The 144179-nt window shown below is 37.1% G+C and overlaps 3 protein-coding genes across 3 annotated transcripts; 2 read left to right on the forward strand and 1 right to left on the reverse strand.

Annotated features, from left to right (window-relative positions):
- The first annotated feature begins 5708 nt into the window (after positions 1 to 5708).
- On the forward strand, positions 5709 to 7798 carry LOC121987350 (probable protein phosphatase 2C 74). The gene is made up of 5 exons (XM_042541190.1): positions 5709 to 6244; positions 6364 to 6555; positions 6828 to 6998; positions 7085 to 7264; positions 7368 to 7798. Exons 1-5 carry the CDS (start codon positions 5870 to 5872, stop codon positions 7521 to 7523), a joined length of 1074 nt encoding a protein of 357 aa, XP_042397124.1. The 5' UTR covers positions 5709 to 5869; the 3' UTR covers positions 7524 to 7798.
- A 7642-nt stretch (positions 7799 to 15440) lies between these two features.
- LOC121984356 (tubulin-folding cofactor E-like) lies at positions 15441 to 96600 on the reverse strand. The gene is made up of 15 exons (XM_042537247.1): positions 96175 to 96600; positions 95229 to 95399; positions 86744 to 86790; positions 65952 to 66098; positions 65805 to 65879; positions 64599 to 64708; positions 64337 to 64473; positions 64117 to 64178; positions 63729 to 63836; positions 63616 to 63650; positions 28029 to 28097; positions 27712 to 27803; positions 27553 to 27629; positions 16712 to 16789; positions 15441 to 15740 (listed from the first exon to the last, which is right to left on the reverse strand). Exons 1-15 carry the CDS (start codon positions 96533 to 96535, stop codon positions 15642 to 15644), a joined length of 1668 nt encoding a protein of 555 aa, XP_042393181.1. The 5' UTR covers positions 96536 to 96600; the 3' UTR covers positions 15441 to 15641.
- A 44788-nt stretch (positions 96601 to 141388) lies between these two features.
- LOC121986604 lies at positions 141389 to 142153 on the forward strand. Its single transcript, XM_042540562.1, has one exon. The coding sequence runs from the start codon at positions 141389 to 141391 to the stop codon at positions 142151 to 142153; it is 765 nt and encodes a 254-aa protein (XP_042396496.1).
- Positions 142154 to 144179: the final 2026 nt, after the last annotated feature.

Below are 144179 nucleotides of genomic sequence, written 5' to 3' on the forward strand. Positions count from 1 at the left end.
ATGTGATCGCCTCATTTTGCCCTAAATTTAAGCCCAAATGTGGTCGGATCTGATCGGGTCCATGACCCTTTTGATGCCTACAAAATAATAATCAAGGATTAGTATCGAATACCATGATAATTGGCTAAATTACAATTAAGTCCAAGATCACATGCAATTATGAAATATAATGTATATGTGAGATTAAACTATAAATAAACCATCAAAAGCATGCATTATGAATCAAGATAATATAGCCAAAATCATGGTTATCAAATCCCCCACACTTAGCCTTGGACGTCTCGTTCAAGTAAAGAAAACTAAAAATCATCTCCATAAAAATTTTCCTAGCAATACCTAAAAGTTAGTAAAAAGCCTAGCAATTGGAATTGTGAGAAGATTTGGAAGCTTTTGGGCAAGACTAAGAGAATTTACAATCAGCACCAGTAACCTTCTCTAATGCCCCAAGCTTCCTATAAATAAGAGGAGAGAGTTGATTAAAATATCAACTCAAACCCCGACACCAGTCGACTGGTTCAAGCACCAGTCGACTGGTGTGCCGTTGGACCCAGCCAACAACTCTTTGCAGAAAGCCAATTTCTCGACACACACAGAATCATTCTGTGCATTCTGTGAAATAGGAACAGTCGACTGGTCCCAGTACATTCTCACACACTCATCCTCGAAGTCGTCTTTGAAGTCCTCTTCCTCAGCTTTCGTCCCTCAGATGCACCCGAGCCCGCGGCTCCTCTCTGTGCCATCCTTCACGTTGCCTTGAAGTCCACTTCCCTCGGCTCCACTCCATTGCTCCTCGTCCGGCGGTCCCTCGGATGTTTTCCACACCATCCTTCACCGACTCAAGGATCCAAGCCCTTGGATAAGCTTTCCATACTTGACCGCACCAAGTTCCTCATGTGTTTCTCCAAGTCCTGCACGACTTAAACACATATCAAACACATATAAAAGCATAACTTAAATTCTTTGACACACACATCAAAACCTAGGTCGATTGCACCAACACCTTGGATGTGCCCTTGGCCACCTCTAAGGTGCTCATCAACACCTTCTCGCAAGGCCTACAGGAAGGAGACTTATTTTAATCCCTAGTGAAGAAGCCTCTATGTAGTTTTGACCATCTCTTAGGTCGAGCGGCAAAGTACATCAATGTTGAAAAGGCTCAGTCTACAAGGAAGAGAGAAAGCAATAAGTCGATGCTCGAATGGCTCAGCTTGAGCGCAAAGTTCCCCCACCACCTTTGCGGCATAAGGAGTCATTCACCAATCACTATGAGTCGTTCACCATTCACTATTATACTCTATTCTAGGTGGGCATGAAAATAGCTCAAACTATGGAAGTAACCCCGACACTCGACCTTGAGTCCTGCAAGTCGAATGGTGAAGCGCTAGAGCGATATTGCAACTTCCATCACTCTTATGGGCACTTCACCCATGAGTGTTAGCAGTATGCTAGAGAACTTCATCAAGTGTACGAGGAGTACCTACCTATCCAAAGCTCTGTAGGGATCTCATGCATAAAACAATACATAATGCATCGAAAAAAGGATCTTTCCAGAGATCCTTGTGAATACCATATACTATATTTTCCTATTTTATCAAATAGAATAGTTACCTTTGTTGCTTGAACTAGTATTCCCAATAGCAACTTTGATTCAGATGCAGATCTCAGTGCGATCAGCACGTTCACACATTTACGGTATCCACACGAACACGTTCTCCGTTAGTCTCACAAACTCACTATTTGGAGAAGAAACAATCTTTGTTGTGCTGGCAACTACACAAGGTTATTTTTGGCTAAGAGAAGAAGAGGAAGAAGAAACAAAAAACTAAAATGATGACCATCACTCTAAAGATTATTTCACCAAAAGGTTACATTACCAAAAAGGTTATTTCACCTAAAGGTTACTTTTACAAATGGATTTTGAACTCATCCAATGAATACAAAAGATTTATACCTTTTGGTCTCCCTTTTTCAAGAATACTTGATTAATCTCTATTAATGGACATTAATCTTCTTTAGTGGGTTGGTTGTTAATATATTAGATTAACCATTGACCCAATAAGCCATTAACATAATAAGCCAATGAGTCTAATCCAAATTCATTTGAGTCTAACTCAATGAATCAAATTCGGATTAGACTTAACCCTATAATCTTAGAATCCATCATATTTTAGTTAAACTAAAATCAATCCATCTCTAAATCAACATGTTCTTTGTGTGTGACCCAATATGTTCTCATAACGTTGGCAATGTGTCTAAAACAACATTTTAGATATATAAGCAATGAATAGCATTTAGCAATGCATCATTACTACCTAAGTGATGAGAATATTGAGATCCAACTTAACCTTTCTGTATCTATTATCTTGTATAACTTGATTATTTCATCTTTAATATCTAGATTGATACATGAGGCATAAACTGCGTCATCCCTTTATCAATCATTAGGTTTCTTAATCCCTAAGTAGATACACTCAATCAAATAAGCTCAATATTTCATATTAACTAATTTGAGCATGATCATGTATTCTTTGTCCTACTTAATCAAGGGCCCCACATATATTACTTCCATCATATAGAAGGAATAGATCACATCTACATCACTTATAACCCTCCGCATATGTCACGTCGAAAGTGATAAAACTTGGGTTCTGAGCCGGCGGATTACTCCGGGCGCCCGAATGGTTCCGGGCGCCTGAATGGTTCCGGGCGCCCGGACTACTCCGGACACCCCGAAGGTGAAAGTCAACCTTTTGTTGACTTTTTCTCCGGGCCTCTACCTTCAGCTTCGCTTGCTTCGGTCCAAGTCTTCCACTCCAGCTCTGCTTACTTGGGTGATTTCGGCCATCCGAAATAGGGCTCACCCGAACCCAACTTTTGGCCTTCTCGAGCAAGGTTCGCTCCGGCTTCTTGTCCCTCAAAAACGTCGTGCGCCTCCTTCTTGTCCGGCAATGTACTCTTCCGCAGCACCTCGTCCCTTGGACACACCAAGCCCGTCGGCTCTCTCCCATATCTTCCTTCTTGCTAGCTACGTCTTTTGCTCGATGCCCTGTGCTCCTAAGTTCTTGTACACTTAGACACAAGGTTAAACACAACATGACGCAACCTAACTTGTTTGATCATATCAAAACTACCTTGGGGTACCAATAGTCTTTAATTAAGAAAGTATTCTAGGTCGTTGATTTCATTATAATGGTGGATATTATGCTATGAATTCGCCCTTCTCTAATTCTCTATTTATATGTTTGTAGGACAGTCTAAGTCACTACTAAATCCCACCCAGTGACGGTGTATCGGAGTACTCTCTCTACCAGTAACCAGGTATGCCATCAAGTGAAGAAGTAACTTAGAGAGTCCGTGTTTTCAGTAGAGTACATCCCGTCACAAGGTCTCCCCCGGGTATATGTCTCTAGATTACATAGGTCACATACGTAACATATGATTAGAGATAGTCCATTAGTCTTCTTACAAGCATTTCATCAAACAGGACAAGTACATACAAGCTTCATCAAACTAGGGAATCGATAATTCAATAGAGTTTATAACATCCACACATTATAATTTCTACCTATGTCCTAGAACAGTAAAGATTTACTTTATAACAGATAGAAATGTAATCCAAAGACTCAAAAACATAAAAATTTCTAAATCCTTAAAGAATAGGACTAGAAACTTAACCTTGATGTCGAGAGAAGCCTTTTGATGCAAATCTTGGAATGTCGATGAGGATGGAGTAGCAGAATGGCCTCGGATTATCCAGATGATGACTCTGAATGTAGGGATTTGAGCTAGATGGTCTCCTCCCATCCACCAAGCTCCTCCCTTAGCCGTGCTTTTTGGCTCGGCTCAGGTAGAGGTTGCCCTGTTTTGCCTTCATGGCCGTGCCATTTGGCACGACCTATTCTTCAAAACTGGAAATATGAAGATGTGGTCGTGCTTTAAGGCACAACCAAACCCATTCTAGCTCTGGAATGTGGCACGGGTAAGTTCTCCGACCATGGTTTTTGGCACGGCCAGAGCCATTCATGCTCTGGATCTCTTTCTTGGCCATGCCATTTGACATGACAACCTTCCTTTTTTGTTCCTTAGCCATGCCCAATGGCACGACCAGGTCAAATTTGGTTCCATAATAGTTGTTGTTTGCTCCTTTGCCTTGGGCACTCCATTCCTCGACTTTTCTCTCCACATGTGGTCAAAGCTAGGTCCCAGTCTTTATCAAATAATCTTCCTTTGTGCCTTTAGAATTCTTTTCCACTCCAAACTGTTCCTGAAAATGAAAACAGACTCCGAGCATATCTATGAACGGAAGATAATAATTATGCTGAAATTAATATTATACTGGGTTTAAAAACATATATCATAGACAATGAATGCAAGATGTGCGTTAAAGTATACAAAATAACATATATAATCTACACACATCATTCACTTAAATTGTTTACCAAGATAGGTCAACCTGACGAGTCCAATCTAAATTGATAACTCTATTTATAATATACTTGATTATGTGTATTATAGTGCAGATGGCTATCATTTATAATAACAAGTAACAAAGGAGGAATGAGGAGCAGGTTTAAGAATATTTGTTTTTTTGAACGAATCTTTATAAGCGCTTTTTGATTATATTGATAATCAGTGAAAATTTTTTATGGGATTGGACCGGTCATTTTCAAAATTAATTAGTTCGAACAATTGGATGTCTAATATCAACTAAAGATAATAATAAAGGAGGAAGACTTATGAAAAATTTTATACAATCGGATTGATTATTTTTAAAATTAATCGATTTTTAGCGTTGAATATATGGATTAAAAAAATACAACCCCAGAAGAGAGAAGCATAATCAAATAGGAATATTTTAGAGGTTAGCTTCTCGGTTAAATTATGTTTTAAATTCATTCCAGGATTAGGTAGGTAAATTTGGATATCTAAATTATATAAAAAAAACGGAGGAAATATTTCAATAAAGATTTTAAAGTTTTACGGGAGTAAAACGGTAATCCTAAAGTTGAGAGATCATTTTGGGAAAAAAAGAAATAAGCAAATGACCAGAGGCATATATCCTATATATTTACTTGAGGACCAAAATAAAAATTGTGAAAAAAAAATTTCACGATGGAAAATTTAAATATATTTTTCTCCTACTTACCTGTGGATGGATTTAAGAATCTCTCTGCATTGTGTTCTTCTTCTTTCTTTATTTTTATTTTCCTGGATTGTTTTTCCCATTTTAAATTTCTTTCCTTTCTGAATCCCTCCTTCGAAGTAATCGGTGGTAAATGCCAGCCTAAACCGATGACGGTTTTTGACTCGTGACAAATTGAGTCATTCTGGAAGCATACCGAGCAAGGCACTGAACGGCAAGCCAAGTCCAACAAGAGGACTAGCGACCGCAGAAAAGAAGCAATTAATCCCCGTCCTAACTAGATGCGACCCAGTCGTGTCCTTTGCCATTCTCTCTCTCTCTCTCTCTCTCTCTCTCTCTCTCTGCGGACCGCTTCCCATCCTTAGAGTTGAAGGCATCTCCAAACTTGTGCGGGTGAATAAACTGTCCTCGCGATCCGCACTCCATTCCTTGTCCTGCTGACGGGTCAGAAATTGTAAGCCAGTCATCAACGGTCTATAAATATATATATATATATATATATATATATATATATATATATATAGCTGTGCTCCTCCTTCCGTTCCTTAAAAACTCAATACTCAGGTATGCCCTCAAGAATAGAAAATCTTTGACGTCAGAGCTTAGAATAGACACCACCGTCTGCTAACCAATTCCAATTCGAAATATGATGGAGCCTTAACTGGACGACAACAAGAGATTCATTCATTAACAGGGAGGACGCAACGTACGGAGCGCAAAGCAATAATGGTTGAATATCCCACAGAGTTCCTTTGTTCCATGGCGTGTTTCCTTGCCCGCCTCCTTCACATGCTGCGTAAGTTCCTATCCATGGTGCTGTGCTCCGTCAACTCCAAGCCCTCCGATCGCAGGCGGCACCCCTTCCAGGATCATGAGGTCGTTCTCAAGAAGGCGGCGAGGAGAAGGCCGGCGAGGATTGCGATACCGAAGCCTTTGGCCACCCCCGCAGCAGCATTTGCGGTCGGGCAGGAAGAAGGGGACGCCGTGGAGGAGGTGCAGGCTGAGAGTGGGGATTATTGCGTGGCGAGTAAGCGAGGGCAGAGGCATAAGATGGAAGATGGCTATGTGGTCATATCCAACATCCATGGAGATTCCAAACAGGCAATTAATTCATCACTACTAACATTAATTAATTATTAGATAGATAATCGGTCGATTAATTTGATTTTCTGTTAATCTGTTAGATCATAATTAAATTAAATTAAATTAAATGATTGCAGGCGTTCTTCGGTGTGTTCGACGGACATGGCGGACGCGCAGCTGTAGACTTTGTGTCAGAGAAGCTCGGGAAGAACATTGTTACAGCTCTGGACGAGGTGGAAGATGAAGAAGGAGAAAGAGAAGCAAATGGAAGGGTGGAAATGGCGATCAGAGCAGGGTATTCGACCACGGATAGGGAATTCCTAAATCAGGTCTAGCTCTTAATTATATATTCCTACTTTAATTTGTTTCCGGATGGTCAAAACTTGTCTTAATTAGATATCATATCTCGTAATTGATGAATTTCTTCTACTTCTTTGACCATTCCGCGTGTTCATATCTATATCACTTTAAACTTACAAAAAAAAAAAAAAAGGATTTTATATTTCTTTTTCTTTAATTTAACAATCAATACCGTCAAAAAATGACTTCTTTAACAATCAATATGTGAGCTAATGCGCATGTTTTGTACTTACATTCACAGGGCTTGACCAGTGGAGCTTGTGCAGCCACAGTGCTAGTGAAAGACGGTGAAATGCACGTGGCTAATGTGGGCGATTGCAGGGTGGTAATGAGCCACAGGGGAGTGGCCAACGCCCTCACCGATGACCACCGTGCTGCCAGAGAAGACGAGCGAAATCGCATCCAAAACAACGTCAGTTCTCTCACTTAGCTTGCTCCATATCTCTCCATCTCCAAATTCATGCGATATTCATCCACTTTGCCCTTCAAAATTACTAGGGAGGGTTCGTGACATGCCATAACGGCACCTGGAGAGTGCAGGACACTCTTGCCGTGTCCAGGTCCTTTGGTGATTTGAGCCTCAAGGAGTGGATTATCTCTGAGCCAGAGATTAAGAACATCCACCTGACTCCAGATTGTGAATTTCTAATATTGGCCTCTGATGGGTTGTGGGATAAGGTATGTATATGTACACGAAGAATAAGGAGTTTTAATTCAATTTGTCATTAATTAATTGTCGACTAGCTGCATCTCGCATTGAGTTTATAATCGGTTTTATCAGGTCACAAACCAAGAGGCCGTTGACGTTGTCTCACGGCACGGGAGCCTGTTGGAGTCGTGCAAAGTACTCATAGAATTGTCCTGCAGACGAGGCAACAAGGACGACATTACCGTCATGGTTATACAACTCAAAAGCTTTGTACAGCTTAAGGGCTGATGCAAACATTTGCTGGCCAAGCTGGAGCAGTGAAAAGAGGATGCCAATAGTCAGAATCTCTATCATGATTAGTGTAGTCGTAGCCAATATAGTTAGAATGTATATATAAATATGTATACACTACTTCTGTAATACAAAAAAGAAGAATATACATGCTTGTAAGCCAACATGCTGCACAAAGAGCAATTGTTGTTCAATCAATAGAATAGAGAGAGAGTAGAAAGAAACAGAATGGAAAAAATAGAGTGAAATAATTATCCTAATTAATTTTATTTGTTAAAAGATTGTAAAGGCATATTTTATTGTTTGATTAATAATATTAATTCTTAATTGAGTAGAAGTTTGTTTGTTTATTTTAATATTTAATTTATTTTAGGGATAATAATTTAAGTTGACGGAGTAATCCTGAATAATAGTTGCCTCGATGGAGTTTCATCCTAGCTACGAATTGGATGACATAGTGAGATAAAAAAATTATTTAATGTAATTTCTTCATTGTCTGTGATACAGTGCATGATGATGGGGTTCGATAAAGACGTGGCAGTCAAAAATCAAGGAGACGTGGCAGTCAGAAGTCAAGAGAATGTGGCAGCCAGAAGTCAGGGATACGTGATAGTCAGAAGTCAAGGAGACGTGGCGGTCAACAGATCGGGAACGATGTTAGTAACTTGAGTCTCGGTCGGGTTCCAACAGGCTGGGGTTCCAGACTTGAAACACCTGGGTAAACAGTCAGATGACACTTGACCAGGATTTGATGTGTTGAACCCAATGCTCCCAGTAAGCTAAAGCCCTCGGTCAGCCAACTCCTGGCCAGCGCCAAGACTATTTCTCGACAGTCTCGGCCTCCCAAGGTCTAGACCAGGAGTTACACCCAACTGGTCATCCCGGGTTGGCCTCCTCCTGCTCAGTCGGGACGAAAAGTGCTACAGGACAACGAGATCAAAGAATCATAACCGCTTGTCAGAGAATAACTGTCAAGTGTCAGGGAATATTCCAATGGTCTGCAAACACCTGCGAGTTGAACCTTCCTTTAGGCTACAGGAGGACGCCACGTGTCCTCCATCACCCGACAAAGTCTGACGCCCGAAATTCTCTGACATCAGTCAGGTTCCAGAAGGTACACGCTGTCATATAAAAAGGGAGGTCCTCTCCCTCACGTAGGTACGTTCTCTTGTACATTCGCACTTGTCTGCTACTTTCTTTCCACTTCATATACTGTTCTTCTGGGGAAAAACACCTGACTTGAGTATCGGAGGGTCTGCTCCGGGGACTTTTTCCCTAGTTTTTTGCCTCTAACGCCCGTGGACTCGTCTGAGTGTGCGCAGAGCTCAAGTACTGTCAGTGCCAGCCTCATCGCCCTTCAGCACCACACGGGAGCCCCTTTTGAAAGAAGATACGAGAAGAGTGTCTCAGTCAGCCCTCCATCAGCATCCTCACCAGCTCACCCCGCCTCCATATGACTCAGATTCCAGACGGGATCAATTTGGCACCGTCTGTGGGAACTCTTTTGCCTGTTCTGGAACGTGCTGATGGAGGAGGTGGGATGAATCAACGTGATCATGACGGCAGGGGAGTACGAGCTGTTCAAGGAAGCTAGGAGAAGAGCGGCTTCCGAAAAACAGACCACTGCCTCGCGACCATATAAAATATCTGTTGTTTTCATGGACCCCACTCATGCTTCAGACAGAGGGTCTAAGAGAAAGCAACCCGAGGAATTCCCCTCGACTTTTTACGGGGAACTAATCCCAGACTACTACCCTAAGGGCCCGGAGTGTTATAATAAAAAAGAACAACCACAAGCTTCTATGGCGGAAAGTTCCCCGCCCAAGAATTCAAAGAAGGGGAAGGGTATAGTTCTCTGGGAGGAGCCTCGAGTATAACCTGATGAGCAAGTGCCCTTCTCTTTAAGGGTGCTAGAAGAGAAACTACCCAAGGAATACAAGCCCTCGACCATCGGAGAGTATGATGGCAGTAAGGATCCGGAAGACCATCTCCACAAATTCTGGAACGCAACGTTGTTACATCAGTACAACGACGTTATTAAGTGCCGAGTGTTTCTGAATACTCTTTCTGGCTTGACACAGAAATGATTTGATGGATTACCGAGCGGGACCATCACTTGTTTCCATGATTTTAAAACGGTCTTCCTACGCCACTTCGCCAGCAGCAGGAAGTACCAGAAAATAGACCATTGTCTCTTCGCTCTTAAGCAGGGGTCGGCCGAGCCCTTGCGAAGTTATATCAAGTGCTTCAACCAGATGGCTCAGGACGTTCCATAGGTCACCTCTGAAATACTAATGAGTGACTTCTCTCATGGGCTAATAGATGGGGAGTTCTTCTGAGATCTCAATAGGGATTCCGTCAAGAACTTCGACGAGATGCTCGGGAAAGCGACTAGCTATATCAACGTGGAAGAGGCTCAAACCAGTCGATGTAAAGTGGACAAGGCGCCTACTCCTGCCAACAAGCCAGAGAGAAGGTTGCCTCAATCGCCAACTCAACCTCTTCTGCGTGCTCAGGATGCCCGACCGCCTTTCGATCCCGGTCAGGATCCTCGATCGGCCCCACGTGTGGCAACTGTCCAAGCCCCAAGATCTGGACCATGGGGACCACGTTACTGCACTTACCATTGCTTCCACACTCATGCCACCAGTGATTGCTTCCAGCTCGCCCGAGACTCTCGGCGCGCCACTAAGCTGGGCATACCTCCGCCTGAGATCGTGCCCAGGACTCAACAGAGGATATTAGCCAGCCAACAGGTCGAGGCTGGTGTAGGTCAACCTAGCCGACCTCAGCCCGACCATGCTGGACAAGGGAATCAGCAGCCTGACCGTAACCAGGAGCTTAGGGAAGTTGAGAAAGAAGAGAATTGGGGAAATGCGGCCATTCGCGAGATAGGCATGATCTCAGGAGGACCCACAGATGGAGATTCTGCCCGGGGTCGGAAGTCTCATGAACGGCGCTTGGAGATACATGCTGTCAGGTGCAACCGAGAGCAAGTCGCAAGGCCCGTCATCAGCTTTAGGCCTCAAGACCTGGAAGGACTGGAGCTCCCACATGACGATGCCCTTATAATCAAGGCAGTCATTGCTAATAGTCGCGTGGCTATTTAAAAGTGCATTCGAAAGCATGCATATCGACGCCAGCGAACTCCAACCCGTTGCTACCTTGCTATATGACTTCACGGGCAACGAGGTACGACCCATGGGCCAGATCAACCTGGCAATATCTTTGGGTGGTGAGCCCCTAGTGAGGACGCAGAAGAGCACCTTCATAGTAGTGGATTCGCCGTCCTCATACAACGTCATCTTGGGGAGACCGACATTGCATGAGTTCCGGGTCGCGGTCTCTACCTTTCATCAGAAAATCAAATTCCCTGTGGGGGACCAGGTCGGGGAAGTTACAAGTGAGCAGCTGGTCTTTCGTAGGTGCTACATTGATATGGTGAAGGTGGAGGCTCGCAAGGCTCAACGAACTTAAGACGACAGGATTCACGTCATTCAGGAGGAGCCTTTACCTATAGCAGAGGAGTCCATCCCCTGGGAGGAGGTACAACTTTATCCTGAGCTCCCGAAAAGTGTCACCCACATATCCAGTAACCTACCTATCGAAGTCAAGACGAACCTAGTCCAATGCTTGTCTCGTAATAGGGATGTTTTTGCTTGGTCCCCCGAGGAGCTGCCTGGGATCAAGCCCGAGGTGACTGAACACAGATTGCACCTTCTACCTGACTCCTGACTGGTCAAGTGGAAGAAGAGGAATTTCTCGGCCGAGCAGAATAAGATCATCCGAGCTGAGGTAGATCAGCTCAGGAAAGCAGGGCACATTAGAGAGGTACAATTCTCATCGTGGCTCTCTAATGTGGTCCTCGTAGCTAATCCCAACAACAAGTGAAGAGTTGCATAGACTTTCGAGACCTCAACCGCGCTAGCCCTAAGGATTGCTGTCTGTTGCCAAGGATCGATCAGATGGTGGATTCAACCTCGAGCTACGAAAGGATTTGTATGTTGAATGCTTATCAAGGATACCACCAGATCCCGTTGACGCTAGAAGATCAAGAGAAGATGAGCTTCATCATGGCAGATGGTACCTTTTGTTATACAGTCATTCCTTTTGGATTAAAGAACGTCAGGGCCACCTATCAAAGGATGATAGACAAGATATTCCGGGAGCAGATTGAGCGTAATGTGGAGGTCTATGTAGACGATATACTCATCAAGTCTACTCTGGCTATAAATTTGATCCCCTACATAGAAGAAACTTGCGGCACCCTAAAACAGTATAGGATGAAGTTGAATCCCCGGAAATGCTTGTTTGGAGCTCGAGGAGGAAAGTTCTTGGGATACCTCATCACTGAGTGAGGGATTGAAGCAAATCCGGAGAAGGTCCGAGCCCTGAGAGATATAAAGGTGCCTCAGAATCTGAAGGAGGCTCAGAAGCTAGTGGGTCAAATAATAGCACTGTCTCGGTTCATATCTCAGTCTACGGAAAAAGCCATGTCTTTCTTCAAAGTACTCAGAAGAGCTGTCAAGTTCCAGTGGGACGAGGAATGCGCTCGGGCCTTCGAAGAATTAAAAAAAGCACCTAGAGACTTTACCCTCCTTGTTCAAGCCTACTGCAGGAGAGTCACTTTGGGTTTATCTGTTAGCCACCCCTGATGTCGTGGGGGCAGTGTAGGTAAAGGAGCAGAACGATATACAACGACCAGTGTACTTCTTCAGTCATTTATTAAAAAGGGACGAGTCCCGATACATGACCTTGGAAAAATTAATCTACGGATTGGAGCTCATGGCTCGACGCTTAAGGTCTTATTTCCTAGCACATCCCATCACAATCTTAACCAACAGCACTATGGGTAAAGCCCTCACCAATGTAGAAGTCGCAGGTCACCTCATCAAATGGGCCACAGAGTTAGGAGAGTATGACATACAATATCAACCTCACACTGCGATTAAAGCATAGGCTCTAGCCAATTTTCTGACAGAGGTCCATCAACCAAATTCAGAAGAAACTTGGAAGATTTATGTGGATGGGTCATCTACCCAACAAGGAAGCAGAGTTGTGGTCCTCCTGATCTCCCCTCAGGAAGATATCTTGCCGCTGGCGGTCAAGTTAAATTTCTGAGCTACCAATAATGAGGTCGAGTATGAAGCATTATTGGCGGGGTTGTAGGCAGCTCGACATGTTGGAGCTGCTCGAGTAGTTGTTTACTCAGACTCTCAGCTGGTAGCTCAACAAGTCGCAGGTAACTTCGAAGTCAATAGCGACAAACTACAGGTATATCGTGAGACATATGAGAAGATGAAGAAGTATTTTAAGGAGGTCACCGTAACTAAGATTCCTAGAGCAGATAATCAAAGGGCAGATGAACTAGCTAAAATGGTTAGCTCTCTAACAACTTAGGTGCTGGATAAGTCATTAACTCAAACCTTCTTGATAGCTCAGATAGACCTACAAAACAATATAGAGGAGCAGATCGATTGGAGGACCCCGATGATCATCTATCTTCAACAAGGCAACCTGCCCAATGACCCAAAAAAGGTCAGGTTAATCAGGAAAATAGCTCATATGTATACCCTGATCGGAGACCAACTGTACAAACGAGCATTCTCCCGATCGCTGCTTAAATGTTTAGCAATGGAAGAAACAGAATATGCTTTGCAAGAAGTACATCAGGGATGCTGCGACAATAATGCTGGTGGGAGGACACTAGCCCGGAAAGTATTACTGACCGGCTATTTCTGGCCCACTCTGCAGAAAGATGCTCAAAGATTGGTGAACACTTGCTTATCCTACCAAAAGCATCAAAACCTGACCCACCAGCCGACTAACACATTGAGAACTTCAATAGTCTCATGCCCATTCGATCAATGGGGCATGGATATTATGGAGGCATTCCTGATGGCGCAGGGGCAGAAGAGATTCCTGTTCGTAGCGATAGATTATTTCTCTAAATGCGTGGAAACAGAAGTCCTGACCAGAATTACTGAAGGATCTGTTATTCAATTCTTATGGAAGAGCATCCTCTACCGATTTGAGATACCACACAAATTGGTATCAGACAATGGAAGACAATTCCAGGGGCGCAAAATCCAGACCTGGTGTCAAGGGTTCGGTATAACCCAGGCTTTCACATCCATAGCTTATCCTCAAAACAATGGACAGACCGAGGTTACTAACAGGGAGATAGTGCGGAGGTTGAAGGTTAAGTTGGATCATGTTGGAGGTAATTGGGTAGAAGAGCTGGCCAACATCCTCTGGGCCTACCGCACAACCCCTCAGGAGAGCACAGGGCTTATACCATTTCATCTAGTCTACGGCAGTTAAGTGGTGGTGCCCATCGATGTCAGGGTGCCTTCGGTCAGAAGACTGCTATATGATGAAGGGAATGTCGAGCGGCGACTCTCAGAACTGGATTTGATTAGCGAAACTCGCGATTGCTCGCCTAACAGCATATCGACAAAGGATGCGTTAGAGCTATGATAGAAGGGTTGTTCCCCGGTTCTTTGGAGAAAGGGACTTGGTGTGGAAGAGAATAAAGCTCATAGGGGAGGTAACAAAATTAGCACCTCAGTGGGACGATCCTTATAAGATTGTTAAACGATTAGCATTGGGCGCCTACTATTTCCAAGATGCTCAAGGTAGGAAGCTAGATCGTCCTTAGAGTGCTAACTACCTCCAGTCTTATCCAACCCAAAATGAATATTTTGTAAGACTTTAGATCAAGAAAATGTGATAGGCCGAACCGCCAGGTCAAGATATTAGGGACCGGACACTCATGAAGCTTTTCTAAGTTAAGACAAGATCAGGATAAGACCCTGTGTTTAAGACAAAGTAGCTCTGACCTCGCTTAGTCAAGAGTCAGGACTAAGGAGAAGCCGTGACGTTTCTACTAAATATAGTACAACAAAGTATTCATACGATTCACACATAAATCATTTAAATTCATCAAACACATCGTCAGGCATCTCTTTAAGGATGTCACGATGATCTAGAAAATCTGCAGGAGGAGCGAAAGATAGGTACCCTTGCTCCTTAAGTTGTTGAAGCGCTCCTACTGCACCGTAAGCCACAAATGTGATGAAGCGGTCTCCTACCTAGGTGTCAAACTCTTGAGAATGCAAATATTCTTTTAGGCTGACTCGCTAACGGTCGCTCTCCTCAGCTTTGTAGGTCTCCAAGACGATCACAGATTTCGATAGGATAGATTGAGCCTCAGGCAGCCGACTCTATGCTCAAAGAAAACTCTAAAGTTCTGCAACAAAAGAAGCATCAAGAGCACGTGAAATCTGTTTGTATCTATTGAATGTATGCTTTACTTTCCTATTTGTGATTATCATGCAAACACAGTTAAAATTTCTCGGTCTCTAGAAAGAAAAATACTTGTGAATAGACACCTCTCATATATAGGCATTGGAGGAGAAATTTTCTAGACCGCAAATGCTAGACTAACCACTGGTCCAGTATTTGAATTGGTGGAAAACAAGAACCCCGACTTATTTAAACAGATGAAGATCATTACCTCCCACATATCTGTCTATCTTAGCCCAGGAACAAAGCAGAACAGGCGGTCTAGAAGATCTTATCCCGCATGAGAGGATCTTGTCCCGTATCAGAAGTACTAACTCTGGAAGTTTGAAATCAATTAAACCTCGATATTTTTTTTGTCTTGTCTTTATTTATTTATTATTCTACTGTATGTTGTAATATGATAGAACGAACATGACAAACAAAAAGGACCATCGATATTCACTCCCATCCCACCATCCTAATATAGAAACACGGTAGTTTTTTTTTTTTTTTAATGATTTAGTGAAATATTTGATTCCTTCGTTTCAAAGAAAAAGAATAAAAAACGTCATTGCTTTTCTTTGTTTATTGCAATCCAAAGGTGATCAAATTGTACCAATCAAAAACTTCCTAAACAAACACTCAATTAAATCGAATAACAAAACGTAGAATACAATGATTACCTGAGTCAGTGAACTGAAATATAAATCACACAACATAAGCTTTAAAGAAGGATATAAGATTCGCTGACAGTGTCACCAGAGCAAGCTTAATTTCAGATGACGCAAACCATCTCACCAACACAGCCAAAAAACCGGATTTCCAGTCTTAACTTTCTTCATCCACTAAGATGGTTGTTTCTTTGCTTACTCCAACATCCCCAAGCGGGGTCATATCATCACCTAGCAATGACGGCAGTGGCGCCTCCTGTTACAAAGCAAGGTTTTAGAAGGAAAAGAGTTGACCTCATTTATTGGACTGATCTGAGACAACTAGCCAAAATTTATATTTAAATGAATAACAAAAAAACATGAGATTAATCATTCTTATTTCCATATATCAGCCGATAACAAATATTTGACAATGCACTTTGAGCATTATCAAACTAAACTGTTTACTATCTCATTGTGCCGTAAGGTGAACTGAACGGAATGAAAATGATTCATTCTTTATGATTTCATTTCAATAACTAGATGGATAATTAATTGGAGATGAAATCGCTGACCTATTCTATCATGTACTTTACATATTCTATCTCGAGGCTTCAAGTTTAACAAATCAATAATGTACTTTAGGAATTCATAATAAAATGAGTGAATTGATTTGATCAATCGACAACATGATTGGGCAAACCAAATTGACCAGATAGGTCAACTGGCCAGTCGGATTCACCAAACTGAGCATATTGGGTGTCAAATGAGCCATGTTGGACAACCAGGGCAGGTCGGTGGCACCATAACTGACCAAACAGAGACGAACCAAGAAAAGTCAGGTTGACTAGAAGAATTAGCAGAATGGGGCAAATATTTAATGAATTATTCCACTTATAGTATGATTCCAAAACCATTACCAAACCAAAGAATGAAAAGGTCATTCTCCTTTTCCTTCCATGTCATTTCAATTTTTATTCCCATTCTATTCCACCATTCCAACATAACCTTTCTATATTATCTATCTCAGATTTGGCTGTGCTTTTAAATGACTGACTGACTACTCTAACATATGAATAAGCAAGCCTTACCAGGGATTTACGGATTTACACTCTAATCAGGACCCTTAAACATTGTCCATGTGCAGAAAAATGCGATGTAATTGGCATGATGAATGCAAAAATCATTCACAATTGACTGGTTGGTGGTTAATGTAGCTAAAACTAAAATAATCACTCAAATAAATACCTGCTCCTGAATAAACAATTTCAACCTGATGCCCTTTAATTTGAAGAAACTTTCACAAAGAGCCTTAAGCTTGCCAACCTGCAGGTATAGAAGTGAAATTGATTCCAAAAATCATAGACTAGTTTGATAGACATCCAAAAAGTGGAGAAGGCAATTGCTTTGGTTTTTAATGCAACATACTATGAATCATACTTTATCTGTTTCTTTATGCCAGTCCATCCATCAAGGAAAGTTCATAATTCATATAATGAGGATTTTATATTTTTTTTATTATCAATTCATAACCTCAGCACTAAAACAAATATTAACGGGAGAAACAGACATATAAATCCAGAGCCAAGACAATTGAAAATATTGGGCTTTGTGATAATTTCAATTATTCCTCATCTGTAACTTTTAAATTTCAAAACTATCATTTCACTTATATAACATGTCCAAGATGTAAGTTAAAATCTAAATCATGCACATCTCGTCTACCACAACCTGTTTATTCTTCTCCCTTATGACAGCTCTGATAGAATATCTGATGCTGGGCAGGATAGTAATTATCGGGTTGATGAGAAGGTGAAATTGAGAAGGCAAGAGAAATCATCAAGAACAATGAGAAAACCGAAAAAGGAAATTTTATTATCAATAGAGGATGATTCATCAAACATCTAAATGGGTATTTATAGACTCTAGACCCTAGGAAATAACTCCTAATATACAAATCTCGATTCCTACAAGGACCCTAGGAAATAACTCCTAATATACAAATCTCGATTCCTACCTTGTAAGGAGAGAAAAGAAACCTTACCAAAGAAGAAAAAATTCATAACAGGAAGAAATTATCAAAACAAGACACTAACATAGTCAACCCATGACTCATAAATACCAAAAATACCATAAAAATGAAAATTATTAAAAATAGTAAAAAGATCTTTGGATCCTCCGAAAAGAGCCTAAACGGTTGATTTTGGACCTGAAATTTAGCAGTTATAGCTTCCCCGGTAACAAACGTAGGTCTCCAAATGATACACGCATGAGCGCAAACAAAGCCTGATTCTGAGTTTTAAGTCAAAAGTTATGCCCTCCGGAAAATTGGGTCCCCTATGTTGGTTTGCATCAATCACATTAGGTTGAAAAGAACTCGTCCTCAAGTTCGTAGAGTCAAGTGCTTCACATTGAAGACATCAGAAGTCTTCAAATGACTAGGAAAGCGCAAATTGTAGGCATTATCGTTGATCTTCTGCAATATCTCACACGATCCAATCTTTCAATCCTTCAGCTTATTATATCACGAGTTAATACAACCCAAACAAAATATCCGACCTCAAAAAGTACCTGACAACGATGACTATCAACCCAAGTTTGTACTTGGTATTGCTATCAAGAATTGCTAGTTTCAATTGCTTATGAATGCTCTTAAGATGCTTTGCAATCTCATCGGCTTTAAGATTAAATAGTCCTACACGTGGAACATAGGATAAGTCCAAAACCCAGATGGGTTCCGCCCATAGACAATCTCAAAAGGACCCAATCCTGTGGTCCTATTTCTCGATCTGTTGTAGTCAAACTCTGTTTGAGGTAACGCCAAGTCCCATTATTTTGGCTTAGTTCCTGTGAGACATCTCAGAAGGTTGCCCAGACTCTAATTCACCATCTCGATCAATCCATGTGTCTGAGGGTGGTAAGCACTGCCAAAGTTCAACTGCATGCTCAATTTTTCCCATAAGCTAGTATCTCGATCTAAAGTCAAAAAATATCATGTAAACACACAATCTCCTGTAGTAAAGATGGTCAATCTGGGTATCAAGCATAGTCTTCCTGCAAGCTACAAAGTGTGTCATTTTTTAAAATCTATCAACCACAACTAGAACCGAATCTAAGATTCATTGGGTGTGGGGCAATCTCAATACAAAATCCATACTAACATTAATCCAAGGAGCTTCAGGAACAAGCAAGGGAATGTACAAGCCTGCATTAGTGAGAACCCTCTTAGACTGCTAGCATATAAAACATCAGTCTACAAAGTAGTCATATCGCTGGTCAACTTAGGCCAATAAAAATCGATAAAGATGAGGGTCAACGTCTTATCACGTCCGAAGTGTCCCTTATTATGAAGCTCACTCATGATCTCTGCCTCAAAGTACTCCGGAACGCATAACTACAACCCACGAAACAAATAGCCATTATGCAAAATAAAATCATGTCGGCGACCATCATGTAGAATATCCTTCCGAATGAAGGGTCAATTGTCTATATATATGCGAAGATCTCAAAGCCTGGAACTTTGGTACTCATGGTAGTAAGTAATGAAGAGTGACGACTCAAAGCATCTACGACACGGTTCAAACTCCCAGATTGGTGTCTTAAAAGTGAACTCCTATAAGTAAGTCACTCACTTAGCATTTCGCCTACTCAGCTTATGTTGACCATTGATGTACTTCAAGGCCTCGTGATTTGTAAGCAGGATGAACTCCTTTTGTACTAAGTAATGATGCCAATGCTTCAAGAACTGAACAATGACATAGAACTCCAAATCATAAGTAGAATAATTCTTCTTAGATTTGGACAACTTCTCACTAAAGCAACTAGACGCTCAAACTGACTTAGACCACCTCCTATACTGATGTCGGATGCATCATAGTTGATCTCGAACACTTGGTCAAAATCAGAAAGTGCCAAAATTGGTGCCTCGGTCATCTTCTCCTTGAACAGTTGAAAACTAGCCTCTGCTTCTTCAAACCACTTGAAATCTTGTCCCTTGAGACACTCAGTGATGGAAGCAATCAGAGTGCTAAAATTTATGATGAACTGACGATAAAATGAGAAATCAAGAAGAGAAGGCAAGAAGGGAAATCACCAATATCCAGCGGGTTGATGAGAAAGCGGAATTGAGGAGAAAGGAAGAAGAGAAATCACCAAGAATAAAGAGAAATATGAAAAATAAACTTTATTATCAATAGAGGATGATTTCTCAAACATCTAAACAGGTGTTTATATAAACTCTAGACCTAAGACTCAAAAAAGGAATAAGTCCTAATATACAGATATCAGTTCCTATCTTGTAAGGAAAGAAAAGAAACTTTACTAGAAAAGGAAAAATTCATAACAGAAGGAAATTATTAGAACAGGACGCTAACATAGACAACTCATGACCCATAAATACCAAAAATATCCTAAATATTATAAAAATAAAAATTACTAAAAATAATAATAAAGATCTTTAGACCTCTGAAAAGGGCCTAAACGGTTGATTTTGGGCCCAAAATTTGGGTGTTATAGGTTCCCGGTAGCAAACGTAGGTCTTGAAATTTTGCACGCATGAGTGCTGACAGAACCTGATTCCGAAATTTGAGTCAAAAGTTATGCCCTCCAGAAGATTAAGTCTTCCTATATTGGTCTTGCATCAATATCCCCATGGGGATACCTGCTACCATCACAGTGTGCCATGAGCACGACCACCAATCACAGTAATGCCTTATGGAGCTACTATACTAAAATTAATCAGGGTTGATGACACACATGTTAATGATGGATGTCGTCGATCCAGAAAATACAATTGAATAACTTTATTTACATTTTTACTTAATTTATTACTCTGTCCAATAATTGGGGAAAATTGAAGAATGAGCACGTAAGATGAACTTCATTGGAAATCAGAAGTGGCAAAATTAAAAATTTATCCAGAGCAGCAAATAAATATAACAAAAACTTCTCAACACAATATATAGCTCATCAACAAGGTATATATAGCTCAAAAATTGAGGCAATCAAAATTGGTTACAAATACCTAATTTAAAATTTATTATACAAAATTGGTTACAGATACTCAACTAAGGTTAGTAACGACACTAAAGCTTATATATACAAATAACTAATTTAGGGTTTAATACAACTTTGGTTACAAATAAATTAAGGTTAGTAATAGCACTGGAGGTTATATATAGTATTTTTATTCTATTTTTTTATTTTAACAGTTAAACAAGCTGAATTAAACCAACTTGGTTCAACTTAATGACTTTTGAGGATCTATTTGAGGTTTACTTAAAAGTTTGGTCGAGTCCATCAAGTGAGCCTTGCGTTTAGGGTCAAATGGATTCAAATCAAACTCGATTTGTACTTATTTTATTCAATTTAAGCCTATTTGGTTAAGTTGGTCAACCGTTTTACACATTCCATGTTCAATATTGATTGTATCTTAATATTTGCATGTTTTTTTATTGCTATAGCTTAGATCTTGAGCTCATCTATAATACTAATAATGACAGAGATTGTAAAATTGTTGTGAATGTGGAAATATTAAAAGTGAATAAATGACTATTATAAATGACCAAATTAAAAATAAAAAATGAATAATCTAAGCCTAGTCATATAAAGGGCTACATGGGTGAATGTGTTGTATATGGTCAATCTTATGCATTACACTATATCACTATTTATAACCGATGTGGCTTTCGGCCCACATGTCAGCTAAACATCATTCATACCCTATAGACTTGAGTTTAGTAATTCACTTCTTTTTATTTGCTTTAAAACAAATATTCGAATGTGCTACTGTGAATATAAATGTGTTATTTGTATAATGACACAAAGATTGAAAGCTAATTACATTCTTTATTGAAAATCTAGTGCTAAAATGTGATTTACCACTTGTTGACCTATAAATTCTTAAATAAGATCATAATTAATGTACATTCTTCTGTGTACTCACTTTGCAATTTTGTGGTCATTCTATATTTTTTCTAAGCCTCTAGTTTTGCAGTAGCAGAAGTATTTTAGGGTCCTAGTTGATTTTAGCTAGGGATAGACTTAGAGATACCCAAATGTCATGAAAACCCATTTTGTTAATTAATGATTGATCCGTTTTGCATTTCATTTTATTGGCACATAGTCTAATGTATTTTTCAAAATGATACTTTCCTTATAATATGCTTGCATATACTTGAAAACTATTATATCTCTTTAACAAACGAATACAATGCATATTTGTTTTTTAGCACTAAAGACGGTTTTAAAAGCATTAAAGAAAAGGGCAACCTATTAAACTTTAGAGACTTAAAGCATAAAAGATGAGATATGTATTTTACAGAATTAATTTGGTATCATATCAGGAGATCAAGCGTTAATTACTTAAATAAGACACTGCCCCCATGGGTTGACGTAACTACATGGGTAGTTGCTTCAATAGATCTTGAGGTCAATTTCTAGCAGATACAAAATGTCTTGTTGGGTGACTGACCTTTCGCATGCAAAGAGTCTGTGCTAGGGTAAAATATCTCCCATGATTTACCTACTTGTATCTAGCAGGGGAGCCGGTAATACTGGACCACCTGGGATGAGCGTTATTACCTTTTGTTGCTCCAATTACTTAAATAAGACACTAATGAAAAATATAGAGAAATGATTTATATATAATTTTTATTTACTTTCACAAAGCTTATTATAGGGTCCTAATGTTTTAAAAAAGAGATGAGTGACATTGATGTGATAAAAGTAATGTCAAATAATATAGTTACGAATTTTAGAGCTAATGGAAGTGTGTCAAAAGTTTCCAATGGTAGATTTACACGATAGATCAACTCTATATCCCCTATATATTAATGGATGAATTAACCAATAATTCTCCTTGATATATGCTATTTTCAAATAAAATCATGTTAATAGACAAGAGTACTAATGTAACGAGAAGAGAGCTTGATTGTTTAAAGGTATGTGGAGTAGGAATCTAAAATGTAGTGCTAAAGAAGTGTAGAAAGGTGGTAGAAACTTAGGCATAACACCTAAGTGTTGGGACCGAAATGTAGCTAGGGAGGGGTGAATAGCTCGTCGCGATCGTCGTGCTCGTCGTTGCTCGCTTCTTGGGATGATGTGCAGCGAAAATACAAGAAACACAAACAACAACGCTAACTCTAAGATTTACTTGGTATCCACCTCAAGAAGAGGTGACTAGTCCAAGGATCCACACACTCACGCACCCTCCACTATAAAAACACTCCTTCTTGGTAACTACCGAAGGCGGAGAAGTCTTACAACCTCACAATACAACAATGAGAAAGAAAGAAGCAAAATACAAATGAATCTTACAAGATTACAATGAAAACCCTAGCTTCTTCTTATTCTTGTTGCAACTCGCCTCTTGACTTGGATGAGCCTCCAAGAACCTTCAAGAACTGGCGGTGAGGAAGAAAAGATCGCTGTAGAGAGATGCTGTGATCGCCCGTGGAGAAGAATCGAAGAACTTCCCGAAGACACGCTCGCCAACAGCTTTATTTGTGCCAACGGTCGATTCCCAATCGATTGGATTGCTCCCAATCGATTAGGGAGGCTTTGGATCGATCGACCGATCGATCCAGAGCGCCTCTGTGCTCTCTGGAATCGCCCTGAATCGATTACCCGATCGATTCAAGGCTTCTCGAGCGATTTCCAGCGCTCCAATCGATCGGCCGATCGATTGGAGGTTTCAATCGATCAACTAATCGATTCAGAAGCTTATTGTTCACTCAGAAACTCTCCCAATCGATTGGAGAAGTTTCAATCGATTACCCAATCGATTCAGTCCATTTCTGCACGAATTCGCGTCAACCAATCGATTGGCCAATCGATTGGAAAGCAGAAAACTGGATAGAGCTTGAAATTAGCTTCGTTTCGCATCCGAGATCACCTCATTCCGATATCCGAGTCAAAAGTTATGGCCTTCGGAAGTTTACTACGTCCGAACTTCATAGTTCCATGCCAACTCCCTATTAGACTTACGACCGCTAAGAATTCGGTCAACTTTTGACCCATCTGGACTTTCTCTTTGCGCCAAGTGTCCGGTCAACCTTGACCCACTTGGACTTACCATCTCATGTCAAGTGTCCGGTCCTCCATGACCCACTTGGACTTTCAAATACTAGGTGTCCGGTCAACCTTGACCCACCTAGATTTCCACATGTCTGGCTTCACTCACCAGGTCTTTCCATCTGCCTAGCTTCACTCACTAGGACTTCTCATCTGCCTGGCTTCACTCACCAGGACTTTCACCTAGCTTCAACCACTAGGATTTTCACCTGGCTTCACTCACTAGGATTTTTCCACTGCCCGGCTTCACTCACCGGGACTTTCCACCTGCCTGGCTTCACTCACCGGGACTTTCACCTCGCTTCACTCACTAGGATTTTCCAACTGCCTAGCTTCACTCGCTAGGTCTTTCACTTGGCTTCACTCACCAGGATTTTTCTTTCTGCCTAGCTTCACTCACTAAGACTTCCCAGTCAAGTATCCGGTCAATCTTGACCTACTTGACTCTTCTTCAAACTCAGACTGGTCAAACCCTAACCAGAGGGGAATTGCTCCAGCAATCTCCCCAATCGGATGATTACACTTGTAATCTCCACGTATTATCTGTATTGTCAAAAATCGAAATTCAAACATAAAGACTCAAGCTTAGTCAACCAGGTCATCCTTGACCTAGGGATATTGCACCAACACTAAGAAATAGTACGCATCACGTCATCACACAATTTCTTAAAGACTCATTTTTCTATTTTATATTTCAATAGTAACGCAAACATGCATATTTACACTAATAGATGCACTCTTCAAATATAGAAAACATAGAAGTCTCATAAATATACTTTTTGCTAAACTCTTACTAGATTAAAAGCACTATTACTAAATTAAAGACTCTTTTAATTGAACTTTCAATTTCCCAAACTTTCCTGTCAAGTGTTGGAACTATTGGACTTTATACTCTTCGACTTTCCAAAGTTTCTTTCAAATGTTGGAACTGTTGGACTTTACACTATTTTTTAAATAAGTACATCATTTTCCAAATTATATCCAATAAAAGTTAGACTTTGGCACTAACAGACTTTTAGAGGAGCATGTCACTTATCTTCATCAAGTACAAATAAATTAAATTCAAAGCTTGAATGGTGGAGAAAAACAAAGTGTGTCAAAAGACTACATTATAGATCAACTCCCTATTTATTTATGGATAAATTCACAAATCATATTCAACGTAAACTTAGTAAATGGTATTTGCAAATGAAATTATGCTAATAGATAAGAATGTAAATCAACCGAAGCTTCAAATATGTTGAAAATATTTTATAAACTAAAGCATTCAAGTTAAATAGAACTAGAACTAGCCATATGAAATACAAATTTCAATAACCAAAAAAAACTTAAGAGAATAGCTGGACAAATGAACATTAAATTCTTCTTAGAATTTCGGTGAGATATTAATGAAGTTAGTATTAAACGTGAATCTTGAAATGAAGAAGAGTTCTTGGAGTATCATGTGATGAATGTATTCACTATGGCTTAAAATCTTTTACAAGACTATAGAATGGTCCTTAATACCTAATGGATTATATTGAACTATTTTAACAAGTTAAATAGTTAATAAAGTACAGATGAGAATATTAAGATTGATGTGCACGGATAAAATTAAAAAATAATAATAATAAAGAACCTTAATAGTTGAGACAAGTGGGTCTAGTTTGAATAGATGATAAACTGGAGCATATATTGAATTGGCATCTTCAAAAGCAACCAATAAATTGGATTAGAAAATCTAAATTGATTGAAGAAGTGGAAGATGAAGGGGCAAAAACCTCAATCAATGTGATAAAAAATTAATTGATTTAAATATTGCAAATCATAGAGATATGCATTGAAACTGTTGGAGAAATAAGATTGTCCCTACATAGTCAGAAAACATGGCATGCTGATGATGATACATCATGTGTATATGCAATTTAATTTTAAAAAGAGATAAATGGACAACTTCCTTAATTTCCAAGAATAGATAATTTCCATTAGTATATGGAAGGGACAATTAGAATAAATAGGCTTTTACCGATATTTCTTAGAAATATTCCTTCAAGATCTCATGATCATATGAACTAATTTATAAAATTAGCAAGTTTTTATGGTCACCCTAACACAAATCATGGGTTCCTAAAAATTGAATCCAAGGTTTGCAGTCTCTAACCGAAATGATACAGTTTCTATCAATATAGTTTTGGTATTTTTCTTAAATATGTGTATCTTAATCAAAAATAATTAATATTTGATTGTTATAAATGCTCAGTTGAGATTATATTTCAATATTTCAGTTGTTGACTATTGAGTTCATGTTTTGGTATTTCCTTGTGAGGTTTTGTGCTTATTGAATTTTTAACAGTAGCTATCAGTAACATAAAAATTCAAAATTTATATTTTTATTAATATTGCACACAATGATATACTCTTAATTACTTAAAGTTTTATTGTTGAGACTTCATGTCTAATAACTTATAATGGTCATGAAGCTTGATCTTCGGTTTCGACATCTTCACATTGGTTATGTTACATTTATTTGGATGTTTCAATTTCAAAGGATTCATGTAATTTTCATATTTTCAGAATATATAAAAGAGTCGCCTAAATTTAGTTTAACAATGTAGATAAAATTAGATTTTCTATAGTATAGTGAAAGGATGAGGAGATGATAACACAATAATTCTTGGCTCAAAAAGTGTTTTTATATTTTACATTTTAATTTTTAAAACCAATTTTTCATTATAGTAATTTTTATATTGGTTTTTTGTAACAACCTAAATTGTTAGATAAAAGAAAACAAATATATATTTTTCTTGAAAAAATTGATATAATACTTAAATTAAAATTTATATAAATAATTAGGATAGATTTCATGTCATCTTACTAATATCAAAAGAAGTGTAATATATTTTAAATGATATTCTTATAAATTTACAATATAAAATAAATTATTTTTAACTTAATTTTAAAAATATATATTTAAATAAATCATCATATAGAATCCTAGTTATTCCTTGGCATTCAACAAAAACTAAAAGAACACAGACGAAAAGCTTGACACAATTTCATCAAACTCTAATTTTCCCATCATATGCTAATGCTAACTCTCTGTCTCACCCAATGTCACAAAAATTAGAATCCAAAAAACTTCACCAGTGCTATATATGGAATCTTATCCTATTTAAAAAAAAATTACATTTTAATTTATTTTCAAAAATATTTAGATAACTAATTAAGCTAAATTAAACTAATATTTTTAAAATTAAAGTTGAACGGCAATCAATTTAAGGTTTGGTGGAATCGATCAAGTAGACATGGTGATTAACATAAAGTGAATTCAAATATAATTCAATTTGAATTTATTTTAATAAGTTTACAATTAAAAACATTATATATAAAAAAAAGGCCAACTCGGTGCACGAAGCTCCTGCCATGCAGGGTCCCAGGGAAGGATCCATTGTACGCAGCCTTACCCTGCTTTTTGCAAGAGGCTGTTTCCAGGATTCGAACCCGTGACCTATATATATAAGATAATTTGATTATGAATTATATATTTTTTTTGTCACAACTCACGTCTCTCCCCTCTCCTGCAATCCCTCTCTTGATCCTGATCGTTGCTTGATACCACACTCGCTACCACCACAACGCCTGTTGTCCATCTCTCTCCTTTCCAGTAGTTCCCCTCACTTTGATCTATCTCAACTTGATACATCGATCTATCTCAACTCGATACATCAACCCCCCACCCCACCCCGCCACACACACATCTGTTGAATCTGTTATCACTGCTCTGATGATGGTTTCTCTTCATTAATCTCTCTTCTCTCTATCTATTTCTGATGCAATCTGCTATCCCATTGTTAGTGTCGGTCAGCAGGCAGAATAGGGTTACCTACTCCTAATGGTCAATGTGAGCTCTTAGAATATTGTTACAAGTAGATTCATTGGATTGGTATAGCTTGACACCTTAATCCTTGGTTAAGTCAAATTGGATTGGTAGATACTTCCTAAGACAAAATGGATTTACACTAAATCAAATGACATACAGTAACAGTAGATGGCAGCTTCTTGGTCAAGGGTTGTTTTTCTCCCATGGAAGCTCCAACACACTTCAACGTAACACCTGCACAACCAAGAGAAATTCTTTCCATATATTATTTCCCATGGAAGCTTCTTGTTGTTTCAAATCACATTTAAAACCATACAGATAAGTCCAGAAGACATTTTCTGTGGTCCAGAAATTCCAGAGGATGGTGTCTCATCAGCAATACCATGCAGTGCCTTGAGCTCCACAAATCTGCATTCGTGAGGAGCTAAATCATAATATCTAGACAATTTAATTAAGCCTTCGGGCTTTTCTAATTGACTGGTAAATAAAAAATTTAATCTATAATGGCATGGAGTCAAAAGGGACAAATATAAAAACTTAATGGAATGAAACAAATAAATGATGGCGTCACACTGTCCTACACACAGCCAATTTGTTGTATTGACAAAAATAAAGAAAAAAACAGTGGATTACCTAGGATGAAAGCGTTGAATTTCCTCCAGATCATCTGACTGCATCTTTGACATAACAAGATGGACATATCTGCATTATTCACTAGTATAAGCATCCAGATATAAAAGGTACCAATCTATACAAACTTTCTATTCAAACTTGATCCCTAAATATCTATCCAAATTATGGGCATAGATGTGATTCAGATTTATTTACTAGAATCAAGGAAGTTGTGAGAGCAGACATGGAGAAAACTGTCTCACCCGCATCATGCAACACCCCAAATTTGTACTTGCAACATTTGTCTGTAATTCTAGTTCAATCAGAATAATTTAAGATATTGTAGCATTCACACTGCAAACTAGTCGATAATATGAAGGGATCAGGATCACTTCTATTGAATTACTAGTTACAAATTTCATTTCTTGTCTACTGAATTACTAGTTACAAATTTCATTTCTTGTCTACTGAATTACTAGTTACAAATTTCATTTCTTGTTTTGACTGAAATTGCTCCCCTTATATCATTGGATTTTCCATTATATGCAGGAACCAATCAAAATTGTAAGAATCATATATACACAAACATCATTCAAATAAGACTTTTCTCATTTTCCTTTTGCAAATGGTGGTTTTGCACAATCACCGTTCAGTGAGCAGATATCATCCCTTGTAGACTGTCATTGTAATTACTTGACAAGTAATCTCAAACTACACCGCTCATCACTGACTCCCCGTGGTAATATATTGGGTTAATTAAAATATCTTGAATTATGACCTACTTCATATATTTTATCTTCTCATTTCCCAATCTTATGCATAAACTTAGAAATTTGTAACAATTTTATTCAGCATTTCCCAATCTTCTTGTGAGGTGGCAGTCTCACAAGAAAGCATGCAATCATGTGTCGTCTATTCACTAAAAAGGCCAATTCACATAAAACATCACTGAATATTTATATAGTCATAAGAATGTGAGCATGTGTTTCTTAGGTTTCCCTTACATGATTTGGCCTTCTAGGTTGACAAGCATGTAAAATAATAGAATAGGTTGCCACATCACCAATTTACTAATACTAACAGGACGATAAAATATGCATTTCTAAATTTTTGCATACTACAATAAAAAATGTGATATCTGTTAGTTCAGTATAAAACTACAACAAACAATATAGTTGAGAACATAGGCTCATTAACTTATATCATTGCATTTTGATTTATTTATATGCTTGCCCATTAGAATCAGAGGAATCCATTATTAATGTGTCAGTAACAGTCAATCACAGGTAAAGGCTTTTCTTTTCCTTCTACCTGTACTATGCTCTATAATACTTTCACCGTGTGATTGGCGGTTACATGCTTAATTATGCAATAGAACCGCAATATCTCTTTTCTTGTTGAATTCCATTGCAACTACTTGCCATGCAAAAACAAAATTCCTGATGATATAATCAGGTCAAGGAGGATACAATGTTACTATACTAGCATATATATACTGCATGGATGTTCAGATTATATTCAATCTAGCATATTATGAAATTTAGCTGCACATTTTCTTTAAAAATCCAATAAATACACACATTTACGAAGTACTAACATTTGATCCCTGACTACATGCATCTTTTTTAACACAGTGAGGCCATAGCTTTAGTAATACCTATCATTTGGATCTCTTCTTGATGTTGCATTAATTTAAACTGATCATGGAATCTCTGAGTCAATGCATAATACTCACACAAATATTTCTAATGGGTATTGACTCCTATTTGGAATCAATTAGGTGAAGCTTTAACATATGATAAAGTAAGAAAATGAGTTATAATAGTATGGATCTATTCAAAGAGAACAAATGGAATCAACAGTTAGATGAGTTCAATTAAAATTTAAGATGAAAGAGACAGAAAATAACCAAAAACTTATTAGCATAGTTGTTGACAGGTGACTCATATCTGAGTAAAAGCCAATGAGAGGAACGTCACGGATAAAAAAAAAAAAATCTGTTACAATTTTTCGTAATAGAATTCTATTATGATTTTTCGGGTCTGTTTTCGCATGCTGAAGTTTGGGGACTATTTATATGGATCATTGTAAATCTATTGTTCCTTTGTGACCAAAAGGTCACGGGTCCGAATCCTGAAAACAGCCTCTTGAAAAAAGCAGGTAAGGCTGTGTACAATGGATCCTTCCCCGAGACCCTGCATAGCGAGAGCTTCGTGCAACGGGCTGACCTTTTTATTGTAAATCTATTGTATTAATGGTGTGGATTCTTTTGTGTAGAGAGAATTCTAATAAAGTTTTGGTCATTTTGTGAAGAAGGCACGCTGCCGAACCACGATAATTCTTCTCTCTCTTCTTCTTCTTCCTCATGTTTGTTCTTTCTTGTGTGTTTTTATCTCGTTACTTCGCGCAATCTCTTTCTCTCTTCTTTGTCTTCCGCATTAAAGATTGAGAGGTGTTGCCCCCTTTGCGTGACATTGGTATCAGAGCAAGATTTTGGCGAATTTGTTCAACATGTCAGGACGTCTTCTACAAAGTTTGATATGATAAAGTTTGATGAAATCGAGAACTTCGGATTATGGCAAAGAAGCGTCAAGAAGTTATTGGTATAACAAGGCATGGTAAAGCGCCAAGAGAAAAGAAACCAAAAAGCATAGAAAGATCGAATTGAGAAGAACTTCAGGCAGTAGCAACAATCAGACTTTGTCTTATGGATGATGTGATGTACCATGTCATGAACGATGAGTCACCGGTGATAGTTTGGCAAAAGTTGAAAAGTTAGTATATGTCAAAGTCATTAACAAACAAACTGTATCACAAACAAAAGTTATACGAACTGAAGATGACTGAGAAAATCGATCTGAACCAACACATCAACTTATTCAATCAGATCGTGAGTGATTTGAAGCGAGTTGATGTAAAGATCGAGGACGAAGATAAGGCACTAATGTTACTGAATTCTCTACCTACATCTCCTATGTATGAGAATTTGATTACTACTTTAATGTGGTCTTTCTCTTCCCTCATGTTGAGTTTTTAAATTTTTGTCAATAAACGATTAGCTACAAAAGGGTTTTTTTTAATGAACATGTCATGCCAATATATTACTCTCTTTTTTACAATTTTTATTTTAAAGATTGGCATTCTATATCAAATATCTAGATCTAAGTTAAGTATAGTGGGTAAGGAAACTCTTAAATTGGAAGAGATCATAGGTGCGTTGCTAGGTTTTCATCAAAGGAAGAAAACTAGTGATGATGTTTCTCAAGGAGAAGGGCTTATGATAAATAACAACCAAGAGTGTGGTAGGAGTAAATCACGATATAGATCGGGCAACGACAATAAGGCTCATTTTAAGTCAAGAAGGAAAAAGGTGATCACTTGCTACAAGTGTAAGGCCCGACTTTAAAAAAAAACCAAAAAAAAAAAAACAAGGGGAGCATGATAATAGGCTCTTTATTTACTTAAGGGGAGGCTAATTCGCTAATAACCAACTAATGGACACATGGGATTGGCCCAATTGGTGAGGACTAGACCTAACCCTAGGGTTTAGTTCTTATAAGAGGGGCGATGAAGAGAGAAAAAAAAGAAGAAAAGAGGAAGGAGGGCTCTCGGTGGAAGAAAAGAAAGGGGGAGGGAGAAGTCTCGGCGGGAGAAAAGAAAGGGGGAGGGAGAGCTCTTGGCTTCGACTTTGGAAGGAAGAACGAGGCCAAAGAGACGCTCCACCGTTGCTCCTCGTCATCACCTGCGCCAACAGCAAGCCTCCAAGCAAGGCACCTCTTAAACCCTTTTCTTTCTACACCTTGAATCTGTACATGTAGTGGGTTTTCCTCCTATACCTTTAAATCTGAAAACGCACTAGGTTTTCGACTTTTCTTTCTATGTCTTTGAACATGTATACGCAGCAGGTTTTCAAGGGGGATGGAAGGCTTCAAGTAGTAGGTTTTGGGAGATATTTGGATTATTTACAACAGATTTTTGAGGTGAATTTGAAGGCTAGGAGTAGCAGATTTATGGAGGGTTGTTCGAGACCGTGTGCAACAGATTTCGAGGGGTGCTGGAGGGGGGTACATAGCATATTTCTGGAAGGTTGTTCGAGGTCGTGTGCAGCAAATTTCGAGGGGTGCTTGAGGGAGGTACATAGCAGATTTCTTGAAGTTGTTTGAGGTCGCGTGCAGCAGATTTCGAGGGGTGCTTGAGGGAGGTACATAGCAAATTTCTGGAAGTTGTTTGAGGTCGTACGTAGCAGTTTTTGAGGGGTGCTTGAGAGTGGTATGTAGCAGATTTTTTTTGGAGGGTTGTTTGAGATCATGGACAACCTATTTCGAGGGGTGTTCGAGGGTAGTATGTAGCATATTTTCGGATGGGTGTTGGGAAGAGTGAACAGTAGGTTTGACGAATAGTTGGTCACCTTTTTGTCCGAGGAAGTTAGGTGTCGTGGCATTGCCATGAGTAATCGGAGCACAATAAAATAAATGAGTACTGTAAATGATTGTTTAGCTTCATGTAGTTTAATGATATACATGTTTATTGAACTTTACGTAAATTAATGATATGTATGTTTATTAGACTTCTTTGTAGAATAATGATATGCATGTTTATTGGCCTTTACATAGATTAATGTTATACATGTTTATTAGACTTTTGTAGATTAATGATAAACATATTTATTGGGCTTTACGTAGATTAATGTTATACATGTTTATTAGACTTTTTGTAGATTAATGATGTGCATGTTTATTGAGTGTTGCAAAGTTTAATGATATGTATGTTTATTAGACTTTACGTAGTCTAATAGGATGTGCTAGAGTTATGATGCATGATTACCTTAATGGAAAGGATATGTATATATATAAATAATAATGAGAAGGATTAAAGGAAATTCTGCGAGGGTCAATGCCCTAGAGGGACCCCGTTTACGGGATAAGGCCCAGAGGGACCCAATATCAGATTTTTATATTTGGCCACGGCCTAGTGACGAGAGTTGTTGACGCCCCGCCACCTGGTACCATGGTTAAACAGATTGATCAATCGAACAAAGGATAAAGGATAACTAATGTATCTCCACCTAAGAATGATATACGATAAATGCTAAAAGAAAATGCTCCATAATGTAATGATTGAAGGATACTCAAAATAATGTTGTGTGATACTCATAGTTTAATGTTTTATGGAAAATTGTTTATATTGTTGGTGCAACATCTCTCAGGTCAAGGTTGACCTGGTTGACCAAGCTTGAGTCTTGGTTTGGGTTTTGATGTTTGACAATATAAGGTGGATTGAAGAAGAGTCAAGTAGGTCAAGGATTGACCAGATACTTGAATGGGAAGTCCTAACTGGGATGTTAGGCAGATTGGAAATCCTGGTGAGTGAAGCCAGGTGAAAGACCTAGTGAGTGAAGCTAGGCAGGAGGAAATCCTGGTGAGTGAAGCCAGGTGAAAGTCCTAGTGAGTGAAGCTAGGCAGAAGGAAGTCCTAGTGAGTGAAGCTAGGTAGATTGGAAGTCCTGGTGAGTGAAGCTAGGCACGAGGGAAAATCCAGATGGGTTAAGGTTGACCAGACATCAGGTAAAAGTCCAAGTAGGTCAAGAGAGTGACCGGATACCTGACATGATGAAGGAAAGTCCAAGTAGGTCAAAGGAATTGACCGGATACTTGGCAAGAGGAGAAAAGTCCAAGTAGGTCAAAGGGATTGACCGGACACTTGATGGGGAGTCCTGGCAGGTCAAGGGAGTGACCAAATGCTAGGCAGGATGTACCAACAGGTCAAGGTTGACCGGATGTTGGTTTGAGAGGCTTCGGACTTGGTTTTGGGCAAAAACCAAGAGCTGGATCGATCGGTGGATCGATCCAGGAGCTGGATCGATAAGTGGATCGATCCAGGCTTTTCCCACCGCACAGAAAGCCTCTGGATCGATCAGTGGATCGATCCAGAGGTCCCAATCGATCAGTGAATCGATTGGGAAGCTGCTGCTTCGCGCGATAAGCGCTGGATCGATGCGTGGATCGATCCAAGCGTTTTTCCAGAGCACAGAGGCGCTCTGGATCGATCCGTGGATCGATCCAAAGTCTCCCCGATCGATTGGGAGTTTTCGAATCGATCGGGATCCGACCGTTGCGTCGTATTTGAGCTGCAGGCGGGCATCTCCTTCAGCATCACTTCACCGATTCATTTCAGATCTCTCGCCAGCTCCTCCACAGCGCTCTCAAAGCTCAGATCGCCAGTTCTTGAAGGATCTTGGAGGTTTTCCAAGTCAAGAGGCGGATCAAAGCCAAGAAGAGAAGTTAGGGTTTTCTGTACTCATTGTAAGCTTTGTGCTTGTATTTTGTTTCCCTTTCCTTTCTTCTTGTACTGAGAGTCTTGTAGGGCTTCTCCGCCTTTGGTAGTTACCATAAAGGAGTGTTTCAATAGTGGAGGGTGTGTGTGTAGGTGTGGATCCTTGGACTAGTCACCTCTTGTGAGGTGGATACCAAGTAAACCAACCGTGTTAGCGTTGTATGCTGTTTCTTTGTATTTCCGCTGCGCATTCTTGAAGAAACAAGCAACGACGAGCACCTAGCACACGCAAGCTACTTTTCGGTCCCAACAAGTGGTATCAGAGCGAGGCCGCTCTTCACCGGAATCATCGCCGGAAGGGTCAAGCATAACAAGAAGAGCTAGAGGGTGAAGAAGTTGAAGCAAAATTGTCAAAGTCAAAGAAATTCAAAAGCTCAACTTCTACAATGGAATTCCGAGATGGGCTCGGATTCGACACGAGGGTGGCTCCACCATACACTTCCACGAGCTTCGATTCTTGGAAATCGAGAATCGAAAATTTTCTTATGATGGAGATAGAGCAATGGTTTGCTCTTATGTTAGGCTTCAAGACTCCAACAAATTCAAAGGGCAAAGTTCTAAAGAGGAGTAAGTGGAGCCAAGAGCAAGTTCAAAGATGCGAGGCTAATGACAAAGTGACCAAGCTTTTGGTCAATTTATTGTCAAGCACCATCCTTTGCAAAATTGGAGAATTTGAAGATGCAAAGGAATTATGGAGAAAATTGGTCAAGCTTCATGAAGAGATCCCCTCCAGAGAGGGTGACTCCTTGGAGCAAGACCAAGAGGAGGACTCCGAGGTTGAGAGATGCTCAACCTCCGAAGAAGAAGTCCAAGAAGAAGCTTCATCTTCAAGGGAGTGCAATGAAGAGAACAAGGAGGGAGCATACTCCTTGTTTCATGTACAAGATGATGAAGCCTCCACCTCTAGGATTGAGGGGGAGCAATATTTTGTGACGCTGGATCAAGAAGAAGGAGAAGCTTCTACATCCGGGTCAAATGGAGAAGAGGCTTCCACCTCTACAAGTCAAGCAAAATCTAATGGAGGAGCATCATCATCGGATCAAGAGGAAGCCTCAACCTCCGGATCCAAAGGAGAAAATGTCATCCCTACACAAGAAGGTATAAATGTTTCAATTAAAAATAAAAATCATATAATATGTTTTGAGTGTAGGGAAAGTGGGCACTACAAGAGCAAGTGCCCCAACTTGGCCAAGAAGAAGGGTCAAGTGACACAAAAGGGCAAGGAGAAGCCCAAGGAGACCACCCCCGGGACAAAGAAGAGCAAAGAGCACATTGTGTACTTCTTGTGTCAACAAAAAGGGCATTACCGAAGTCAATGCCCCAAGGGGAAGAAGATGGTCAAGGCTCAAGGAGGCACTAGTCAAGGGAGAGCCTCCAAGGTAAAGAAGAAGGTAACGTTTATTGAGCCTACCCCTTTACGTTATGGTAAAAAGCATGATAGTTCTAATTTCTATCATTTTAATGCTATTTACCATGAAAATAGGAAGCATGATAGTGTTAAGGAAAAACATATAGCTTTTCATGCTAAAACTATCACACCTAGGGTTAGGAAGGTAGATGAAAATCTAGGTAAGAAAACTAAGGGTTTTAGTTATAAGCCTAGAAATAAAAATGCTCATGGGTTTAATGAAAAACCAAAATCTAAGGATTTAATGGTAGAAAATCAAGCCTTGAGGTCAAGGCTTGATAAAATTGAAAAGACCCTAAAAAGGATGAAAAATATCCTATTAGGGCAAAATGAGCATAACCTGGGTTTAGGGGTACAAAAGTCATCCAATGGCCATAGAGGTTTGGGATACAAACCCAAATCTAAAAAGGATGTGTCTAGTTATCATAGGGTTCCATATAGTTATGGAACAAGCCCTAAGTCTAGTGGGCAAGCCAAAAATACAAGGGAAGATATCCCTAGAAGTATCTTTGCAACCAAAGTGACTAAGACTTCTAAGAAGTCTAAGAAAGTCACTAACAAGGTCACAAGGGAGGCTATCCCTAGAGTTGACCTAGAAAATGTGACCAAGGCTTCTAAGAAGCCCAACAAGGTCACTAGGAAGGTATCTAGGGAAGTTATCCCTAGTGAGTACCTAGAGCATCCAAGGAGCACCAATAGGTGTTGGGTTCCTAAGAGCATCTTCTCTACCCCATAGATGGGTTAGAGAGTGTCAACTCCGATTAGAAGAGTAGTTAACCCAACTTTGAGGAAATTGACACTCAAGGAGCATTTTCAAGGTTTTTGTTAACCTTTGAAAATGAAATGGAATTATTATTTACTCTTTGAAAGAGTAAAATGTGCCTAATGGTGGAAAAATTGATTTTATCTTTAATGGCATAAATTGGGAAAACCTAGAGAAATACCAAGTTGGAATTTTGGTATTCTCTTAGAAATTTAAGGCAATCCGGGCCTTGATTTATGTGTTTACTCTTGAGGAAAAATGGAATATGCCAACATTTGAGGATATGCTTAATTTTTAAGTGGCATAAACAAATCAAGAGAAATAGAAATGTCAATTTAGGTTTTGGCACTTCTTTGAAGCATTTAGGGCAATCTAGGTTTAACGTTTTAAGTTAAAACAAGTGGAGATAGCTAAGTGGTTAAGGATACTTAGATAGGCAATCTAGGTATATTTTATTTATGCTAAACCTTGCCATGATTGTTTGCCCATCATATGTCATGACATCATATCTATTTTTGCATTCATGTTTTATTATGAAAAATCCAAAAATACCATGTCATGACATTCATACATCATGTAGTTATAGGATATTTTCTTTTGAAAAATTATTTCCTTTTGATGTATGCCATAACATATTCATGCATTAAGCTTAATTCCTTGTAATTAAGAACAAATGGCATTTAACAATACTTATTAACAAGTGACATCCTAGGTGGATGTTTAATATCTCTAAAATGCCTAGATATATATGCATGATCCCTAGAATAGGGCAAAACCAAAATCTCACATCTCACAAGGACTATAAGATGACTTGTATGTGTTTTAGTGCACATTAGGTACAAGTGAGATGTTAGGAAGATGAACAAAACTCAAGATGTTGATTTAGTGCATTCTTTTGAGTTTTAGGTTTATCAAAACACATAGTTATGTGTTTTCCCATCATTGGGAAAGCTAATGTACAAGTCATGTGCATTAAGCCCAAGGAATGTGATGGGATATTGGTTTTGAAAATTATTTTAAAATGCTTTTGGAAAACCTTGGTGAAGGCTATCTTTTGATAGTAATCACCATTGAATAGTTAGACACAAACTTGAAGAAAACGCTAAAGTTTTAGCAAGTTTTCAAGCTTGTGTCAATCCTTGAAAATATGATGTATTTTCATAGAAAACTATTTTTCCATGATAAAGTATGCCCTAAATAATATCTACACGAAATTTCATGATTTTTGGATTTTTGTAGAATTTTCTAGGGATTTCTGAAGTTGGCTGAATTTGAAATTCAGCAACTATCAGAGCTCCGATCGATCCATAAATCGATTGGAGTTCCTGAATCGATCAGTAGATCGATTCAGAAGGCAATTCTAGCGAGCAGAAGCGCGCTGGATCGATCAGCCAATCGATCTACACATCCTTCAATCGATTGGAACCCAACTCCAATCGATCCAAGTTGCTGATTTTGGCTGGGAAGGCCTGATTTCAGCATTTTGAACCTATGTTAGTCTAGGTAACCATTCCAAACCCCTTAAAATACATTTGTATACATAAAAAGGGAGTTTTCATGTTGAAAACAAGGATGGATTGGTTAAGGAAGACTATATTGAAGTTAGGTTGAGGTTTGTTTCAAAGTTTTGAATATTTGAACCTCACAACTTCAAAATTTGGGTTTCCTAAAGGTTTAGGGATTCCAAGTCATTGTTGGTGCAATGACAGAAGTTACCACCATGTCTTTAGGGGGAGGGACTTATTAAAGACATGAACACTTTTTTTTTCATGAACCTTGGAAGGTGGTTAACCTTCTTTTCAGAAAATGCTCAAGGTTGAGCGTTTGAACTTTAATGGGGATTGGATATCCTCATTGTTCAAGTGGTTTAAGTTAAAATGCTCTAGGATGGGCATTTACTACATTAATGGGAGAATGTAGGTTAAGGATAATGGGGTATGGGACTTTCATTGTCGTCGATCACACCGGTGAAGTTGTGAACAACGATGAGCAACTCTTCGGGGAGAGTTTTCAACAAGTGGATTTGTTGATGTGTGCCCAAGAATGGGGCATGCTTATATGTGCCAATAGGGGAGAATGAAAGGACTTACGAAAGGGGTGTTAGCCTTCATTATTCAAGAAGGAGTTGCCTCTTGGGGAGAAAGAAGAGCTTAACTTACGCCCATTACCTGGTGGGTGAAGAAGGTTTAGGTATTTGATTAAATTCTAACTTACACGTGGTATCAGTAAGTTATCAGGTATCACAAACATCAAGGGAGATTGTCATGCACATCTCGTGTCAAGGTCGACCGGTTGACTGCTCGAGTCTTGGTTTGGGTTTCATGTTTGACAACACAAGGTGGATCAAGAAGAGTCAAGTAGGTCAAGGATTGACCGGATACTTAAATGGGAAGTCCTAACTGGGATGTTAGGCAGTTGGAAATCCTGGTGAGTGAAGCGGTGAAAGACCTAGAATGAACGGCGGGAGGAAATCGTGGTGAGCGGCCAGTGAAAGTCCTGAGTGAAGCTGGGCGTATGAAGTCCCAGTGAAGCTAGGTAGATGAAGTCCCGTGAGTGAAGCCTGCACGAGGGAAAATCCAGATGGGTTAAGGTTGACGGACATCGTAAAGTCCAAGTAGGTCAAAAGAGTGACCGGATACTGTACGATGAAGGAAAGTCCAGTAGGTCAAAGGAATTGACCGGATACTTGCAAGAGGAGAAAAGTCCAAGTAGTCAAAGGGATTGACCGACACTCACGGGAGTCCTGGCGGGGAGTGACCAAATGCTAGGCGGATGTACCAACAGTCAAGGTCGATTGACGTTGGTTTGAGAGGCTTCGACTTGTTTTGGGCAAAATTAAAGTCGGATCGATCGGGGATCGATCCAGAGCCGATCGATGTGGATCGATCCGTGCTTTTCCCAACAAGATGAAGCCTCTGGATCGATCAGTGGATCGATCCAGAGGTCCCAATCGATCAGTGAATCGATTGGGAAGCTGCTGCTTCGCGCGATAAGCGCTGGATCGATGCGTGGATCGATCTAAGCGTTTTTCCAGAGCACAGAGGCGCTCTGGATCGATCCGTGGATCGATCCAAAGTCTCCCCGATCGATTGGGAGTTTTCGAATCGATCGGGATCCGACCGTTGCGTCGTATTTGAGCTGCAGGCGGGCGTCTCCTTCAGCATCACTTCACCGATTCATTTCAGATCTCTCGCCAGCTCCTTCACAGCGCTCTCAAAGCTCAGATCGCCAGTTCTTGAAGGATCTTGGAGGTTTTCCAAGTCAAGAGGCGGATCAAAGCCAAGAAGAGAAGTTAGGGTTAGGGTTTTCTGTACTCATTGTAAGCTTTGTGCTTGTATTTTTTTCTTTCTTCTTGTACTGAGAGTCTTGTAGGGCTTCTCCGCCTTTGGTAGTTACCATAAAGGAGTGTTTCAATAGTGGAGGGTGTGTGTGTAGGTGTGGATCCTTGGACTAGTCACCTCTTGTGAGGTGGATACCAAGTAAACCAACCGTGTTAGCGTTGTATGTTGTTTCTTTGTATTTCCGCTGCGCATTCTTGAAGAAACAAGCAACGACGAGCACCAGGTGAAAGTCCTAGTGAGTGAAGCTAGGCAGAAGGAAGTCCTAGTGAGTGAAGCTAGGTAGATTGGAAGTCCTGGTGAGTGAAGCCAGGCACGAGGGAAAATCCAGATGGGTTAAGGTTGACCAGACATCAGGTGAAAGTCCAAGTAGGTCAAGAGAGTGACCGGATACTTGACATGATGAAGGAAAGTCCAAGTAGGTCAAAGGAATTGACCGGATACTTGGCAAGAGGAGAAAAGTCCAAGTAGGTCAAAGGGATTGACCGGACACTTGATGGGGAGTCCTGGCAGGTCAAGGGAGTGACCAAATCGATCCACTGATCGATTGGGACCTCTGGATCGATGATGGATCGAGAGGGGTTCTGTTCGCAGGGACCGCCGGATCGATCGGTGGATCGATCCAGAGCCGGATCGATAAGTGGATCGATCCAGGCCTTTCCCATCAAATGAAGCCCCGATCGATCGGTGGATCGATTCAGAGGTCCCAATCGATCGATGAATCGATTGGAGTCGCTTGAATCGATAAGCGCGATCCCCATGATCGATCTAGCGCTTCCGAGCACGGCGCCCGATCGATCCGTGGATCGATCCAAAGTCTCCGATCGATTGGGAGTTTTCGAATCGATCGGGATCCGACCGCTGGCGCTGGATTAAGCCGCGTCTCCTTCAGATCACTTCACCGATTCATTTCAGATCTCTCGCCAGCTCCTTCACGCCTCAAAGCTCGGATCGCCGTTCTTGGAGGTTTTCCAAGTCAAGAGGCGGATCAAAGCCAAGAAGAAGTTAGGTTAGGGTTTCATGTGCAAACTTGTAAGCTTTTGCTTGTATTTTCTTCCCTTTCTTGAGAGTCTTGTAGGGCTTCTCCGCCTTTGGTAGTTACCATAAAGGAGTGTTTCAATAGTGGAGGGTGTGTGTGTAGGTGTGGATCCTTGGACTAGTCACCTCTTGTGAGGTGGATACCAAGTAAACCAACCGTGTTAGCGTTGTATGTTGTTTCTTTGTATTTCCGCTGCGCATTCTTGAAGAAACAAGCAACGACGAGCACCTAGCACGCGAAGAGCTATTCACCCCCCCCCCCCCTCTAGCTACTTTTCGGTCCCAACATATATGCCTGCTTACTTGTATACTTGACAACAAGTTCCAAGTAAAGGTAGATTTAATGATGCATGTGACTAGTTAAGGAATTTTGCTGCTATGGTTTGGAGGTGTTGAGTTAAACTCACTAGGTTTGGTTTGTGGCAGGTGTAGAAACGGACGACGTTGGAAGCTTGAATCCTTGACCAGACTGGGTTGGACAGTACACACCCAAGGACCTTCCGATTCCGCATAAAGAATAAATAAACAACATTTATGATTTAGAGAGAATAAAGTAGTTTTCAATTTAGATCCCCAGGATGTATGACTGGTTTATTAATTACAAACAATTTTCTTATTTATTGGAATGTTATATGATGTGTGGAAAAAAAAACTTAGGGTCGTTTCAATTGGTATCAGAGCAAGGATCTTGTAAGGGATGTGTACTGCCAGTTCCGGGAAGTCCAAGAGCTGAGCTCCAAGTCTGCGCTTTGAATTGTATATACTGAATTTAAATGCTTATATGTTATAAAAGTTAGGCGGTTAAATATTTCGAACGAGTGTAAGATGGTTACGAGTGGGATTGGATGATATGTGCAGGTATGCCTCCAAGACGGGTCTATCAAAGGCATAGGGCAGATGGCCGTGATGGAGGAGAACGTGAGGAGGAGAGGCATGCTGCGCCTAATCCCCCATCTCCGCTACCAGATGCTGCTACCCGTATACTGGAAGGGATGGTTCGACTCCTGGAGCGGCATACTAGTAATACCTATAGGGGATAACAGGAGGACGTGTATGTGCAGTTCAAGAGGATGGACCCTAACGATTTTGCTGGCACTACCGACCCCTTTATTGCTGAGGGGTGGATCCGATCCTCGGAGGTGATATTCCGATACATGGATATGGTTGACACTGTAGAGTTCGATGTGCCATATATGATGATGCTTCTCTATGGTGGGAGCTGAAAAGGGAGTTAATTAGAATACCCTGACCTTGGAGGAGTTCAAGGAGATCTTTTACAAAAAGTATTTTACCGTTGATGTGAGATCAAGGTTGAAGAGGAAGCTTATGAGTCTCCGACAGGGAGACTTGTCTGTTGCTGAGTTTGTCAAGAAGTTGGATAGAGGATGTCATTTTGTGCCCCTAATTGCAAATGATGCTACTGAAAAATTAAGGCACTTTTTGGATGGTCTCAGGCCTACCATCCGCCGGGACGTTCTGTTGGCCGATCCGACTGAATACCAGGACGTTGTCACTAGAGCCTTCAGAGCTAAGCAGTCCTTGAAAGATATCGAGTGGGAAGTGCAGAGGAAGAGGCATCCTCCACAACAGCAACAACAACATAATAAGAAATCATATACCGGACCACAGAAAGGACAAGGACAGTCGAGCCTCAAGGGAAAACGAAGCAACAACCACAGGAAGCAACTGCCCCAAAGACAGAGGAAAAGTCATTGTGTAAGGAGTGCAATCGCCAGCACTATGGCCAGTGACTGTGGGATACCTACAAGTGTTTCAAATGCGGAGGAGACGGGCACAAAGCTAAAGAATGCCCAAAGTTGCGAGAACCAGTGATCGGACGAGCATTTGTGATGCATGCCAAGGAAGTAGAGTCAGACACTACGCTTGTCACAGGTAATCCAACTAATTTAATATATTTATTGTCTATCGCATAAAATGTTAAGCATGGTCGATTTACATGATCTGAGATGGGACCTCCAATAACCGAAATATAGACAAGAAATTTAGAACTCCAAACAAAATAAGGACGAAAATTTGATAGATTCGAAATGTTAAGGGGCTTAACGGGCAATTTTCGATAATTGTTATGCTTAGGTGGGTATAATGGTATTGTTGTCATAGGTAGGATATCCATCGCAAGTGTAGCTACCTATGTTTTGTTGGATTCGGGAGCTACACACTCATTTATATCCGAGGCCTTCGTAGAGCGACTAGGAATCTTACTAGAAGACAGGGGGATTGTATTTAGAGTCACCGGACCTTCTGGCGAACAGATGTTATCTACCAGGATAACGAAGGACAGCTTAGACTACAGGAGCATGTGGTTCAGGCAGATCTCATTGTGTTGTCAATGCCTGAGTTCAACATTATTCTGGGAATGGATTGGTTATCGTAGAATGGAGCTTCGATCGACTTTCGGCGGAGGTCAGTGTCCGTCTGACCACCCTGCGGGGAGCCGTTTATTTTTGAGACAACCAGGAACAGACAAAGGTCTCACCTCATTTCTTGCATCAGTGCAAGGAAGCTCATGATGAAGGGATGCCAAGGAGTTCTAGCTAATGTTATTTCGATACCTGATGCAGTCGGCCATAAGGTGGAGGATGTCGAAGTTGTCCGAGAATTTCCTAACTTATTTCCTAAGGATGTCTCTAGTATTCCTCTAGAAAGGGAGGTGGAATTTTCCACTGAGCTGATACTGAGTACCGTGCCAATCTCTAAAGCATCGTATCGACTCGCTCCGGCAGAAATGAAAGAAATGAAGGATCAGATTCAAGAACTACTAGATAAAGGATTCATTCGCCCAACCTTTTCGCCATGGGGTGCACCGGTGTTATTTGTGAAGAAAAAGGATGGAAGTATGAGGCTCTGTATCGATTATCGGGAATTGAATAGAGTGACAGTGAAAAACAAGTATCCTTTGCCAAGAATCGAAGATTTATTTGATCAGTTGCAAGGGGCGTCAGTATTCTCGAAGATAGATCTCCGATCAGGATACCACTAGCTGAGGGTAAAAGAAACGGACGTGCACAAGACAGCTTTCAGGACGCGATATGGACATTATGAGTTTATGGTGATGTCATTCGGAGTGACAAATGCCCCAACGATCTTCATGGATCTCATGAATCGCGTATTTCAACCGTATCTCGATCAGTTCATTATTGTATTCATAGATGACATTTTGATCTATTCGAGGAGCGGGGAGGAGCATAGTCAACACTTGAGGATCACTTTGCAGATATTGCAAGACTGAAAGTTGTTTGCAAAGTTCAGCAAGTGCGAGTTCTGGTTAGAGAAAGTAGCATTCCTGGGCCACGTTATTTCAAAGGACGGGGTAGAAGTAGATCCTATTAAAGTCGAGGCGGTCGGAGGATGGCCAATGCCTAAAAATGCAACCGAGATACATAGTTTCTTGAGTTTGGCAGGCTACTATCAGAAATTCATCAAGGGCTTTTCTTCCATTGCAGTGCCCTTAATGGCTCTGACGAAGAAGAATGCTAAGTTTATATGGGGAGCTGATTGTCAAGACAATTTTGAGCGGTTGAAGAAAGCGCTTACTACCGCACCAGTTTTAGCTATGCCATCAAGACAGGGAGAATATGTGTTGTATACAGATGCTTCGAAGCTAGGCTTGGGTGCGGTTCTAATGCAGCACGATCAACTCATTGCATATCCGTCCCGACAGTTAAAAGTGCATGAAAAGAATTATCCGACCCATGACCTTGAACTGGCAGCAGTTGTGTTTGCTCTCAAGATATGGAGACACTATTTGTATAAGGAGAAGTGCAAAATCTTTACTGACCACAAAAGCCTAAAGTACATCTTCACCCAGAAAGAGCTGAACATGAGACAGAGAAGATGGCTAGAGCTTGTGAAGGACTACAACTGTGATATTAGCTACCACCCCGGGAAAGCTAATGTGGTTGCTGATGTCTTGAGTAGGAAAACAGCAGTCATCGCACAACTATCAGTACAAAAACCTATTCAGACAGAAATTCAAGGATTTAACCTCGAGATATATGCTAGGGGCCAGGCTCCCAACTTAACCACACTAATCGTACAGCCCGCCTTGAGGGACAAAATTCGAACAGGACAAGCTATTGATGGGCAGCTACAGAAGTGGATACAGAAGGATGAATCTAAGGGTTTGAGTTTATATTCAGTCGAAGATAGTATTGTCAAATACCGGGGTCGACTCTGGGTTCCTGGTGTTGACTCACTTAGAGTTGAGATTTTGACAGAAGCTCATAATACTCCATATTCTGTACATCCAGGGGGTACAAAGATGTATAAGGACCTGCAGTTACTTTATTGGTGGCCAGGTATGAAGCGTGACATCGCGCGTTTCGTATCGGAATGCTTAATTTGTCAACAAGTCAAAGCAAAACATCAGAGGCCAGTAGGGATGCTTAAACCACTTCCAATTCCTGAGTGGAAATGGGAGAGCATCACCATGGATTTTGTAGTGGGTCTACCGAAGACGGTGAAAGGCTTTAATGTCATATGGGTAATAGTCGATCGACTCACTAAGTCGTCACATTTCCTACCAGTGAAGACAACCTTCTCCATGACTCAGTATGCAGAGTTGTACGTCCGGGGAATAGTCAGATTGCATGGGATTCTCGTTTCTATAATATCGGACAGAGATCCGAGGTTCACCTCGGCTTTCTGGAAAAGTTTGCATTCAGCATGGGGACCAAACTATTATTTAGTACAACATTTCATCCCCAAACAGATGGTCAATCGGAGAGGGCAATACAAATTTTGGAAGACTTACTGCGAACGTGTGTGATCGATTTCCAAGGAAGTTGGATGTCAAAGCTACTGCTTATGGAGTTCACTTATAACAACAGTTATCAGTCATCTATAGGCATGGCTCCTTATGAGGCACTTTATGAAAGGAAATGCAGATCCACCATCCATTGGGATGAAGTGGGAGAGAGGGCAAAGGTGGGTCCAGAAATCGTGAGGCATACGGCAGACCCAGTAGCCAGGATTAGGAAGAGAATGAAACTGCTCAAAGTCGACAAAAAAACTATGCGGACAAAAAGGAGAAGGGACCTAGAATTTGCAGTTGGTGATCACGTTTTTGTGAAGATAGCACCGATGAAGGGTGTTATGAGATTTGGCAAGAAATGTAAGCTTAGCCCGAGAATCATTGGGGCCCTTTGAGATCCTAGACAGGGTGGGAACACTGACATATCAGGTGGCCTTGCCACCTAATCTTGCAGGGGTGCATAATATGTTCCATATTTCAATGCTGCGCAAATATATGTCGAATCCCTCCCACGTGCTGAATTTTGAACAACTACAACTTACCCCAGATCTGTCCTATGAAGAGAGACTCATACAGATATTGGACAAGCAAGAGAGGAAGCTACGAAACCGGACGGTCAAGATGGTCAAGGTCAAGTGGCTGAACCACGCTGATGAGGAGGTCACTTGGGAGACAGAAGATGACATGCGGGACCGCTACCCGGAGTTAATTGGTAAGTTTAAAAATTTCAAAGCCGAAATCCAATTAAGGGGGAGAGGATTTATAAGGCACGACTTTTAAAAAAACAAAAAAAAACAAGGGGGAGCATGATAATAGGCTCTTTATTTACTTAAGGGGAGGGGCTAATTTGCTAATAACCAACTAATGGACACATGGCCTCGGCCCAATTGGTGAGGACTAGACCTAACCCTAGGGTTTAGTTCTTATAAGAGGGGCGGTGAAGAGAAAAAAAAAAGAAGAAGAAAAGAAGGAGGGCTCTCGACGGAAGAAAAGAAAGGGGGAGGGAGAAGTCTCGGCGGGAGAAAAGAAAGGGGGCGGGAGGGCGCTTGGCTTCGACCTTGGAAGGAAGAACGAGGCCAAAGAGACGACCCACCACTGCTCCTCGTCGTCACCTGCGCCAAAAGCAAGCATCTGAGCAAGGCACCTCTTAAACCCTTTTCTTTCTACTCCTTGAATTTGTACATGTATACCTTTAAATCTGAAAACGCGCTAGGTTTTCGACTTTTTTTTCTATGTCTTTGAACATGTATACGCAGCAGGTTTTCAAGGGGGATGGAGGGTTTCAAGTAGTAGGTTTTGGGAGATATTTGGATTATTTACAGCAGGTTTTCGAGGTGGATTTGAAGGCTAGGAGTAGCAGATTTATGGAGGGTTGTTCGAGACCTAGTGCAGCAAATTTCGGAGGTTGCTGGAGGGGGGTACATAGCAGATTTCTGGAAGGTTATTCAAGGTCGTGTGCAGCAGATTTCGAGGGGTGCTTGTGGGAGGTACATAGCAGATTTCTGGAAGTTGTTTAAGGTCGTATGTAGTAGTTTTTGAAGGGTGTTGGAAGGGGTACATAGCAGATTTCTGGAAGATTGTTCGAGGTCGTGTGCTATCGAGGGGTGCTTAAGGGAGGTACATAGCAGATTTATGGAAGTTGTTTAAGGTCGTATGTAGCAGTTTTTGAGGGTGCTGGAGGGGGTACATAGTAGATTTCTGGAAGGTTGTTCGAGGTCGCGTGCAGTAGATTTCGAGGGGTGCTTGAGGGAGGTACATAGCAAATTTCTGGAAGTTGTTTGAGGTCGTACGTAGCAGTTTTTGAGGGGTGCTTGAGAGTGGTATGTAGCAGATTTTTTTTGGAGGGTTGTTTGAGATCATGGACAACCTATTTCGAGGGGTGTTCAAGGGTAGTATGTAGCAGATTTTCGGATGGGTGTTGGGAAGAGTGAACAGCAGGTTTGACGAATAGTTGGTCACCTTTTTGTCCGAGGAAGTTAGGTGTCGTGGCATTGTCAAGAGTAATCGCAACACAATAAAATAAATGAGTATTGTAAATGATTGTTTAGCTTCATGTAATTTAATGATATGCATGTTTATTGAACTTTACGTAAATTAATGATATGTATGTTTATTAGACTTCTTTGCAGAATAATGATATGCGTGCTTATTGGCCTTTACGTAGATTAATGTTATACATGTTTATTAGACTTTTGTAGATTAATGATAAACATATTTATTGGGCTTTACGTAGATTAATGTTATACATGTTTATTAGACTCTTTGTAGATTAATGATGTGCATGTTTATTGAGTGTTGCAAAGTTTAATGATATGTATGTTTATTAGACTTTACGTAGTCTAATAGGATGTGCTAGAGTTATGATGCATGATTACCTTAATGGAAAGGATATGTATATATATAAATAATAATGAGAAGGATTAAAGGAAATTCTGCGAGGGTCAATGCCCTAAAGGGACCCCGTTTACGGGATAAGGCCCTAGAGGGACCCCAATATCAGATTTTCATATTTGGCCACAGCCTAGTGACGAGAGTTGTTGACGCCCCGCCACCTGGTACCATGGTTAAACAGATTGATCAATCGAACAAAGGATAAAGGATGACTAATGTATCTCCACCTAAGAATGATATACGATAAATGCTAAAGAAAAATGCTCCATAATGTAATGATTGAAGGATACTCAAAATAATGTTATGTGATACTCATAGTTTAATGTTTTATGGAAAAATGTTTATATGTCTGCTTACTTGTATGCTTGACAACAAGTTCCAAGTAAAGGTAGATTTAATGATGCATGCGACTAGTTAAGGAATTTTGCTACTATGATTTGGAGGTGCTGAGTTAAACTCACTAGGTTTGGCTTATGGCAGGTGTAGAAACGGACGACGTTGGAGGCTTTGACCCTTGTGGGCTGGACAGTACACTCCCGAGGACCTTCCGATTTCGCATAAAGAATAAATAAACAACATTTATGATTTAGAGAGAATAAAGTAGTTTTCAATTTAGATCCCCAGGATGTATGACTGGTTTATTAATTATAAACAATTTTCTTATTTATTGGAATGTTATATGATGCGTGGAAAAAAAAAACTTAGGGTCGTTTCAACAATTGTAGAGAAAAAGGTCATATGAAGAGAAATTATTCAGAGATGAAATATGTTGCAGAAAATAAAGGTAGCTCGACAAAATTTGCAAACATTATTGAAGAGAAAATTCAGAGAACGGTGACGAAGATACACTGTTAGTTATATCCGATTCCAAGCAGTTGACATATACATGAATCTTATAATCTGCATGTTCTTATCGCATGACTCCAAATAGGGAGTGGTTTGACAACTATAGGGCAATGAATTCGGGTTTGATGGGAAACGATGTGTCATGTAGAGTTATCAGCATAAGGAACGTCAAATTCAAGATATTTTATGGTGTGATCAGAACCCTATGTGAAGAACTTGATCTCACTAGGCACACTAGATGATATTGGTTGTAGTTACAAATCAATGAGTAGGGTGATAATGGTCAACAAGGGAGCTCTGACGGTAATGAAAGGGCAGAAGTTAGTAAGGAATGTCTATAAGTTGGTAGGGACTACAGTTTTAGGTGAAATCATCAATCTTGTGGCATATGTGGCTAGAACATATGGGTGAACATGGGATATTGAAACTTTACAAGAGAGAGCTGTTGAAAGGCATCAAGACGTGTAAGCTTGAATTATGCAAATACTATGTTCTCGGGAATTAGAGCAAAGTACAATTCAAGATGGCAACGCAGAAGACAGAAGGAATTCTAGACTATGTACATACGAATCTTTAGGGACCGGTCAGTGTAACATCACATGGAGGACACGTGTATTTTGTGTGTTTTATTGATGACTACTCACGAAATGTCTGGTATACTTCATGCATCACAAATCTGAAACTTTTTCGAAGTTTAAGTTGTGAAAAAGTGAGTGGAAAACCAAATCGGAAGGAAAATAAAATGTCTTAGATCAGACAATGGGATTGAGTACACGAATTCAAAGTTTCAAGAATTTTGTGAGTAGCATAGAATTGCGAGACATTTCATAGTTCACAAGACACCACAGTAAAACAATGTGAAATGAACAGGACAATCATTGAGAAGGCAAAATGCAGGGATACCAAAGAATTTATGGGCGAAAGTGGTTAACATGGCATGTTATCTCATTAATAAATCACCAAGAGCAGTACTAAATGACAAAGCATCAGAGGAGGTATGGACAGAAAATCTAGTAGATTACTCTCATCTTCGAGTTTTTGGATGTCCCTTCTATATGCACATATCTAGTGAGAAAAGATAAAAATTGGATGCAAAGTCGAAGCAGTGTATTTTTCTGAGATATTAGAAAGGAGTTAAACGCTTCAAGTTTTGGAATTCTAAGGCAATGTGGTGTTTGACGAGAAGGTCATGTTATAAAGTACTCAGAAAGATGGAAAGGAAACATCACGGAGCAACAAGTAGGACGTTGTATAGGTGGAGTTAGACTTATGACTTTGATAATGATAGCTTAGGGCACACGGAACATCGCATTATAGGTGGAGGCAGGACGAGACAGGTCATAAAGTCACCCACCATATATGATTTTGAGGACTTGGTGTCTTATGCACTCATCATCAATAGCAGAGACCCTACATCTTTTCAGGAGGCGGTTCATAACTCTGAGAAGGACAAGTGGATGGGCGCTATGATGGAGGAGATGGAGTCACTACATAAGAACAAAATGTGGGAGCTAGTGGGGTGCAAGTGGGCGTTCAAGAAGAAGGAAGCAATGTCAAAGGAAGGAGAAGAGAAGTTCAAGGCTCAGTTAGTAGCAAAGAGGTATTCACAAAGAAAGAGGATTGACTATAATGAGATTTTCTCTCCAGTAATCAGATATACGTCAATCAGAGCGGTGTTGATTTTGGTGGCACATCATGATTTGCAGTTGGAGCAAATAGATGTGAAGATATGTTTCTTCATGAGAATTTGGAGCAGATTCTTATGTCACAACTTGAAGGATTTAGTCAGCCCAAACAAGAGCGGTTGGTTTGCATGTTGAAGAAATCACTCTATCGAGTGAAGCAATCTCCTAGGCAATAGTACAAACGTTTTAATTCATACATAATTCAAAACGGCTATAGAAGAAGTGAGTACGAATACATGATTCAACGTCGATGACATGTTGATTGTTGCAAAGAAGAAGAAAGAGGTCGACAAATTGAATGGGCTACTGAGCAAGGAATTTAACATGAAGGATTTGGACGAAGCCAAAAGGATTCTTCGAATTGAAATTTATAGGGATAGGGCTACATGAAAATTATAGTTGTCTCAACGTAGCTATGTAGAGGTCTGGATAGGTTCAACATGAAGAATGCGAAGAGGGTGAACACACCTCTGATGCATCACTTCAAATTATCTAGTACACAATTTCCAAGGACGAATGAGATCCAAGAGATGTCAAAGATTCCATATGCTAGTGCAGTTGGTCATCTAATATATGTCATGGTTTATACGATACCAAATTTAGCACAAGCAGTTAGTATTGTGAGCAAGTTTCTCACAAATCCTGGTCGACCACATTGGGATGTAGTGAAGTGGATTTTCAGAAACTTGAGCAATACAATTTATTATAGCGTCATGCTTTGTAGATAACCGAAGATACTTCAGTGTCAGGATATGTAGATGCAGACTATGCAGGAGATTTAGATAAGAGGTCTACTACAGGATACATGTTCACTATAGCGAGAGGACCTATCTATTGGAAGTCAATGATACAACCTATAGTTGCACTATCGACTACAGAGTCAAAGTACATGACCAAAGCTGAAGCAACAAAGGAAGCTTTGTAGCTTACGGAGTTGATCAGAGAACTCGAGGTTTAACAAAGTGGAGTCAAGTTGTTGTGTGATAGTAGTGTTATCTATTTGGCGAAGAATCAGGTGTATCATAAAGCATATTGATGTGAGGTATCACAAGATTAGAGAGCTAATTGCTTCCGAGGAAATTCAACTTGAGAAGGTCCACACTGCAAACAATGTTGTTGACAAAGCCAATGACTGCAGAGAAGTTGCTTGAACTTAATCCTTGTATCTAGATGCTAGAAAAAAAAAGCCCAGACGAGAGATCCAGGTAGAGTTTTTTAGTATTCGAAACCACTTATTTAATTGAGGGGATTTATTGGATTAAATAAATTCAAAATCTTATTAAATTGTAATTAATCTAATAAATCCCCTTAATTAAATAAATCCATATTCTAATTAAATTTTAATTTAATCCAATAAATCTCCTCAACTAGCTCCAAGAAGCTCACGGAGTCAAGCCTCAAGTCTGTAAGTTTAAATGCTTTATATCTTACATGCATAAAGAAAAGAAATGTTTGTTGAAATGTTAAGTTAGAGGTTTGATAATATGGGTAACATTGATTAAAACTACTTAGACTTAATTAATTGTTTGATGGATGTCAAAATATTATGGTTAGCTTTATACCCAACCTAATATTTTCCCCCTAATATAGAATGACTTTTGCCCTTAGTTTAAATGGCCTTATAGCAGTTAACTTCCGAATCTGAAACAATTTTTTTCAAAAGACTTTAATGCTCATAGCTGGACCTTTGATCATAACATGTCTTAGAGGCTTCGAATTTGCTTTCCTAAGTAAGTTTGGGAGAACTTTCGGGGACTCTTGAATGATAACCAGTTTGACTGAAGGGATTCGACTTTGATGTCATTTATGTTTCTTTCAGCCATGCTCTTGTGTTCATCTGGGTTCGGTTCCTAAAGCAGAACACGGTGGGTGATGTATTGGTTTTTCTTATACGATTTGGTGCTGGTTTTGTTTCTTAAACAGGTGTTGGGTTTCTGCATATGTTTTTCTTTTGGGAAGTGGATTTGGTGTTCGTGTTCTATGAATGCTTTGAGTCTTGGTTGCAGATGTAAAGAGTGGTGAACTAGTTCAGCTTTGTGTTGTTTGGTGATTGATCTGTGATAAATCTTGCTCTTGTGTTGGGGTATTCTTAGAACTGATCTGTTGAGATTTCAAGGTTCTATTTTCGTGTTCTAACACCTGGTGACGTTCCGGAATTTTGTAAAAATAGTGGTTTGTTTTTTTTAGCATATGTAAATTTTTGAGTTGATGTAGGATTTCCTTTAGAGTAGGGGCTTGGGTTAATGATGTTGGGTTTATTCCTCCCATTAGCATATGTTCAGGATATATTTGAATGGATCTGTATCAATGTCAGTCTACCATTGTTTCTTAGTGATTCTTAAATGGTATATGCACGGTTAGCTATACCTAATAGATCATGTTATGAATGTCGATAAAAGAACAATGCATGATTACTTGAGTATTATGGTATGTTAAATCGAGTTCTCTATCTAGCTAACTAAATGAGCATGAGCATGAGCATGAGTGGCGACAGTACGGGATGGGTGCCCTAGGATGAACTTCGGGGAGAGCTCTTTCAAACATAAATGATGAGGATACGAAGAATGGTTATAGTTACATGTATTAATCCTATTGATTTCCCCAAAGAGGTACCTCACAATGGGACAAGAACAAGGTCCAAAGGAATGTGCTCTAAATATGCATGTTTACTCTCATTTATGCAATGCATGGACTATGGTTACAAATAAAGTTTTCTTTGAAGTAGTGTTGGCTTATATTTAATAATTCCAGTTGTTGACTTTGCTATAGTAATTGTAGGAATTTTTTTATGTTAAGTGATATCGGGCATGCAGCCTAAGAACCCCACGCTTAAAGGCTACAGAGTAAGGTGAGAAAAATGATCAAGGTTAGGTGGTTAAATTGCATCTAGGAGGAAACTACTTGGAAGATCGAGGGAAATATAAGAAGCTGCTACCCAGAATTGTTTGGTAAGTGTTAATTTCGAGGACGAAATTTCATTTAAGGAGGGAGGAATTATAATGTTCGAAACCACTTATTTAATTGAGGGGATTTATTGAATTAAATTAAAATTTAATTAGAAATTGAATTTATTTAATTAAGGGGATTTATTAGATTAATTACAATTTAATTAGATTTTGAATTTATTTAATTAAGAATATTTATTGGGATAATTGTAATTGTTCACTTAATTTAATTAAGAATTTATTTACATAAATAGATTTAATTAATTTAGTTAGCCTACAATTAAGAAATTTGGATTAGTTAATTATATTAAGAAAATAGAAAAATATAAATATATAAAGACTTAGTATTTATATAATTTATGTGCATAAATTATGCATCTAATCAATTTGGAAAGGAAATATAAATAATATATATATTATATATATTAAATATATAATACAAATTATAGAGTATAAATTTAATGTAACATGTATATAATAGTTAAGAAACTATAATTTATGAATTATAAATCAATGAACTTAGTATATAGGAATTATAGGACTTAGCATTTATAAAGGAATAAAACTTTGTATGTATATATAAATTTATATAACGTAATATATATATATATATATATATATATATATATATATAGTACTAGAATATAAATATATAGACTTAGTATTTATATATCTATAAATTTTTATAGATTATTCATCTAATTAATATAGAAATAAAATATAAATAATATATAATATAATATAAAATGTATAATATAAATAATAAAGCATAAATAAAATTAAATAAGGAAAATATAAGATATGGAACATGAAAAATTTTATAAAAATAATATATTATATGATATAAAATATATAATATAAATTATAAAGCATAAATAAAATTAAATAAGGAAGATATAAGATATAGAATGTGTAAAAATATATAGTGCATATAAACTAATTAAGAAACTATAGTATTATAAATTATATATATCATGAATAAAATTTATATGACTAAGTAAAATATATATGGAATTATATAACCATGGATATAGATTTCTATTTAGACTTAATATTAAGTTTTATAAAAATAATATATAAGACTTAGCATTTATAAAATTGGTAGGAATTAGAAATTGAGACCAAGTCCTAAGTTCCCTCTTTTATTTGAACCCTCACCTAGAACTCTACCTTGTCTTCTTGTTTCCGCTAACCCTAAACCCTCACCTCGCCCAACTCCACCGATTCTAGAGCTCTAAGAGAAGACAACTAAAGGAGGGGTTGGTAGCTAAGATTAAAGGCATGTTCTCGACCATGTTATTGTTTTATTTAGCTTTTATGTCTTGTAAAGTTTCGGATTTATAGTTTGTTAGGTTTGGTTTTGTTGCGGTGTAAATTAACCTCAATGGGTGAACGAATTTCACTTCGGTATTTTCTGTTCAAATATAGAAAATGTAGTTAGCTTTCATTACCAATTTACATAACCCTTTTCGGATCAAAGATGAATTTCATATGATTTTTATACAACTGACTTCGGTGTTTTCTATTGAAATATAGAAAATTTAGTTAGCTTTCATTACCAATTTATAGAACCCTTTTCGGATCAAAGATGAAGTTCATATGATTTTTATACCACTGACTAACGAATCTGGAAATATGTTATGGCCCTACTGTTTTTGGTTCTGTTGTGATGTAAATTAGCCTCAATGGGTGAATGAATTTAACTTCGGTGTCTTCTGTTAAAATGTAGAAAATTTAGTTAGCTTTCATTACCAATTTACAGAACCATTTTCAGATCAAAGATGAATTTCATATGATTTTTATACCATTGACTGAAGAATCTAGAAATATACTGTGACCCTGTTGCTTTTGGTTCTGTTGGGTATAAATTAGCCTCAATGGGTGAACGAATTTCACTTCGGTGTCTTCTGTTGAAATGTAGGAAATTTAGTTAATTTTCATTACCAATTTACAGAACCCTTTTCGAATCAAAAATTTCATATGATTTTTATACCACTAAGAATCTGGAATTATGCTGTGACCTTCCTGCTTTTGGTTTTGTTGTGGTGAGTTTTAAATTCTGTTTTAAGAGTTATGAATATGAATGTTGCATTACAATTTGGGTCATGCTTCTAGTTGTCTTCCCTTAGAAGATCCATGCTTAATTCTAAGTATTAAACTTGTAAATTTCATATTTATAAGAGTACTAAATTCTGTTTAAGGGGCCTTATTCATCATGATGTTGCACTACCATTGTTCTATGTTTTTCCCACATCTTATTTTATTTTAGTTTTTCAAGTTCATGTATGTTTAGGTACCCTATATAAGTTTCGGTTTTGGTTGTATGTATGTGTTAAGGAGATGATACCATGTTAGCTTTTATAGATTTGTAGGGTTTGGATTGTATAAGACCTCATGCTCTTTTATTGCTTAGAAGTTGATACCATGCTAGCTCCTAGAAATTTTGATACCATAAAGTTGAACCCAAGTTTATGATTACCTTCTGTCATATGTAGGTTCGGATCTTAGGGGTTAAGTTGCCATGAAACTAACCATCTTGTGCTTAAGATATATGTAAATTTTTGGAATTTGGTTTTGTTATACCTTTGTTTATTTTTGCTTCTTATCATGCTAACTAATGAGACGCATGTTAATATTAGGGAATTAGGATGTTGGATCTAGTTATGCCCATGTTTCTTCTTTCTCTTCATCATGTTAACTTAATGAGTCATATGTTAATTCTATGTGTTTCGGACTTTTGGGGTTTAATATGCACTCAATTATGTTTTGATAACTTAGTATGTTAGATTAGTTCGTTATTTTAGGAACATGTATGTTACGAAATTGATGATAATATGCATGTGTAATGTGGTTCCAATGTGTAAAGATATCCTACCATCCACCATTGTTTGACTGTTGACTTCAGCTGGTTGCATAGGGATTATTGCCTGAGTAGGGTTAATTACCCAATTTAAACCTTGCAAAGATCTTGTGGAAAAACTTCGTCCAGGTAGGGCTTTGACTCCATGAGATGTTAGGTAGTCTACTACCCCCTACACTTCATAGGCAAACCCAACATTAGGTGTATTAGACAGTCTGCCTACCATACCTCTTGTGATTAAGAGATTACCATGCTTCATAGCCCCTTGTAAGAATAGAAATTTGAATATTTCGGTAGAAATCACCAATCGTCATCATTGTTTCTGGGATAACATAGATCATCTCACTTCCATGCGTGAGATCAATTTCCATGGTTGCTAATATTGCTTGGTCTCCTTGCCATCTATTATCCCTGAATTCAATAATGGCCATCGTACCTTCTCCTTGTCTATGTAGAATCTGTATGCGTACTTGGAGCACCCCTAGGTGAATGTACTGCATGCCACTCCTTAATTAATTAATTATAGCTTTCTTCTTGTATGAAGCTTCTATCCGCTTGATGATTATCTGTTACCAGTATCGCTTCCTCTGATCTATGAACATAGACTCTGTGATGTGTATCATCTCTTCGGGAGTGATATAGTACCTCAGCTGGTACTATTGAAGCTCTTTCTTGCATAGACAGTTGTAATTGAGCTTCTAGCTCAATTTGCTGATCAAGTGTGTGACTTGAAGATGTTCTTCCAGAGAGTGTCTGCCCGATTCTTCTTGCTGTTTGTTGGGCATTATAAAGTCTTCGTTGATTTCTTCTGTAACTTCTTATTTGATCTTCAAATAGTGGGGTTGTAGCTACTTGCTGCTCCGTTCGGGAGGTTGCCATATTCCCTTAATCTTTTCCTGCTCCTCTTTTAATATCTTGTAAGGGTCTTTGAACACACGTAGCTTTCCAGGTTTTTCTTTAGGTTTAGGTGGACCAAGTGATAGGTTCTGGAGTTTAGAAATTAGGTATTGTGGTATAGTAGGGGATTTTTGTTTGCAAATTTCAGTCTGGATTTCTTTAAGAGCTTCAGATATTTGAACAAGCAATTGGATCTGGGTATTGTTTTGTTTTATGAGAGTAGCGATTCTAGGTGTTATACCTTGGTAATCACTGAGCTTAGCAAAACCAACAGATGGGGGTTCTATAGGATCAGTTGAAGAAATGACTTCTTTGTATGAGTTTGTGTTTCTGGTTATAATGAAAGTATTCATAAAATATAGGTTTCAGGACTTACAGGGACTCCTAGAGCTCCGGCGAGGGAAGTTCCTTCCCAGAGAATCTCATATAGACGTGCCCTTGGACTTTAATCAAGGCCTCCTGCCTTTCTTTTTCCAAGTTAGGGTCTATCCTTTTGTTTCTCAAGGTTGCATAGTACCAACAAGCCGAAACAACAAGAGTATGTCTAGCTCTGGTATATACCAGTATAAAAAAAAAATCTATTATGATTTTTCAAGTCTGTTTTGACATGCTAAGGTTTGGGCACTATTTATAGGGATCATTGTAAATCTATTGTATTAATGGTGTGGATTCTTGTGTAAAGAGAATTCTAATAAACCTTTGGCTGTTTTGTGGAGTAGGCACGCTGCTGAACCATGGTAACTCTTCTCCCTCTTCTTCTTCCTCATGTTTGTTATTTTTTGTGTGTCTGTCTCATTGCTCCACGTGATCTCTTTCTCTCTTCCTCTTCTTCCGTGTTAGAGACGGAGAGGTGTTGCCTCCTTTGCGCAACAATAGTGACATGGTCTTATGTAGAATGCACTGGAGTGATAAGATCCAAGGAAATACCCCCAAATAATGGGGGTTAACATGGCTTGTTGATGATGTAATAGAATGAACCCTTTTACCCCTTTTGCAAGCTTACAATAGTGTTGGTCGCACTTTTTCAACTCCACAATAAATTCATCTTTGTAAGAAATGACAAGTTATCACCAACTCTGGAGCAACACTACCAGGTGCATTGTGGCAAATTAAAATGAAGTTAAGACACGTTATAATTTTCCATAGAATTTGGGCAGAATGCTGTGAAACAGTTTTTGCAAATAAGAGATTAAAAAAAATTGTTAGAAGAGTGAAATTATAAGGTTTATCTGCTTAGGTAGTGCTATCTAGCACCTACATTTAATTGTATTATGATTTTACATTTATATCCATATAAATTATATATTTACAACAAGGTCCCTGAATATTTACACATAAGTCCCTATCAATCCCTGCAAACTCATTAAAGATATTTAAAAAATCATTTAAATTGTTATAAATGCATTCAAATAGTGTTAACCAATAAATCTTCCTGATCTCTATGGCTCACAAATGATGTGATGAGCTCCTTTTGAATACATAATTTCATTGCTAAAGAGGCAGTAAATCTTTACATGTATAGGGCTCTAATAAAATACTAGATTGTACACAATGTTCGTTGCATGGAAACTTGATTATCACAGTAACTTTATTGGCTCAACTCATTCATCGACTACTTAAGCTAGATGAGTTTAGACATGGCTCGATCTACTGCTATATTCTACCTTGCACAAGGCTAGAACTATTGCCTTATATTTTGCCTCTGCACATGACCTGACTACTACAATTTGCCTTTGTTCTCTAGAGATAGAATAGCTTGATGTAGCTTGTCTAAGAATTTACTCAATCTGCATTTGTATACCCTACGCCCTACACTTAGAGATGGGAGATGGCCATATCTGAGACCTTGCCAATGAACACTTTTGATATACCATAGGATCAACAAAGCTACCTCCTAATGATATGACATCAAAGCCACCTCCTAATTACATCGTATGGATCCCCAAGAAATTAACCAATCACATTGACAGCATATGGGTGTCAAGTTTAGCTTACCAACTCAACAATATCTTCCTAGGACATAATAATTCCTTCTTTTAATATCAATTTAGCATTATGATCTATTGAAGTATCAACCAAGATGCAAAATATCTGATGGGAATAATATTGTTCAATACCATATCAATAGTGTCGGTGGAGAATTGGAGAAGGAGATAAAAAAGAATAAGAATAGAACAACTATATATCTGAATAAAAATCGAAAAATTATATATCTAACTTCCATCTTGGATAGAACAGTTTTGGCATTGTCTTGAATGGATAAAAGCTAAAAAATATATCAAACAATTTTAAATCATCTTAGAGTGTCTTGTAGCATAGGGTGTTGAATGTTAGTATGACATGTACATGTTTGACATAATAATAGAATAAATTAATTGTGCCAAGTAATATCAAGGTACAATAATTTATCGAAATGATACGCTTCGACTGTGTCACCTAGCATAATATGAGATTTCAGACAATAGTATCAACAAGCTTAACTACATTTCTTCAAGCATATTTGATGTAGCATAAAATTGTACCTCAAATCACATAAACCGATGAAATTAAGAAAGCAAAAGGGATAACTTCTCCCACAGGAGAGAAATCTCACATAGAGAATTAAAAGAGAATTTTATTAATCAAAGGATAATTATTACACTAGAACTGGAAATTTTAATAAACTCTATACCAACTAAATTGGGAAAGAAGTAACACTAATTGAATATCACAATAATCTCATTAAACTCTTATTAAAATAAAGGCCTTTTGATGTAGCACAAGAGGACATTTAGTGTTGGGAGGTTTGGGCAGTAGAAATCTAGAATGAAGTGGTAAAGGGATTGTAAAAACTTAGGTATCACACCTAAGGATTCCTAGGCATCACACCATAGGGAGATTGTATCACACAACCAAAGAGAACTCTCACAACTTTGATATCTATTTCATATCAAAGCATTATAGCAGTACACATATTTATAATTCATAAAGGACTCATAAAGACACATACGAAACATAAATGCTAGTAGATAGACTCATCAAAACCATAAAGGACTCATAAAGACACATAGAAAACATAAAAGACTCATAAAGATGCACCAACTTTCCAAGCATGGGAAGTTAAAGCATATTTGAAAGCTCGACTATTAATTTGGCATATCTTGGAAGATCATAGACCTACTTGAGAAATGATATAAAGTTCATGAATTCCAAAAGGTTGAAATCAAAAGCACAATTAAATGTCCAATAATTTGGCATATCTTGGAAGATGATAGATCTACTTAGGAAATGATATAAAGTTCATGAATTTCAAAGGGTTGAAGTCAGAAGTTAAAAGTTAAAAGTCAAAAGACAAGATTAAATGTCCAACAAATATTATTATAGCATCTTTATAAGTCTTTTATATTTCCTATATGTCTTTACGAGTACTTTGTGTTTTTGATAAGTCTATCTACTAGCATTTATGTTTTGTATATGTCGTTATGTCCTTTGCGAGTCCTATTATAAATGTGTATTGTTGTAATGTTGTGATATGAAATAGATATCTAAGTTTTGAGAGTTCTCTTAGATTGTGTGATACAATCTTCCTATGGTGTGATGGCTAGGAACCCTTAGATGTGTACCTAAGTTTCTACAATCCCTTTACCACTTCATTCCAGATTTCTACTCCCTAAACCTCCCAACACAATCTCCTCTTGTGCTATATCATATTTGGTATCAGAGCCTAAGTTAAGATGTCTACAAGAATCGAAAAGAGCTTTAGAGGAAAGTTGACTGATAGTCAACGTGATGTGATACTTATTTGCATGATGGAATAACTTGATGGCATGTAAATTCAGCTAATGGTGTTGAAGCCATGATTTCTCAATCTAAAGGTGATCAAGTCCACGGAGAGAGAGAAGAAACATCTCAAGAAAACAACAACTTGATTAACGGCTCAACAATAAAGACTTTTTTCTGAGTGAACTAGAGGATTTCTCAAAATATAAAAAAATTACCAAGATGTTGTAGGAGATATCACAAAGAATGTTGTGCCAATTTAGAAGGGATAGTGAACCCCACTTTATTTGTTGATTGGTAACCCCATTTTATTTGTTGATTGGCTTATGGCAATATAAGAATATTTTGATTGGTAAGACATGTCAGATGATGGAAGAGTAAGGTTTGCTTGAATAAAGCTCGTGGGTTTAGCAAAAAATATAGAGAACTGGTGTTGAAGCAGACATAAGGAGATTAGGGTAACCACCAATCAACTCATGGCCGGAGATGAAAGATAAACTATGAGAGAAGTATCAACCTACAAATTAGGTGATCAGCTTATTAATTTAAAATAGTAAAATCATTTGTCTATAGTCGAGTATATGTATAAGTTCGATGAGTTAAAGACAAGGAACCAAATTGCTAAAGATCTTAGACAAACTCCTTCGAGGTTTAAAGTTGGATTAAGGTCTAAAATCAAAAGAGAATTATTAAGACATCCACTTTACAGCCTAGAACAAGCTTTCCAAGTGGCGTTGGATTACAGAGGAGTATCTAAGTTATTCATTTGGTGAGAAACTTGGAGTTTCAGCGATAAATACAAAAAATCATAAAAGCAACTAGCAAGCAAGAGTAGGATTTGAACTCATTTAATCTAGCAAAGTGACTCTAAACCACCTTTGAAACCAACTGAGTTAAAGAACAAGGGTAGCATATGTTTCAAGTGTCAACTTATAATTGTCCTAAAAAAAATCTATACATAAGGATACAACATCAAGATGCTGTTGAAAATCAAATAGGAGGAGATGAAAATTCTTTAGATTATAGAGTTTACATTGAAGATGATTTGGAAGCAGATGAAGACACTTCTTTGGCAACTATTGTTAGGGGTATTCTTGCTACTCCAAAAAGTCGAAGGTGAAGATTGGCGACGGACATCTATTTCATATGTTAATTCATTATGGGAACAAGCACATAAGCTTATCATTGATGGAGGAAGTTGTATGAATGTTATCTCAGCATCTATGGTAGAGCACCTCAAGCTTCCTACGCAGCCACATCCCCAACCACACAAGGTCGAATGAATAGATAACATATCTATTCTGCTAACACAACGCTGCCCTATTTCTCTTGCTTGTAAAAATTATGGTGACTCTATTTGGAACAACATTATTCCTATAAAAGTAACTCATATACTTCTTAGGAGACCTTGGCTATATTATCGAAATGTGCATCATTATGGCAAGGAGAAGATATACACTTTCATGTTCAACAACAAGAAAATATTATTGAAACCAATGCAAAAAAGAAAGAAATACGAGCAAGAGAAGGCAAAGAATGCTACTAATAGTGGAAATTCTCTTCAAATTCTAACCAAGAAAAATTTTCGACGGGATACCAAAGAAGGTTCTACTATATATGCCCTTATAATCTAAGAATTTAAAGACATTACCGAAGCTTTCTCATTTCCTCTAGAAATCACTATGTTATTAAATGACTTTTTTGATATGGCTCCAGAAGAATTACCTAGTGAGCTTCCATCAATACGTAAAATTCAACATGTTATTGATTTTGTGTCACGTTCACAACTACCCAATCTACCTACCTATCAAATGAATCTAGTCATGCGGAATTGAAGAGGCAAGTGGATGAATTGTTGTCCAAGGATTTCATTCAGGAAAGTCAAAACTCATGTGTTGTCCCTACATTGTTAACACTAAAAAAGATGGTAGTTGCACGTGTATTGACAATCGTGTGATCAATATAATCACTATCAAATATTGATTCTCAATTCCCCGTCTTGATGGTATGCTGGATATATTAGCTGGTTCTTGCATCTTTTCAAAAATTGATTTGAAAAGTGGATATCAACAAATCGCATAAGGCTCAGAGATGAATGGAAGACGGCTTTCAAACTAAAGATAGTGGTTGAGCCTAGGAGAAATAATTGAAACCATTAATTTTGATATTGGTTCCCATACCACAATTGGAATTGAGGTTAGTGATTGATGAGGACTATCAAGGAAGGCATGGAGCTCACGCAATTATGGATTAGTAAGGGAGAGGTTTCGTTTAAAAGCTAGGGAGGGCAGTTCAAGGGGGATGGGATAGCTTGGCATTAGTATCGAATCAAAATGAGGCATCTCATTATCATTGTGAAATAGGATTAATTTGTGTATTTATAGTCTTTAAAGATATAACTTATTCTATCTAAAATTTAAGCATATGACTAGATATGTCATGAATCACTGTCTAATTTTTCTAGTAACCATACTCAACAATCTTTCAGCAGAACATCATAGGTAAACCATCTAACCATAATACCAGTAAAGATAAAGTGTCTAACCATTATTCAATTGATAAATCAACTCACCGAATTTCTGATTCTTTCCGCTCACGTTGACTTACCTATTAAACAAAGTATATAAATTTATTCTAAAAACCCCAAAATAGATAGGCAAATTGACTAATAGAGAAGATTCATACCTCACTCCCATTGAGGAACTTAACTTTTGCAAGTCGCGCAACCAACACAAATCTTGGAACACCTCCTTTGGAAGGATCAACAATAGGATTGTCTGAAAGCCTTATGTCCTTCAATTAATGCCAAAACATGAAGTTACGAAAAAATATGCAGATGGTGATCCCAAATACAAATTTCTCTAAAATGTAAGTCAACTCAGATTCAGCTGATGCATGTGTGAAAGAATAATGAATGGCACATGCTGTGGTCCTTGCAAATAATATAGCAATATCAAGCATTTGACGTGAGCTATTGTTATTTAGGCAATGGATGAGTGGAGGAGAGAAATTATCAAAGAGAATTATCAGAGAATGGTGTGCATGCACAATTATCCAAGATAAATGAGCTCACCATCAATCTAGGGAACAGGTTCAAGGAATCGATTGATGCCGCGTTATCAATCTCATTGGATCCTAAACATCTTTTTAGTTGTCAGTCACATTAGAGAAAATCAACTAATGTATCAAAGAATGTATCAATCTCTAATAATTATGTTCAACGTCCAAAAGGATATTACAAAAAAGTTAAAACCAGAGTCCACCAATGAAATCAAAGAGGCATCGCAAGTTACCTAGAAGTAGGCACTGCAGACATTCAAATGGTCTAATATTTGTAGCCTTTGTAGAAAAATCACTTCCTGTCATTCGTTGATCAAGAGGGTAGTATATTTGCCTCAGTTTATTCCTGTTCAAATGCAGCTGTTCCAAACTGCAACCATAACTTAAATATCTTGGACTAGGAAACATGAGTGCTAGAGAAAAATACAAGCTTACGTTCTCAAACTTCTTGAAATAGCAATAATGGACATGTTAGATGGCAGCATGCATTCTTACCTCCTTAAATAAGAAAGCTTCAATATTTCATCCCATGATTCAATATGATTCTCTTCCAAATTTAAAACTCTCAACGAATCAAATCCTTGACCACGAGCATTGGAAGCACACTGTTTGATGAAATAACATAGCATCATATTTCTTTGTTCTTAGGTTTTTTTCGTTTTGTTTTGTTTTTAAAATCACTTATAGAAGATACAGAATTCGGCATTGAGAGCAAAAAAGGAACTAATCATTGGCCATGCTAAATATTGAAAAACCACTCCCTAAATGTTCATTTAGGTCCATAACTAAATACTGATGGAAATAAATTTATTGTTACCAAAATTTAATAAATAAATGAATCACCAAGAGTGACTACATTACATGGGATAAGCACCACTTACACCAGTGAAGAAAAGGTACCATCGATAGCCAACAGAGAAGCCCTTTCAACATGCTCTTTACAAGTAGCATAAATGGCAAATCAAGATAAAAATAAGCATATAAGGCCAGTTCTTTTCATTCATTAATCATAGTTTAAAATCTCGTGTCGTACCAAGCGGCAAGGGTGGAATTTATTGTTCCATTTGCTGACCAGCATGGCACCAAAACCGGCACGCCCCCTCGAGGCCCCGCGCAAGGCTACGCAGTCATGCCAAGGCCCCACGTGAGGCCCCGTGGCTACACAACGAGACCACTGAGTTATTTTTTAAAATTTTTATTTTGTTAACTATTATTTTTTTATTTTGTTAATAGTTATTTTTTCCTTCTTAATTAATTTTTCTTCCTCCCCATATTTTTATTTTTATTTTTTTTATCCTTAAACACATGGAAAAATTTTCTTTTTAATTTTTTTATTCCTTTCCTCCTTAAATACATTAAATACATGGGGAGAAAATTTATTTTTAATCTGATTAAAATAAATTAATCCAATATTATGTTTAGACTTTAATTAATTCTAAATTGATTTTTACTCAATGCTAATTTTTAAAACATTAGTATAACCAAATAGTAAATATTTATTGTAATCAAATACAATAATAATATTTTTTAATTAATATATTTTATATTTAAAAAATACCGAAATCGTATCAGCACAATACGATATTAAACCATATCGTTTCAATCGTAAACCAAAACTCCGATACGGCTCAAAATTTTAAACCATGTTCCTAACGTAAGTTCAAGATTATAGATTTGAAGAAATCAGAATGTAACTCTTACCACTATTATCTGTATATTATTTTTCATCAAATGTAATTCTTGGATAGCAGAAAGTGATTCTTTGAGTTCTTCAACCTGATTGCAGTAAACTAATAGTCAGCTGTTTTGATAGAAAAAAAAAATTACATCTACATCTTTAAGTGTCACCTGATTCCATGTGATGCCACAATTACTAAGAACCAGTACACGGATGCCCCCAAGAGAAGGAATATAAGGAATTTTACAATCCATGAGATTATTTGTTAAGTTGAGAATTTCAAGAGCTGGTAGTGCTTTGCAGAGGGTATCAATATCCTAGGACAACAAAAGACGGAATTAAATTAACTGAAATGATAGTTATCGACAAGAAGCCAACAGCCAAAAGATTAATATATCAAAAAAGTTTCATGTACCAAAGAGAGAAATATACTCCAAACAAAAAATCAGAAAATTTAATTGATTCAAGTACTCAACTCATATTAATCCACATTGCTTGTTTTACATTTATTATAGTAACTGGGACAGAAATGTGTTGCATAAAATTTGGCTAAGAAGATTTTAGCCACAGGGCGTCTCTAGCTTTTCTCCATGTTATTTGAGATAAAAAGAATTAATTATCTTTATTGAAGAGTGAGACATATTTATATACAAACTAGAAATCTATTTTAGGAAATTATAATTAGGCAAATTGATGATTAGTTAATTAACAGATATATTAATTAATATATATAGATAATATAGTAACTAATATATATATATAGATAATACTCCAAAAATACTGAAATGCAAAATCCAACACCACAGAACAAGAAAGGATCCTGGATATAGCAGCGGTAGGCAACACTCTCTCACACCTTGCCTTCATTATGGCCAATACATCAGAGTTGTGCTGGATGAATTCTGTGTCCTTTCAGTACACATGGTATCGACCAGACACAAGTTCTCAGACAACACGCACTGCACCAGAAGGAATAAATTTGATTCCTTCTATGGTGGAGAACAAGAGGATTAGAGCTATGAATTAGGGTTCATGGAGTACCAATTACAGTCAATGGTGATTAGCGACACCATGGATGCATCATGCATCAAAAGAAACTGTGAATCAACTGGTACGCAAACATTTATTTCTGACTATTCATCCTCCTCTAGTTGGCCGCACTAGGACCAACCGTATATGTTATACTTACATAAGTATATGTTATATTTACAACAGGGTATATGTTGTATTTACAACAATTCTAGACTATATTTACAACAGTAGTTATATGTTATAGTTATAACAGTTATATGTAACATTTATAATATATATCATATCAGTATTTATATCTGTTACATTAACAGTATATTATTTTTAATGTATATCATATCAGGATTTACATATGTTATATTAACAGTATTAAATGACATCATGTATTATAAAACAATGTTATTCAATATTTACATTTCATATTATATAAATTGTTATATAATTAATAATGTGTAACAGATATAAATTATCAATTATAACAGTTATATAACATTAATAATAATAATTGCTATTAATAGATATAACAAAAAAATCTATAATAATTTATCAGTAATATAATAATGATATGTAATAAATTTTTAATTATATAACAACTATAAATTATCTTATACACCGCCCACCACGAACCGATCCCAATCTAACATAAAGGAAGAGGGTTACATTAGGTTGTCAGCCAATATTAAACTATGACAAATGTTTAATGAATGGATCCAAAATTATTGTGCTAATGCTAGGTTGTTCCCCGGAAGGAACGTGTTGTAGGGATGTCTCGGCAAGGACCGCTACAACTCCAGGTCTCGGGTGTAGTGTAAAATAGGTAAGAGTTCGCATTGCAGGGTGTATTGGCAAGGACCGCTACATCTCCATGAGAACTTGGGTGTACTATTAAATAAGCAAGAGTTCTCACACTATAAGTTGGATAAGAACAAAAATTATAGGAAAACTAATAGTCTAAGATTTGGAACATGGAACATAGGAACCCGTAAAGCAATGGAGGTAATAGATACAATGATTAGGAGACGAATTAGTGTTTTATGTGTAAAAGAGACACTGGGCGAGAAGAAAAAGATGATAAAGAACTCAGATTTTAAATTATAGTACATAGGAAAGAGTAAAACAAGAAATGTAGTGTATATTTTTTTTAGATAGTTCATTCAAAAATAAAGTTACATGAGTAGTTAAAAAGGGAGAAGAATTATAGCACTCAAGATAGTAGTAACGACAGAAACTATGAACGTAATTAGCATATATGCATCTCAAGTAGGATTAGATGAAGATATCAAATCAAGATTATGAGACAACCTAGATGAAGTATTACAAACATTTCATCAAATAAAATAATTTTAATAGGAGACGATCTAAATGACCATGTTGGAGTGAAAAACGAGGAATATGAGAAAATGCATATAATTATAGGTTTAGAATAAGAAATAAAGAAAGGAAAACTATATTGAATTTTGCGATAGCATATGACCTTATATTGCTAATATTTAAAAAGAAGAGAGAGAGAACACTTGATAAGTTAAAGGTAAAAATAATAAATCGCAAATTGACTTTCTTATGGTTAAGAAAAGAGATAGAAAGATTTATAAAGATGGCAAGATCATCCCTAGAGAAAGCTAAACTACTCAACATAGGTTAATATCGTTGGATATACTCCTCAATTATAGTATTAATAAAAGAAAAACATACATGATTCCTAGAATTAAGCGGTGGAAGTTAAAGGATGGGACATAAAATATATTTAAGGAGAAGGTAGAAGTACAAACAACAAGTGAAATATACTGTAACTGTAATACACATGTGATAAGATAATATCAAAGTCAAAAAATAGTAGCTAAGAATATATTCGGTGAGTTAAAGGGGCATGCACCACTAAGTAAGGAATTTTAGTAGTAGAATGAGAAAGCATAGAAGAAAATAAAGGAAAAATGAACCATCTATAAGGAATTATATATTTGTAAGACCGAGGAAAATTCAAAAAAATATACAATAACCCATAGAAAGGCTAAGAAAGAGTGAATGAAATAAAGAATGAAACTTTCGTATAACTATATTGAAAATTGAATACAAAAGAAGAGGAAAAAATATTTATAGAATAGTTAAAATGAGAGTGAGGAAGACAAGATGTATTAAAAATGAATGCAATAGGATACTAGTAAATGATAGAAAAATAAAAGAGCGAAAAGATATTTTCTTCAACTTTTTAATAAAAATTTAAGTGACTTAAGCAGGTCAAATGAATGTAGAAATTTAAATTTTTATCGTAAAATTCAAACTTCAAAAGTAAAACAAGTTTTAAATGAGATGCAAAATGGAAAAGTCATTGATGAACCAGATAATATTCCGAGGTATGGAAGTGCAAGCTATTGAATGACTTACCAAATTATTTAACATGATATTGAAAATAAAAAAAATGTCTAATTAATAGAGGATAAGTATTCTAATTTCCTTATATAAGAACAAGGGAAACGTACAAAATTGTGTAAACTACAGAGATATTAAACGAATGAATCATACTATGAAACTTCGGGAAAAAGTAATAGAAAAAAGATTAAGGAGACCACAGTGATCGAAAATCAATTTAGGTTCATCGACAATAGAAATTATATATATTTTAAGACAAGATCTACACATGATATTCATTGACTTAAAAAAAACTTATGATAAGTCCCAAAAAAAATTATGTGGAGAATTTTAAAAAAGAGAAATATTAGTGTAACTTATATTGAACTAATTAAGGATATGTATGAGAATGTAACGATCAAAGTGAAGACTTCAAGCGGATTAACTAAAGCATTTTCAATAAAAATATGGTTGCATCAAGAATCAGCTTCCCTATCTTTTTACGCTAATCATAGATGAACTTCCCTATCTTTTTAAGCTAATCATAGATGAACTCACAACACATTTAAAACACAGTACTGTGGTATATGTTATTTACAGATGATATTATTTTGGTAGATGAGATATGTGAAGTAGTAAATGCTAAACTAGAATTTTGACGGAAAACACTAGAAGTGAAAAGTTTTAGACTTAATAGAGTAAAGACAAAATATATGAAATTTAACACTAAAAAAATCAACGATTAGAGGCGATTTTAGCGACGGTTTATTTCACTCTGTCGCTAATAGCGACATATAACTTATTCGACGTCGGTATTAGTGACAGAGTATTTAATCCGTCGCTAATTATACAATAAAATTTAAAAAAATCATATGATCATTGATAGCAAAATATTAAATTCCAGCATTAATAGCAATGGATTAAAAGTTAGTTGTCACTTATAGCAACAGAGTAAATATTATCGCTAAAATCGAGAAAAAATAAGATTTTCCGCCCGTATATCGAATTCACACGATCGATCTCCTCTCTCTCACCCTCCGGTGATTCTGACAACCGTCCACGGCATCTCCATCCTATCCTCTCCGGCGTTCCTTTACGTGTCCTCGATGGCGGCATCCAACAGCTTAGTTACCCACTCCGGCCTCAACACTCTCTCCATCGTTTCTGAGTCATTGGTGCTCTCCGGCATCCGCGAGTCTGTGTGCCAGAGCTCCTTCTCTCCGGACTCCAACTCCTCACTGTCATCATTATGCCCTAGATCTCCACTATTCGCAAGCACTCCTTCGAGAAAAAATCTATCTACTCTTCTCCATCGCAAGGTAAAGCTTTGGTGCTCTCAGGTCGTGTATGCTTATGAGGCTGAATTCGACCTCACGTTATGCTCACGAGACTGGATTTGTTTTCGAGGGCAAGCCCGCTGTATTATTTTGCTGATATTATGTGTATGCTCCATGTATGTTTGAATTTTTAGAACAATATTGATGCGCTAAGTTCTCATATATATGTTATTTTGATTGTCCAATTATAGTTTTCCATTGTCATGCATACTAATTATGATATTTGATAATTAGATTAAGTTAGAGATACAATGATTCCTATTCGATTGCAATTAATTTTATGAGACCTAAAAAGAAGCTCGTTCTTCTAATCCAATCATAAGAGAACCTCTTACAAGATACTAAGAGGGCGTTTGGTTCTTTCCTAAGAATAGGAATCGGAATGGGAATCATTGTATTGTGGAATGGGAATGGGTATAAGCATGGATATCACTCTTAAAAACAATGTTTGGTTAGTTGCATATTTTCTATCAAAATTTCCTTTTCTACCCTTAAAGGAAAATAAGAGAAAAAATTAGATGTGAAAGAAAGATGAATGTGAGAGAAAAATATGATGAAAGAGAATGATGAGAGAGAAAGTATGATAAGAGAGAAAGTGTGATGAGAAAGAATGAAGAGAGAGAAAGTGTGATGAGAGAAAATAAGAAAAGATAGTGTGATAGGAGAGAGCATAATGAGAGAAGATGAGAGAAAATATGATGCGAGAGAAAGTATAATAGGAGAGGATAAAGAGAGAGAAAATGTAATGAGAAAAAATGAGGAGAGAGTGTGTGCTGAGAGAGATTGAGGAGAGAGAAAGTATGGTGAGAGAGAAAGTGTGATGAGAAAAAAAAACAGTGAGTGTGATGGGAGAGATTGAGAAAAAAAATAGAAGGGAGTGTGACAAGAGAGATTGAGGAAAGCGAAAGTGGGATGAGAAAAAAAAAAAAAAAAAGAGTGTAATGGGAGAGATTGAGGAGAGAGAAAGTATGATGAGAAAAAAAGAAGGAAGAGAGTGCGATGGAAGAGATTGAGGAGAGAGAAAGTATGATGAGAGAGAAAGTGTAATGAGAAAAAAAAAAAGAGGAAAGAGAGTGTGATAGGAGAGATTAAGGAGAGAGTGTGTGATAAAATGATGAGAGAGAAAATATGATGAGAAAGAACAAGGAGAGAGAAATGATATGAAAGAAAAAATAAATAAATATATTTTGATATTTGATATTAAGGGAGAAAATTTTAGTTTTAGGTCAAGGGTATTTTTGAAATAAGAGAATATTTTGATTGATGAAAATAGGGTAATGGTTCATTGAAGGAGAGGTACATGAGAATGAGTTATTACCAAATTTCAAGGATTCATTCCCTTATTTGTATTCTTATTCCTATAATCCAAACATTAACAATGACAATCAATAATTCTTATTCTCATTCCCCACTCTTATTCCCCTAAACCAAACGCCCCCTAAGGTTTCCGATATTTACCTTAGAAAAGCATGCTTAGTTTCATGGGACCTAAATGATTTAAATATAATCATGCTTAATTTGACATGATTAACAATGTTGGAAATTTTATTCTCATTAGGATACAATGTATATGAACAAGACTTGGATGTACAATAGGTTAGGCAATGGTTTTATCAATCAAGAATTTTTTACTAAGGTTGAAGAATTTGTAAACTTCATTGAGTCTCATCTAGAATGCTTAAATAGTACCAAGTTAAATTGTCCATGTAACCAGCGCAAATGTAGAAATATAGTTTTCCGTGATAAGAATACAATGAAAACACATATATATATGTAGGTATAGGTTTATTTCAAATTATTATAATTGATACTGTCATGAAGAGTCGTATATATTTGACCAAATTAGACCTTGTGTTGCTTCGTCATCCTGTCCGATTGCTCCATAGGAATCATGAAGGCATATGAATACAATGCAATCAATAGTTTACAACACAATAAATGCATATGATCAATCAAATATAGAGAAAATACCTACGCCCGAAGTTCAGAAAATATATCATATGTTAAAAGCTAGTGAAAAAAAATTATGGGAAAGCATTCCTTCCAGTCATTCTCAACTAGCAGTTGATTATTGAACATGAAGGCAGAACAACATTTCTTTAAACGATATTACGATGGCATGTATCATTTGATGTCAGAGTTGCTCCCCACTAATAACTACATGACTAATAGCTTTTATAATATAAAGAAATTGATTAGAGATTAGGGTGTACTGGTAGAGAAGATTTATTGTTGTATCAATAACTGCATGATCTTTTGGAATGAAGATAGCGAACTTATGGAATGCAGAATATGTAATCACCCTCGTTAACAGAGTAGTCACATGCCTTAGAAGAATAAAAATATTCTCTTGAAAGTCATATATTACTTCCCGTTAACTGCTAGGCTTCAACACTTATATGCATCTGTCGCAATAGCAAGCTACATGAAGTGGTATCAAAATCATGTACACGAAGGAGATATAATGTGTCATCCTTGTGACTCCCTGCATAAAAACATCTTGATACAACATTTTCCTCCTTTGTAATGAAACCATATAATGTAAAACTTGGACTTTCCGCATATGGATTTCAGTCATTTGGAAGCTATGACGAGCAATATTCATCCTGGCCAGTTTTATTAACACCATATAACTTACCTCGTGAAAGATTTTCATATTTCTTACTGCGCTTATCTCAAGTCTTCAGAATCCAAAAGGACAAATAGATATTTTTTTACAACTTTTGATTGCAGAGCTAAATCATTTATGAAATATAGGGTCGAAGACTTATGACATTCTAAGTAAATCAAATTTTACAATGTATGTTGCTTTGTTATAAACGATTAGTGATTTTTGAGCATACTCAATATTGTCAAGATGGAACATGGCTGGTAAGTTAGTATACCACATTGCATAAAAGAGTCTGATGTATTTTATTGCCTTGCAGTGGAAAGATATCCTGGCTTGATAATCATCATAAATTTTTACCAAATGATCACTCATTCAAGCAACAACAACAACCAAGCATTATCCCACTAGGTGGGGTCGGCTATATAGATCCTTTTACGTATTGAGCTCCATCTCCTACTGTTAGAATATTGTAACATAATAACAAGGGGTATTATTGTAATTATGTTGTATATTATTCTCTATATAAGTCAATAACTTCGTAGTATCTAATACACGATTTTCTCTTAACATGGTATCAGAGTCAGGCCAAAAGAGAACCCTAATTTCCTACGTCGTCACTCTCTTGCGTTTTCTCTTCTCCACCTCTTCCCTGACAGCACCCTCTTCGTATTCGCCATCGATCGCGCGATCATCCTCGACGTGACCAGCAAGTGCGCGATCCGCAGGCTAACTCCCATCCCTAACGGCCAACAAAGCTATCCCGCCTCGGGCTCCTCTGTTCTTCACGACATCTCCGACGGGTCTGGGGAAGGTGATGACCTCATCTTAGGGTTCTTCTAACTAAGGCGACAATGTCTCCTCAATGTTCCCTTCCGGCGAAGTAGTTCTGCTCTGGCACGGTGGATTTCCCTCATCTCTCGATCCTTGTTGAAGAGTGCCGACTTTAATCTAGGGTTTCGTTGTCGCAATAGTTCTGCTCTCTGAAGGCTTCCCGCAGACGTAGTTTCTAACAGAGGAATCCGGCTGTTCTTCCCTCTTCTCTGGCTATTCTTTCTTCCTCTCCGTCCCTACATCCGAAGATTTCCTTGCCGACGTGGTTGCTAACGCAAGGTGTTCAACAGAGGAGAAGGTCAACAAAGCAGTGAGCATCTTCTTCTCAATTCCAGTCGACCGTTTCATTTTCATCTCCAGCAAGCTCTTCTCTGAGTGCATCACTGAGGCTGTTGTGGACTTTCTACCGACATGGTTGTGGAAGCAGGGAGTTTTCACCAGAGAAGGGGCAGTCGGCTGCCTCTTCATCTTCTTTTTCGACGTTCTTCACAGTTCTTTTCAAACTAATCAATGGCTACATCCGACATCCCAAAGCCAGATACCTCAATCTTTACCAATCACATCACTGCACCACTCTCCTCCGAGCAGTTGGATGGTAAGAACTACTCCTCTTGGTCCTCTTACATTGAGCTTTGGCTTGTTGGAAAGGATTATGAGACACATCTCTCTTAAACTGAAGAGGATGTCCAAATCGCCGATTGTCCTCTATGGTGAATGGTTGACGCCCAGTTGTGTTGCATTATCCGAGCCACCATCCATCCATCTCTTAGGAATGTCTTCCGTACTCACAAAACCTATAAAGATGTTTGGACACACGCTCAACAACTCTTTACAAAGACCTCTCGGCGACTCTATCAAGTTTGTGAAGATCTTATGACCATCCTCAGTGCCCATCAAATTAAGGATTCAATGTCAACTTATCTAGGTTTCGTCTCTAGACTTCTTTGTAACTTTAATGAACTATTTCCACCTGCGGCCACTCCTGTTGCGGAGCTTGAAAATCGGAAGAAGTTTTTTATGTCTCTGGCTTTATATGGTCTGCGCTCAGATTATTCTCATGTTCGTGATCAAATCCTGGGCAGCCCCACATAAGCTACCATAAACAGTACCTGGGCGACTCTCCTCCGTGCCACTGCCAAAGTCCTGACGTTACCTCCTTCAGTTCCTAGTGACTCGTCAACTTTGATCTCTCGAAACAACAACAGACCTCTAACTCGTAAGGGCGGCAAAGGACGTCCTCGGTGTGATCACTGCCACCGACCAGGACACACGATTGATAGGTGTTGGAGTCTACATGGTCGACCTCCTCGGTCTCTTGATTGTGTTATTTCTTTTACTAAAAGGTGTGTTTCCTTACAGTACCGAAGTATGGGGAGGATGATTGGCATCGGATGTGAGACTCATGGACTTTATCGGCTGCAACAACCCTCTCTTGTTGGTTCGGCGGCGGCATCTCCACTTCTTATTCATGCTAAGTTAAAACATCCAGGTCTTGATAAGTTGAAACAATTACATCCTAATCTTTCCCACTTAGAGTCTTTGTATTGTGAGTCGTGTCAGTTAGGTAAGCATGTTCGTAGTTCTTTTTCTCCTCGCACTGTGAGTCGGGCTACGTCCCCCTTTGCTTTGGTTCATTTTGATGTTTGGAGTCCGAGTCGTGTTTCTTCTACATTGGGATCACAATATTTTGTTACTTTTATAAACGATTTTTCCCGTTGTACATGGTTGTATCTAATGAAGGAACGTTCAGAATTATTTTCTATTTTTCAATCTTTTTTTCATGAAATCAAAACTCAGTTTGGTATTTCTCTTCGAACTTTGCCAAGTGATAATGCATGCGAGTATCTTTCTACTCAGTTTCGTTCCTTCTTGGCATCTCATGGTGTACTGCATCGCACGTCTTGCCCTTATACCCCTCAATAGAATGGGGTTACAGAACGCAAGAATCGTCATCTCCTTGAGACCACTCGGACTCTTCTTCTCCATTCTTATGTTCCTTATCAGTTTTGGGGTGATGTCGTACTTACTGCGTGCTATCTCATCAATCGTATGCCTTCCTCCACTCTCCAAGGTAAAATACCTCATCATATCCTCTTTATCCTTTACCACCTCGGGTCTTTGGTTCTATATGTTTTGCTCATGATCTTGATCCTAGCATTGATAAACTCTCTCCTCGGTCTCATAAGTGCGTTTTCCTTGGGTACCCACGGTCTCAAAAAGGGTATAAGTGTTATTCCCCTACTCTTCGTCGATACTTCATCTCTGCTGATGTCATATTCTTTGATTCGGTTTCATTTTTTGGGCCTCCCGCTTACCAATCCGAAATTTCTCCCTCTCCACTTGCACTAGTGACTATCCTTGGTCCTCCGAAGGCGCCTTTATCATCCCCAGCCTCGTCTCCTCCTTTGCAGGTTTATCAGCGTCGTCCTCGTCCTGCTTTGTCACCGACCGACCCTAACACTGCTGTGGACACATCTTTGGAGCCAAGTCCTTCGTCGTTTCCTCCGGGATCCCATCTCCTGACTCTGATATTCCTATTATACATCGAAAGGGTATGCGTTCCACTCGTAATTCTTCTCCTCACTATGTTTCTTTGAGTTATCAGCGTCTTTCTCCTTCCTATTATTCTTGTCTTTCTTCCTTATCGTCTGTTTCTTTTCCTAAGACTGCAGGTGATGTCTTTGCCCATCCAGGATGGAAACAGGCTATGCTCGATGAAATTTATATTTTACAGAGTAGTGGGACTTGGGATCTCATTCCTCTACCACCTGGAAAGTCAGTTGTTGATTGTCAATGGGTGTATACGGTTGGTCTAGACGGTATAGTTGACAAACTTAAGGCGTGTCTCGTTGCTAAAGGCTATACTCAGATCTTCGGATTGGATTATAGAAATACTTTTTCTCATGTTGCCAAGATGTCTTCTGTACGCCTATTCCTATCAATTCGTCATTGGCCTCTTTATCAGTTGGACATCAAAAATGCATTCTTACATGGTGATCTGCTCAAGGAAGTCTATATGGAGTAACCTCCGTGTTTTGTTGCTCAGGGGGAGTCTTCTGGTCATGTATGTCGCATGCGGAAATCTTTATATAGCTTCAAGCAATCACCCAGAGAATGGTTCGGTACATTTAGTACTGTAATTTAACAGTTTGGCATGACTCGGAGCGAGGCTAACCATTCTGTCTTTTATCGCCACTCATCTACTAGTTGGATCTACGTAGTGATTTATGTTGATGATATTGTCATCACATGTAGTGATCATCTTGGAATTTTACAGGTGAAATAACATCTTTTTAAATATTTCCAGACAAAGGACCTCAGCAAACACAAATATTTCTTGGGGATAGAAGTAGCACAGTGTAAACAAGGAATCGTCATATCCCAAAGGAAGTATGCAATGGATATTTTAGAAGAAACAGGAATGTTAAACTCAAAGACAGTCGACAGCCCTATGGATCAGCCGCTTCCAGATCATGAACGGTACAGGCGATTAGTAGGGAAACTAGGCTACCTTACTGTTACTCGTCCGAATATCTCATTTGCGGTAAGTGTAGTAAATCAGTTTCTCAACTCTCCATGCAAAGAATATTGGGATGATGTGACTCGCATTATTCGATATATCAGAGACGCACCAAGAAAGGGTCTTTTGTATGCAGACAAAGGACATACTCGAGTCATAGGGTACTTTGATGCAGATTGGGCAGGATCTCCCACTAATAGAAGATCCATTTCTGGATTTTGTATATTTGTCGTAGGTAACCTTGTTTCTTGGAAAAGCAAAAAGCAGAATGTTGTAGCAAGATCCAGTGCAGAGGCAGAGTATCGGGCTATGGCCATAACTAGTCAAGAGCTTATATGGCTAAAACGGTTGCTTCAAGTTTGGGGAGGTTACACAAATGTCACTTATATGTGACAACCAAGCTACCATGCATATTGTCTCGGATCCAGTTTTTCATGAGAGGGCAAAGCATATTGAAGTTGACTATCACTTTATTAGAGAGAAAAGTATATCAGGAGAAATATCTACTAGTTTTGTCAACTCACATGATCAACTAGCAGATATATTCACTAAGTCACTGAGAGGTTCCCGAATTGACTATATATGTAACAAGCTAGGTACATATGATCTATATTCTCCAGCTTGAGGGGGAGTATTAGAATATTGTAAACATAATAACTAGGGGTATTATTGTAATTATGTTGTATATCCTTCTCTATATAAACCATGGTGTCTAATACACAATTTTCTCTTAATACCTATTATATCATTATCTATACTTAAATAAATTTTATTTTATTTTATTGTTGCTAACCAAGTTTTTTTTATCTTCCTCTTCCTCGTTTAATATGCATGTTTGTCATAGTTTCACATCGCCGAGCTGAAGCATTTATTAATCGCATAAGTACATGTCAGTACCATCTTAAACGTGTCTCTCGGAATTTTTTCTCAATAGATGCAACTCCGTCTCTAATGTGTTTACGAAATCTAAATTCCATTCAGGATATTAGCGACGGTAATAATTTACAGTCGCTAACTAGCTTACAGAAAATCGCGATGAATATATATAAAACCATCGTTATTTTTAGCGACGGCATTGTATATTCCATCGTAAAAAATGTCAATGACAGAAATCTAAACAACGGAATATATTCCATCACTGATTCATCTCTAATTGCATATAGTGAAGAATTAACCATGGAAAATGTCCGTCGTTAAACGCTATAATTTTTATAGTGTAAGTTTAGCAATATTAGACATAATAAAATAATTGTTAAGATATAGAACGGAGAGTTTTAAGTATTTAGGATCATTTTTGCAAAATGATAGAGGGATTGAGAGAGATATCTTACATTGAATACAAGCATTGAAATGGAGGGGGCCTGGTGTTTTATGTGATTATAAAGTACCTCTAAAACTTAAAGGGAAGTTCTATAAAATGACGATTAGATCTGTAGGCTATGACTCGAGCACATGAGCAGAAGATGAGAGTTGCAGAGAAGAGGATGTTAAGGTAGATAGAATAAGAAATGAGAGCATTAGAAAATAAGTCGGAGTTGTATATATATTAAGGAAAAACTCTGAGAAACACATTTAAGATGATACAGATATATACTTAGACAAACAATAAATGTTATGCTAGGCAATGTAAAACTATGACAAACACGTACATCAAATAAGGAAGAGGAAGGTCAAAAAAGACTTGGTTAGCAACAATAAAATAAGATAAAATTTATTTAAATTTAAATGATATAGTAGGAGATAGAGTTCAATGGCGTAAAAGGATTCATATAGTTTACCCCACCTAGTGGGATAAAGCTTGGTTATTGTTGTATAAATTATCTTATACAATAAAAGTCAATAATTAACTCATAGTGAGCAATTATATAATATGATGATGATCAATTATATAATAATTATTATAATAGCAACAACCGCTATTTTAAATAATAGGCAAATTACTAGTTACATAACTTTAATTATTATATAATTATCAATTAATAAAATGATGTCGATTCGTTGGATGTTTTTAATTATTTTTAGTAAATTATTATTTTTGAATATTTTTTGAATTTTTTTGGTGTTTAAGGTATTTTTGGTAATTTTCATTTTTTATAAATTAGGGTTTTGAATCTATATAAGCATCTTGTTAGTTGATGTTAGGATAAAGTTTTATGGATTAATAATATTTTTCAACAGTGCCGTCTAAAAATTTCCCTATTTCCCGGTATTCTTCTAAATCAACATCTTTTAGAAGATTATTTTAGACGTTCGCCCAAAGAATAATCGATTTCTCACCCGACGTCAGTTGGTATCAAGGCTCTTTGTATCTCATGAATGTTCGTCGTGGCAAATTCTGGCTGAGAAAGCCTCTCACCTGTAAGTTAGAGCCCTAGAGCCAATCATTTGATGATTATATTTTGGACTTGTTGTATCATATTCTTATATATAAATAAAGGCATTTGTTTTGGTTATTATACTTACTTGTATTGGTGCCAAATAAACTAAGTATAATAGCGTCCTTGAGTAGAAGGTTCTCACCTATATCAATCGGTTAGTTGAACCGATAGTGAGATGATATAGGGAACACTACTCTTAATCATTCCTAGTCAAGTATTAACATTCAGGGACAATGTTAATGCAATAAGACTAGCATGTAGGTCAACTCGATGACTTGATCTCACAAGTCATGGATATAGAGATATCAAGTTGACACATGGGTATGCATTGGAGAATGTATACTGAATGACCCGCCATGAGAAAGTATCATGGATCGTTATATGAGTGTCATATACTTTCTCATGTGGCTATTAGTATGACTACTAGTCCTTAGACCTGAAGTCACCATGGATCCCTACATAAAGAGTTATGTACTTTGGTTTCGTCAAACGTCACCCGTAACTGGTGGACTATAAAGGCGATCACTGGGTATGTAACTAATTATGCAGAGGGATGTGAGTGATGTAGTTGGGATCTATCCCTCCATATGGATGGAGTGACATCGATATTCTCGATAGAGTGAGACCACGAAGTGTCATGCCCAAATGAGTCAATATGAGATATTGAGCTCATTTGATTTAGTGAGTCTACTTGGAGTTCAAGATTTAGATTGATCAGAGGATGACACGGTCTATGCCTCACATTGATCAATCTAGATGTCTAGGATAAAAGGATACTTGTCATATATTGTGAGGAGTCATAATTAGTAGTCACAAGGTGATGTTGGATCTCAACATTCTTGTAATATTGGGTAGTAATGATGTGTTGCTAGATACCGCTCATTACTTATGCCCCTAAATGGGTTTAGGGGCATTGCCAACGTTACAAGAACCTATAGGGTCACACACTAAGGACAATTAGATGGAGATTAGGTTCATATGATGAATCAAGAGGATTAGATTCATTTGATGAATCAAATTGGATTAAGAGTAATCCTAATTGGGCTAATTGAGTTGGACTCAAGTTAATTCATGTGTTCAATGAGTCTAATTTAGATTATGACTTATTGAATCAATTTAATTAAATGAATTAGTTTCATTATATTAAATTGGCTTGAATTAAATGGTTAGATTAGATCAACCATGAGAGAGATTAAGTCAAGTTTGACTTAACTTGAGAGGAAGATGAAGAGTCAAGTTTGATTTGACTTTATGCCACCTCATTGGTGAGTTGGCATTGAGTGGGCCAATGATGATGCTCCACATCATCATGGTTGCTTAAGTGGGATGTCACCTCATGGGAGTTACCATCTCTTGTGACTCTTGGCATTCCATGGGAGTTACACACCGATCTTAATGTGGTCGGCCACATGAATGAAGGAATAAGTTTCATTTTGTGATTATTCTCATTCATTCCATCATCTTCTTCCTTGCTCCATTTTTCTTCTCTCCCTCTCCTCATCTTGTCGAACCTAACTAAGGTACTAGCACACTTTAGTTTGGTGATCTCCTTCTTGTGTTCGTGTGGATACTTCTAGAGGGTTGTCTACTTTGACAACCTTGAGATCCGGCACCGTTGGACGAGCGGGATTCGCGTAGGGCGCGCATCAAGGGTATATTCTTTGTTCCCTTTGTAGATCTACTGTAAATCAATGTTTAGAAACTCGTACTCGTAAGTTTTCGAAAGTTTTTACTTCGCACGGATCCGTGGCTGGGGGTTTCGGGGTTTCCGCGACGCGAAAAGCCGTTTTCGCGGCCCGAAAAACCCAACATCACCGTGATCGTAGCACCCAAGATGAGATCTTAAAAATTGTAAGTTTCTTTATTCCCCTCTTGAAAAATTGCCTAATTTCTAATTGAGAAGAGATGTTGAAGCACAAATTTGGTTTCAAGAGATTCGAGATCAACCACCTCACCACCTACAACTTCGAGAGAACACCGGCTCCGCAACGCCTCTACACCGCCCTTCCTCCCACGGGCGGAGACAATCATGAGGAAGCGGACCTCAACAACATCAAGTATAACTAGTCTGACTCTCAGGAGGCGACGGAGATGACAGCGAGATCGACCCGCTAGATGCCTTCATGGAGGGAATTTTTTATTATATGGACGATGTGGACAACAAAATTGAAATAGTCGGTGATCCAGTTTATGAGAATGAAGACATTTCCTCCTTTGAAGGACGGTTGCCTATCAAGAAATCACATTCAAATCCTTGTTCAAAAAATGTTGACTCATGTGAAGAGGGACATCCAAATCTTGATGTCAGTGATGATTTGGATGATATGGATTACAATCTTGTAGGAGAAGAGAAGGATGTTGAGGTGACAATATCTGAAAAAGGAAGACTTGGCAAAGAAAGAAGTTGTTAACCATCTCGAGGAAATAAAGTTACTGCAAGAAGAGAGTGAAATCCCAATTGAAGAGCTGCTTGCAAGGTACAAGAAGGTTTCATGCATTGATGATGGTGCAGAATGTTCTTCCTCTGGTTTTGATTATCAACAAGATTGCCTAGTGAATGAGGATGTTCATTACAAAACCAAATTGCTTGATGGTGCACAACAACAAACAATCACCCAGATCTTGATGAATCAAAATCTGTTTTGGAAGAGATGAAGATAACTCATGGTAGCATAGTAGAAGGGAAGGGGAGTGAAATTATAATTTCTGATGCTGCAGCTGCTGCAAGATCAGCTCAACCACTGGAAACACTTTCTTAACTATAAAAGTGCGACAAAGTTCCCTTTCCTTCTTAAGCATCCTCTTCATGAGTATCAACATATTGGCCTAGATTGGCTCGTAACAATGTATGAAAAGAGGTTAAATGGAATTCTAGCAGATGAAATGGATTTAGGTAAGACAATCATGACAATTGCTCTTCTTGCACACCTGGCCTGTGAGAAAGGAATATGGGGTCCTCATCGCATTGTGGTACCAACCAGTGTCATGCTCAACTGGGAAACCTACTTTGGGAGTGCAAAAGAAAGGAAGCATAAATGGCAGGGTTGGTTAAAGCATAATTACTTTCATATATATATATATTTGATATGCTAAGCGACGCTTTGTGCGCAACCGTGAGCGAAATCCAACGTGAGCTATATGACGTGACCAAAACTCAATTTTTTTTAATCTCTCTCTCATCTGCACGCAACAACTTTTCTCTCTCATCTACATGCAACAACTATGAAATTCTCATTTCTCTCTCATCTGATTGCAAGCAACAATCACTGTGCTGCTAATTTTTAAAGGTGATGTAACTATTAAAGGTGATGTAACTACTACAACATTGTAGCAGCTACTATACAGAAGCTGCTACAATGTGTAGCAGCTATTGTGTAGTAGCTACTATAACGTGTAGCAGTATTATTATGTAGCTACTATGCTATAGCAGTTACTGCACCGTTGCAGCAGCTACTACACCGTTACAGCAGCTATTGCACCGTTGCAACAACTATTGCACCTTTGCAGCAGCTTCTGCACCTTTGCAACAGCTTCTGCATCGTTGTAGCAGATAATGCACCGTTGTAGCAACTATTGCATAGTAGTTGCTACTGCATAATAATTGCTACAACGTTGTATTATCACTACTACAATAATTTTTTGCATGTAATAATAGGAGAGAGAAGATAAAATTTTATTTTAATTTAAAAAGAAAGAGAGAAAAGTTATTGCATGCAAATGAGAGAGACTAAAAAATTAGATTTTGGCCACGTCAGATAGCCCACATCGGATTTCGCTCACAGTCGCCCACAAAGCGTCGCTTAGCATATCAAAATATATATATATATATATATATAGGCTTGTTATACAGGATTCAAAAGTATTTGAGCGAAAGAAATGGAAATATCTTATTCTGGATGAAGCTCACCTGATTAAGAACTGGAAATCTCAAAGGTGGTAGACTTTACTAAATTTTAACTCTAAACGAAGAATGTTGTTGACTGGAACACCACTTATGGAACTTTGGTCCTTGATGCATTTCTTAATGCCTCATGTTTCTCAGTCTCATCAAGAATTTAAAGAATGGTTTTGCAATCCTATATCTGGAATGGAGGGCCAGGAAAAAGTTAACAAAGAAGTCATTGATAGATTGCATAATGTACTTTGTCCGTTCTTTTTAAGGTGCTTAAAAAGAGATGTTGAAAAACAACGGCCAAAGAAGCACAAACATGTGATTTAGTGTAGGCTTTCCAGAAGACAGAAATTTGTACAAGAATTTTGTTGCTAGCTCAGAAACTCAAGCAAAATTGGTCAGTGCGAACTTTTTTGCAATGATCAGTGTTATAATGCAGCTACACAAAGTTTGTAACCATCCAGACCTTTTTGAAGGTCATCCAATAGTGAGTTCATTTGACATGCAATTGAGCTCTGATATTTGTACCATATTTTCTAGTGGCCCATTTTCTCAAGCAGATCTCTGTGGTTTCAATTTTGTGTTCACCAGAAATGAATTTTGCATGACTTCATGGTTAACCAATGAAGTAATCACTATTGCTTGCTCATCGAATATGATACAGGATGCTTGGCTTGAAGCTTTAGGCTGTTTTTCATTTATCCAGAGTAGTTATGACTCGAAGAAGAAAAATCATGGGAGTAATATAGTTGAAAAGATTGAGAAGGCCCTCTTTGAGGAAAGAGTTAAACAAGTTAAAGAAAGAGCAGATTCAATTGCATGGTGGAATTCCTTGCAGTGTGAGAAGCCAGTCTATGAAAGAGTTAAACAAGTTAAAGGAAGAGCAGCTTCAAATGTATGGTGGAATTCCTTGCAGTGTGAGAAGCCAGTCTATGGAACTAATTTGAGGAAGCTTGTAACTGTAAAACATCCAGTCTTTGGCATTCATGAGCAGAAGAACAACACTTCATGCTACTTAAATTTTTCATCAAAACTGGCAGACATAACTCTCTCACCACTTGAACGTTTTCAGAAAATGACCTAATGGAGTGTTTTATGTTTGCAATTCCTGCTTCACGTTCCTCTTCTCCAGTTTGCTGGCACGGTAAAGTTAGATCCCCTGTTTTTCTGGATCCAGAATATAAGGAAGATTGCACTGAGATCATTTCACCTTTGTCATCACCTATTAGACCTGCCATTGTTCGGCAACAAGTTTATTTTCCTGATAGGCGCCTGATTCAATTTGACAGCGGGAAGCTACAGGAGCTTGCAGTTCTACTAAGACGTCTTAAAATTGAAGGACAGGGCTTTGATCTTTACTCAAATGACTAAGATGCTTGATATCTTGGAGGCTTTCATTTGTATGGGTATACCTACATGTGACTAGAAGGATCTACCTCACCTGAATATAGATAGACATTGATGCCCTATGATGATGAGTTTTGTCAACCAGAGGCGACTAATACAAGAGGATTCGTTGAATCTTTTTTATTATTTTTAGTAAATTATTATTTTTTGATAATTTTCAATTTTTTTGGTGTATAAGGTATTTTTGGTATTTTTTATTTTTTACAAGTTAGGATTTTGAGTCTATAGAAACATCATGTTAGTTGATGTTAGGAAGAAGTTTTTTTAATTAATAATATTTTTCGACGATGTCGTTTATTTCCTTATTTTTGTTATAAAAGATTATTTCTAGCATTCGTAGTCGAACCAACGGAATCAAAATTGCCCACGGGATAATCGTTATCCCGCACAATGTCATATAATTGTTTACATATATAATAATTTATATAACAATTTCTATTTCAAGAATATATAAGGTATTTATTTATGATAATAGTTAACTAGTCTACTTCTTTATGGGTTTCAAAACTCTTTGATAATGATAAATAAATTTCATTTAGTGCCGGTAAAAAGTTTAGTTATTTGAATGTATCAACAAAATTATTAAATTTATTCTGTTAATGATTTTTACCAAAAATATATTTGTTAGATATAACAATTATTTTTGTTTTCAATATATTTTTATCAATATTCAATTATTAATTAACAAATATTAGTTATATTATCTAAAAAAGCGATCATATATATATATATATATAGTAGATATAGCAAGTAAGACTATGTACAATAGATCCAATATGGTCTTACCGTTCTTCGGGACCTAGCAGTGGCATAAGCTTCGTACACCGAATTGTCCTTTTAATATAATAGGTATGTATAAATTATATTAATCAATCAATTATTAATTAAATAATTTTAGGTGTTAACTATATAATTTTGTATTCAATAAATATTATATTAGTGTGTTTATTTAGTGTAGATTGTGTGATACAACAACAACAACAATATCTTTTCCAACTAGTGAGGTTGACTATATGAATCCTTCTATGCCATTCGATAGTGTGATAGTTTTATTATTTATTTTAGTGAATGTAGAGAGACAATTTCGCATATTCATATGAACAAGGAAGAAAACTGTTCAATTTCTTTTGTCGAACATCTATAAGAGATCCCCGGTACTTTTTCATATTCAAGGCCCATCCTTTATATTGTAACTAGCACTTCGTAAAATAAATAAGTAAACAAAATTATATATATTAATAATAACTAGTAATAAATTATTTTAGATTTACCAATATTCATTTTGTATCTTCTATGCATGACAATGTAAAAGATCACTATTATAGTGCAATATCAAATTTTTGTTTTGCAACACAAATAATAAATATCTTGTTAGTAGAACCATTATGCCACCACAATAGTCACTTCACAAGCTCCTGTACTGTTGGTAAACACCAGCATCACATTGTGCCTGGTTTGGCACATCATAAATTCATGCTTCATTAACTTCAAACATTGATATTCACGCAAACTAACTAATTTGTGTATTAACAATGGACATATGTAAGCTTATCCAACGTCTATCTAAATTAAAAATAGATAATGTACTATCTACAAAAAAAAAAAGACTACCTGCCATCTAGAAAGTAGATTTCCTGTCAAATCAAGTTCTTTCAGATCTGAAACCGACAGAAAAAGTTTGTTAAATAAAGAAACAAATTTCCTCACAACAACATAGCACAAAGCTTGCTAAAGAGAGAACAAAATTAGAAACTGGCGTATCGAAACAATTGCAAGAATCTGATGATAATAATGTAGAGAATTAAAGACATACAAAAACTTCATTATCACAAACAAAATTGTGTTTGAAGCTACCAAAATAGCTACAAGCTAATTTTCTGTCAAAAGGTTCACCCATCTTGTAAAATCTTTTCAATAATTTGCAACTAAGCCTAATAGCTCGTGGCTAATATCCATCTATGCATTCAGTAATAAACTGATAACTGTGTGAAAATTGATCAGAAAGGATGTACTAGACATTGGCAAATACATTAATAATGATATGAAAAAAAAACAAAGCATATTTGTATTATGTCATGGAATTGTTAATCAAGAAAAACTATCATGGTTCAGTTATTGTCGATAGTCTCTTATACCTTGACATACTTATTGTTGAGTGGATAATCACTTTCCCAAAACCTTGAACTTTTATGAAAAGGATTAATTTATATTTATATAATGTACTCACACTTGTCCATGTGAGCTAATGGCATCCAACAAAGACAAGTCAAACGAATTGTTTATATAGATATATTTTTTCAATAGTGAAAACCTTCTCTATTCCTTATACAATTCCTACCAATGAAGAATAGTTATTCTACCTATTTTATTCCATTAACACAACTATTAAATCAATTTTCCTTTGTGTATTCTATTTTTATGAATAAATATTTTATTTCTTATTGATTTTGTTCCATGATCCAATTGCACTATATGAGATAAATAAGATAAACTTACATTTATAGCACTTTTACTGAAGTCACTACATCCCCAAAGTCATTTTCAAAATATAGGTGGAAAGTGCTATTGAAAAACAATTTTTATATATTTCTGAAAATTAGTATAAAATTAGATAACCATAAAAACATTACTATTAAATAAGAATCACTAATATTGAATATTAAAATAGTAAATCTAATCTTATTATATGCTGTAACATAATATTTAATACTTTAAAAAATAAATGCTTTAATCAACATATCTCATTAACATAATAACACAAACATTTAAAAAAATTACATATAATAAGTAAATCATAAAAAAATGACCGCACAATACACGAAACTCCCAACAATGTGAGGCCCTATGGAAGGATCGGACCATACACAGCATATAATGGGTAAAAATCATATTTACAAAATATATATTATTTAATAAATTATAATCTTCATTATTTAACAATATTAGAAAAATCATTAAAATATCTTCTTAAAAAATAGAAACCATATCATTATGGTTATATTAACTATATATTAAAATAACAAAAATACAAATATTGATATTATTAATCAAATAATAATATATATTACTTTATAGTATATAAATATATTTTTAAAAAAAGGTATATACTCAAGCTTTTGGAATATGTGGCTAGTCAGCCAGTCTTAAATCACATAAAAAGTGATAAAGGAGATGTATCCTAAAATCATATACAAATAATTGTATTAAAAATATGAATATACAAATTATTTCCTTTTCCAATGTTTCAATTTTTAAGATAAATAGTATCCCAACAACATCTGCATACATATTATGAAAAATATTAAAAAAAAAATTGCAATAAAAATTATAAGTAAATGGTTAACTTGGGCCAACAATAGTATTTTCTTTAATAACTTATTACAAATATAAAAAACTGATATTATATTTTTAAGTCAAGAATAGCAATTTAATAGTAATAACCCATGAAATATTATTCTATTGCATATTAACAGAAAATAAAATGTTAAGATCTAAATTTATAATTTATTTTAAATTTTAATTCAGAATTTATTTTATACTAATTATTTACTATATTATTATTGTTCTACTTAAGCAAAAAAAGGTCTTTTCAAGTATATTTTGCTTAAATACCATATGTCATATGATGGAAGCAGGATTTAAACACTAAATCACTTATGATACATTTTAGCACAAATGGTTTTCCTAACTACATTTTTGAAATTGGCTTTTCAAAGTCTTTGACATCCAAACAGCTACTAACGAGCATGACCCAAATTGTCAATTTCACCTCAACTATTTAAACAAGGACATTTTCACGAAGTTCAGGCCTTTGTTTGACTATCAAAATTCATGAATCATACTGGTTATTGGAATGATATTATTTCGGTATTACATGCCTTTGTTTGACTATCAAAATTCATGAATCATACTGGTTATTGGAATGATATTATTTCGGTATTACATTACAATATACGGTGCCGGTGGAGAATTGGCGGTGGAAGGATTGAATGAAAGAATGCAACTGAAAAACAAAAAGAAGAAAATCATATAACACTTTTGACACTATCTTGATTCTTGAATGGACACAAAATATAAAAATATAATAATATTATTATCTCAATTCATCTTGATTGTTTGCATGTTATTGACTGTTTGCATGACCCAACGACACAAAAGGAATTTGTAGCATGTTATTAATTGCTTGCATGACACAACACAGAAGGAATTGATTGTGCTATCTAATATAGAGTTTCTGTAATTTATTCGAACAATATGTTTTGATAGTATTGTCAGACACATGACAATGTATGAGATTTCAAAACAAGGCAACAAAGCATTTGAATTTCTTGGAATGCCCTTTAATATTGAAAATCTTCTACTTCTCAAGTATTAATTGACAATATTGTTGCAACTTAGATAAAATCATCAACAGAATACTAATACATAAAAATATATATATATATATATATATATATATACTTGAGATTTAAATGGATGTGGAGAATCATCAAAAACAAAATGGTGTAAATGGAGATTATCCATTTAGTGAAAGAAATAAAGAGATTAGATGAATTTTGAATTTTATTATTTGTTATTATTTTATGATTTCAAATACTAGTAAGAGAGAGGAACATTTAATTACTTTTAAGAGTGGTACTAATCATAGTGGTATAATTTTTTCTTATTAGGAAGGTTAATAAAAAATTGTGCCCGGATTAAGAAGGGTTGCATTAGGCTGTCAGTCAACCTAAAACATATGCAAATATTACATATGAATTTATCAAACTATTATACAAATATAGGCTATTCGTCAAAAGGAACTGTTGCAGATCCGACTGCAATATCTCAACAATGACCGCTACATCTATGAGAAAATTTGAGTTTAGCGTTAAATATACAAAAATACTCACACCTTAGGTTGAACAAGAACAAACATTATAGAAATACCAATTGTCTTAAAATGGAAACATAGAACATAGGAATAAGGTTCAAAATCTCGAATCAGGCTAAAGATTCTATCTTTGATGGAATAATACTATCTCAGTATGTATTAATATTTTGATGTATGATGCCAATAATAGATTGAAATTGATGGAATGCAATAAAAAATAGCAAGGAGACATTATCTATGTCGAGCATAGTTTTAAATCTTTTATCATAATTGGTAAAACAGTTGAAACATTATTCTCGTAAATTATTGAAAACTCGATATCACTCAACACAACAATATTTCCTTCTTTTGTTTCATCTCCTTTCTCCTCCAACCTCCAATACGGCATTTGCACCATGCATCATAGCATCGGCACAATACTAAATAGTATCTTTCCAAATTAAAGACCAAAATTACTACACGGTTAGAGATTTTAAACTTTAATACCGAATGGTATAGAGTTTTGTTGATTTACTAGAATAGTAAATTTCAATTGTTTCACCAAGCCCAGTATGAGATTTCAAATCATGCATAGGAACGCTAACTAGCAAAGCAATAGATGTAGTAGATACAACGACTAAAAGAAAAATTAATATTTTATGTTTACAAGAAACTAGATGAGTAGGGGAGAAGGCAAAAAATAATAAAGAACTCATATTTTAAGTTATGGAACAACAACAAAGTAAAACAAAAAATGGAATAGGTATTGTTATTAATAGTTCGTTAAGAGAAGTAGTAGTAGTAGTTAAGAAGGTAGATAGGATTATACTTCTTAAGAGAGTGGTAGCAAAAGAACTATTAATATAATTAATATATATGCACCTCAAATAGGATTAGATTAAGATATCAATAGGTTTTGGTTATACAAAAAAAAATTCCGACAAAGGAAATGATTTTATCAAAGGAAATGTAAATGGTCAGGAGTAATAAATAAGAAATATGATAGAGTGCATGAGGGTCGTCATTTAGGAACAAGAAATGAAGAAAAAGCTATATTGATTTCGCGATAGCATATGAATTTATAATAGCTAATACATTTCTCTAAAAGAGACAAGAATACCTAGTCACATTTAAAAGTGGGAGCAATAAGTCATAAATGAACTTTCTTACGGTGAAAAAGACAAATATAAAATTTTGTAAAAGTCATCCCTAGAAATACTTAACCACATAACATAGATTAGGATAGTGGTGTTAGATAGATATAGTATTAGTAAAACCAAAACATACATGGCTCCTAGGATCAAGTGGTGGAAGTTAAAGGATATAAAGCAAAGTATCTTTAAGGAGAGGATAAGAGCATAACTATTAGACTAGGTTAGTTGTGATAGATATGTGTCTCAAGTATAGTATTAGAGGGTATTAGAAAAAATATTGGAAATTAAATAGTGTGAAGCAAAATATAATTAAGTAGAGGGTATTAGAAAAAATACATAGTGACTCGAATATGACATGGAATAAAAAAAAAAAGGGCAGTCCGGTGCATGAAGCTCCCACCATGCGGGGTCCCGGGGAAGGATCCATTGTACGTAGCCTTACGCCTTTTGCAAGAGGCTATTTCCAGGATTCAAACCCTTGACCTTTTGGTCACATGGCAACAACTTTATCGTTGCGACAAGGCTCCCCTTCGAATATGACATGGGATAAGATGGCATAAAATTTGAAGACGGTAGACAAGAGCGTACTCGAGTTAAGAGGACAAAAACTAGCAAATAAAGAATCTTAAGAGTAGAATAAGGAAGTACAAGAGGAGAAAATGATGAAAAAACGAACCTATAAGTTATTGTACAATTGTAAGAACCAAGAAAACTTTAAAAATCATGTAGTAGCCAAAAAAACAAAGGCTAGGAAAGCAATGAATGAAGCCAAAAATGAAGTTTTTTGAATGTTTGTATCCTTGTATCGACAGTTTAAAATAAAAAGGAGGAAAGGGATATATATAGAATAATTAAAGTGAAAAAGAGGAAAACAAGAAATGTTACTTAAATAGGATGCATTAAAGATAAATCCAATAGGATAAAGTGTACACCACAACAACACTAGGTGGGTTCAACTAACTTTACTAAAGTGTATCCTAATTAAAAAATAAAAAACGTCTCAAGACATATACTGAAATTGATTTCTCCACATGATTTGTCCATTAGCATGTTAATTCACCACTAGAGTTGAACTTAAAATGGCACCGTTAAAATCAAGGTAGTGTAAACACACATAAGGATACATGTTCTCAAACTCTAATATGATGGATCATCATGTGATGCATTAGAGCTTTGATAAAAAAATGTAGGATAGATATCCCTAGATCATGATCAACCTATGCTAAATTGTTGGCAATCATAAGCTTTATTTCCAATCACTCTAACATCAGCATTGATATTGATTTTTAATAGCTCTAGCATTATAATCATCATGTTGGCATTGATATTAACTTTTAATAGCAGTAGCTAGGGCTGTAAATGAATCAAACGTTCGTGAACAAGCTTGATGTTCGGCTTGGTAAGAATTTGTTTATGTTCGTTCAATATACACAAAATCAATTAAATAAACAAGCTTCAACAGCTCGTTAAACAAAACAAACAAGCTTGAACACGTGTTCAGCTCGTTAATGTTCATGAACATCATTCGTGAACAATCATATTCATTAATAAAACTCTTATCAATATGCTAATTGCTAAATAAACAAAATAAAATAAAATAAAATAAACAAATAAGTTTGAATTATCATGCTTAATAACAAATCAAACAAGTAAAAGTTTCAAATAATCAAACGAGTTTGAATTGAGAGTTCGAACCAAGCTCAAGCCTAACTTGAATTGAGAGCTCGATAACATCTAAATGAACCAAGCTCAAGCTAATAAAAATTAAACCAAGCTAAGCTTGAATAATCATTTCCAAAGCTTGGTTCATTTTAAGCTCGGCTCGGCTCGGATACCTTATTAAACAAGCTTGAACACTCCAAAGCTCGACTCGGCTCGTTTACAGCCCTAGCTCTAGCACCATGATTATCATGTTGGCATTAATATTAACTCTTAATAGCTCTAGCAATATGATCATCATCTTGAGTTGCATGTTTGTAGCCTTGCTCATATATCCCAAGCTAACTCCCAAAGTCAAGCAAATATAGGTTTCACAACCATCTAATGCATCACCACACTCATCACCTCTATCAATAGTTGCATTACTGTCAACAACTTTGCCTTTCCATTTGAGTTGTTTTTTTCTTTTGCTTGTGGCTTTTGCTTATGTTTAGGTTAAGATGTTTGAGAGCGCCTATACCAAGATCCAAACAATAAAATTCCTAGTCAAAAGCATCATCTTCCTCGCTAGCATCTATTCTAACCTGCATTTGTCCAATCTATTGGGTAAAAAATTGAGATAGTCACAATGAATCTCCTACTTCATCATTAGTTAATGGATTCTCAACCAAAAGATTCTCTAAATTCATCATAGGATCATGCTCAATTGGGGCCAATCAAATATCAATGGATCTACATTATTGTAGTCGTATTCTTCATTCTCTTAAACTACATTGTTCATTAGGTGAAATGTGTAAGGTCCATCATTAGTTTATTACATTCTATAGCTGCATCAACAGATTTATACAATTTCATCCTTCTATTGCATTATAATAAAAAGCCAATAATGTCCATCCACATAGTTCCTCTCCAAGTATAACACATTAGTGTAACCTTACATAGATCATAATGTTTCTTACATGATAGGACACATGTCTTAATATCCTCGATAGTCTAGGTATAGGCCGCAAGTTTATACACACCGGAACGTTAAATACTAGTACAAAACTTTTAGATGTTAGACACTATGCTATAGTAGTATATGTTATTTCTTGTTAAAGGGGAATTTTATTAAAATGAAAAAAAAATTAACAATAATTTGACATCTAATCAATATCAGTAATATCAACTACACTACTTCATCTCATAAAAGGAAAGAATCAACTAATACCACCTCATGATTTGGTAATATGAACACTTGCACTCCACAATTTTGGGGGGCTATAGTTGCACCACTTTCACTATAAGAGCAGTTAAGCTTATTAGCCTAGCTATGTCACCATTATATTGCATCTGTTGCTCATATTCATATTTGCACAGGAGACACAAAGAGCAGCTAGAAATTCTTGGTTATTTATTATATCATCACCACAGCCTTCAAATTTATAAAGATGGGTTCTCCAAAGGCATCAATTATTCCCTATGCCAATGTGTTTCATGTGTGGACCTTACACCAAAATGAGCGTCACAAGATTTGATAATTTACACCTTAGTCAAGAGGGCAACATAGTCTCCTTTCTATGTGAGATCTCTAAGAATCAAGTTAGATTAAAGGTACAGCTAACTTGGTAAAGTTTTAAAATTTACATTAATTTGACCAAATTTTAACTAGATTTCTATAATTTTCACTTTAATTTGATCAAATTTCAATGGATTTGATTGATTTTCTAATCTAATCTAACTATAAAAAATTAGCTAATTTTTTTAGATTTATACCCCAAAAAGTCAAAAACCAAAATGCCTTATGCCCCACAAAAAGACATCATTTCAAGGACAGGTTGAACCTCCTTCATAGTCTACGCTTCACAAAAGGTGATTAAGAATTATTCTTTTCCTATACAATTTCCCCCTCACTTTCCTTCTCAATCGAGAATGTTGGCATCCAAGTCTGCATACAGAGAAAATCAGCAAGCAGTGGTGGGGTGATTTTTTGAAAATTTGATTGATTTGACCAAATCACAACAGGTTTCATCAGATTTGGCATCAACAAGCTATTTCTATTAATCATCCTCATAGACCCAATTTCCAGAAGAAAAGATAAAATAACCAAGGCTGATCCCTCTCCACCTGAGCTGATTTGGATCTGCAGAGTTTGGAATTATGGTATTCATTGAGTGAACTAACCATATGATATCTTTTTATAACTCCCCAACTATTTTGCAATCTTGTTGCTAATCCAACTATTGCTGCTACTAGAAATGCACAATTACGCCAACTTCCTTCCAGTAAGAGAACTATAGTTATTTATGGAACAGAAATCTAGCATTTAAGTATAGAGGTTATGCACCTAACTAAGGTCCATAGTCAGGAAATATGATTCCAAAGGTTCACTAGTCATTTAAGCAGTAACTGTCAAATTTTAGCACCAAATAACAAGGATTAACCAACTCACTTGGAACTACAGCATTGATCTGATCGGAAGGTTCAGTTGAGCTAACTCCTAAATAAGATAAAGATGCATTGAGCAGCTCGTTTATGTGTTGTAACTTCTCCTGAATTTTGTGTTTCCCCACAAGTTGTATAGAAACATGTTTTTGGCTGGTTGAATAAACATACATCTCCTCTGCAGGATTGTAACAAACACAAAACACATTGTAAGATGTATACGATTCACCAAGTTTATGCCAAAAATGCAGAGTTAATACAAGATATAAATATAAGAAATAATTGAGTTTACTAGTAAACATAAGAAATAGTTGTATTGAATATAACAACAACAACCAAGCCTTATCTCACTAAGTGGATTGAATATAAAAGATTTATGTTTTGCTTATCTATTCCTTGGCACAACTGTTAGAAAATGCATCTCAAACACCCACTTACCAGAAGTAAGCAAAATATGATACCGAAATGTAGAATAAAACTAGCTATTCATGAACCAAAGAATACTCACACAGGTTACCATCCATAGATTCGGTAAATAGATTATTTAGGAATATTAGTAAGAGAAATTATTGTAGTAAGACATTTAAATAGTTAGAAAAAACAAAAAAGAAGTTAATGAAAAAGCAGTTTGTTTGGATGACCGAAAATTCCATAGCGTGAACATGTGGACAAAAGTTTGGATTATCCGGATACATTTGAGTCGTGATGCAAGAAAATGGAATTATGATACTAAAGATCGTTTCAAGTATTGGAAGGATTAAGAAACGAGATATAAAGCTGTTTATAATTGTCAACATGCTGCGAACAAAACCAACCTATAGCCATGGTTGCAGAAACCCTGGTGGCATTTCGACAAGCATGTTGCTCAGTGCGTTGCTTGAAGGTGCGACCCTCGGTATTTGGTTGAACAATGAAAAGAGCAAAAACAATAAAACTTGCGAAGTGGTTCTAACCTTCTTCTTCCTTGGTCGAGTCGCTTCCATAGCGGAGATGAAGAGCCTCCAAGAACGAAATCCCAGAGCTGAGGTTCTTGGCACGGACGAAAGAGCCCGACCTCTCTCCCCTCGCCAAGAAATATCGGACATCTCCCACGGAGCCGTCGTGCTTCCCTTCGCCGTCGTCCCAGTCGACACCTACCCAATCTCCAGCGTATCCTTCCACCTCCCCCACGTACCTTACAGTCCCGACCCGCCGAGGATTTCCGACAGCATTGACCCTCTGGCCAATCCAAAACCCCAAGCCCGTAGTCATTGCAGGCGATGCCTCCTGGCCGTTGGGCTCCAGAATCGAATGGTCCTGTAAGGGTTCGTCCATGACAGGCAAGAGGAGAATGAAAGTTCACTGGTTCGAAAAGAAACGCCGAATCTAGATTTTTAAATACATTTATGCCACAGAGGAAAGACTAAAAAAAAAATCCAATGATGATTAATCTCCACAGGTGTGCAGTGGCAATAGAAAAAATGATTAAGAGGACAACATTTAAATTCTATTAAAAATAAATATTTTAATTTTTTTATTGGATAAATGAATCAAGAGAAAAATTTAAGGGAAAATTTGTATGCAGTCTCCATTGACAAACATAACTTTACACGCATCTTCCGTTAAAAAAAAATTTTATTTTTACTCCCTAGTCTAATATACTTACCTAATTACCCATGATATTTTAAGTATAAAAAGTCTAAAAATGAGTATAAATCCTCTTAAATTCAGTACATTAAACTAGAATCTAGTATATTTTCTATCAAAGTGAGTTTCCACCTCAATTGGATGGAAAATATACTAGATTTTCTTTAAATGGTACTCAATTAGATGAAAAATATACTAGATTTTCTTTAAATGATACTGATGGAAAATATACTAGATTTTTTTCAAATGATACTGAATTTAGGAGGAATTATATTAAATAGGAAAAAAGTTATACTCAATTTAATAGAAAATATACTCGATTCTAGTTTAAAATTCTCAATTTAATATGAATTATATTCATTTTTACACTATTTATATCTAAAAAAATATGAAAGGCAATTTTAATAGAAAATATACTCGAATATACTAGATTTTTTCTTTAAATGATACTCAATTGGATAAAAAATATACTATATTTTCTTTAAATGATACTTAATTGGATAGAAAATATACTAGATTTTCTTTTTACATGGTGCTGAATTTAGAAGAAATTATATTAAAACGGGAAAAAAAATATGCTCAATTTAATAAAAAAATATATACTCGATTCTAATGTAAAGTGCTGAATTTAAGAGGAATTATACTCATTTTTGGACCTTTTGTACTTAAAAAATCTGAGAATAATTAGGTCACAATATTTGCATGAGGGAGTTGAAACAAATAAAACTTTGCATGCAGGGAGTGGAACAAAGTTTTTTATGAGTGAGGATTGCATGTAAAATTCAAGTTGTGATTGGAGATTTTTTTCTACTTTACTCAAAATTTTAACATTAAAAAAAATAATCTGGTTAAGCACAAAGATACAGAGGTGTGAGCATAAAAATAATAATAATAATACTAAAAAGAATAAATATTTTGGAGCGAATCAAGAGAAAAATTATCTACCGTCAAGATTAAATGAGCGAAACATGAATACTAAGATTATCAAAATAAATTCTAATTAAAAATTAAGACAATCCTATGATATAAACTCAATCAAAATTGCTATTTTGAGAGAAAAAAAAAGAATAATACCTTCGTACGATGATTCTTTACATAAAGATTAATCACCCAATAAAACATGGAATAAGATTCCTTGGACCATCTTTTCTGGTCTACACTTGGACCAAAAAAGATGGATTAGTGGGAGACAATAACCTCCACATGTTAAACAGGTGGGAATCATTGTCTCCCAGCAATGTAAATATTGGATCATTAGAGGATCCCTTCCCATAAAATATTATATATCTTTTAAAATTTAACTTCAAAATCTATTAAAATAAATACTGATATAAATACAAATTTGTGAATGAATAGTATTTGTGACTAGTAATTGTTGTGAACAGTAATTTTGAATAGTAAGTGTGAACAATAATTTGAAAAACTGTGGTTTTTATATTATTCAATTTTTCTTCCTTCCAGTGAGCCTCACCTGTAGAGAACAATATACTTGCAACCTCAACCTTTGGTAAGTTTGGGGCTGGCCCTTTTTACCGTAAATAGTCAGCACAGGTTTTACGCAAGAATTCTCATACAGTTACTGTTCGCCTATGAGTACTTAGATAAGGACTAAGGAAGGAAAAAGAACAGAAACAAAGAAAATAAACCACTGGATTCTCATTACCAACGCGTACAGAAAAACATACAGTTTATACAGGACTCACAATATTTATTAGCATAAATTTTTATAGATAGAGACTGCTTACATACTTGGTAGGAAAAACACACATACTTACAGATAGAAAAACTAGAGGTTGCAGTTTGACACTTGACACTTGAAACTTGCTTCCAGGATGGGAGGTTGGTAGTCTGAAGAGCCAAGGTTGGTGAGGGCTTTTTATAGGAGAGGGAGAGAAGAGGGGGGTTGTTCCTTAGGAAAGAAGGAACCCTTCATGAGCACATAGAGAAAGGTCGAGAGGACGGTTTAAGATAAGAGGGAGTAACTGTAAAGTGAGAGTAAGACAATTCCATCAAGAGTGGTGGCTGCTAAAAATAGTTGAGAAGGACAAAGAGGGGTTGTAAAGTGGATTGTAGTGGCCTGAAAAGAGTGGTTGGTCAGTGGAGAAGGACAATAAGACAGGTCCCTATGGTTCCATCATGTTGGCGAGATTGTTCTCGCTGACATAATCCAATGAGGGCGTAGAATTTGTTCCTTGGGCTTCTTGGAGGTGGGTTTCTTGGAGATGGGCTGGACATCTGGAGGTAGTATTTTGGGCCACATGTCCTGTTATAGAAGCATTTGCATATTGTTCTTGGGTTGTATATTGTTGTGATCTGGCTAAAAATGCTCTGTAAGCTCTAGAGGATAGAGCAAAACTCACCAATCTTTTAGTAGCCCATCGGTCAGCCTTCTTTTGGTAATGCTGAAGTAGAGTTGATTGTTGTGTTGTAAAAGAAAATGGAAGGAATCTGGTACTCACATCTCTAGGCCAGTAGATTTTTTCTGTGTATGTTTCTCCTACTAGAAGATACTCATTTGGGTCTTCTAATTTATCCCAGGACCACTTAGCTCCTTGGACAGAAGCTCGCCAATGCTCCAATTGGTCTGGTAAGGGTGAGAAGGCTTCCCAGTCGATGTCAAAATCAGAAGTATAGTCATCAAACTCAGGTTGGCGACCATTGAGGTCGTCAATATCTATTTTGACAAGGTGTCGAGCAGGCTCAATCTTTAATCCTATCCATTCTGGAGGTGAACTTTCAAAAGTACATATAACAAATGTTTCTTCTTCTTTTAGAGCAATGGCTATGATTTGTCCAAGTTTCTTTGGAAAGTCCTGGAAAGAGTTAGGGTTATGTACCCATAGTTTGTAGAGTAAACCATAGTCCATTAAAAGGAATGGAGTAATGACTCTTCCCTTAATTGTTGGTGGTTCATATGTGTCCATGTTTATATGTACTTTTTGAAAAGCATATAGGAGTTGGCATTAACATCCATATTTTTCTGAAGTCTCACAGGCTTTGGTTCTTTTGTGTCATTTCAGTTTGGGGTTGTTTTCTCCTTCATAAATGATTGTTATCCCATTTGGGACTTGTTCTTGGTGTAATATTTTTAAAGCTTCACATAGTTTAGCAAAAGTTTGAAATGTAGAGTCTTCTACAAGGCGTCTTATGTATATGGAAATTCCATCTGGAATGGTGGTGGGCAAGCCCAACAAAACTGCTTCTAAATTTCTTTGTCTGGATGTGGCAGCTGCAGCAGTCCTTAATTGTCCCAATGTTAAATAATTGGGCCTGTGAACCTTAGGTTGTGCTTTGTTTCGAGAACAAGTTGTAATAGCTTGTGCATATGTCTTTTCAGGTCTTTCTTGGGCTTGTTCTGGCTGATCTGTTTCCATGGGTGTTTTGCCTCCTGCCTTTAGTAGGGTACTAATAAAGAAATTAGGTCCAATGACTAATTTGACTAAATTAAAAGCATCTTCTAGTGAGTAGAAACCCCGAAATGAGGAGTTGCACAATCTTGAATAGCTATTGTAATTTCTTCCCAGTCATAATATACTCCTGCTTGAGAACCTGAGTAAACTACATAATAGAAGAACTTCTTTCCAACTAGTTTTAGTATTGTTGTTTGGAAGTAATTAGCCACAGCATTGATTATGACTATCTTGTATTTGGTTCCTCCAGGGATTGTGGGAATGTTCCATATGTTGTCAAGAAGACATGTTTGTATGTGATCTAATTTTTCTCTGGCTGGAAAATGAAATTGTTCCTCATATCGAGTGAATTGTTGAAGTTCTCGATTTCCAAATCTCATAGTTTTCATTGTAAAAGTGTTGACTTTCTTTTGTTTATCCATGTCTGCAAGTTGAATATCAAAGTTTTAGTGTAATAATCGAGATAATGTGTTTGCCAAAGAATTGTTACTTCCCTTAATGCGTTCCCATTGGATAGTTAGTCCCTTGTTAATAATAGTATCTGTAAATTTTAACCATCTTTTTGTACTAAGGCCTTTTCGAAGACCTTTGGTTTGTTGGCTATATTTTACAATAGGCTCACAGTCTGTTCTGACTGTGATTTCTTGTTTGCTGCAAATAAAAAGTCTAAAAGCATCAAGGCAATAAATTACAGCTAAAATTTCATTTTTAGGATCATATTTGTTGGATTTTCTGTAAAGGGCGTCTCTCCATCATGTTTCGCAGCCATCTGTTTCTATAATTAGATAGTCTATGTCAAGAGGTAATGTTAATTCAGGCAAGTTTTTTACCATATTTTTTATCTGTCTAACCAGTTCTAAATCTTGTTGATTAAAATATTTTTATCCTCTTTGTGATGTTTTATTGTACAAAGGTCCACTGATTTTTCCTATATCTTTTAGATATTGCCTGGCATAGTTTAAAAGACCTAAAAAGGATCTAAAAGTTTTTGTATCTTCCATCTTATCAGGAAAATTTTAGATTTTGGTAGTAATATGTGGTTGTAGAGATATCTTCCCTTGTCCAATTTCGGCTCCTAAGAATTCAATATGGTTTACTGCTAGTTTCATTTTACTTCTAGAAATAATTAATTTGTGAGTTTCAAATAAGTTAAAAAGAAGATGTAAATGTGCATAATGTTCTTCTTTTGTTTTAGAGAATACTAAGATATCATCTATATATACACATGTACAGTTGGATAAATTTCTAAATATATTATCCATTTTTCTTTGGAATATTTGTGGTGCTACTTTTAAACCAAAAGGCATTACTAGCCATTCAAAATGCCCTTCAGGACAGGAGAAGGTTGTCCATTCTACCGAGTCTAGATGTATTTTAACTTGCTAGAATCCAGATTTCATATCAAACTTAGAATATCACTTTGAGTCTTGTATTTTATTTAATAGTTGATCTTTGTCTGGGATTTTATAATCATCTTCTTGACAGTTATCATTAAGTCGTTTGTAGTTAAAGATCATTCTGGATTGTCCTCTTTTTTGTTCAGCTCCTTTGTTTACTATGAAAGCATGGCTCCTATGTCTAGAGGTAAAACGTTGGATAGCTTCAATTTTTAATAGTTGTTGAATATGGGTTTTACATTCTTCAACTTATCAGTTTGTATATTACAATTCTTGTGCTTTTATAGTTAAGTCTAGATTTATTATTGATAAGTGACAGTATGTCTCATCTCTATCCCAATACCTAGTGGGGTTGTCTCCTATAATTTCTAGCTTTTATAGCCTAGAAATTAAATCTTCTAGATTTTCTTGTTTTGAGATAAACTGGAGTAATGTTTTTGGTGCTAAAAAGTCTTTTGGTATTTCTAGAGAAGTGAAAATGTCCTCATCTAATAAGTTATAAAAAGGTTATCTTCTTGAAATTCTTGGAAAGCTAAGTTATAAATGGGTTGTTGGTATATTAGACAGGAGCCTTTACAAGTATTTTGGTTTTTGCAATGACAATTTGTTTGATTATGTATTTTTGAAGGTACTACTTTAGGTGGAGGTAATGCTGATAAGGTAGGAATACTTTGGGGGTACCTCCATATTTTTGTATTGATGCTGAATAGTCAGAGACAATAGGAGATACAATAGGAGTGGAGAGGAAAAGAGCATAATCTTTGGTCAATAGGAGGGCACGGTCGAGTTGGACTAGAAAATTGAGTCCAAGTATTAAGTGGATATCTAAGTGTAGTAAAGGTTTTATCCAGAATTTGGATAGTGATAGGGGTGGACTAAAAGTGTCACGGTTATTATAAAAGCGGAGGTGTATATTTGTAACAAACTTTGTGTTGGTTAGGGTTTGACCATCAAACTGAGTACTCACCATTGGATGAGTAGCAGTCTTGATGAATGTAGAGGGCAGGACAACTAGAAGAGTTTTTTCGTCAATTATGGAGTTTGTAGCTCCACTATCCAAAAAGACATGAAATGTAAATTCATGACCATGGATATTGGTCAAATAGCGGACATGGATGTCCATGGTGCGACCAGTATTGCAAACACTGGGTGTTTTAATAAATACCATGTTTAAGTTTTGTTGAGGTTCTATGACGACTATTTCTTTACCTTTATCTACTTGGTGCATCTTATGTGGATGGGCCTTTGGCCTAATTAATTTGACTTCATCTTCTAGGTTATTAAGTATAGTTTCTAATACTGCGATCTTGTCTCAAGAAGTAGGTTTCTTGGGGGTCCTGAACTTATAGATGTTGGTATAGAAATACCGAAATTTTGCTCTAGGCAAAGTGTACAACATTGTTGTTTACACAAGGTACACCTTCCTCTTTTGTCTATAGAAGGATAATAACCACAGAGAAAGCAAGGTACATTAGTGGTTCCTGATTTTAAAGTCCACTGATGTAGACAGTCGGGGTATATATCCAAAGTAGGTGATAATACCTGTCGTAGCATCATATCAAATGGTTGATATATATCTTCCCATTGTTCTTCTAAGTCATTTGAATCTTCTTGTAATATATCTATTGGGAAATTATATTTATCAATTCGTCTTGGTGGCTATAAGAAAGAATTTATTAATGTATACTTTAAGGAAGATGAGACTTCTTCTATGGCATCAATGGATACTATTGAGTATATTGAAGATGTGTCTGAAACGTCTGGTTGGATTTCTACTAAATCCATGTTTGTACTATTTATTAATTGGGCTTCTCTTGTGTAAAGGTTTTTCTTAGTAGGATAGGCTGAAGAAAAATATCCTGGTTCTGTTAGGATGTATACTATTGTTAGCAATTCGAGCCGCAAAAATCACTTTTTTCGTTGCGGAAACCCCGAATCCTAGCCACGGATCCGTGCGAAGATATATTTAAAATTAAATCATGTACATGTTTCTACACTAGATCTACCTTAGATCTACATGAAAAGAGAGTATACCTTTGTAGCGAAACCCTTCGCTTATCCCACTCGTCCATGAGTTGTCGGATCTCGTAGAGTGTCAAGTGTACATCCCTCTATATGTATCCACACGGACAAAAGGTGGAAAAAAATCACTTAAAGTGTGCTAGCACTCTTGGTGGTCACGACAATGGAGGATGAGAGGGAGAAGAGAGAAGAGAGGTGGAAGAAGATGACCTCTTGAATGAGTACACAAAATGTAACTCACATCACTAATGTGGTCGTCCACATTTAGAGGTTCTTATACCTCCATGTAATACCAAGAGTCATGACTCTTGGTCTCCCTCATGAGGTGACACACAATGATGTGGCTTTGATGATGTGGAACACCATCATTGGCCGGCCCTATGTCAAGTCACAATGAGGTGGCAATTGGTCAAGTCAAACTTGACCCTTCATCTTCCCTCTCAAGTCAAGTCAAACTTGACCCATTTATCTCCCATGGTTGATTAAATTTAACCATTGATTCAAGTCAATTTAATTTAGTGAATATCTATCTATTAAATTAAATTGATTCAATGAGTCATAATCTAAATTAGACGCATTGGACACATGAATCAAATTGAGTCCAACTCAATTAGTCTAATTTGGATTACTCTTAATTTAATTTGGTTCATCACATGAACCTAATCCTCTTGGTTCATCATTAAACCTATTCTCCATCTAATTGCCCTTTGTGTGTGACCCTATAGGTTATTGTAATGTTGGCAATGCTCCTAAACTCATTTAATAGCATAAGTAATGAGCGGTATCTAGCAACACATCATTACTACCCAAGTTACAAGAATGTTGAGATCCAACATCACCTTTGTAACTACTAATTGTGACTCTCACAATATATGACAATATCATTCTATCCTTGACATCTAGATTGATTAAATTGAGGCATAGACCGTGTCATCCTCTAATCAATTTATATCTTGAACTCCAAGTAGACTCACTCTAAACAAATGAGCTCAATATCTCATATTGACTAATTTGGGCATGGTCATGCACTTAGTGATCTTACTCTATCAAGAATCATGATGTCACTCCCGTCACTTAGGAGGGATAGATCCCATCTACATCACTCACATCCCTCCGCATAATTTGTTACATACCCAGTAATCACCTTTATAGTCCACCAAGTTACGGGTGACGTTTGACGAAGTCAAAGTATGCAACTCCTTATGTAGGGAACCATGGTGACTTCAGGTCCAAGGACTGATAGTCATACTAATAGTCACATGAGAAAGTATATGACACTCATATAACGATCCATGATACTTTCTCATAGCGGGTCATGACTTGTGAGATCAAGTCATCGAGTTGACATACATGCTAGTCTCATCGCATTAACATTGTCCCTGAATGTTAATACTTGACTAGGAATGATTAAGAGTAGTGTTCTCTATATCATCTCACTATCAATTCAACCAATAGATTGATATAGATAAAAACCTTCTACTTAAGGACGCTATTATACTTAGTTATTTGGCACTAATACAAGTAAGTATAATAACCATAAAGAAATGCCTTTATAAATATATATAGGAATATGATGCATCGAATCCATACAACGATCATCATATGATTGGCTCTAGGGCTCTAACTAACAATCTCCTACTAGCACTAGTGCTAATCAGTGTAGGCTCTAAGGCCCAATGACCTAGTGTGACCATCATGCTTTTTGTGTGTCAAAGCCTTGGTCAAGGGATCAGCGACGTTAGCCTCTGTGGGTACTTTGTAAATCTTCACATCTCCTCTATCGATGATCTCTCGAATGAGATGGAAGCATCATAGTATGTGTTTGGTCCGCTGGTGTGAGCGAGGTTCCTTAGTCTGTGCAATTGCTCCATTGTTGTCATAATAGAGCTCTATAGGATCAGCTATGATAGGAACTACTCCAAGATCAGTAATGAACTTGCGGATCCAAACTGCCTCCTTTGCTGCTTCTGATGTAGCAATATACTCGGCCTCTGTTGTAGAATCAGCAACTGTGTCTTGCTTTGAACTCTTCCAGCTCACAACACCACCATTCAAGCAAAACACGAACCCAGACTGCGATCTATAATCATCTTGGTCAGTTTGGAAGTTGGCATCACTGTAACCCTTTACAGCTAGCTCGCCATCGCCTTCAAATATCAGGAAATATTCTTTAGTCCTTCTCAAGTACTTAAGAATATTCTTTACCGCTATCCAGTGACGTTCACCTGGATCTGACTGGTATCTGCTCGTCATGCTCAAAGCATACGAAACATTAGGATGAGTACATAGCATGGCGTACATGATAGATCCTATGGCTGAGGCATAAGGGATCTTATCCATGCAGTCTATCTCCTCTCTAGAAGAGGGACTTTGAGTCTTCGAAAGACTCACACCATGTAACATCGACAGAAATCCTTTCTTGAAATTCTGCATGGCAAACCGTAGTAATACCGTGTCAATATATATACTTTGACTTAGGCCAAGAAATCTCTTAGATCTATCTCTATAGATCTTTATGCCTAAAATACAGGCTGCGTCACCTAAGTCCTTCATTAAAAAACAATTTTCTAGCCAAGTCTTTACAGACTGCAATAAAGGGATGTTATTTCCAATGAATAGTATGTCATCCACATATAATACAAGGAAGATAACTGTGTTCCCAATAACCTTCTTGTAGACACAAGGTTTATCTTCATTCTTGATGAAACCAAACTGTTTGATCGCATCATCGAATCGAAGATTCTAGCTCCAAGAAGCTTGCTTTAGCCCATAAATGGACTTATGCAGCTTGCATACTCTGCCAGTATGCAGTGGATCTACAAAACCCTCAAGTTGTGTCATGTACACATCCTCGAGCAAATTTCCATTCAGAAACGTAGTTTTAACATCCATCTGCCAGATCTCATAATCGTGGTATGCTGCAATAGCAAGCATGATCTGAATGGACTTAAACATCGCTACTGGAGAAAAGGTTTCATCATAGTCAATACCATGAATTTGCTTGAAACCTTTAACTACCAAACAACCCTTATAGGTAATAAGTCCTTCCATGTCAGTCTTTCTCTTAAAGACCCACTTACACCCAATGGGTTTGACACCTTCAGGTGGATCAACCAAAGTCCATACTTGGTTGGTGTACATGGATTCCATCTCGGATCTCATGGCCAGCGATATTGTACTTCCATCAAGGTGTGCTTTGATCTATCAAGAACTTTCTTGATTGATCAAACACATGTCTGATCAAACATGCGGGTTGCTAGAAAAAGTTTTGTACTTGTATAATTTTTGTACAGGGAAATTGAAACAGAACAGAATTCCAGTGCCTTCAAGTGGTATCAGAATGAGTTTTCTGGTTCTGTGTGATTGGTTTTCGATTAAATTATGCACTGCTCATATATAAGTTTAGGCCGGATAATAGTAGGATATGCAAGATATTGGGTGTTACTCGAAATTTCGTTCTGTTTCCCTTGTACAAAAATTTGTACAAGTATAGAACTTTTCCTAGCAACCCATGTGTTCTTCAAAAATTAAACTTAGATTGCAAACGAAACTTAACATTATTAATCCAAGTTCAATTCATGTGTTCTTCAGAAGTTAAATCATATTACAGAAGTTGATTAAATATCTATTTCAAGGATTGGCTTCTAGGTCGTTGGCGAGGCACTCGGCCTTCTTAGTTATGGGATCGTCCACCACTTCCTAGACAAAGCCTTTTAAAGAAATTAAATATTTAAACTCCTTACAATAAACCCTAGGTTTCACTACAGAGAACTCAATTGAAGCACAAAATTGATAGCCTCTTATGTTGGTATTTCAGAATCCATACAAAGAAAAACTAAACTAGTTTCGCTACGGAATAAAGAACTAGTTGTACCTTTTTTCATAGACAAAGACCTCTTGATCTTCTGTAGTATTCCTCTTCTCCTCTTGGACGTCGTGTGAGCGACGATCTACCAAGACAAAGCACCTGAACCTTTTCTTCTTCTCCTCCAAGCACCGCTGGCCACAAAGATTGAAGCAAGGTGCCACCGGCCTCAAGAGAAAGAAAATAATAGAAGATGGTCGACCATACAAGAGAATAAAAGAGAGAGAACTTAGGTTATATGTTTAGGGAGCACCTCCTCCTCTTTTATAATCTTTGCTAGCGGCTAAAAAGGAAAGTTTTAAATAAAATTTTCCTTTTATTTGCTATTGTGGATGGTTACCAAAAAGGAAAGATTAAAATATCTCTTTTAAACCATTGTAAATAGCTATAAACGGAAATATTATAACAAAACTCTGTTTTAAACAAAATCTTCCTTTTGTTCCTATAATGGTTGGTTACAAAAAAGGAAAGATTTTAACAAAATTAAAATCTTTCTTTTAAACCATTATAGATATCTACAAAAAAGAAAAGATTTTAACAAAATTAAAATCTCTCTTTTAATCCTTTGTAGAAAGCTATAAAAGGAAAGATTTTAACAAAATTTTATTTTAAATAAAAACTTCCTTTTCTCTTCTATTATGGCCGACCCCATGCTTGGGCACCAAGTATGGCTTGGTCGGCCCACATCTTGGGCACCAAGCAAGGCTCGGTCGGCCCCTTGCTTGGGCACCAAGCAAGGATGTGGTCGGTCCCTCACTTGGGTAGGAAGGAAAATCAAAACGGGTGAATGCGAGGCTTTATAGAGGCTGCAGCAGGGACCGAGAGGAGGAATTGGTTTTGGCCTCCTGATGAGCTTGAGCTTCCTGTGTTCGACCCAAACACCCAACTCAAGTTCATCAATAATAACTCATACCACTAAAAAGTTATTATTGAACTACCACACCAATCCCATATTACATTATAGGCTCCTTCTTATTATGAGTGCATTAATCTCCCGTGTTTAAGATATTGAATGCCCATTAATTAAGTGAGTTACTGACAACTCACTTAATTAATATATAGCTCCAAGAGTAATACCACTGAACTTCATTGTCATGTCGGACTAAGTCCACCTGGAGGGTTTACATGACAATCCTTATGAGATCCTCATGGGGGCATCACCAACCTAGATAACTAGGACACAGTTTCCTTCTATAATCAACAACACACCATATAAATAATATTATTTCCCAACTTATTGTGCCTATTAATTTAACAAATAAATCTCACCCTTTGATAAATTAAAGAAATAAATACTAAGTATATATATGTGCTTGTTATTATATCAGGATTAAGAGTACGCACATCCATAATAACAGAGGTTCTGTTCTTTTATGCAGTCAGTATAAAAGGAACAACCTCAAATGATCTTACTCAATACACACATAGTGTACTAGTGTAATTTTATAGTCAAGATAAACTAATATCAAATTACACTAGAATCATTCCAATGGTTTATCCCAATCCATCTTGCTTGTGAGCTACTATTTATAATTTATAAGGAACTGATAACATGATCTTCTGTGTGACACCATACACCATGTTATCTATAAGATAAATTAAATGAACAGCTGCATTTAACTAAATAATACATTTGACCAATGTGATTCTCATTTCAAAATAAATGTTTATACAAAAAGCTAGGCTTTTAGTATACATTCTAACACAAGAAAGATTAACTTTGTGGTTGCAGGCATCCTAAGTCCAACTATTATGGCTTTGTGTGTTTGTGTATAATTTGAACCCTCGGGCATGTCGAGGTTGTTTTGTGTGTGCGTGATTGTAATAATTAAATACAGTCGGCTGCTATATCATTTTTTACATTCTATTCGATCTAGATTACATGTAAATTCCTTTGTGGAATATAAGATAGATAAATGTAAATTTTATTTCTTTGTTGCGGGCTTGTATTCTTGCTATGCGTGGTGCTGTTTTTAGGACCGGAGGCACGGTGAAGAAGGAAGCAAGATAGACGCGACGGCTTGATCCATTGGTGGTATATTGGAGGACAACGATGGATGAGGCGCATATTGGAGGACAGCGATGGATGAGACCATAATAGTTGGAAATTTTATTTTCATATTTATTGCCTTTATATGCTATTTTTATGTGTTGTGATGCTGTTTTATGTTTTGTGATGTGTGTGCATGGTAAAATTCCTCAATTTAAATAACTAAGTGGGAAAAAGATTATTTAAATAAATTCCACGGTCTCCATTACTGGTTTGTAAGTGATGCATTCAAACTTGCGCGTTGACTTTGAGTGTCTTCCTCCATATTGGATGAGTTTATTTGCGGATCGCTAGATCAAACTTCCTTTATGGATGATTATAGGAAATTATTTAGGTATGTATGATCTTCTCCATCTAAAGAGGCACAATCATAATTAATGGACTAAGTATCAAGTAATGGTATACACTTAGGCGCATTTAATAGTATCCTCCCCATCGAAGTCACTACTATTATTTGTGTGACCGAAGATGAACCAACTATTAATTTTATTTGTCATAAAGTTAGGTTGACAAAATAATAAAATTTAACTACAAATTTGGAGTATAAATTTGGCTACAAAAACAATAATGTTGGTTTTTAAGTTGTTTTTGTATTTGTATATATGTACATTTTTCTTTCGATACTGTTATAATGTGTTGTATTCTTATTCCTATGTTATCGTATTGTGGGGGTACTTTCATATCTACCCATGCTTTATGGATTTCTTTACCTAAATCTCCGGGTAATTTACTAAACAATCTTTCTCCTAATTCAGGGTTACAATAATTTCCTGAGATTGCTGTTAGGGCCAAAAAAATCATTACAAAATGGTTTGATCCAGTTCCAACTTAGAAGTTGTAATTGCTCTAAGTCTCTCATTGCTTCTCTTTGTCTTAGGTCTAGGCCTGTATTAGCATCTTTAGCTGTTAATAGGCGGTGTATAGTATAATAAAAATTTAGGATATTATTTCCTTCAGCTGCTATTCTAGCAATATCTTCTGGAAATTTTTGTTTCTGCTCTTGCTACATCTCCTAAGTATTTTCTCCTATCCGCATCATAGCTTCGGTTGATTCAATGTCAAGTTCATGTTTGTCTTGATAGTCCCTTTGGACTGAGACAATCCATTGTTCTAGATATATGTCATACACTTGAGGATCATCACATTCTTCTATATTTAATAGTACAGAGTTTTTTTCAAAGTAAGTAATTTTTAGTGGTCTTCTTTTTCCTGTTGTTCTAAGTAATGGATTATTGTTGGTATATGGAGCAATCCTAGTTCTAGGGGGATGCCCTTGGCCATAGTCCCTTGTTCCCATGGAACTTTCAGAATAATGTGTGGCTAATGGAGGTATATTTAAGGGGATTGATCTAGATGGTCTGGATGTCCCTGTTGATTCTGCTGGATTCATAAGATTTATTTGTAGGAGTTATTTTCTAGCAATTATATTCTGATCATCATCAAAATATAGCTCCCAATCCCATTCTAATCTATGCAATATTTTTTTGTTGTGTTCAAATTCTAACAGTTCTTCTGTATTTTTATAGGATGTTAATCCGGTTGGGGTATACATGTATTCGTGTAAGTCATCATAAAAACCTTGAAATTCTTGATTATAGGTTTCATCAGGTAGACTTTCAATGTTCATTAAATTAAAGTTTTCTCCTTTTTCTTCTTTCTCCTCTTGAGAAGTAGAGGATTGATAGTCATTAAATCTGACTATTATTTTTCCATATCTATTTTTGTACATAATAGATTCTTTTGGTCTTAGCGTTCTTTGTTGTGTATTGAGATCTAGATTTAGACCTCAATCTAGTCCTGCTAGGCTTTCAAAAGAGAAATCCTTTGGTTCCAAAAAGGTTATCCCTTTTGATGTTAAGGCTTTTATGATAGAATTGATTTGGACTTTGTGACTATTATTAATTTGTGTCATTATTTTCCCAAAAAGATTATATCTATTTGTATGTTGTTTCTTAGAAAATTTCCATATCCTTTTGTTTGAATGTTTATTTTGATATGTTTAATAAAATCTTCTATAGTCATATTAAAATTTGGACAGAAATATGTTATTCTAAGGTTGTTATTCATATCTATTTCTATAAGGCCAATAATTGCCTGTTCTGTTTCTGAAAAACGAGAATCATAGAGGACTAAGAATACTTTAACCCCCTATCCTTTTTCTTGTTAGTCATCTAAGTCCTAGTACCAATAGTCCTAGATGGATATAGTTATGCCTTCTCTGTGATAGTGCTTTTGCTGATTCTGTGGTCATGAGAGTCAAGTGTTCCTCTCTTCCATATGGTAAATGTAGTGGTTGTGTCAAATGAAGCCTATAAAGTGTTGTTGAGAAGTTTAGTAATCCTTGGTTATATAATCGTCTTGGATTTAAAGTCGTTAATTGTCTATATGAGAAAGTATCCATATTACTTTCTATATCTATTAAGTCTTCTAATTGATGTGTACTTGTTGAGGTACTATTTCTCCCTTGCGTTTTGATATTATCTAACCAGAAATTTGTATTGGCTTCCATTTGTCCTCTTATTGTTTGTGAGACACCTGAAAAAGAGTGTGTTCTAGATTGTGTTTGACCCATTGTAGGTTAAAAATTTATATTTTTCTGATTTCTTTCGAGAGATTATGGCTCCTATGGAGAGTTTACTTAAATCTTTTGTTATAGTATTGATACTTTCGTATAAATCTGTTGTCTTAAGTGTATTTTTAATTTGAGCTTCTAATTGTAGTAGTTTGTTATCTATTATTGTGAGTATGTGATGTAGGGATGTGAGTAAGGCTAATATGGTGTTATTTTGTTGAATAAGAACTTGGTTACCTGTTCCTACTACTTCAAGTTTACAATAGCCTGTTTCTGATGTCTTAGCAAATTGTTTGGAGAAATCTAAAGCCTCTTCATAGTAATTATTTTCAAAATGTAATTTGCTCATTTATATTTAACTTCCTCAAGGGTTTGTTGTAAGTTATCCAATTTATTTGTGAATAAGTCTGTGTTGGTTATAAGTATCTCTTTAAGTTGCATTAGCGTGTCTAGTGATTCTAAGCTACTTATTTCCTTATTTCTTAAATGTCTTTTAAATAAAATATCTTGAGAATCTTTTAGAAAATCTAAGTTTTGTCTACTATTGTTTATCTATTTATTTTGTTGTTTTAATATTTCAGTTATTGTTTCTAGGTGTAACTCTTGTTGCCTTATATACTCTTGAAGTGTTAAGAGAAGATCTTTGATGACTTTTAATTGTGGACAATTATTATTTATCAAGGGTAATTGTTCTTTAGGCATAAAAGGTCCTTAAACGAAATCTTTAGGCTCGGATGCCAAAATTTATTGTAATACCAAATTTGTGAATAAAAGTAATTGTGAATAGTAATTATAAACAGTAATTGTTGTAAACAGTAATTTGAACAGTAAGCGTGAACAATAATTTGAAAAACAATGGTTTTATGTTATTCGGTTTTTCTTCCTTCTAGTGAGCCTCACCGGTAGAGAATAGTATACTTGCAAGAAGAATTAAACATCTCTTTAATTTAAAGAATTTGTGAGCTTATATTTTTTAAATAGATACCATTGTTGTTAAAATATATTTTCTTAAAAAACAAATATGTAGTGAGTTGGAATAGTTCGGCCCAGGCACATTAGCTGACTCAAGGATAGAACTTAAGTGCATTATCACCCCAACGCTAGCAAAAAAAAACGTTTTTAAATTTGCAAGTTTACTGATGAACTTAGAGTCAAGTATTGTTAATTCAAGTATGATGTATTATGACAATAGTGTAAACATTATGCAGGTTAAGGAACCATTGTCTTATTAGAGATTTAAGCATTTATTGACGATTCTATTATGTAGTTTATCAAATGTGAAAATATTACAACAAAAAAAATTGTCTACCGATAATAATGTAGTTGACTCTATTGGAATTTTGGTGGAACTAGAATGAGAAAATAAGAATGTAGGAGAGATTTTATAATAAAGTATGAGAATGGGAGAAAAACTCTATGAAGAGAAAATGTTACTACTTGTCATTCTTCATCATACAAGGTCCTATTTATACACTTAGATTGATACATTATATCATTAAACACAAGACAATTAGACTTTATTCTTTTCTATACTAATGACTCTTGTCATAAAGAGTTTCATTGAACTTAATAAGATAATTGAACTTTACTTTGTTTATGAAGAGTCACATGATGTCAAATTAATTTTGACAACTCTCTTGCATGATTGATGAAGTCAAGTTGTTCTTGGCATTATTCTTGCATTTGAAGAAGCCAATTTATCTCTTGGAATAAGTTTATATGCCAACATTTGCCCCCCTTAAACTTATTCTTCCTTGAACTCCCAATAAATTCCTTAGGTGTTGGAAAGCTTCTCCTTTTAGAGGCTTTGTAAATATATCAGCTACTTGATCACTTGACTTCACATGGAACAATTCTATTTCTTTTGACTTAACATACTCCCTTATAAAATGAAAGTGAGTATCAATATGCTTGGATCTTTCATGATGAACTGGGTTTTTGGCTAAAGTAATTGCTAATTTGTTATCCACATAGATCTTGGTAGGAGCTTCTTGTTGCAATTTAAGGTCTTGGAGTAATCTCTTTAGCCAAATAGCATGACAAACACAAGATGCTGCAGTAATATATTCAGCTTCACAAGTTGATAGAGCAACAACTAATTGTTTCTTTGAAGACCAAGTAAATGTAGTATTACCAAGATAAAACACATATCCAGTAGTGTTCTTACGATCATCATAACTTCCAGCCCAATCACTATTACTGAAACCAAAAAACTGTTGGTACAGGAAGCATCCGACGATCGAACCTAAGTTTTGATAATGGCAAAAGGATTCAAAGTTAAGATTCCTTGTAGTCTAACAAGTCTACTTGAGGATTTCAGGAAAGTCCTAGCTGCGGTTAGGAAAAGGGAAAACCCTAGGGACCGAAAACCCTAGGTCGACCCGACGCCTACTGTTCTCTCTACGGGGAACACGTCCTCACTTACTCCACTCAGGAGATTTACCTGTTGCCAGTGCGATCCTCCAGATCGACTGGACTTTTGCTCAGCACTCGATGCTTCCGGACTTTCTGCTGGACATCCGCTTTCCAGCCAATCCAGTCTTTCACCTGGTTCGCGACACCAGGACTTTTCACCTAGGGTTACCACCCCCTAGGACTTTTGCCTGAAGCCATCGACCTGCCAAGACTTTCCGCATAGGGTTACCACCCCCTATGACCTAGGGTTACCGCCCCCTAGGGTTTTCCCTTTGCCTAACCGTAGCTAGGACTTTCCTGAAATCCTCAAGTAGACTTGTTAGACTACAAGGAATCTTAACTTTGAATCCCTTTGCCATTATCAAAACTTAGGTTCGATCGTCAGATGCTTCCTGTACCAACAATCTCCCCCTTTTTGATTATGGCAACAAAAATTCAAAGTTAAGAAAAAAATGCCATTCAAAGCTAAGCATGAAAATACTAGCATAATGTTAGTTAAGTGCAGAACTAAATTAAGTGCAGAGCTCCCCCTTAATATAAAGACTAAGTGCAGAGCTCCCCCTTAATATAAAGACTCCCCCTTAATAAAAGCTCACTTTTTAAAATTTGAATTTCTTTCAATTTTCTTTAATTCTTTGAATTTTCTTCTACTCTCCCCCTTTGCCATATATAAAAAAAAATGGGTAATAATAGATATTTGTTTGAGTTGTACATGATTTTACTAAGGTTAACAGGTTAGCTAAGTTCAGCAGGGTTTGAAAGTTAATGTCAATTGGAACTTAGTTTCAATAAAGTTTTAACATAAGGTTATTTAAGTTCAGTTGGTCCTTAAGTCCAAGCACAAGACATGTTTAATATATTAGGTATCAGAGTCATAGAGAACAAAACATTTTTAAAAAAGAAATTGAGTATCCTTTGCCAACTGTCTAACCTTTAGCTACTTGCTGATTGTCTATAGGACAATAGCTTTTACCAGGTTAGTCAAGTTAAGTTATTTAGGTCCAGATAGACTTGACTAGAGCTGGAGAACTTTAACTTGATTAATGTTTATTGCATATTTAACGCCCAGACTCATATTGATGCACAGATATAAGCATTCTTGAGTCCAGGCTATACCCTATGCATCTCACGCCGTTCTATGTTTGTCAATCACAATCAAGGTAAACTTAGGTGCTTTGTGAGATGCTCTGGCTTAATTCTAGGGGAACATGATATCTAGGGGGAGAACCTAGGCTAGTTCCAAAAATTTTGAAAAACAATCTAGGAACTTGGGAGTTTTGAAAAATATTTTTCCTAGAATTTGAAAGAAAATGATAAGTAAGTCTAGGGATTTGGAAATTTTCTTAGAATTTGAAAAGAACAATGAGAGTTATTTTAGAAAATAAGAACACTACTCTACCCAACACATTCCTATTTGCCTTCTAAGTGCACTGAACTCAAGTTCAGGTAAGGGTTTTGTAAAGATGTCAGCTAGGTTTGATTTGGACTCAACGTGGTTGAGTGCAATTTCACCTTTAGCTACATGGTCCCTTACAAAGTGGGGTTTTACCTCTATGTGTTTAGTCCTAGAGTGGTGAATAGGATTCTTGGTGAGATTAATTGAGCTGATATTATCAATGAAGATTTGTGTATTTTTATACTCTAGTTGATAGTCTTTTAATGTATGCATCATCCATAGTAGTTGAGATGCACATTCTCCTAGAGCTATGTATTCAGCTTCTGTGGTGGATAGAGCAACACAATGTTGCTTTCTGCTTGACCAACTTACTAGGCACTGACCTAGGATCTGGCAGCTACCACTTGTACTTTTTCTGTCTAGCTTGCACCTAGCATAGTCTGAGTCAGAATAATCGTAAAGGTCAAAGATGCAAGTTCTTGGATACCAAAGTCCTACATTTAGAGTTCCTTTAATATACCTAAGTATTCTTTTAACATAAGATAGGTGTGACTCTTTTGCACATGATTGGTATCTTGCGCACATACCTACTGCAAACAATATGTCGGGTCGACTTGCAGTTAGATAGAGTAAGCTACCTATGACACTTCTATAGTATTTTGAGTCAACTGGTTTTCCTTCAGGGTCAGAGTCAATGTTTATGTTGGTTGCCATTGGAGTATTTATAATTTTTGAATTTTCCATACAGAATTTTTTAATTAACTCTTTTGCATATTTAGTTTGATAAATGTAGATCCCATCTTTAGTTTGTTTAATTTGTAAGCCTAAGAAGAAATTAAGTTCTCCAACCATACTCATTTCAAATTCACTTTCCATTAATTTGACGAATTCTTTTAAGAATTTTGAATTGGTTGAACCAAAGATAATGTCGTCAACATAGATTTGGGCTATAAAGATGTCTTTCCCTATAGTTTTCACGAATAAAGTAGGATCGATTTGTCCTTGGTTAAATTCTTTGGATATTAAGTGATTAGATAATCTTTCATACCATGCTCTAGGGGCTTGTTTTAGTCCATATAGTGCCTTTTTTAATTTAAATACGTGATTAGGGTAGTCTATGTCTTTAAACCCTGAAGGTTGGCTTACGTAGACCTCTTCCTTGATAAAGCCATTTAGAAAGGCTGACTTAACGTCCATTTGCTACAATTTGAATCCTTTATTGGCTGCATAGGCTAATAACATCCTAATGGACTCGAGTCTAGCTACTGGAGCATAAGTTTCATCATAGTCTAAGCCTTCGACTTGACTAAACCCTTTGGCGACTAACCTTGCTTTGTTTCTTACTATATCACCGTGATCATCCAACTTGTTCCTAAAAACCCATTTAGTGTCTATTATTGATTTATCTATGGGTTTAGGTACAAGGTCCCAGACTTGGTTTCTCTCAAATTGGGCTAATTCTTCCTGCATCGCAATGATCCAGTCTGGATCGAGCAGGGCTTCTTCTATAGTTTTAGGTTCAATTTTAGAAATTAGAGCAATCTGACTAAGGTTTCTATAGGACGATCAAGTTCTGACTCCTAGGTTTGGGTCACCCAAAATTTGGTCAGGTGGGTGAGAGGTGCTTATTCTAGTTGGTCTTATTTGTGAGTCAGAAACTGGTTCTTCTGACTCATGATGATTAGGTCGGATTTCATCATCGTCTGCTGCTCTTGGATTAGTGTCAATATTTTCATTTATATTAGGTAAATTGTTTTCTTCATCAAATATTACATTGGTTGTTTCTTCAACTTTCAAGGTATTTTGATCAAATACTCTAAAGGCTCTACTGGTAGAGGAGTATCCTAAGAATATTCCTTGGTTAGATTTGGGTGTAAATTTCCCTAAGTAATCTTTAGTATTTAAAATGTGAACTTTGCACCCAAATACTTTTAGATAGTTTAGATTGGGAATTTTATTATAGTAGAGTTCATATGATGTTTTATTGTGAAATTTATTAATTAAAATTCTGTTTTGAATGTAATTTGCAGTATTTATCGCTTCAGCCCAAAATTGATGATTTAAGTGATATTCATTTAGCATGGTTCTAGCTGCTTCTTGTAATGTTCTATTTTTACGTTCCACTAGTCCATTTTGTTGGGGGGTTCTAGGACATGAAAATTCATGTTGGTATCCATTTATTTTACAAAATTGGGTGAACTTATGATTTTCAAATTCCCCTCCGTGATCACTTCTTATTCTTTTGATTTTAGTATCTTTTTCATTTTCCGTTAATTTGCAAAAATTACTAAATATTTCATAGGTTTCATCTTTTGTTTTTAGAAATTTTACCCAAGTGTACCTAGAGTAGTCATCAATTATTACTAAGCAATATTGGTTCTTGTTTAGTGATTTGGCTCCATGTGAATCAAATAGATCAAGGTGAAGGAGCTCAAGTATAGTGTTGGATCTTTCTAGGTTAGTTGACTTGTGGGTTGACTTGGTTTGTTTTCCTTTTTGACATGCATCACAGATTGAATTTTCAATGAATTTTAATTTGGGCAAACCTCTAACTAGACCATTTTGACTCATTTTTGAAATAAGTCTTGTGTGTGTGTGACCCAGCCTTCTGTGCCACAGTTGGGTTTCCTCTTGCTGTGTCAGGAGACACTTTATTGAGGATATTGACAAATCAATTGTGTAGATATTATTTTTTCTAAGTCCCTTAAGTTTAATTTCTGGATTTTCAATATTTTTAACTAGACATCCAGATTTATCGAAATTAACTAGGTATCCGTTGTCACACAATTGACTTATACTTAATAAATTAAAGTTAAAATTTTCAACCAATAAAACATTTCGAATAATGAAATCGGAACTAAGTTCAATATTACCTTTTCCGATTACTTTAAGTTTACCGTTGTTGCCGAATGCAACTGATCCTAGACTCTTGTACTTGAGTTTGGTAAACTTCAACTTATCTCCAGTCATATGTCTGGAGCATCCACTATCCAACATCCATTGATCCAATTCCTACACATGAAGTAGTTGAATTGGTTTCTTTTTAATGGATTAAAGATAGCGTGATTGAAGTAGACACTATGTTTATTGTCTCCTTAAATTTTCTATTCTCAAGATAATTTAGCAAACACTTATGTTTATTGAGTTTAAGAATAATTTTGAAATTAATTTTGAAAAGATTTTTAAATAATTTTAAAATTAATTTTGAAAAGATTTTTAAATAATTTTGAAATTAATTTTGAAAAGATTTTTAAGTAATTTTGAAATTAATTTTGAAAAGATTTTTAAATAATTTTGAAATTTAAGTTTTTTTTTAAAATAATTTTGAAATTTAAGTTTTTTTTAAAAATAATTTTGAAATTTAAGTTTTTTAAAATAATTTTGAAATTTAAGTTTTTAAAATAATTTTAAAATTTAAGTTTTTAAAATAATTTTGAAATTTAAGTTTTTAAAATAATTTTAAAATTTAAGTTTTTTAAATAATTTTGAAATTTAAGTTTTTTAAAATAATTTTGAAATTTAAGTTTTTAAAATAATTTTGAAATTTAAGTTTTTAAAATAATTTTGAAATTTAAGTTTAAAATAATTTTGAAATTTAAGTTTTTAAAATAATTTTGAAATTTAAGTTTAAAAAGTAATTTTGAAATTTAAGTGTTTTAAATTACTTAGTCATCTCACCCGATCTAATTTCTCAATCAGGGAATCCTATAATTTTTTGTGAGATGAATTGAGGTTCAATTTAAGGGTTTTGTTTAGTCTTGTGTTAGATTCAGGTTTAGCTTTGGGTTCAACAAGTAAGCATTCTTTGGATAAACTTCTAGGCTATGGTGAGTCACAAGGAGCTCATTAAAGTAACCATGCCTTCGAGGTTTTCCAAATAGTCCTACCCATTGAACTTAATACTAAAACTTGGTCTAACTAGTTAGGATCCATTTAAGGGTAGCTTCGGTCAGTTCCACTTGGCCAAATGCATCAGGTCGAAGCCATATCTTCCTAGACATGCGATGCCCAAGTTTCCCTAACGTACTATCATCCAAAAACTTCAGCAGTACTGTGGTTCAAGTTAAACTTATCCCGTTTTAATCTAAGCTTAATTACCCTGCCGGGTAATCTACTCTTGTTTTACCCATTTCGGGTAGATTAGGTTCAGTTACCCTGTCGGGTAGTTCGGTTGGGGGTGCCAGCGAGTCTGGATCCTCCATCTATTTTTTATTTTGAATTAATTTCGAATTGAATTTTGAATTTTTAATTTAATTTCGAATTTTTATTTAATTTAATTTAATTTTGAGTTTTGAATTTTGAATTTAGTTTAATTTATTTTGGTTTTGAGTTTTGAATTTTTTAATTTAATTTAATTTATTTTGGTTTTGAGTTATGAGTTTTTAATTAAGATCGTTTTCATTTTAGCTTTTCCTGGATCACGGCCTCGATATGGTCTATCGAGGTAGTATATTTGATCCTTTGGAACCCAGTATTGGCCAAGTCCAATTTGATTTATCAATTTGGACTTGGGGACCAATGCTTGGACTGATTTACTACTTTGATTGTTAATTAAGGATAAATAAGATTTGTATTTCTTTTTACTTTTATATCCTATCCCAGTTCTATTGTAGACGGCTCTTTGTGTCCCAAGAATTAGATCCAAATTCTTGGAGCCCAGAGAGAACTTTTCTAAAGTAATTTTTAAATCTTTTAACTGATTTTTCAGATTTGAATTTTCTTTCTCAAGTTGTTGTACTTGAGTTGAATCTTCAGTTAAAGATTTTGAGTTAGTTACTCCTTTAAGAATGGTTACTTCTTTTAAAAGTGACTTAATTTTTAAATTTGACTTGGCTAATTTGCGAAGTAAATAATTGACTAAATTATTAAGCCTAGGAATACTTACAGCGGAGTCTGTCCCTTCGGAAACGGATGCGGATCCGTGGCTTTGCTCGGAGTCGGCTTCTGACTCGCTTTCGGATTCGATGATCTGGTCCCGGGCCATCAATGCGAGTAAACTCGTTTGGTCGAGTTCGTCGTCTTCGTCCTCCGAAGAAGATTCGTCCCAGGTTCCCTTTAGGGCCTTCTTTCTTCTTTGCTTTTTGGCCTCCTTTTGGTTGGGACAGTTGGCCTTGATATGTCCTTTCTGGTTGCACCCGTAACATGTGACTTCGAACTTTACCTTTGAGTTTTGTTGGGCCTCCCTGGATTGGACTGCCTTCTTTAGATCTTTCTTGTTGAAGCCCTTCTTCTTCTTGTAGAGCTTCTTTACAAGATTCACAAGTTCGCTGGTCAGTTTATCTTCTGAATCTTCTGAGTCAGGTTCATCTTCTGATTCTGATTCAATTTTTCGTCGTCCTCTTGATTCCCGTGTTCGATTCGTTCCTGCAACCAAAGCAATCCCTTTCTCGGATGGCTGTGCATTAGTTTGTTCATGGAGTTCGAATTCACTAAATAATTCGTCTAATTTCAGGGAGGACAAATCCTTAGAGACTTTATAGGCATCTACCATTGATGCCCATAGTGTACTCCTAGGGAATGAGTTAAGGGCATACCTTATTATATCTCTGTTTTCTACCTTCTGCCCGATTCCATGTAGAGAATTTAGGATATCTTGAATTCGGGCGTGCAAAGAGCTTGCCGTCTCGCCTTCCTGCATTTTCAAATTATATAGTTTATTTAGTAACAAATCACGTTTACTCACCTTGGTTTCTGAGGTGCCCTCGTGTAGTTCGATCAGTTTCTCCCATAGCTCTTTTGCGGAGGAGAATGGACCGACTCTGTTGAGCTCTTCTTTGGTAAGACCGCACTGAATGGTGCAGGTGGCTTTGGCGTCTGCTTCCACCTTTTTGATAAATGCTGGCTCCCAGTTCTCACAGGATGTAGGCTTACCGTCTGTATTAGTTGGTAGTTGCAGTCCTGTTTTGACGATCATCCAGGTATCGAACTGGATCTTTAGATAAATCTCCATTCGCCCCTTCCAATATCCGAAGTCTTCTCCGGAAAATAATGGGGGACGAACGGTGCTAAATCCTTCTTGTTGGGCCATTTAGATCTATAAAACGAACAGAAACAACAAGATCTATTCCAAGACTAAGTCTTGGATTAGTAGTGCGGGAGGAGAAAAAAAAAATTAACAGGCTCAAGTGGTATTGACCAGCTTTGAGCAGAAAATCAATTCGTAAAAAGAAATTAGAATATAGCTATGAGGCTAAATTCTAATCGACTCCGAACAAAACTACAAAAAAAAAACTTGTCTCGAATAGTGGTTGCACTTATTCAAGACGACCCCGCCCTGATACCAATTGTTGGATCGAGACGCGCTAGAGTGACACAAGAAGTTTTACTTCGTTCGGAGCCTAAGGCGATTCCTACTCGAAGGCCCGCGATCCTTGATCGCTTCCGGTGGGCAACAACTATAATCTCGATAAGAATTACAAGTTGAAGTACAATAAACGACAATAAATAATTATACCGACGACAAAGAAATGAAGATCCGGAGCTCCTGGTCGTCGGGCACAAGTAGCAGCACTTCAAAACGTTGTTTTGAGCAGCACGTAGCACTGGAATCACTTGAAACTTGATGTTCTTCAATGTTGCTCGAAGTCCCCTTATAAAGGGCATCCAAGGCGCCTTGAAGGCCTCTCAAGGTGCCTCCATAGCTCCGAGTCCACCGTGCAGATGAGCGCTGACCATTCTGCGCCTTATCACCTTGAAGGCGCCTTCATGGGTCTTCAAGGCGCCTGCCAAGGCGCCTCCGTAGCCAACCGAGGTGCCTTCAGCCCTGCTCCGCGGCCAGGTCAGCTTTTGCACCCGAGGCGCCTCCAAGCTCCATGGAGGCGCCTCGGACACTGTTCATCCGAGGTTAATCTTTGCACTTTGGTCCCTGCAAGATACATTAATCCCAAGTATACCCTGCAGCACAAAGTTAGCACATAAAGCATAATAGAAGTGATAATGATAGTCTCCGGACTATCCGAGCCTGACTTCGGGTTTCCGACCGGAAACCCTAGGTCGACCCGACGCCTACTGTTCCCTCTACGGGGAACGCGTCCTCACCTACTCCACTCATTGTTGGGGTTGCAAGGTTGCAAACATAGTCCCATATTGGAAACACATGGGAAAGATCATGGGGTAAGAGAAAAGATATCTCCATTGGCATGAGGTCTTTTGGGGAGAGCCCAAGAGCAAAACCATGAGGGCTTAGGCCCAAAGTGGACAATATCATGCTATTATGGAGATATCTAAATTCTTTTCGATCCTACAAGTGGTATCAGAGCCTGGACTGCCAGAAGGTTTAACCACCGACTGTGCACAAGAGCTATGGTCTGATTAAGCCATGTGGGTACAATATTGACCTCGAACAAAGAAAGTGGGGCTCCTATGTTCGGATCAAAAGGACCAGACACCAGGCAGGAAGTCCTAGTTGCGACTAGGCAAGGAAGTCCTAGTAGGTCGGGTGGACCGAGGGGCAGGAAGACCTGGTGGGTCGAGGATCGGACGTGGGAAGCCTATGGTCCTTTGTTTGAGGGGGGGATTGTTGGGGTTGCAAGGTTGCAAACATAGTCCCATATTGGAAACACATGGGAAAGATCATGGGTTTATAAGAGAAAAGATATCTCCATTGGCATGAGGCCTTTTGGGGAGAGCCCAAGAGCAAAATCATGAGGGCTTAGGCCCAAAATGGACAATATCATGCTATTGTGGAGATATCTAAATTCTTTTCGATCCTACAAAAACTCCACATCTTTCGTTGATGAATAAAGAAACCCATAATCAATTGTCCCTTTGATATATTTAAGAATTCTCTTAGCTGCATATAAGTGAGAATTTTTTGGAGTTTCCATGTACCTGCTTACTGAACCAACTCCAAATAATATATTAGGTCTTGTGCATGTCAGATACCTGAGGCAACCCACAAGACTCTTGTAATAAGTTGGATTCACAAGTTTACCTTCTCCGTCTTTAGTCATTCTAATGCCATATTCAACTGGCATATCCATAGCATAGCAATCTTCCATTGAGAATTTCTTCAGAATCTCTTTGGCATATTTTTCTTGTGATACAAAGATCCCCTCTTCTCTTTGTTGTACTTCAATGCCAAGGAAATATCTCATCAATCCTAGATCTGTCATCTCAAACTCCTTCTCCATTGATTGCTTGAATTCTCTAATCATGGAGATGTTATTACCTGTAAAAATTAAATCATCCACATAAAGACATACCGATAGAATATCTCCATATGAATTTTTCTTCAAGTATAAAGAATGCTCATAGGGACACTTTGTGAAACCTTCCTTTATAAAGTGCTCATCAATTCTTGAGTTCCAGGCTCCAGGGGCTTGCTTAAGTCCGTAAAGAGCTTTCTTTAACTTATATACCTTTTTTTATTGTCCTTTGATGATAAAACCGGGTGGTTGCTCAATATAAACCTCTTCTTCAATATTTCCATTTAAGAAGGCAAATTTTACGTCCATCTGATATATCTTCCATCTTCTTTGAGTTGTAAGAGAGATGAGTAACCTTACTATTTCAAGCCGGGCTACTGGTGCGAAAACTTCTTCATAGTCAATCTTGTACTTTTGCTTGTATCTTTTAGCAACCAACCTTGCTTTGTACCTTTCAATTTCTCCTTTTGCAGCCGTCTTTGTTTTAAACGCCCATTTGACTCCAATAACTTTGTGTCGTTGTGGAAGTGAAGTGATCTCCCATGTATTATTTTTCTTTATAGTATGAATCTCTTCTTCCATTGCTTTTCTTCACTTTGTATCCTTGGATGCTTCTTCATAGGTTATAGGATCATATCCTGCAAATAAGCACAAATTATTAAGAGCAAAATCAGTATCAATTGCTCGGTTGGAGTCATATATATCTTGGATGATCTTTTTCACAATTGGACTGTTTGAATCGTCACTTTCTGATTGAGTATCAACTTGTTGGGGTGATGATACTTCTTCTCCTTACTTGTCTTCCTTCTCTTTATAATCTTCTTCAAATGAGATTTACTTCATGTCATCATTGTTGTTGTTGTTCCAATTCCATGCTTGTTCTTCATCGAATTCCAAATCTTTTGATACCACGAGCTTTTGAGTTATGGAATTGTAGCATTTGTACCCATTAGCATTCTTGCAATAGCTCAAGAGAATACACTTCTGACTTTTATCTTCAAGTTTTGTCTGCTTCTCTTCTTGTACTTTTGCATATGCTAGACTCCCAAAGATACGAAGATGATCCACTTTTGGTTTGTGTAAACTCCAAGCTTCCTCTGGGGTGATGTCTCCAATTCTTTTAGTGGGAAACATGTTCAATAAATATACAGCACAAGCAACAGCATCTCCCCAAAATTCTTTTGGGATATTTTTCTCTTTCAACATACATCGAACCATATTTTGAATAGTTTGATTTTTTTTTCCGAAACACCATTTTGTTGTGGTGTTTGAGACATTGTGAGTTAATGAAGAATACCATTTTCTTTGCAAAAATTTTCAAACTCTAATGAGGTGTACTCACCTCCTCGATCAGTTCGCAGATATTTTATCTGATATCCACTTTGTTTTTCAACCAAAATTTTAAATTGTTTAAATTTGGTGAAAACTTCTTTCTTCTCTTTCAACATATATACCCAAGTTTTTCTACTATAATCATCAGTGAAAATCAAGAAATACCTGTTTCCTCCAAAAGAGATAGGTTTGATAGGTCCATAAACATCAGAGTGCACAAGCTCAAGTTGTAAAGATGCTCGCCTCTGATTGTACTTTTTGAATGACTTCCTTTGTTGCTTTCCTACAACACATATTTCACATAGATGGTTGGAACTTTCAATCTTTGGTAATCCAAATACCATGTTGTTTTTTGAAAGTAGCTTTAATGCTTCAAAGTTTAGATGTCCATATCGAAGATGCAGTGGAACTATCCATAGTGTTTGTCTTTAAGTAATTCTCTTCATTGATGCTTAACTTCAGTGGGAACATTCTACTGTTAGTGACATGAGTAATAAGATTATTACTTTTATCATGAATACTAAGAGTTAAGTCTTTCATTTGTATATCATATTCTTTCTCCAATAATTGACCAATACTCAAAAGATTATTTTTTATATCAGGAACATAATAAACATTTGAGATGCATACCTTCTTTCCATTTTGCAATTCAAACAAAATGTCACCTTTTCCTTTAATTGGCCTTTGTGATAGATCTCCGAAGGTGATATTGCCTATTTGTCTCTCATCAAGCTTTGTGAACAACTCTTTTCTCCCACACATGTGGTTTGATGCTCCTGTGTCTAGGAACTATGTAATAGGTTGGACAGATTCTGGCCCATCGCATGCCATCAACAATACTGGTCCTTCATTGTCCACCTCCTTATTGACGAGATTCACTTGTTCTTTTCCATTGTTAGTGTTATACCAACATTCATTATAGTGATGACCATACTTCTTGCAAATACAACATTGATATTTAGTTTTATCATACCTCCGTCCAATGTTTCTACCTCGTCCACGACCTTGACCTCGGCTTCCACCACGGCCTCTTCCATGTCCATGTCCTTCATTTCTGTCATTCTGATTTTGAGTGTGCCAATTGGAGTTAGAAGTACGACCACCTCTTCCTCTCCATGTAGAAGCCCTTCCTCGTTGAGGATCTCCTCTTGATGATTCTTTCTGCTTGAATGATAGTTTGGTTTGGAGTGCTTGCTCTAAAGTTCTTCCTTCACTTTTCTTCAATATTCTTTGTTCATATGCTTGAAGGGATCCCATAAGCTCTTCCACAGTCATCACCTCCAAATCTTTTGATTCATCGATCGCCACAACTATGAAATCAAACTTTGAGTCTAAAGACCTTAAGATCTTTTCAACAACTCGAACATCTTTTAGTTCCTCACAATTTCTTCTCATTTGATGAACAATAGAGATAACTCGGGAGAAATAATCAGAAATTATTTCTGAAGCCTCTTGTTGTAGTGCTTCAAATTGAGCTCGTAGGGCTTATAGGCGAATCTTCTTTACTTTATCTACTCCATCATATGCTGTCTCCAATATCTCCCAGGCCTCTTGTGACATTGTTGCTAGAGCAATCAACTCAAAATCGGCTTCATCTACACCTTGATAGATAGTGAATAAAGCCTTCTTCTCTCTTTTCTTCATTGCCTTAAGAGCTTGCTCATTCCCATCGCTTGTTTCGGTTACAATATAACCGGTCTCCACAAGGTCCCATACATCAAGGGAACCTAATAGAGCCTCCATTTGTATACTCCACATTCTATTGTTGCTTTGGTTAACTTTGGCACATGAAGGGAGCTCGCCGAAGTCATTATTGTATATGGCTTTGATATCATATTTGTTGGAATTTTGATGGAACTACGATGAGAAAATAAGAATGTAGGAGAGATTTTATAACAAAGTATGAGAATGGGAGAAAAACTCTATAAAGAGAAAATGTTACTACTTGTCATTCTTCATCATACAAGGTCCTATTTATACACTTAGATTGATACATTATATCATTAAACACAAGACAATTAGACTTTGTTCTTTTCTATACTAATGACTCTTGTCATAAAGAGTTTCATTGAGCTTAATAAGATAATTAAACTTTACTTTGTTTATAAAGAGTCACATGATGTCAAATTGATTTTGACAATTCTCTTGCATGATTGATGAAGTCAAGTTATTCTTGGTATTATTCTTGCATTTAAAAAAGCTAATTTATCTCTTGGAATAAATTTATATGCCAACAGACTCTACTCTCTATTGCACTATTCTAACAAAAAAAAAAAATTGGCAGCCATATTTGATCATTTAGTATGAATACACAAGTGATTGACTTAGTATAATTGACTGATTATATCGTTAGTAATTGTCATGTTTGTTCATTTGGTATGAAATGGATAAGTAATGGATTTATTATTATTGGTGTAATTATGCTTTTAAGTGGCTGAGTCCAACAATATATTAAATAGTTTTTATGTGGTTGGGAGAGTTTAAATTACGTTTAAGTTGTGTTGCTCCAATGTGTACGTAGATGATGAAAGACGGCAAGTGCAAAGGGAAAAAGTCTAAAAGATATTTGAAAGAAGGAAATGTCCAAAATGTGCTGGGTAGAAAGAAAAGTTTAAGAATTATTTAGCTGACAAAAAATTCCGACAAGTGTTGATAAAAGTTGTTTAAGCTTTCGGAGTAAAGGTGTTAACGTTCACGGTTCAATATTATCGGCCTTTCGGTCAGATATAAATAGGTAAATTATAGAAATATTTTATCTTAATATAACACTCTTTTGCATAAGAAATATAATATTCAACAAAATATTTTATACCCGTTAAAAATTAACCTCAATACTTATTAAAATCATCCATATAGATATAGAAGAAGTCCATGAGCAAAAGTAAAAGCTCCATGGTAATTATGGAAGACCAACATGTGTTAACGGGATGCTCAAAAGGTAAAAGTTGACAAAGAGCATGACAGTAATAAAAAGATCAGATAAAATCTCTAATTATAATAATTCTTGAGCAGAAAGCTCATAATTAGACAAATGACAAGAGAGATGAACAAGTAGTGGATGATGATTTAATGGCTCAAATATTCAAATTGAGAAAGAATCAAAGACAAAACAAGCTTTGAGAGCTTGAACACTATGAAGGGTTGAAAGCTTGTTAAGAAAGATTTGAGGGTGAAGAGTAGATCCAACCCCTGGTCAGGTTCGGCTTGGACCAGTAATCGGGTCAATAGATCAATCGGACAATAGGTTCATTTTTTATTTTATTATTTTTTTGTGAATGTTGGAATTGACGGTTCTAGTCGTGGATAAAGGGTTTTTTTTAATATTTTTTTCAACGGTTGAAATCATTTGATTATTTTTTTTATCAATAACTACAATTTAGTATCTGTTACTTTTTAAAATCTACAAATAGAGAGTTCATTTCATTATTTCCATACTCATCTTCTTTACTCTCATTCTCAATTTCACAATCTCTACATACTTTCTGTAGGATCGTAGTAATCGAGAGAGGAAGGGTGAATCTCGTTCATTTTAAAACCTTTTATTTTCTTTTGTGTAAAACTAAACCAAATTGAATAGCAACGGAATAAAAAGAGTGTAAGATATGAAAAATATAATAATAAGTGTTATTGGAGTAATAACCTTATTAGATTTTTTTTTCAAATTTTTTAAAATTTTTTCTAAATTTAAACGGACTCCGTATGACACATTTAAAGAGATCCAACTGTTAGTCTTGGAGAAAACCTATTTGGAATAACCATATTAATAGGAGTTGATTGAGGAATTAATTTAAGGTTTACATGAGTATTTAATCAAGCTTCCCCGATTCCTCTCCTCACCTCTCCCGATTCTCCTTCAGTGGTCGACACTCTCCTTCTCTCGATTTGATCATCGGCTCTTCTTTCCCTCACCATCTCCTAAGCCCTAACTCCTCGATCCACTGTCGGATCGTCGATCCACCGTCAAATCATTAATCCACCGTCAGATCGCTGATCCACTGTCGTTGGCACCTGAGCACCACTTGATGCCACCATCATCTTCCCTCTCTTGGCCACGGACACCCAACATTCACCGAAAGCTAAGCACTCGAGGTCCCTTTTCATGTCGTGCCCTAGACCTCTACCGTAGCTCGTTCATCATCGCTCCTCTTCTCTGATCAAACGCGGGCAACCATACGTTGCCACTGGGGCCAGTCGTGGCTTACTCGTGATGCTCGCAACTATGATTTGCCTTCTTCCTAGATGTCATTGCCTCATAGCGCCACCAATCACCCATCACCAGCCCTTCGTGTGAGGCTAGTCTGGTAGAGCTATGATGCCCCGGATCCCTCCAGTCGACCATAGATAATTCACCCCGAGCCAGCATTCTACATGTACGAATAGGGGCACTTTGTGGTGCCCTAAATCCCTTCCTTTAGCTTACTCCTTTGCACCCGTCGGTAATAGAAATTCCTTCTTCCCTACATCGTGAGTCATCATCCTTGTATTTGTGCTAGATTTGTACTCTAAGATCATTACTGTGCCGCAGGGATAAGGGGAACAGTTTTTGGCACCCTTGAGAATGCCAGCCGGATTCAGTTTTGGAGAGAAGAGCAAGGTATTGTGACACCAAAGGTTCTCTACTCCCGGTAGAACTCAATCTCTTCATCGAACGATAGCGTCTAGGAAATGAGGTGAGATCTGTTTAGTAATGGATTTAGAATTGTGGTCATTTCTGTAGTAGGTTGTTTTAATTGGTTGATGATGAGAAGATGTGTTTAGAATTGAAGTTGTTTTTACATAATTGAATACATTCTATCTGTACTTGTTTTGGTTAATTAGGGGTTGATGGTGATTGGTTGATTTGGGCAAGGGATATCAGATTGACAAGGAGATTATGTTGGGACCTTTGTACCCGCTAGAGGGGGGGTGAATAGTATCTCATCGCGCGCTCGTCGGTTGCGTCTTGATGATATGCAGCGGAAAGAAAGACACAACAAACCACAACGCTAACACCTAGGGTTTTGTCACGCCCTAGAGGAGTCTCTGTCCGAAGAAATTTCGGCAGCATCTCCCCTGTACGGCGGACAATATGAAACTTTCTACATATCACAAATACATCAGCCACAAGCAGCTGGAATGATAACAAAAATAAAAACAAACACCACGCAGTTTATAAAGATATTCAGCCTCTGGCTGTCACAACCACGCAGTTAATAATAGTAAACAACAACAATAAGACTCTGACTCGAAATCCACCCTACTCCACTACACTCGTAAAGCTCAAATCCAACGAACTCACCTCTTCTGTCGTCCAGGCAGGCACGTAGTAGAATGAAATCCAATATCATATCAAAAATCCATCAAAAGATATCACTCCATATAATATCCATAGTAAAAATCCAAAGACAATGCTAAAACAAAGTCTGATATAGAAAAAGGCCAAAATAAAACAAATAACGAACTAGTAGAGAACTAGCTCTACGTGCAGATGGGGGGCCAGCGACTGGAACTGCTCCGGACAACCTCAACAATGGAGGCGGGGTGAGTCCAACACTCAGCAGGTACAACTGATATGGATAATAAAACAAGTAACAGATAACACTAATCATGCGTACAGTCTCCTAAATACGAGAAGGAATAAATGCAACTGAAATGAAATCAGGAGATAACTGTACTAACCGGAATCAAGGTACAAAGGTAACAGGTCGTCAGACCGAAGAAAATCATAATCCTGTACGCATGTCAATCAAATGCATCCATACAAATGCAGCATAAAAGTGCAACAATCACAAACAATAAAAGGCAATAAATGCATATGGTGACCGTGCACTCGGACATCACTGCTCCTGACAGTGTCTGAGTGGACGGGATGCCTTCGGAGTACTCCTGTCCTCTGGCCCCAAATCATAAATGGGGGAGCTCAATGCTCTCATCTCCCGGTACACAATGACGGGGAGGATATCTCTGCCGGCTACCACGCTGAGTCATCTGACCAACGGAGCCAAACAAAGTCCACCATCTGCCGGCTACTACGCTGCTACACTAAATGCCAGCGGAGCCAAACAGAGCGGAACTGACTGCCGGCTACCACGCTGAGTCCTCAGACCAACGGAGCCAAACAGTAGAACCGCCACACACCTGTCTGATATACCACTAACCCATGGGTGGTGGTGGTGTGTGCAGTACATGTAACTGGCGATGGGCTCGACCATAGAGGAGCCAACAATCGCACAGCATGCAAACATGATGCATGACACTAAGCATGGCAATCTCATGAATAGCATAGCAAGATCCATACATAAATACAAGGTGTACCACAAGTCAATGTATCAAATGGAAGGTACACAAACAGATAGGGTATCATATAAAAACCCTAGGTTCAGAACATGATGTATCATATGGTTGGGTCACTACCGGAAGCATGTATGGTCAGATAAATAACAACATGCAGGGTATAATAAATAAACAAATAACATGTAACAGATCATGTAGTGACCAACCGAATAAAATGGAAAACACAATTCTTGCTATATGTTAAACACTTTATTATGCATATCAAAAGACATAAGTCAAAGTACCCGCCTCCAATCGAAATGGTCCAACTCGGGCGTCGAGATACTCGTCTCACGTCAAGGTCCTGTGTTAAATCGCACAGTTTAGCTAATTTAATTATAAACAAATAGCTAAACTAATTTCTAACCCACTGACTAGTTAGGGTTAGTTTCATGAACTCCAATCACACAGTTATACAACTTATAAACCTAAATCACCCTATAACCAAATTAATTATGTATCAAGTCGTACCTAGAACATGTATCAAAAATGTGTCAACTAAACCCATAAACCAAATACTTACCTTACCGCTGCGAGATGGGGTTGCTGCCAAAAATCAAAAGCACCCCACAACACACCAAACCTCACCAATCCGTGACCTAGATTAGAAGCAAAGAAAAACATGAACTGAGATCTAGTCATCAAATCGATAGGTAATTATGGTGTCGTTCCTGGTTCGGTCCGGGTGGGGCCCGCCCGGGGCGGGGCGTTACAGATGGTATCAGAGCCAAGTTTGCGACCGTGATTGCGCCTGTGGCAGGAGTACCCAGGGCACCACCTAGCGAGGGAGATTCTGGGATTTGTTTGTGGTGTGATTCATGGTTACACAACGAGGACGTTGTGTCTTTAAGTGGGGGTGATTGTAATACCCCGGTTCTGAGATTCTGGTTAAGTATGACTTAAAAGGTTAGATGGTATGGCTTGGAGAAATCTGAGGATGGGTGACCTCCTGGGAAGTTTTCCAGGGTGCGTGCGAGTGAGGACAAAGCACGCTGAAAGGACCTCCGGTGGTCTGTGGAGCTAGTCGTCAACCCGATGGGAAATTCAGGTAGCGTTCCCGGTTCGGTTCGGGTGGGGCCCGCCCGAGCCGGGGCGTTACAGATCTGCTTTGTCCTCATTCGCACGCACCCTGGAAAACTTCCCAGGAGGTCACCCATCCTCAGATTTTTCCAAGCCAAGCACGCTTAACTTTAGAGTTCTTTGAGTTTGGGCTTCCGAAAAGGAAGGTGCACCTTGGTGATATGGATAGTACCATCTAACCTTTTAAGTCATACTTAACCAGAATCTCAGAACCGGGGTATTACAGGTTTACTTGGTATCCACCTCAAGAAGAGGTAACTAATCCAAGGATCCACACACCGACTCACTCCTCCACTATGAAATACTCCTTCTCGGTCGCAGCCGGAGGTGGAGAAGCCTCGTACAAACACACACAACATTACAACACACACAAGAAGAAAATACAAGAATACAGCTGAAATACACCCTTCTTCTAGCTTACTTGTTGCTTGTTGTTGTTGCCTCTTGAATTTTAGAGATACACTCCAAGAACCCTCAAGAACTGGCAAGAATCTCGGAGGAGATCACTGGTGAAAATCGCAGAAAATCGTAAGAGAAGAACATAAAGTTCTAGCGAAGAAAACGCTCCGCCCAGACTTTAAACAGTGCTCCCAATCGATCGAATTCATCCCCAATCGATTGCCACGGTAGCACCGCTCCATCGCAGCCGTCCATCACCTGCATCTTGCGCAACGGTCACTTCCCAATCGGTCGACCAATCGATTGGGACTTCCTGAATCGATCGCCCGATCGATTCAGAACCTTTCTGTGCTCTCGCATCTGCGTGAGAGCTTCTGCTGCCCAATCGATCGACCGATCGATTGGGAAAGCCTCTATGCTTGTGATTTCACATCCCAATCGATCGGCCGATCGATTGGGCCTTCCCACAATTGTAACACAGTCCAAATCGATCGACCGATCGATTTGGACCTTGTTTAATCGATCACCCGATCAATTGAACACTCTGAACTTGACTCAAACTCAAGTCCAAAGTCCCAAACCCAACTTCTGGTCAACCGTGACCTGTTGGGTCTCCATGCCTAGTATTTGGGCACACCCGACTAACCTCGAACTAGCCTTCTAGCCTCCTCCATCAGCCTTGCGTCCCTCAGATATCTCCCCATTCTTCACGCCTTGCCTTCAGGAGCTCCCTTCGGCCTCATCCTAGTTGTTGGGTCTTTCTTGCCAAGTCACACTAGGACTTACCTTGCCAAGACCACATCCTTGGACTTACACCCTTTGCCAATATCACACTTGGACTTTCTAATTGTCTGGCTTCTCACCAGGACTTTCTCCTTTGCCAAGATCACACTTGACTTTCCAACTGCCTGACTCCTCATCAGGACTTTCCACTTGCCTGGCTCCTCACCAGGACTTTCCACTTGCCTGGCTCCTCACCAGGACTTTCCAATTGCTTGGCTCCTCACCAAGACTATCTCCTGCTTAGACCCACACTAGGACTTATATTGTCAAACATCAAAACTCGAACCCTGACTCAAGCTTGACTCAACTCAAGCTTAGTCAAACTGGTCAAACTTGACCTAGGGAAATTGCCCAACAACTTATTTCTGGATTTGGGATCTACCAATGTCTAATTGATTAAAGGATAAAGGTATGATAGTTAATGAAAATAGTTTAAGTTAAATCTAATTAGATTAATGAATTTGGTTAATAATTAGATCTGGTGGTTAGCAATTAATCAGGTGAATGAATTATGTATGGTTGATTCATGATGTTTAGTAGTTGGTAAAATGGATTGAAGTGTTATATGGATCTATGATTAATTAGATTATGGATTAATTAAAAAGTTAATTAATTAATAGATGGATTAATTAATTAATAGGTTGATACAGGGATTATAGATCTTTAGTTTTGCCTCGTATCTTGTATTTGTAGGATTCCAACTGAATAGGATCTCTCAGACTTCAAGACTGTTGGACCGATCTATAGATAAAGGTGGTATTTCTTTCTTGACATATTTAGTTCTTTGAACTTAGTACATATTTATTTTTAATTAATGGATTAGGTTGTTATACCTTAAATATGTTCATTTGATATCCTACTTGATATTTATTTGCTTGACCTTAGAGATGATCTAGTAGTTATTTCATATATAGTCTTGACTTTTGATATCTATACTCTGTTGTGTATACACATGTAGAGTATGTACTATAGAGGATGCCTTGTTGACTGAGTTAATATGCTGATTATGCATATGATGTTAAGTGTACATATGATTGGTATGTGCTGTAAAGTTTACCATGTTGACTAATCATTTGCATGTTGTGTATGCACACATCTCTGATGTCTATTATTGGAGGAATCATGTTGAATGTACCTATGTCGTGTGTGCACACGTGAATAGTGTGTACTATTGGAGGAATCATGTTGTTAATACCTATGTTGGTGATCGTATGTATCTAGTGTGATATTAGAGGCATTATATTAATTAATTATACCTACATTGTAGAGTGTGTACGTATATGGTATGTACGTGCCTGGTGTTGTTACTTATTGTATTTGTTATTTAGTAGACACCAATTAGTTCTATCCATACCTATAAATATAGGTATTAGATGAAACATTGTACTAGAGGTATCTATGATAATTGGGATGTTACATTGATGATGATTGTGTCGATATCATGATTGTTTACATCATATTCATCATTACACTACATGTTGATGACCATTGTCTCTCTTATGGTGTGAGAGAGTTGTCAGTCATTTTTAGCTGCCCATTCAAGCATTGTGGTAGAGTAGTAGTTTGGAGTGGAGCTAGTCCTGTTGTGTTCACTTGGTCGCTTAGTGTTATACTCTGTTCACCTCGACCGCTCGAGACTATGTATACTTAGACAAAAAACTCTGACAGAACTCGCACTCTGTCGGAAAACTCCGATGGAACATGATTTCCATTGGAGTTACCTTGGTTTTATATCATGGGAAAATATCTTCAAGTCTCTATGTCTGTATTTAGAAGTCTCAACACTGTGTCTTCATGTCAATGAGGACTGTTACCTTATTTTATAGAATGACAATTTACCAAAAGACATATCCAGGTTTTCAAATTTATCAAAAGGTGCATGCTACTTTGTTATTTACCAAAGAATGTACCTTTTTACATATTTTTCCCATTCTACCTCCTTATTACTTTTCTTTTTATTTTCCCTGTCATGTCTCTCTCTTCTCTTTCTTCCTATGTATGCAACATTTTTCTCTTTCCCCTCCTCTTTTTTCCTCCCTTTTGCATGTTGATTCTTCTAAAAAAAATTTAATACCACTGAGAAGCTGAAATAAATAATGAATAGAATATTTAAACTTCTTGCAACCTCAGAAATCCATAGGAACTGAAATAAGTGCAATTGAAGCTCTCTAGATCTATCAGTGGAAAATGTAATAAGTAAAAATCATCAAAATTCTCCACATTGAACCTGATATGAAATTATATCAGGCCTAATGTGGGACTGATATAGAATGATACCAGACCCATGTTGGGCCTGATATAGAATTATATCAGGCCTAACGTGGAGAATTTTGACAATTCTTCCTTATTACATTTTAACACATCTAAGAAGTCGAAATAAACAATGGATAACATATTTAAACTTCTTGCAACTTCAAAAATCCACAGGAACTGAAATAGGTGCAATAGAAGCTCTTAAGTCCATTAGTGGGTTTCTGTTGAAATCCACTAATGGACCTCGAGAGTTCTGATTGCACCCATTTCAGTTTCTGTGGATTCTGGGATTGCAAGGAGTTCAAATATGTTATCCATTGTTTATTTCGGCTTCTCAGAGGTGCTAAAATGTAATAAGGAAGAATCATCAAAATTTTTCATAATATGAAATCATATCAGGCCCAACATAGACCTTATATCATTCCATATCCATATTAGGCCCAACATGAGCCTGATATCATTCTATATCAGGTCCACATTGAGACTAATATGATTTCATATCAGGCCCAACGTGGAGAATTTTAGTAACTCTTTCTTATTATATTTTAACACCTCTGTGAAGTCGAAATAAACCATGGATAACATATTTAAACTCCTTGTAACCCCAGAAATCCACAGGAACTGAAATGGATGTAATTGGAGCTCTCTAGGCCCATCAGTGGTTTCGACCAAAATCCACTAATGGACCTAGAGAATTCCGATTGCACCCATTTTAGTTCCTGTGGATTTCTAGAGTTGCAAGAAGTTTAAATATGCTATCCATTATTTATTTTAGTTTCTCAGAGGTGTTAAAATATTTTTAGAAGAATCGACGTGCAAAAGAGAAGAAAAAAAGGTGAAGAAAGAGAATAAACGTTGCATGCATAGGAGGAAAGAGAAGAGAGAGAGAAATGATAGGGAAAATAAAAGGAAAAGTAATCAGGAGGGTAGAATGGAAAAGTACTATAAAAAGTACATCCTTTAGTAAATAACAAAGTAGCATCTGTCTTTTGGTAAATTTAAAAATTTAGATACGTCTTTTGATAAATTATTGTTTATAGAATATACCTAAAGAAAAATAGACACGATAAACTAACTAATATGTATACTTACAAAAAAATGCAAAGTGAATATAGAATGGAAGTTTATAATTTATAATTTTTTTTAAAAGAATAAACAATCAATATTTCTCCATCGTATATTTAGGTATCGTCATACTTTTACTCAAGAAGTTGTTTGCTTTTACATTCAGAATATTACTACAATTTATCACTTAAACTAATAAAACTTCTTTAATATTGATCACTTTTAAATTCACACTATTAATATTCTCATATTATATTTTTTTTTGTCACTTGTTAACTATTTTGGTTGTATACAATTTATATGTCTTTATTGTTGGATCGAATGAGTGCGATAGAAGGGGGGTGAATATCGCGCTTTTAAAAAACTTTTCTTTTAAGAGATTAAAACAAAGTCGTGTAGCAGAAAGTAAAAGGGGCTCGTTCGATTACTTGATTCGAAGTCTAAGTCGACTCCTACTTCAAGGCCCGCGATCCTTGACCGCACCGATGGGTAATCTACTATAACTCTTCTTTCCGAAAACCTTGGAAAGAAGCAGTGTGTACAGATGAGCAAGATAGTAACAACCTACTATCTTATTGATAAATGAATACAATGTAAGCTAAAATAATATACCGACAAATATGGAAGTTGAAGCTTGGTCAGTACTTCCGGACGGAGTAGCTTGAAGAGTTGTAGAAGACTTGTAGCATGAGTAGCTTGCGCAAAGGAGAACTTTGAGTCAATCAGAAAGCGTTGCACGACCTCAAACCTCGAGCTTCTTTTTATAAGAATCATCGATGTCGGTCAACCGATCCCTGGGTTCGGTCGATCGAACCAGCTCCCTTCCTTCCTGGCTGAGATTCAATGCTAATTCAATCTTCGGCAATTAATGATTATTAAGGGTTTGGTCGACTGATCCCTCTGTCCGGTCGATCGAACATGCTCCTTCCCTGTTCGTCAAGATTTGCCGAGATTCACATTTACTGTGCCTTTTAATGGTTGATCGTTCGGTCAACCGATCCATGGGTTCAATTGACCCATCAGCTCAATTTCCTTTTGCTTCTGATCGGTGTTGATTGAACTGGTTTGTGCTGAGTCATAAGGGTTCGGTCGACCAATCTTACTGTTCGGTCGACCGATCAAGCTTTGACCGGACTCTGGTATGTTTTGGTCTGATCTGAAAACTGCTTTGATTTTGCCTTGTTCGGTCGACCGATCCTCCGGTTCGATCGACCAATCCAACCGAACCTACAAAACAGTGTTAGACAATAATCCTGCAAAACAGATGTTAGCACAGTAATATAATAATGCATAAATAATATGAGACAGTAAAACTATCTTGATCTCAACTTGGAAACCTTCTCGGTTTCTTCAGTTGGATCAGCGACCTTAGGTTGTTCCCTTCAGGAACCTGACCTCACTATCTCTCCTCCAGTTGTTTACCTCAACCTACCTACCAACTATTGATCTTCCAAACTTGTTTGGGCTTTCTCTGCTTAATGTCTGATCACTTGATCCACTAAGGCCTTTCCTGCAATACTACATTAGCCAGCGGCAATAGTAAAACAAAATGCTATGGTAAAACCAAACTTAGAATCACCAAGATCCACTGGTCCAGTCGACCGCGCGTCCGATCAACCTTGCTTGGAGTTCACTCCTCCAAGACTTCCCGTTACCTAAGGTTACCACTCCTAGGGTTTTCTCAACATGGCTTCACTTACCAGGACTCAGTATTCAGCTACCCAGGGATCAGGTCCTCCAGACCTATCGAATCCACCTGGCTTCCACGATCTATCGAGATTTCCCTTGCTTCAGTATTCGGCTACCTAGGGATCAGGTCCTTCAGACCTATCTACCTGGCTTCCACGATCTACCGAGATTTCTCTTGCCTAACTTGCAACTAGGACTTCCCTTGCCTAGCCTACAACTAGGACTTCCCTAGATCAAGCTCGATACTTAAACATATTTGTCTGACATTAAAACCTTGGAGGTTGATTGCACCAACATTTATTTGCTCTTTTTTTTCTCAAAGTTTAATAGATGATTATAGTGAAACACATTACTCACTCCCAAATCTTATAAATAAGTAATGGTTATTACTAGGGTTGTAAACGAGCCGAACCGAGCTGAGCTTTGGGATGTTCAAGCTTGTTTGATAAGCTAACCGAGCCAAGCCGAGCCCAAGCCGAGCTTAAAATGAACCAATCTTTTAAAATAATTGTTCAAGCTTGGCTTGGTTTATTTTTTATAAGCTTGAGTTTGTTTGAAGCTTGGCTTGAGCTTGGCTTGAGCTTGGCTTGTTTAGATGTTATCGAGTTCTAAATTCAAGCTTGGCTTGAGCTTGGTTTGTTTAGATATTATCAAGCTCTCAATTAAAGCTTGTTTGATTGTTTGAAACTTTTAGTTATTTGATTAGTTATTAAACTTGATAATTTAAACTTATTTATTTTATTTTATTATTTATTTAGCATATTAAAAAGATTTTTATTAATAAATTGGTTTGTGAACATTGTTCATGAACAACATGCATGAACATTATTCACGAATGTTGTTCATGAACGTTGTTTACGAACGCTAACAAGCCGAACACATATGTGTTAAAACTTATTTGTTTAGTTTAACAAGCTGTTCAAGTTTGTTTATTTAATTAATCTTATATATATTGAATGAATATAAACAAGCTCTTACTAAGTCAAACACCAAGCTTGTTCATAAATACTTGGTTCATTTACATCCCTAGTCATTACTGTGTTAATATAATAAAATAGGAGTGAAAACTCCTTGCACCCTAAATGTGGAAGGACATCTATCCCAATATACTCTTAACGTGCTAGTAGACTAAAGTCCGTTTGTAGCGCTTGAAGCCCAAATCAATCGGCAAGCTTAATTGAAAAAAACCTCCTTTTTAAAGGTGGAGAAATTTATAGTTTTCTATTTTACATATAAGATAAATTGAATGACATAACGACCGAGCCTTCCTTGGTTTGGAATGTAATGTTATAAAATATCAACAAATGGGAGCACAAATGAAATAGTAAATATTGTCAAACTCAAACTCAAATTCAAACTCAAACTAATCACTCAACAGTCGACTCAAGTCAACTCTCACGATTGTAATCAACAATTTGTCCATTTAGTAGATTCAAGCTAGAATACAAATCCTTTCTATTCTTAAGTAATAAACTGATATTCGACTACATGGTCAACTTAACTATTAATCGATTGGATATACATATTAGGCAACTTACTCTTTGCTTGACCTCCAAAAAACTCATTGTCTTTGACCTAAAACACTTGTTCTCTAGTCGAGTACATGCCTAAATGCTTAAGTAGAAAAACTTGTATCGAAAAGCCAAAATGTAGATCCCTTGATCACTCATCTCTCATCCTGTATTGTTCATGCTCCTCCCCTTAAGAACCCTCCCTCCATCCTAGAGTTATGTCTTCTAGTCTTGCTTGATCCGGGTTATACTTGAGTCAATACCTCTTCAGAAACATAGACAATCTTTGAGATACGTAGATGGTTTTTTACATATATTGATCTTGCCAGGTATTCCACCTCTGAGACTTTAAATCGCTAGCCTTGGGACTTTTATCTTCCTAAGGAGCTCACTTCTTCACGACTTCATGCTAAGTATCTAATCCTTCATGATGTGCTGAGACTTCATGCTATGTAGGAAAATAATTCGGACAACATGGCCACGTTTTATTCTCGTTCATGATTTATTTAATTTTTCTGTGATATTAATCTTTCCTATTTTAGTGGGATGAGTCATCCTATTCTTATGGTTAAATCTTATCACTTGAGTTGTATTTAAAGGGGTCGAAGCTGTGAAACAAATCAGATCTCAGAATTAAAATTTCTCCAGTTTCTTTTTTCAGTTATTTGTGCATTGCTTTCCACCTGTGCAATTTTTCTCCCCTTACTACTGTGTTTTTTTTAGTGCTACGTGTGTTTTTTTTTCCCTTTTTCCTGCATCCTTTGCTATTCATCGATTCTGTGCCAACACTTGGTATCAGAGCGTTGGTAGTATAAGACATCCAAGAATCTACGATTCCATAAAATGTCGAGCATCCCAGTAAAGGAGAACGGCGGAGTGCCATTTCCCTATCCGATGCTAAGTCCTCACAATTATACTATGTGGGCAATAAAGACAGAGGCGATCCTTGATGCCCAGGGAGTCTGGGAGGCGGTGGAGCCAGCGGAAGGAGCCCAGGTGGATGCAAAGAAGGACAAAAAGGCACGTGCATACATCCTGCAGTGTGTCCCCGAAGACATCCTTCTCCAGATCGCAACAAAGAAGACGGCGAAGGAAGTCTGGGACAGCCTCAAGACGAGGTACCTTGGTAGTGATCGGGTGAAGAAGGCACGTGTACAAACTTTGAAGAGCGAGTTTGACGCTCTCCGGATGAAAGAGGCCGAAACGATTGATGAGTTTGCTGGCAAACTCAGCGCCCTAAGCAGCAAATTCTCCACCCTTGGAGCCACACTTGAAGATTCCTCGTTGGTAAAAAAATTGCTCGATTCTGTCCCTGATAAATTCTTCCCTATTGTTGCCGGCATTGAGCAGTTCTACGACCTTGAGTCTATACCATTTGAGGAGGCTATAGGGCGACTGAAGGCGTACGAGGAACGAACGCTTCGATTACGCAGCAACACCAACGGCACTGAAGGAGAGCTCCTACTTACTCATGCCGAATGGCAAATGCGACAAAAGGGGAGCAGCGTGGACACTTCGTCAGGAGGCAAGGAACGTGGGTCCAACAGCTCTAATCGTGGCAAAGGGCATGGGCGTGGGCGAGGGCACGGTCGTGGTCGTGGTACATAGCGCCAAGATAGTGCAGGAGGCACTAGCGGCAACAACAGTGGCACTCGTGACAAGAGACACATAAAATGCTTCAATTGTGAAAAAATGGGGCATTATGCGTCTGAATGCTACAGCAAGCGTCGTGGAGATGAGGCTCACCTCACTTGCGCCACCGATGAAGAGCCAGCACTAATGACGACCATGTTCCACGAAGAATCTCAGCGGCAGGATACCATTCTGCTCAGTGAAGAGAGGTTGCTACCGGAGGTGTACCGGGGCGTCAAGAAAGGTGAAGACAAAGACGTTTGGTACCTTGACAATGGTGCCAGCAATCACATGACTGGACATCGCGAGAAGTTTCAAGAACTAGATGAAACTATCACCGGGAGGGTGAGGTTTGGCGATGGATCAACCATTGAGATCATGGGCAAGGGGACGGCTGTGTTCGAATGCAAGAACGGCGATCAGAAGACCCTCCACGAGGTATACTACATTCCGAAACTTTGTAGTAATATCATAAGCCTTGGTCAGTTGACAGAAGCTGGGAACGAGGTGCACATGGAAGGAGATACCATGAAGGTGATTGATAGGAGCGGGAAGCTCTTGATGCTGGTAAAGCGAACGCAAAATCGCTTGTACAAGATAACCTTGAAGACATTCAAGCAAGTCTGCCTCCAAGCAAGTCTAGAAGACTCCACCTGGTTATGGCATGCAAGGCTCGGACATGTAAACTTTCATGACTTGAAGCTGTTGGGGGAGAAGAAATTGGCGGTTGGTGTGCCACTATTGCCCCAGACGAACAAGCTTTGCGAGGTGTGTGTGATCTCCAAACATGCAAGATCGTCATTCCCGCACCAAGCAAACTTTAGAGCGACGAAGCCGTTGGAACTTCTCCATGCTGATATCTGCGGGCCAATTTCACCAAGTACACTTGCTGGTAACAAGTATTTCTTTTTGATTGTTGATGATTGCACAAGGTGGATGTGGGTATTTGTCTTGACAGCAAAGAAAGATGCATTCCAAGCATTCAAGAAGTTCAAGTCCGTGACGGAGAACACAACTGAGTACAAGATCAAGACACTTCGGACAGACCGTGGCGGTGAGTTTCTATCCACGGAGTTCACTCGATTCTGTGAAAATGAAGGAATTGAGAGGCACCTTTCGGCTCCCTACACACCCCAACAGAATGGCGTTGTGGAGCGTCGTAACCGCACAGTGATGGCTATGACAAGATCTCTCCTCAAGGGTACACATATGCCGGCAAGGTTCTGGGGAGAGGCGGTTAGGCATGCTGTCTATCTGCTAAACCGTCTCCCAACTAAAGCGCTAGGAGAACGTACTCCATTTGAAGCTTGGATGGGGAGAAAGCCACATCTTGCCCACTTGAAGGTGTTTGGTTGTATTGCCTATGCAAAAAATACAACCCCTCACCTTAAGAAACTTGACGACAGAAGCTCACCTATGGTATACTTAGGAGTCGAAGAAGGCTGCAAAGCTCATCGTCTATTTGATCCAAGGCATAACAAGCTACAAGTAAGTAGAGATGTAATATTTCAAGAAAATAGTGAATGGACATGGAACGCAGGTGCTGATAAAGAAGACTTACCTGAGTTTGTGGTGGTGAATGCATTCAACACCGACGAGGTGATTGTTACTGCAGACATTGAGGCAGCGGCGGAAGATGTCACACCATCATCAAGTCTAGCTACCCCATCTTCGACAAGAGCATCAAGTCCGTCTACACCATCATCGAGCACCCAAGCAACTACCTCACCCGAGTCTCATGAAGGGCCAGTCCGTTATAGGTCCATTGCCGATATCTATGCCAACACTGAGGAAATAATTGGTATTGATGAAGAGGAGAATGAGGTAATGCTGATGATGTCAGAAGAGCCGACCTGTTACCAAGAAGCTGCAACCGAGGCTTGCTGGTACGAAGCAATGGAGGAAGAACTGAAGACTATTGAGATGAACAAGACCTGGACCCTAACTGAGCTCCCATTAGGCCACAAACCTATCGGCCTAAAATGGGTGTTCAAACTGAAGA

Source organism: Zingiber officinale, chromosome 5B, assembly GCF_018446385.1.
Source record: "Zingiber officinale cultivar Zhangliang chromosome 5B, Zo_v1.1, whole genome shotgun sequence".
In the NCBI taxonomy this organism is placed as follows: Eukaryota; Viridiplantae; Streptophyta; class Magnoliopsida; order Zingiberales; family Zingiberaceae; genus Zingiber; species Zingiber officinale.

Coding starts and splice junctions, on each gene's coding strand:
- LOC121987350 (XM_042541190.1), top strand. CDS start 5,870: ATGGTTGAATATCCCACAGAGTTCCTTTGTTCCATGGCGTGTTTCCTT. Junction 6,245..6,363: donor TCCATGGAGATTCCAAACAG/GCAATTAATTCA, acceptor AAATGATTGCAG/GCGTTCTTCGGTGTGTTCGA. Junction 7,265..7,367: donor CTGATGGGTTGTGGGATAAG/GTATGTATATGT, acceptor CGGTTTTATCAG/GTCACAAACCAAGAGGCCGT.
- LOC121984356 (XM_042537247.1), bottom strand. CDS start 96,535: ATGGACGAACCCTTACAGGACCATTCGATTCTGGAGCCCAACGGCCAG. Junction 95,400..96,174: donor CTCGACCAAGGAAGAAGAAG/GTTAGAACCACT, acceptor ACAATCCTGCAG/AGGAGATGTATGTTTATTCA. Junction 63,651..63,728: donor AGTTCCTCAATGGGAGTGAG/GTATGAATCTTC, acceptor TTTGTTTAATAG/GTAAGTCAACGTGAGCGGAA.
- LOC121986604 (XM_042540562.1), top strand. CDS start 141,389: ATGTCGAGCATCCCAGTAAAGGAGAACGGCGGAGTGCCATTTCCCTAT.